The 144,179-nt window shown below is 37.0% G+C and overlaps 1 long non-coding RNA gene across 1 annotated transcript; it reads left to right on the plus strand.

Moving 5' to 3' along the window:
• Positions 1-7,915: 7,915 nt before the first annotated feature.
• On the plus strand, positions 7,916-71,036 carry LOC120524657. Its single transcript, XR_005632807.1, has 3 exons — positions 7,916-8,055; positions 28,194-28,261; positions 70,960-71,036. It is a non-coding gene; the product is annotated as an uncharacterized LOC120524657 (long non-coding RNA).
• Positions 71,037-144,179: the final 73,143 nt, after the last annotated feature.

The following is a 144,179-nucleotide window of genomic DNA, read 5'->3' on the forward strand; positions in this document are numbered from 1 at the left end:
TGTGAGTTTACACATCCTTTGTGTTGCTGCTGTCATGAGCATGAATCCTGGACATGTGCTGCTAGCAATTCAACCTCAAGTCGTGACTACAGAACATAGGTTCTTAAACTAGGAGTTGAGATATTATGTAGTTTGGTCATGTGTTATCTTTTTTTGGGTCAGGCAGAGTCTTGATTCTCAATTGTAATCAACGGAAAGGAGTTGTGTGTGGTTTGTGGAGTGTGTGCTATGACCCAAACTGGAGATTCCCCAAGAGGGACACCACTCACCCGAGTTGACTATTGGCAGTAATTCCAGGTATAGATTAATAGATATTATATATATGTTATAATGCATTTACAACTAAATACTTAATAACTTACTTGTTAAATACTTAACAATGTACAGTATGTTCTATATATTACATAAAATTGCATATATATACTGTATATTGTTAGGATATAGCGGATTGGAAAATGACTGACTGACTGACTGACTATATATATATATATATACACATGTTGCATGACATATTTTATATTCTCTGTGTGTGTGTCTTTTATTGGTACTCTGTTATTGTCAACTAAACTGAGAAGACATGCAATAAGAATTTGATTGTACTAAGTACAGATGACCATAAACTTGACCTGACTGGAGTGTATATTACAAAACAGCTTTTGTTCAAGTGACCATGAACTTCAGGTTCAAACTGCTGAATAGAAGTGTCAGCTTATATTTCTATCCATAAATAGCCATGCTGCTCAGGATTTGTGGTAGGCTTTGCCATCTGTGGGGATATAGGATAAGCTTTTCTGCCAAATCATTAGTGGTGAAAAGTAAAAAAATTCTTAAATCAGTAAAGGCCCAATGACCCATGTTGTGAACTTACCTGTCTTCCCAACTTCTGCACTGCTACAGTGTCAGCTACGCCTGCATATCCCTTTACGGTGCAGCCAAAAACTTTCCCAAGACTTTTCACAGGTTTTTCTGAGACTACCAGAATTGAAATCCACTGCAAAGGAGAATATGAGCTTATCTCTTACCTTCCCTCATCTCAGCACCAGAGACATGGATTTTCCTGATTAAAAAAAAATACATGCCCAGATCATCAAACCTTGGAGAATACATTTGCTGTCAGGAAACAATGTTCTTGGCACAGTCGAGCCATCATTAAATGCTCTGGTAATAGTGTAGGGGCAATAAGAGGTCCAACAGAATGGTAAGTTAAGTACTTGTAGTGATAAGGATCAAGTAGAGATTTAAGTGATTTGAGGGTGAAATAGGGAATGAAGAGTGTTGGTATGGCTTTTTGCAGTTGCAATGAGGTGTAAGGAATTAAAGAGATATCCAGGCTGTGAAGTAAAGAGACAGAGTGTTCTGAAGGTGACTTGAGAAAACAAGCTATATTAAAAATGTGAACTATTTTCTAGTTTAATGCAAACAGTGAATTATGAGAAAAACTGAAAATGCTGTGTCAGTTGTAGGATTTTCTGTTTAAGGGTGCATATCTCATCATATTTTACAGCCTACAAAGAAACACATAGTAAAGAGATTACACAACTATATTATCAGATGGAGACATGCACAGATGTTTTGGTGAGATAGTTCAGTAGTGTGCTGTAGAATAAACTGTACTAGATAGATGTGTTGATTATAAATAGTGGGAGAGAAAGCAAAATTACTGCCCTTTGCAGCTCTTTGGAACAGATCATTTTAGCTCATAATGTTCACAATTAGCCTGTTAAAGGAGTAAAAAAACTGGGGCAGCTGAATTTTAACTCACTGCATTTTTATGTATTCCCTTATGGCAGCAGAGACCCATTGCCTATCCCTGGATTTACTTTGTGTTGGTCTTATTCTTCTGCAGTTTTAAGGGAGATAGCTTTAACAATAACTGACCCAGTATTCTTATAGTTATGTAAAATTGTAGTTTTAACATTATGTAAAGCTCTTTTTTGTATTATTCACTAAGTAGCATTGTATGTGATGATACAACAGTAACGCCCTGGCTTGATTGCTTAAAGTGATTGAAGACTTGAGAAACAGTCTTTATCTTGTCTTTTGCATCTTTCATTGTGGCTACTTTTAAAATGTGCAAACATACAGTACAATAAATTTAACAAGGGAATATAAAAATAGTCTGGCTATCCATAGAGATATAATACTTTGGCTTAGAAATACTAATAGAGCCCTTGATTAAAAAAATGTAAAATTAAAAGAAAGAATATAAAAGGGCCATCATATAATAACATAAGAAAGAAAATTGTATTTTTATCCAGGTTAGTAGGCTCTTTGTTAGTTGTGGTTTAAGTATCACAGGAAGATGAGAAAGAACATCTTCACAAGGCAGGGACAAGCAACATTTTGGTAGCAATAGTGACAGACAGGATTTCATCGTACCCTAGCCACCATATTGTTAGGCAGAGCAGCAAAACTGTGACTGATTTCTTTGGAAGATTATTTATTTCTGCATGTTTCTAAAAGCCATGTCACATTGCACAAATGTTCTAGAGATTTTCAGTCATAGACATAGACATAATCTTAGCCAGTTGGGGCCAGTCATGGTTCACTCTTTTGACCGCTAGACAAGTAATACTACTTACCAAGCAACATACAGTAGTTCTTCTAGTCTGTTACACATTGTCTGAAACCTGTTCCATTTTGTCTTAAGTTGTTGGAGTGGGCGCTATGTGCATGAGAACTGATAACCAATAGAACGTTCAACTGAAGTGATAAGGAATAAGAAGCAAGGTTGTTTGGAACCTCACAAATAGAATGGAAAAAAGAAATAAGGGCAGAGATGGTTACTTAAGTTGATGTACCCATGAACCCTCCACATGTAACACTATTGTCTGTCAGAAAAAAGAGGCAAGCATGTGATACTTTGGAAATGTGAAACTGTGCTGAAAAGTCATAATGTAATTGTATACTTAGACATCTCCAATAATTACTACAACCAGATCAGCAACCACAGTCATCATGTATGACATTCCCTCCGACCCCTCTGCATTCAGACCACAGGGTAAGTGCCCCCGCTGGTCTCACCAACACCACTTCCAGCAGCAACCCAAACATTTCCTCACTAGTCGTTCATCCAAGTACTGGCCGAGACTGAACATCCTTAGCTTCAGGTGGATGACCTATTCTGATGTATATTTTAACAATGCACATGAAATGCCAAGGGGGACCAATCTCATCTTCAGTTTTATTAGCTGAAAAAATAAGTTGTGACCCATTCTGGAACTGTAAAAATCTGGTCAGCCTACCAAACCCCCAAACTCTTCCATGCAATATATGTAGAGCAGTTGTCTTCTGGGTGGTTTGGGCACAACATTTTCACCTTTGCCTAGGGCACCAACAAAACCAAACCCAGCCTTGATAATGTTCACAGACCTGCTTAATCCAGGTAATGGTTGAGTTAGCCCAGAGCCTATCCTGGCAGCACTTCTTCACAGGGCAGCAGTCCACAGCAGGATCCACGTACATACCTACAGGGTCTAATTTAGAGTCACCGATTAGCCTAACCTACACAGGTTTTTTGGTATGTGAGATGACAACTGACAAAGACACAGGGGGACATGCAAACTTCACACAGACAATGTCCAGGTGTGAAAATGCTGGATCTGCGAGTCAGCAGTGCTGCCTTCAATGCCTCTGTTGCCCCTGTTTTATTTTGTGTCACGTAAAGGTGTGAAATTTGATTGTTCAGTAATTTGTAATAGCAAGGTAAATAATTTTAAGGGAAATTCATGGAAACAGTGATTGCTTACGTCATCCAGTTTTGCCTCTATAAATTATTAAGTTTTATTTTGTTTTATTTCATTTTGTAAAACATTTGAGATTAAGCTTAATGTTAGTAAGGGTGTTGGTACATTTAGTGCTGGTTACTGAAAACTGAACTCTTTCAGTATAATACTCCAAACTCATTTACCTACTTTTGAAATAAAAAAAAAAATTAAGGAAAAATAGAGATTAAATATATTTTTATTCAATTTCATTTCTACTGTCTCAGCACATTTTGATTTCATGTTTATTTCTAGGCTGGGATGCCATTTGTGTGGAGAGTTCACACTGATGTTTTTTTCTGACCTTGTTAACAATTCCATTAATCACACAACCTAAAGACGTGCACAGTAATCAGTAACACCAGATTGGATCAGGACCCTGGAGCATAGTTATTCAGACCAGGCCAGTTCAATATAAGAAATTATGGTAATTTAAATCTAATCTGGATTCTGGAGCTCCTCTAGTTTGCAGCACAAACCTTTGTGGTCACCATAAGTGGCCATCCATCCATTCATTATCCAACGTGCTATATCCTAACACAGGGTCACAGGTGTCTGCTGGAGCAAATCCCAGCCAACACAGGGCGCAAGTCAGGAACATCCCCCGGGCAGGGTTCCAGACCACCGCAGACCATAAGTGGCCATCAGTTTTATTATTCACTTAATAAAGCAGGAATCCGACAGGATTCATATTACTATATATATATATATATATATATATATATATATATATATATATATATATATATATATATATATATATACACAAGTGCCCGCCAAAAATTATTGGCACCCCTGGTTAAAATGTGTTCTTAAGCTTCCAATAAATTCTTTTTTTTTCCCAAAAAATATAGGCTCACAACACAAAAAGGAGAAAAATCCAACCTTTAATTGAAGTACATTTATTCATTGGGAAAAAAATCCCACATTAAGAAATACAGTACATATTTTACATGAATTCATGTGTACCACAATTATTGGCACCCCTAACAATTCCTATAAAGTAAATGTAATTGAAGCATTTTTGTAATTTGTAGTTTATTTTTTAAAGTTGATCAGAGTAAATTGGAACTTTTAAATAGTAATTAATGACTTTCTTTGTCCCTGGGGTATAAATAGTCCTATTGCTCTTAGCCAATCTTCAACATGCGAAAGACAAGAGAATATGCTGTTCAAGTAAGGCAGATGTGTGTTGACCTTAAGTCAGGTAATGGCTACAAGAAAATAGCTCCTCGCCTAAACCCACCTGTATCTACAGTCAGAGGAATAATAAAGAAGTGTAAAACGACAGGAACAGTGACAAACAAGGCTGGATGAGGACCCAAGTTTATCTTGCTACCACGCACAGTGAGGAGGATGGTAAGAGAAGTAAAATATTCTCCAGAGCTCACGTTAGAGAACTGCACCAAAGAATTGTATCTTGGGGGTCACAAAGTCTCCATGACAACCATAAGACGCTAGCTCCATGCCAACAAGCTGTTTGGGAGACATGCAAGAAAAAAGCATTTTCTCACCTACAATCACAAATGTACACGTCTGGAGTTTGCTAAGCAGTGCTGGGTTTCAACTGGGACTTTGTGCTTTGGTCAGATGAGACTAAAATTAAGCTTTTTGGCAAAAAATATTCTAAGTGGGTCTGGCGTGAATCCAAGAATGAGTATGAGGAAAAGCACCTCATGCCCACTGTAAAGTATAGTGGGGGATATGTGGTGCTGTATGGCTGCTTCTGTTCCAAAGGCCCTGGGAACCTTGTTAGGGTGCATGACATCATGATCTCCTTGAAATTTTAGGACATTTTAAATCAAAATTTGGATGCCTCTGCCAGAAAGCAGATGGGTCGTCACTGGGTCTTCCAGCATGATAATGACCCTAAACACATGGCAAAACCTACACAAAAATGGCTTAGCAGACACAAAATCAAGCTCCTTCCATGGCCATCTCAGTCCCCAGACCTCAACCCCATTGAAAACCTGCAGGGTGGCTGAAGAGGAGAGGACCCAGGACTCTGGACAATCTAGAAAAAATGCGCAAAAAGGAATGGTCAAAAATCCATGTCTCTGTATTTTCTAACCTTGTGAAATGTTAAGAAGAAGATTAATTACTTTCTTATTGGCAAAAGGGGGTCGTACGAAATATTAACAGCAGGGGTGCCAATAATTGTGGCACACATGATTTCATTTAAAAAACATATTTCTTAATGTGGGATTTATTTTCCCAATGAATAAGTGTACTTCAATTAAATATTGGATTTTTCTCTTTTTTGTGTTGTGAGCCTATATGTTTTGGGAAAAAAAAGAATTTATTGGAATCTTAAGAACATATGTTAGCCAGGGGTGTCAATAATTGTGGAGGGCACTGTATATATGTGTGTGTATATATATATATATATATATATATATATATATATATATATATATATATATATATATAACTGCTCAAAAATTAAAGGAACACTTTGAAAACACATCAGATCTCAATGGGAAAAAGAAATCCTCCTGGATATCTATACTGATATAGACTGGGTAATGTGTTAGGAACGAAAGGATGCCACATCGTTTGATGGAAATGAAAATGATCAACCTACAGAGCCCTGAATTCAAATACGCCCCAAAAATCAGAGTGAAAAAATTATGTGGCAGGCTAGTCCATTTTGCCAAAATTTAATTGCAGCAACTCAAAATTGTACACAGCACTTTGTATGGCCCCTGTGTTCTTGTATACATGCCTGACAACATCGGTGCATGCTTCTAATGAGATGACAGATGGTGTTGTGGGGATCTCCTCCCAGATCTGGACCAGGGCATCACTGAGCTCCTGGACAGTCTGAGGTGCAACCTGGTGGCATTGGATGGACCAAAACATAATGTCCCAGAGGTGTTCTATTGGATTTAGGTCAGGAAAGTGTGGTGGCCAGTCAATGGTATCAATTCCTTCATCCTCCAGGAACTGCCTGCATACTCTCACCACATGAGGCCAGGAATAGTCGTGCACCAGGAGCCACTATACCAGCATAGGGTCTGACAGTGGGTCCAAGGATTTCATCCTGATACCTAATGGCAGCCAAGGTGCCTTTGTCAAGCCTGTAGCAGTCTGTGTGACCCTCCATGGATATGCCTCCCCAGACAATCATTAACCCACCACCAAACTGCTCATGCTGAATGATGTTACAGGCAGCATAATGTTCTCCATGGCTTCTCCAGACCCTTTCACTTCTGTCACGTGCTCAGGGTGAACCTGCTCTCATCTGTAAAAAGCACAGGGCACCAGTGGTGCATCTGCCAATTCTGGTATTCTATGGCGAATGCCAATCGAGCTGCATGCTGCTGGGCAGTGAGCTCAGGGCCTATTAGAGGACATGGTGTCATTGGGTCACCCTCATGAAGTCTTTCTGGTTGTTTGGTCAGAGACATTCACACCAGTGGCCTGCTGGAGGTCATTTTGTAGGGCTCTGGCAGTGCTCATCCTGTTCCTCCTTGCCCAAAGGAGCAGATACTGGTCCTGCTGATGGGTTATGGACCTTCTATGGCCCTCTCCAGCTCTCCTAGAGTAACTGCTTGTCTCCTAGAATCTCCTCCATGCCCTTGAGACTGTGCAGGAGACACAGCAAACCTTCTGGCAATGACACGTATTGATGTGCCATCCTGGAGAAGTTGGACTACCTGTGCAACCTCTGTAGGGTCCAGGTATCGCCTCATGCTACCAGTAGTGACACTGACTGTAGCCAAATGCAAAACTAGTGAAGAAACAGTCAGAAAAGATGAGGAGGGAAAAATGTCAGTGGCCTCCACCTGTTAAACCATTCCTGTTTTGGGGTCATCTCATTGTTGCCCCTCTAGTGCATCTGTTGTTAATTTGATTAACACCACAGCAGCTGAAACTGATTAACAACCCCTCTGCTACTTAACTGACCAGATTAATATCCCATAAGTTTCATTGACTTTATGCTATACTCTGATTAAAAGTGTTCCTTTAATTCTTTTGAGCAGTGTATATATATATATATATATATATATATATATATATATATATATATATATATATATATATATATAAACATAGCATAATATACTGTTAAGATTAGACACAACAGCTGATCTGACAGCATGTTTTTTACTTTAGAATCCCTATGTGAGCTGACAATAACAGAAAAACACAGATGGAACACCAGCATGCAATTGAATCAGGAATTGAGATTTTGTGAAATGTACGCAGTACAGTGGCAAAGAAGTTAGCATCTCTCCTTCACAGATCCTGAAATTTGGGGTTAAGACCTGGCCTTGTTACTAAACAGGTGGGTTTGTTTTTCTTCTTCTCCCAGGAGATCTGATTTTCTTCCCAAATCTCAGAGATATGCAGATTAGGTTAACTGGAAACACTAACTTGACCATGTGTGATGGGATATAGCCCTGTTGATTCTGCCTTAACTTTGTGCTGTGAGGAAAGGCACTGTTGATCCAGAAATGGAGAATCTTTTTAGAAATGGTTGGATGAAACATTGACACCCACTTATTTTTCTACTTTATTCTTCACTGTGCAGTCAGGCAGAACTAAACTAAACACCCATCAATCCTTCCTTGCATAAACCGAGTAAGGTGCCAGTGCTATAACTCTAGTTACTGTCTGAGGTCTGTTTGGGTCAGCAGTTTGTAGCTGACGTGGAAAACCAGAATGCGGCAGCCTGCGTACTTGGGACTTCTAATGTCTTGACGCAGATGGGGAGAGAAAGAGAACAAAAAGAGGTTACTTCTCGACCTTTTATGTTTTTAAACATTTATTGAATTTATTTATTTGCACTCAAAGACACCATTTTGATCTTAAAGGCACGATTTTGTGAACTTCGTTTTGAATGCACTGTTGGAACACTTTAATTTTTTTTTTATTATAAATCTTCATATTTTTAAGCTAGAACTCTTGCTTGTCTCCAAACTCATCCTGGTCCATTTCTGCACATGGGTACTGATGTCCCAGAACAGAAAGTTATTGCAGACACCGGGGGATCACGCTCCTAAATGTGATGTTTTCTCCTAGACTTGTCTATGTTACGATAGTGTGGCACCAGGGGGAGCTCCAGCTCTCCAAACACCCGACACAACAGGCCCATGTCCAGCAACACACAAGGCTTTATTTCAGTGGAAAATGCTTTTCCTTTGTTCTCCACCAGCACCAAGTACAGTACAACAAGCACAGCAATAATTACAGCATTTTTGTTACTTCTTTACCTCTGTTGCTCCTTCCGCCTCCTCTCCTCCTCTGGTAAGCTTTGTCCTCCTCCTTCCAACTCTTGCTTCTGGAGTAGAGTCTGCTGGTTCCTTTTATGTGATCCCCAGAAGTACTTGCTGTGTCCTGAAGGTTTGTCCCAGGAACACTTCTGGGTAAGGCTGGAGCCCCACAGAGCAGGGTTGCCTAGTCTCTGCAGCACATCCTGGTGGCACCCATGGCACCAAACATGGCTGAGTTACAGAACTCCAATTTCCATGAGGCCATGTGGGAAACACAACCCATGAGGGCTTCCATTTAGTTATCCAGGGGAGGCAGTGCCCTGTGTATGTCCGCTCCCCTGGTCCTTCAGTTATGGTTTGATCCCGGCCGGGTCTATCACAGTAGATAGATAGATGGACAGATAGAACTTTATTTGTCCCCTGGGAAAGTTGTCTTTTTACAGAACCTTTAAATAAATACAGAAAAATGTAAGTAAACACACACACACACACACTCACTTTGGTCTGAACGTACATTAGAGTGACTATAAAGAAAAAAATTCAAAAGAAAGAAAAGTTCTGATTTAAAAGTCCCAGTCCCACTGAGACATTATGCAAATGTATTGCTATTGGTGTAATAGAGAGCCAGTAGTTTTTTGTGACATCCTTTGCTGAATAATTCATTGGCTGAAAGTCCTCAGTGTTAGTATATAAGAACGAGGATGTTCATAATGGTAGTTAGTTTTGTCTTTTTTTTTTCCTTTGCTACTACTATAGGCCATCCAGAGTGTGTCCTATAACTGAGCTTGCCCTTTTAATTAGCTTGTTAATTCGGTGACCCTCTCTTAAATTGATGGTATAAACCCAGGATACTATAGTGTAGAAAATCACACTGGCCATTACAAAGTTGTAGAAGATGTGGAGGATGTCACTTCCCACATTAAAAGAACACAGTCTTCCAAGAAATAAGAGCCTGATCTGTTCTTTCTTACATAGTTCCCCTGTGTTATGAGACCAGTCCAACCTCTCACTGATGTGGACCCAGAGTACTTGCACATCCTAAATGGTGACTGGGCATAGAGGCTTTTTGGTGCAGCTAAACATCAATAACCAGTTTTTGTGTTTTTTGCATTTTGTGCCTACGTGTTGACTTTGATTTTTCTTTGCCTGCTGATTGACTTACATGGGTTGTTGTCCTCTTTTTTTTGTATTGGAGAATCTTAATACAGTAAACTCCTTTATTATTTGGTACTGCTTACCCATTGTAATGGCTGTTGTTTCTCTGATCAAGTATGTCTCTTGATTTGTACTTAGTATGTGAAATACCCTTGGGGTAATTTGTTTGTCTATTTAATGATTCAGTGTTGACTGAACACTGAAGTCTTAACTCACGTAGTAGGAATATACAGTACAATAAAGTAGCTATGGAAAATACTGTGACTTAGGATAACTACATCTCAAAAAGATTAATAGTATTCTACACATATATACTGTATAATCTGCAGAACTGCCACTTTTCAAGGTACTGTGTATGCAATGCTAAAACGGCTCTTTCATGCCATGCATAAGTACATGCCGTGAACCAGTACACCGTTTTTCCATAGACTAGCGTTGTAACTCTAGTTAAAAATATGGAAGGCAGAACCACAGCATTTTGAGGATCAGTAATGTTTCTCTGCATCTATCCACACTCTTCAGTAGTGTTGACTGGCAAAGCATTTTTCACATCGATTGTGTTGAGTTCATCTCAAAAAAGTGCTGTTTTAGGCAAACTTTTTTTTCCAGCATCCTGATGATGATCAGCAAGGCCATTGTGACATCAGAGCTGTAGCAGCCAATGTCTAATGAGACAGTCCCCTGACTATATAACATGTGATCTTAGTAGAGGGTGGTATAACGGATCAACCACTACCAAATGAAATTCTTCTCCTGGTATGGATTTAATTAGAATTGTTATACTGGTATGCTAAAAATTACCTGAAAACTTGTGAGTGCATTTAAACACAAAATGTTTATGTAGAAGGAATCTGGAAATTTTCAGTAACTATATAATTCATGCTTTAAAAGTAATGTCTTTTTTATGGACCTGTGTGTGATGTTAGTAATATGTGAGCTATCCCTTTAATAGTATTACCCAGAGTGCTGTGCAAGTGAGTGCAGGCAGGAATGAATAAAGAATCTATGCTTTTTAGTGTTGTGCTTATTTGAAAACAGCAGCACTGAGCGAATAAGTGTATCAGTGAGAAAAAAAAAACTTTTGATTTGAGAGAGACAAGTATCTGTTATGAAATCTGTGGGAATGAAGCTTCAGTAAATTCATGTTTCCTAGCCCTGTTGCCATTCTTTGCAAGAAACTTTTCTGTTCTGATGTTTAATTTTATCTCAGGGAGGCATGGTGGTGCAGTGGTTGGCATGGCCACCTCACAGCTCAGATTGCTGTTTGGCTGGCAGCTCTCAGGCACATTTAAAAAAGCATTGCATCATTATAACCCACTCAAAACTAGTTCAGGTTCTCCTTCCCTATTAACTTCATGGCGCTTCACTGAGTTTGACGAAGTTCCCAAACACTTCCACAATTTTGACAAACTCAAGGTGAAATAAATTCATCAAGGTTAGTTTATCACTGCTCTTCAACAGGGTGGGGTACTATTTGTAATTTTCTGTGAAAATCTCATCCCTCCTTTTTTTAATCCTCTTGCTGGCCTATCAGTGGGTGAAGTTCCCTTCCCTTCCCTACGCAATAGACTGCTGTCACTTAAACATCTAGCCCTGCCCTGGCTTTGAAGTGCTAGCAGACCGCTACATTCCCACCCTGCCAGAGAAGAGCTATCTGCTGGCTACTACAGTATTTAATCACAAACCCCAGTAATAGGAAATGAGTGATTTATAACATCATAGCAGATTTATTTACACTTTAGTTTTTTTTTTCAGGAAACCCACCCACATTTGTGATTTTGAGGCTTTCAGGGAATAATAAGGGTTAATCAGGGGGTCCAAGACCCAAAGATCCCCCGCCATGTATTTGTACTGTCTGCAGCTGCGGTTGGCTGGTGCCCTGCTCAGGATTTGTTCTCGCCTTGCACCCTGTGTTGGCTGGGATTGGCTCCAGCACACCCCCGTGACCCTGTGTTAGGATATAATGGGTTGGATAATGGATGGATGGATGCTTGATGTGATGCAGTACTGATCATATTGCCACAATATTGTCAGAAGCACAATATGTTAGTGATTTTGTTAGCTTACATTTCAACAACATCTGTTATAAAATAATTAACAGAAATTGTTTATGCTTAAAATTTAAAGGCATTCCAAAAGATACTGTATGTATTTCTAATATATTCATTGTAACTGAAGAGGGTAACGATTCTAAACTTAGTCCTGAAAGAACCCTCAATAAACACACTTGGTTATTTCTGGTTCTTTAGACTGAAACAAATTAAACACAAAATTTAGTAAATACAGGAATAAGCTTGTACTTGGGAAAAATAACCAATCAGGAGAAAGATGGGACTTCTAGCTTGGCTGTGTTTGAGAACTATCACTTCAGATACTGTGGTGCTATTATTTAAAGTGATATATTAGGTAGAGTGCATACAGTAAGACTGCAGTGCAGACAAAGATAAGATTGAAGGATATCTTATATGCAGTGCTTGTTGAGTTCTTGATGGAGCCGCTCAGCACAGTGTTGCATGTTGAATTCTTTTACTGACATGCGATAACTATAGTTGGCCATGATAGTTTGACTCTATAAAAAGTGCAACTAATGTTTACAGCGAGACGTGCATACAAAAATACCAGATAAATTAAAAATGGTAAATGAAAGCAGTATATTTCAGGAATCTTCCTTATATACGTTTTGATTTCAGTTCACTTCTGTAGCATGTCTGTAATTTCTAGACATCTATCACTCCCTAAGTGCAGAATCATCTGAGGATTTGTGCAAGTGACATGAGCTGATGTTATATTTGTAGTTGGAGGTGTACAGAGTCAAGAGAAAAGGTTAAATCCCTTAGTTTACCAATGTTGTTTGGGACAGCAGAAGATCTGAACTTCAAGCATTTGATTTTGTACAGTATGGCGCCACTAGCCTTTTGTGATCTTCTTCATATGTGTTGTGATTTGGGTTCATCTCTGTAGTGTGTCTCTGATTTCTAGTTAACAGCACTCGGGCACCCTTTTGGAAGAGTTACTGCCATGGTTGTCATTGTTTTGTTTGTAACAATGGCGTCCATTTGACATTACCGTGCTATTCCTGTTTAAGAAGGTGTTGCAGCAGTGTGCCTATCCATATATTGGGTCAAATACAAAAACATTCTTTGATGAGCATATTCACATAGGAGATGAACAAAGGCATTTTAGACCAGGGGATGAGTATTTTTTGAACTTGGTTTTTGTATTTTATATTGTTGTTGTTGAGCTTGCTTTTTTCTATACTTTTCTGGTACTTGACTCCTTCCTGTCCAGCAATTATTCTTTGTCTCTCCCCACCAGTATTTCCATATCACTGTCATTTTTTTAGAGGTTAGTCTCTGTTTCATTCCTTCAATAGCAGGTTCCATCATAATTAGATTTAATTATATAAACGTTATTAAACGTTATTAATCCCATGGGGATTTTTGCACTGTACTTGTTATTTTACTATTGTACTATTGTATTGTATTGAAGATTATTGTGTTCTGTTCTATGTATTGTATTGTATTTACTCCTTTTTTGACACCCTCTGCACGCCCAACCTACTGGAAAAGAGGACTCTCTTTGAATTACCGTTCCTGAGATTTCTTCCATTTCTTTTTCCCTATAAGGGTTGTTGTTGGGAGTTTTTTTTTTCTTGTTTTCTTAGAGAGTCAAGGCTGGGGGGCTATCAAAAGACAGAGCCTGTTAAAGCCCATTGCGGCACTCCTTCTGTTATTTTGGGCTATACAAAAAATAAATTGGAAATGGGGAAATTCAGATGTGTACTGCAGCAGTAACATAAAAAAACAAGGATACAGACTCAAAGAACAGATAGTACAGCAAATCAACCAATCAATCTATCCACCAATAAATAAAAATAAACTCAATAAGTACATTAAATTGCCTGATAGCAGTAGGCAGAAAAGACCTTCAGAGGGGTTTCTTAGCACACGGTGATGGAATGTGCTCATGGCTATAACTGATCATAGAGAGTGCCTTATGGAAGAGATTTTTCATGATGGCATCCTATTTTGCCACCATCCTCTTTTCCACAGCAGCTTCTAGTGTGTCCAGGGTTCACCCTGTGATGAAGCAGGTTGTTTGTTAAGCTCAAGTTGTTTCCCTAAGAGACTGCAGCGTAGGTCACCACACCACGCACAATGCATACTTTGTGATTCTAAAATAAAGCAAACCTGGTAGACTTGTAAACTTTTTGGATATTACATTGAGCATACCTTTATTATGTAATCAGAGTGCTACTTAGACTCCATTTGTGAAGATGCAGAACCTTTGCTTTACACAAAGGCATAATGGGAAGGAAACTGTTCCTTCTGGCATTCTGTTTTACTGTTGTTTTGTGCTTGGTGGTTGCCAAAGAGTATTTTAGACCTAAACATAACTGGCTAATTGTTTAAGAAGGATGAATGATTGAAATAATAAATTTAAATCCCCTAAAGGCAATTTTCTAGTAGTTACTTACACCATAGGTATATTCTATATAGGCAAAATATTATGAAAATTTCAAAATCTCAGCTACACTTTTTAAACAAATGTAAATGGTTTGGGCATTCCTGAACACAATTTGATCTCTTTTGGAGTGATGTATGTCTGTCTGTCAGTCAGATATGAGTCTGTGGTAATGTTAACTCAAAAAAAATCATTCAATCTGAATGAAACTCACAATAGTTTGTTAACATTGTGATTGTGAGAAATTAAGATTTTCTGTTTTATTTTCCCTACATTTGCCATGTGTTTATATCGGAAAAGTCTTTTAATGGCATTAACATTTCGGCTCAAAGTTGTCAAATGATTTATGCAGTTCAGACATCTCTGAACATAATTTGACCGCTTTCAGTATGATGTCTGTGTGTCAGGATGAGAGTCTGTGAACACAGTAATTCAAAAAGAATTCACTCACTGTGAATGAAAGTTATTGGCATTGTAGATGCATTTCAAAAGATTTACATTCATTGCAGATATTTTATTTTGCACCAGAGGCAGCAAAATTGCTGAAGGACAATATTTTTCTCTTTCATAAAGATAAGATTTTTCCATTTCTTTGCATAGAATAAAATAGCATTGCGTACAGCAGACTTGTCATGTGCTGGACTTACATTTTTAGACCTTTTCATATGTTGTATTTCTTGTAATGTGTTTTCTTTTTATGGACCAAATCCTTCTTTGAAATAACCATTATTCATCTTTTTATTTAACACATTTGTACACTTATGATTATTAACTTCTAAACACTTTACAACAAATTCCTAGAAATTCTGCTTGTGATTCTGTTATTCATAGAGCATTCTCCGATATAACTGATATGTTCTGTATATTTCTGTGTATATATTATTCTGTGATTATCCTGATTATAATTTGGGTGGTAGGACTATTGGTGTGTAGGTGTGTTTGTGTGTGTCCTGCAGTGGGTTGGCACCCTGCCCGGGATTGGTTCCTGCCTTGTGCGCTGTGTTGGCTGGGATTGGCTCCAGCAGACCCCCATGACCCTGTTTTCGGATTCAGCGGGTTGGAAAATGGATGGATGGATGGATGGACTAATGATTAAAAGACATTATTCATAATTAATAGCTGTACAAAACAGTGAAACATTAATAATGTATAAATTGATATATGGTACTTAAAAACGATTGTTGATAAACTATACTTTTGGTAATATATCTAAAAATAGTTAAAATAATACTAATTCAGTTAAATGATTGCTGGTGCATGAATAATTAACTGACTTAAATTACAAGAACTTTTTTTGTAAAAGCATTACAATTCTGAAGTAGCTACACAGTTATGTTTTATTTTTGCAACTAAATCAAGAGAATGGTGTCTAATTGCAACTGCTTAGGAAGTCCAGTGATAAAGCCAACATCTTTTGTTTCAGTTGGCAGTACTTATGCAGAAGCTTTTATTTAGGTTAAAATGAAAAGCAATCACAGATGTTTAATCTCTCATTGATCAGTTATTCAAGCAAAATATGGTTGGACTGATATAAATGTTGACTGAGATGTTATTTCATGGCTCTTTCTCATAGTCTTCTTTTATTAAAAAGGGTGACAGGTCAAACAGTGAACAAACAGTTCAAACACTGTAATGTGGAAAGTAATTTACTGCAATGAGCAATAACACAAAGACAGTAGTACTACTTTAAGATTTTCCCTATTGTGTACCAGTTAAAACGGTAACCATGTAAGGGAAGGCCTTTTAGCTTTAATATTTTCAATATTTTTGAATAGTGACGACTTCAAACTAAATAACACTTATGGAATTTTGTAGTGACCAATACAGTATTAAACAAATAAAAATGTATACAGTATATATATTCATTCCGCAAAGTAGCCACCCTTTGCTTTGATGTAGGCTTTGCACACTGTGCATTTTCTCATCCAGCTTCATGAGGTAGATGCTTTCACAATAGTCTTGAATGAGTTCTTTAATATGCCTAACACTTTCTGGCTACTTCTCCTTCACTCTCTGGTTCAGTTCATCCTAAACCATCTCTGTTGGGTTTAGGTCACATAAATCTTCAAAAGTAATCGATCACTCTATTTTATTTGACAAATAGCTCTTACACAGCCTAGAGGCATGCTTTTAACCATTATCCCCAGATGAACAAATGATGGCCCATGTAGGCCAGACTGAGCAGTGCATCACTGCAGAATGCTGTTGTATCCAGGCTGGTTAACTCTGTTAGCTTTCTACCAAATTGGGTATTTATATCTATGCGACTTTGTCACAACACAAGAAATTGGTTCAAACACTTTAACAAGGAAATAAATTAGGATTGTAATTAGGATCATTTATTGAGTGTTGTTAAACATTTCAACTCCAAATTCCAACAAAGTTTAACATGAAAAATACTTCTTTCACTCAGGAAATTTATAAATTTGTATTGCAGATTTAGAAAATGGATAGATGGATATATTTAGAAATTTTAAAAGTATATTTTTTTAAAGGGAATTCATACCTAGGCATCCAGTTTATTATTTACATGTGTTTATTTATTTTAAGAACATGTTTCAAATATGTAATCATAAGCATAATTCAGTAGATCAAAAATCATATATTATCATATACTGTATATCATGCTTATCTACACTTTATATATATATATATATATATATATATATATATATATATATATATATATACATACATATATATATATATATACAGTGGTGTGAAAACTATTTGCCCCTTCCTGATTTCTTATTCTTTTGCATGTTTGTCACACAAAATGTTTCTGATCATCAAACACATTTAACCATTAGTCAAATATAACACAAGTAAACACAAAATGCAGTTTTTAAATGATGTTTTTTATTATTTAGGGAGAAAAAAAATCCAAACCTACATGGCCCTGTGTGAAAAAGTAATTGCCCCCTGAACCTAATAACTGCTTGGGCCACCCTTAGCAGCAATAACTGCAATCAATCGCTTTGCGATAACTTGCAATGAGTCTTTTACAGCTCTGGAGGAATTTTGGCCCACTCATCTTTGCAGAATTGTTGTAATTCAGCTTTATTTGAGGGTTTTCTAGCATGAACCGCCTTTTTAAGGTCATGCCATAGCATCTCAATTGGATTCAGGTCAGGACTTTGACTAGACCACTCCAAAGTCTTCATTTTGTTTTTCTTCAGCCATTCAAAGGTGGATTTGCTGGTGTGTTTTGGGTCATTGTCCTGTTGCAGCACCCAAGGTCGCTTCAGCTTGAGTTGACGAACAGATGGCCGGACATTCTCCTTCAGGATTTTTTGTTAGAATTTATGGTTCAATCTATCACAGCAAGCCTTCCAGGTCCTGAAGCAGCAAAACAACCCCAGACCATCACACTACCACCACCATATTTTACTGTTGGTATGATATTCTTTTTCTGAAATGCTGTGTTCCTTTTACGCCAGATGTAACGGGACATTTGCCTTCCAAAAAGTTCAACTTTTGTCTCATCAGTCTACAAGGTATTTGTCCAAATGTCTTGGCAATCATTGAGATGTTTCTTAGCAAAATTGAGACAAGCCCTAATGTTCTTTTTGCTTAACAGTGGTTTGTGTCTTGGAAATCTGCCATGCAGGCCGTTTTTGCCCAGTCTTTTCTTATGGTGGAGTCGTGAACACTGACCTTAATTGAGGCAAGTGAGGCCTGCAGTTCTTTAGACGTTGTCCTGGGGTCTTTTGTGACCTCTCGGATGAGTCATCTCTGCGCTCTTGGGGTAATTTTGGTCGGCCGACCACTCCTGGGGAGGTTCACCACTGTTCCATGTTTTTGCCATTTGTGGATAATGGCTCTTACTGTGGTTCGCTGGAGTCCCAAAGCTTTAAAAATGGCTTTATAACCTTTACCAGACTGATAGATCTCAATTACTTCTGTTCTCATTTGTTCCTGAATTTCTTTGGATCTTGGCATGATGTCTAGCTTTTGAGGTGCTTTTGGTCTACTTCTCTGTGTCAGGCAGCTCCTATTTAAGTGATTTCTTGATTGAAACAGGTGTGGCAGTAATCAGGCCTGGGGGTGGCTACGGAAATTGAACTCAGGTGTGATACACCACAGTTAGGTTATTTTTTAACAAGGGGGCAATTACTTTTTCACACAGGGCCATGTAGGTTTGGATTTTTTTTCTCCCTAAATAATAAAAACCATCATTTAAAAACTGCATTTTGTGTTTACTTGTGTTGTACTTGACTAATGGTTAAATGTGTTTGATGATCAGAAACATTTTGTGTGACAAACATGCAAAAGAATAAGAAATCAGGAAGGGGGCAAATAGCTTTTCACACCACTGTATATATATACTCGTATATGTATAAAAAGATTAGTGAAATTGTGCAAATGTTTCATGTGACGTTTTAATGCAATGTTCATTTTTCTACAAAACCATACATCATATATATCATTTCTTTTTGCTTTCATTAAGAGATTACCACAATGATACTCTCATGTCAATACAACCAATTTAATGTGCATATGTCAAACAAAGTGCCTAATATAGATCTGCTTGGTTATGTGTTGGCAGTTGACAAATGAAGCCTATGTAATGGTACATGCTTACAAATAAGTGAACGGCATAAACATATGCAATTGGCAACAAAATCATGACTGCTGATCTTGCAGGAAAAGTTGTATTCCTTTCGCATATTAAGTTAGATACTGGTGATACTTCAGTAAGTAGATTACCATTGTGACACTAGGGGTCGCTGTTGCCCCGTGAAACCCTCAGGCAACACGTTCAGACACCAGGTAAAAGTATAAGAAATGATTTAGCACCTCCACCTGCGCAATACTCAATAATTCACAAATAATCAATACAATAATCTATACTAATAAAAGGCAAAGCCCTCAATGACTCACTCACTCACTCACTCACTCACTGACACATCACTAATTCTCTAACTTCCCATGTAGGTAGAAGGCTGAAATTTTGCAGGCTTATTCCTTACAGCTTACTTACAAAAGTTAAGCATGTTTCATTTTGAAATTCTACACGTAATGGTCATAACGGTCGACAACGTCCGCCATGTTGAACTTGGCCCCATCTTCACGAAATTTGGTAGGTGGCTTCCCTGCGCTAACCGAACCCGATGTACGTACTTATTTCGGTGGTATGACGCCACTGTCGGCTGCCATATTGAACTTTCCAACGTCACTAATTCTCCAACTTCCCGTTTAGGTAGAAGGCTGAAATTAGACAGGCTCATTCCTTACAGCTTACTTACGACAGTTAAGTAGGTTTCATTTTGAAATTCTACGCATAACGGTCATAACGGTCGACAACATCCGCCATGTTGAACTTTCTTATTTATGGCCCCATCTTCACAAAATTTGGTAGGCGGCTTCCCTGCGCTAACTGAAACCAATGTATGTACTTATTTTGATGGTATGATGCCACTGTCGGCCGCCATATTGAACTTTTCCACGGCTTTTGTTACTTATTGGCCCATCTTCAAGAAATTTGGTACGCGGGTTCCCAACGCTAACTGAATCCTACTTATGTACATATATACGTCCATAGCCTGCAGCTCGGTCACCGTGTGAGGCGGCGTTGGGTCCCCCATCCCAACGCCTCCCACGTTGTTGGCTGCCTGCCTATATAAGGCCGTCTGTCGCTCTGATCTCTACATTCCCTTCCTTGCTTTGCCACGGGATCCACGTCTCCCTGCTGATAACTACAGCCTTTTTATTTAATCCACTGCTTCTCCGCTGTTTTATTGTTCGTTTATTACAATTATAGTTATTGTGTAGGTATTTTAGACTTACTTTACATTGTTCAGGTGCCCATTTCCTTTATAATTCCAACCGTACCCCCATTAACATGTCTATCAAGGTGATCACCATCGATCAAAGAACTGTCACTTACCGAGTGGTTTCCATGCCCGGAGATAGCACCTGCCTTTTCCATTCTCTTTGTTACATATTGCATGGCCATATCAGGCTCACTCTTGATATCCGGAGGAACATTGTGTCTTATGTATTGAATGACTGGGACAGGTTTAAGGTGTGGACTGATGACGGTACAGGAGATAATTATATTACACAGGAGCACTAGAAGAGTGAAATGCTTAAGCCCTTCACCTATGGTTCTGCATGTGAGTTGATGGCTGCCGTTGAATTGTTCGATTGTCGCTTTCAAGTGTACCAAAATGGCCAAATATTTTACACCTTTCGACAACCGCCAATGCCTCTTAAACCTTCTTTGCTTTTCAGCCCTGAAGTACTTAATTTCTTCCATCCCCATGACTAGGGAGTACTTCTGGGCTATAATAGAAACATTCCTGCCTCCCTGCAGCGTCTCCTTGCGGCCCCCACGGTATTCAGCAGGGCTGTGAAGTTGAACTCCAATGTTCATGATGCCCTGCGGGAGCAACTATATGATGCAGGAAGGACTCCATCTAGTGGCCTGGGTGTGTTGGCCAGATTAAACTGCCGGCCATCTCTCACACCATTCATTTTGCATAGACAACAGTTCCTAATAGATTTAGCATTTGCTATAACTATAAATAAATCTCCGAGCCAGAATTTTGACCATGTTGGAATATATTTGGCCAAACAAGCTGATTGTGATAGAAAATGAAGAATTAAACAAACCCCAGCAGCTTTCACCCTGGTGACTAAATGCCCACCAGTATTAGCAAAGTATTTTTTACAGTTTTAAATTAAGTCATAGAACTGTTGAGTGTTTAATTGCATCGTTTTCACCTCAGTAGATCACTTCCATGCATATAATACTGAGATCCACACAAAGATTATCCTTAAAAGAGAATTAAGATGCTAAATTTGATATTTTAAGTAAAAAAACAACACTTGATTTATCCTGCTGCCTCAGCCAGTTTATAATGTGCCTTTTCACTTTCTTATCTGTATGGCCAGCCACACTTTCCATCAGGAGTCCAAAAAGATTAGTCATTTTATGTCAGGATGGGACTGAAAGGAGAATATTGAAAAAACGCCACATGAATTCTGCTATATTGGCATTCTGTTAGATCATTGTCGTAGAAGCTGTAAGTTAATGTGTGATGTGTAATGTATTTGGAAATGAACTAATAAATTACTAGCTCTGATTAGATTTTATATAGATACATCCTTCCATCCATGTTCTAACCTGTTTAATCCATTTCAGTGTTGCAGAGAGTAAGTGCTTACTGAGGTAGCACAGGGCGCAATGTAAGAACCGACCCTGGGCAGGTTGCCATTCCATTGCAGGGTATATTCACATATACACTGACATTTGTTCGAACTAGGCCAATAGGCAGTTTTCATTTAATCTATACATCTTTGGGAAGAACATCCATACAAATATGGAGAGAATGTGCAGACTCTATGAATGCTGAGATGTAAATACAGGATCTGAGTATGTGATACAGCAGAGCTGTACAAAAAATAGATAGACAGATAAATATGGTTTTGCATTCTGGAATGAGTGGTGCAGGGTAAAGGCTGGCCACAGTAAGGTTCAAGAAGAGAGATTATAGATATTTAAGCCTGTGCTAGAGGTAGAGGAGCATCAGTGGACAACAGGGCCTAGAGATGATGTGTAAGGAGTGTGTTAAAGATAACTTAGGTGAAATCAGTAATATTTCCCAAGATGCTGGAGTGGAGGCAACTGACAAAGTTGGAAACCTGACTCCCCACATTAGAGTAGAGCCACTGAGAGGCTTTTAGAGGTAAAAAGGACTCCAACCTAAAAGAGTGCACCTCACATCACATTTCCAAGGATGGAAGAGGGGAAGATTAGTTTTCCATTAAATGGATTAGGCAGCTGGAGACCTTGAAGAAATTGCATATGTATTCCTTATATAGCTACAAAAATACACATTAACAAAAAAACACAGGAAAAGATGAATAAAATATTTGTTTGTTAATTATATTGATTTTCGATTATACAGTATTCCTACACTGAAAGTTGTCTCTTTCATTTAGACAGGACATTATTCTATCAGTCAGTTTTTACAAAGCCTTTATTAATGTTTCAGGTTCAAATGGAAATGATAGCCTATTTTGACTACATTGGGTACAAGGCAGTAACCCACCCTGGAGGAAAAGTCAGCATTTCATTGGATAAACTTAAACATCCAAATATAGTCATGCCAAAGTTGTCAGTTAACGTAACAGGTTGTTTGAGGTATACTTTTGGATTGTGTTTTATAAGTCCTCACTATTACTTCTCAAAGCACTATACAAGCAGGTATAGCTATGGTTTATATAATTAACACTAGAATTACCAGAGTCTACGAAAAAACTTGTAGATCCATCCCACCTTAAATCGCTTCTTAAAACTGTTCTCACCTCTCTGCCAGCCTCCTTTGTCCTGTAAATGTGCCGATAAAAACTCTAAAACTCCACTTCACTCCCAGATAATTAATCAAGGCATGAGCTGGGAGAAGTTTGTGCACGTTCTAAGTCGGTGGGGGGATGGAATAGTGGCTTCTTGCTGCTTTTCTTTATCAGCACATTTAGATTACAAAAGACGCTAGCGGAGAGGTGAGAACGGTTTTAAGAAGCGATTTAAGGTGAGACAGATATACGAGTTTTTTCGTAGGCTCTGGTAAGTGTTAAGTGACTTACTCAAAGTTACGTAGCTAATCAGGCTTATGGACTGCCATTCTCCTTACCTACAGCCCAAAACATTAACATCTAAGCCATGTCTATTGCATAAGTATAAAATACACAATTAGAAGTCTTTTGTAACACTCTTTTCATGGAATACTTACTTAAATGTAAATCTGTGGAAGAAAATAAATCGATACCAAGTCTATTTTCTAAATATTAATATATTTCTTTCTTAATGAAATGTATCTGTTCGTCAAACTTATGTGATTTTGTTATACATTGGGTATATTAGTATTGCTTAACATTAATACTTGCATTAGATTAAAGAAAAAAAATAAAATAATGTCTTTTCTTGAGCATTATTTAATGTGGAGTTTTTGGCCCTTTGAGATAACCGCTGATTTAGCGGGTTATTAAAGCATTAAGGCAGGCTTTTCAGTCCAAGAAGCTCACCAGTCCTACTCACCTGATTTCTCTAAAATTACACCAAGTCAAGTTTTTGTGGTCCCCAAAGTTCTAGTGTTGCTTACACTATTTGGTCATTTATTCCTTGTGCCTATAGTTCTCTGTGTTAAGAACAATACTGTAATGGTTTTATGAAATTTACCCTTAACAAGTTTTCATCTGTGTCCCAGTATGATACCTTTTTGTGTCTCTCCTCTGCTGTGTCTGAGTTTGTTTGCCTTGATAACTGCTTCTGTCTATTGCTGGCAGAGTAGACTTGCTCAGTGCCTGGTCCTCTGTACTCATGTAAGTGGATATGATGTTGAATGGCTTACATTTATTTTATCAAGTCGGGCATTAATCAGTGTCACTTAAGCTAAAGCCTATCCAGATGTCATCAGGCACCAGACAGAGACCAACCTTGAAAGTAACATTAGTTCCTCACAGGGTACACACACTAAATATTCAAGCCAAACTGACCAATCAGATTGCTCAAAAGAACCAGACACATTCAGACCTTAACATCTTATTATAAAGTAGATTTGTGTTTCATCAAACAGACATAGTGATAGAATATGACACATTAAACAGAGCCCCAGCAGCTGTCACCCTGGTGAATAAATGTCCACCTGCATTTGCAAAGTATTGTCTATCACAAGGTACACACACACACACAAAGTGAAATTAGAATTGATACTTAACCAATTATACAAGTGTTTATAAAATGAGAGATAAACAGACTTATGTCATTATCATGGCTGAATTTTAGGGTCTTAAGGCCTTTTTCCATAGTAGACACCATTCTGCATAACTGTTGTTAGGGTCATATCCTGCTTTTCTAGGGGCATGGGGTCCAGGGTTGTGACCTTGAATTCATCAGCACAATGCGATAAAAGGTCACCAGTTGCACCAGCTTTATCTTATCGCTGGATAAATCCTTTAATCTCTTAACAATAGAATTACTGGAGCCTATGAAAAAACTCGTAATTCCAGCCCACCTTAAATCCATTTGCACCTTTCTGTCAGCATCTTTTGTGTTGTAAATGTGTCGATCAGCACAAGCAGCAAGCAGCCTGCTATCCCATCCACCCCCCACCGCCACAGCTCATGTCGCAAAGATGATTCTCAGTGCTCAAGTGGTTTATCTGGGAGTGAGATGCCTAGAATTGCAGAGGGTAAATAATATATTGTCATTGGAATACATGCATTTCATATGTGTCCCTTGTCTACAATGATCTATGTAAACACATTGCTAAAACAGAAACATTTTTTATACATATATTTCCTGTGTATTCCGTGTCTACAAAGTTCTATGTAAACACAATGCTAAAACAAAAAAGTTTTTCATGTTTTAGTAATAATTGACAAAATGTAGACATGAAGTGTATAATGTGTGAAGACTGAAGTCCAAATATCAAATAAACACTTTCACAAAAGATACAAGTATAACAAAATAAGTGTGCTTTTATTCAAGAATACAAGGGAAGAAAAATAAGTTGCCTTAGGTCCAGCAGTAAGAGTTGCTGAATCATAATCAAGAGGTCACCGGTTCAATTCCTGGGTCCACCAGTTATGTTTTTGAGTAGTGAGATGGTATTTTTATTACTTACATAATAAAAACATACATTTGATTTGAATCTGTAACACCCGGTGTAAATGTATGGTACTTGTAAAAATAAATTTTTTTTTTCACTTTTGTTCTGTCATTCATGATCATGATACAACCACACCTCCAAACCCACCCCCAACCCATCCCACCACTCCAGATCTTATGCTGTCAGTTTTTCCTCGCAAACCCAGCCCCAACCCATTATTCATATTATTCATATTCATTCTCATATCTTCATGCGGTTGTAATTATTGACCACATTTTTTTTCTTTTTTTCCCCAATCTCCACATTCTGGTGCATGGTTATGTTTCTTTTGTACTCCAGGACATGCAGAGGAAGGAATAGCACAGAGAGGTCAGTTCCGCGCTATACGCAATCATCATATTCAAATGTTAACAGTTCCCAAACACCCAAGGACTGTCCTTCCTACATTTACGACATGTGTACCTGTTGCAGTGTACACACTTCTCTCTATGCTGTGGTTCCTAATACATTGAAGGGGTACCTAACACTGAGTCTGCTTTCCAGGGAGAAGCAGTGGTCTTGGAACAGAAGCTTGTCGATGTTACATCCTCATTTCTTTTTCCATCACCATCACCTTTTCTTGTAAGAAGAGACGGCTAAGCTCCTCTGCATGGTGAGCCAAGAACACTCTTCTTTTCTCAGTGGACCCCATGCATGCCTTGTACAGTACATGCGCGTTCATCACCACCAGGTCAAGCATGTTGTAGAACACAGCAACCAGTATGTTCCTGTTCACACTGAATAAGCTCATGCCTTCTGGTCCATAATGTCAACGCAGCACTGGGAAAAAAAAAAAAGAAAGACAAATATATGTAATATTTTGAAGAAATTATTTTATGATGTGAATAGTACCAATCAGAAAACATCATTGCACTAATGCAATATTATTTGAAAAATAACAGAGTCAAATCTGTAAATTTATGGTACTTATAAAAGTTTTTTTTTTCCAGTTTTATTTGTCTCAGTCATGTTCACGCTCTCCCTCCCCCCCTCGACGCTGTTAGTTTTTCAACTCCAGGTACTTCACTCCAAGATAAACACTGAGCACTGAGACCCTTCTTTGTGAATTGAACTGTGGCAGTGGGCATGATATAGCAGTCTGCTTGCTGCTTGTGCTGATCAACACACTTATAACACAAAAGACACTGATGGAGAGCTGCGAAGGGATTTAAGGTGGGCCGGGATTACACATTTTTCCATAGGCTTCTGTAATTGTAGTGTTAAAGAAATTCTATTTTATTGATATTTGTTTTTTGTCTGGTTTTCAATTTCTTGCCTGAATTTTGACTCTGACTCTTGCTTCTCATCTGGGTTTTCGTTACCTTCTTTATTTTTTATTTGTATTGTTTTGCCTTTTGCCTGTATCTCCCAGTTCAATTAAAAAAATTAATAATCTGTTTCCTGTCGATCGTGGACAACTACCCAGAGGAAAACTCAAGCAGACATGTGTGAGAAATGCAGAAATGTACAGAAAGTACAAATTTCACCCAGACATTGACTGGACATAGGATTCAAGTCCACTACGGTGGATTCAGTGCTAACCACTGAGCGACTGTGCTGTAATAATTTCAGGCATTTTTATTATACTTTTAAGTGTTTACTGCAGAGCAATAATTAGTTAAACAAACACAAAACCAACGGTTCTCTTCTATACCATTTGACCATGTATTGCACTAATTTAAGGATTTATATTTATTAAGTTTTAAATTTATGCTGAATACCTAATTAGTTAAAGATAAAAAAAATCTCTGCATAAATTGAAGCAATAAAAAAGAGCAGATTGCTGAAGAGCTGCATTATTAATATTTCTACTGGCCTCTGTCTAAATGACATTTTACCCTTTAAAAACGTCCCAAATATGCCTTTAATTAAGCAGACTAATGTCATACATTAAACATTTTATAGATAATGGCACTCTCTGTCGAACAGTTACCAGCACTTGCTTCTCTAATTGGCAGTATCCTGAAAATGGCAAAGCAGAAAGAAGAATGATATCTGTTCATGTATACAGAATCAGATTGCTGAGTTTTCCATCCATGTTCAGATAGCTGTATTGCTCTGTCATGTCACTGTTTTAATTTTTTATGCAAGAAGAATGAATAAAACATCCTAAAATATAAGTTGGCATATTGACAAAGAAAAGTAAAATATACATATATAAGATATTATTTTATTTAAAATGCCACATGAGGAGAAAACTGGCATCTCAAGGGACTTTACAGCTTCTGTGCTGAAACAGAAGTGACATCAGAGAAGAGCTGTCAATAATCCTTTCTACAGGGTGGGAAAAAGAAAAGGAATTAGACAACAGCGCCACCCTCTGGTTTGGAGTACAACAGTTATTAAATGTGCCCTGAGGTTATCTCCCGGACGCACATGTGTGACAAGAGATTAACTATTAAATCAAGAGCTTCGTACAACCATTAATTTGATACTTTTTGATATTCATCTTAACACCACTTCTGTACGATTTTGGTCCATCTTGTCATATCTTCTAAACACAATCATGAACAAACCTCTTTTCAATTAGAAACCCACCCATTGACTTTGTAGTACTGATTCTCATCTGATCCTATTCTCACTTGGCTGCAAACTATTTCTGTTTACAATATATGTCACAATAACATTAGGGGGAAAAGGGCAACATCATGGAAAAAGGTACCAAATAGCGTGACAGAGTGTGGTACATTAGTGTCCTTTAAAACTTGACTTGATATTTTAAAGAAATTAGGTGAATAGAGTTGTTTAGTTTGTTCAACTGCATGGACTGTTCTTGCTGAAGTTATTCTAATATTTAACTATAGTAGCAGAGAAGAAAATCAGAAAGTCTCCAAGTGTTGTAGTAATACCAAACAGTAGAGTACAGATGCCATTTTTTAACATGTTGAAAGCACGTTGCTTTTTCATTCTTATCTGTTTCTCACTTTTTTTAGGAGGAGGAGTGTTGCTCAGGGAAGCACATATCCATAGGACTGAAAGTTTCCAGTTTGAAAGTGGCCAGGTATGTGTGAGGCAAGCTTCTTCATTTTCATGCTCAGGGAACTGTTGTACAGACTTGCCTAGAGGGTTTGGGCACAGTGAGTGGTACTTAGGAATAACTTGTGGAAGTGCAGTTGCGATTTTATGCTTGGAAACTGGGTGGATATGATAGGAGCAATGACACAAGGGAGGTCATTTTATGTGTTGTTACTCCCCATACTGTGAGGGAGCCCAGTCTTCAGCCCTGATGAAATGAGACATTCTGTATCCTCTGCTGCTTACCTATAACACTGCCCTCAATTGTAATGCTCTGGCAGAATTATTTATGCAACTATTGCAAACAACATTTTGAATTGCCTTAGCATGTTGTATGGTATTTCAAAATATTGCATTGCTAGACATTTTGGGGTTCTGTTTTGGTTTTTAAAATTATTGTACTGCAGTGATCCACAAAAGTTTGCATTTGGTGAATTTTACTAAAAAAGCCTTCTTTTGCATTAATTTAATTAAAGGTTCTCTGTTCTAAAAATGAACAAAAACTGACAGGAGCTTCTATATCTTCTATGCAAGGGCTGTAGACCTAGTAAATTAGCCTTTATTGATTGCTTCTATTTCATAGTAAAAAAATATCTGAGAACTTTGATAATTCTTCTTACTAAACATTGCATCTCAGCATATTTGCTTCTGTAAAATTAGCTACTATATTTCATTTTATTTTTACCTACTATGTTTTTAGATGTTTCATGCAGAATGTATAAGAGTTGTCTTTATCCTAAAAGACAATCTAAAATTACGTTAACAAGTTCTTGTTCAGTAACTCAAAAATGTAGGTCATTCATTTACTCTTTAAAGCTGACTGCTGATTGGCAGTAGCAGCTGACAAAAGTGATAGTACAAATATTTCTTCTACTATCTTTAAGGATTTTGTGTGGATAAACAGAAGACAAATGTGGCTGGTACGAAAGAATTCAGTGACTTTGAATGGGGTGGACTTATTGCTTTGATATTATCTCATTCTGGTTTACTGTCTACTTTTCTGTACTCTGATCTCAATATTTTGTGTGTTGTGACAGTGTTGCCTTTATGTTTGATTGTAATAGAAGGCAAGTTTTAAGACTTGGACCCTTTCTTGGCTGCCTCATGCCTTGCAGCCAATGCTGGTGCTAAAGCTCTTCCATTTTGCAAATATGTAACATAATTAGCAGATAGACAGATTCATTAAAATAGAGGCAGTCATATAATGTGGCCAGTGTTGAATAATATCAAGCGGAACTGATTTATACAACGCAGTCTTTAAAAAGTACTAAAATTGCTTTACTTTTTCTGTCATTGCATATTTGCTGTTATAACATTTTGAACTACTGTGTCTTTGCAAACACAGATTGTGCCAGCATCACACTCGATTGACTTTCATGTTTTTGCATGTCTGAACACATTTGAAAATCCTGCATTTCTAAATGAAGTGAGGTCTTGGTTTGAAGAAAAACCTAAGCTATAATTATTTCTCAGGAATCTGCTTATACTACAAATGTATTTGAATTTTAAGTATTTATATTCCTCTCTGTGTTTTAACTATTCAGGAAAAAGTACCACGTTGATCTGTACAAACTAAAATGTGTTTGAACAAACTTGCATGCATTAAGTGATCTTGTCATTCCATTAGCATACTTCATTTTCTATTTGTAGAAATTAATTTGAAAGCAAACAGTGAGGAGAGGCAAATTTAGAGTGTTTGTTTGACAAGAGATAGCAGCGGGACAGCAAACGTGAATTTAGATCAAAGTACATTAAGCTGTAATCTCTGGTCACTACATATTCAAATGTGATCAGTGTCACCAATGAGCTGCCCCAGGTCACGTATTGCTGAAATGTTTGTTTTCTGAAATTCCCTGGAATACAGATCAATATAAATTATCATCAAAATGAAGTTAATTTTATGGCACTAGCTTTGCTTTCAAAGACTATGAGGTTTATGCCACTCCTAAATTATAAATGTATGCCATAAATTGCAGATCTGAATGCATCTTTTTATTGAGTAATAGGGACTGACCAAAATCAATATCAAATCTATTACCAATAAAAAGTTATATTTTTCATATGAACACCAAGTACTGTTTTAATTGAATAAATTTAGTGCAAAGCTAATTTATTTCGTATAAATAGAACCCTATTGTATAGTCTAATCAGCATGGAAAACGTAGGTGAAAATCCACCCCTTACCGATGAATAAAAATGAACTTGCCTGGTGATCTAAATTTGCCCAAAGCAAAGAAGTATGGTTGTATATGTGAGTGTGCCCAAAGATGAACCAGTGCCCCATCCAGGGTTGGTTCCTGAAGTGCACCCACTGCTACTAGCTGTAGTGTTTTGGGTTTTTTTTTTGCATTAATGTTGTAATGTTTTTGGCAAAGACTTTTGCACATGTTGAATCTAACTTTTATATTTGTTTTACATTTTGAATTGAATTTAATGAAGCTATATTTTTTACTGTGTTAACTCTCATCATTTACGCAGCACACTTGTGTTGTCATGTGTGACTACATTTAAATGAGATGGCGATCGAGCATTCCGGTTAATCCGCGGTGGAAACAAAAAGCCTTTTGTTGTTTGGTGATAGTTAGTGGCATAACTAGTATGCCCTAATGTCAGGTTATGATCATCTGGTTTTGAACTCTTTACTGTTCCACTTTCGATATGTGTTTTGCCTTTTAGGGTTGCTTGGTTTAATCTTGTTTCCTAGTATTTTAAATCTTTGCTTTTCATGTTTTTGAGTGTTTTTTTTTTTTTGCATCTCATGGTCCCTATGATTATTATTATTCTTAGGACCGTATGTGTCATACATTAACCCCAGTATAGGCTATAGCCACAATGACTCTGTATTGAATAAATCAAATCAAATGAAATCAAATTTTATCTTTCACATACAATTTACAATATGTAGTGACAAACTTAGTTGTTAAATCCCAATCAAGAATTAGAAAGAAGAATATAAAAAGACAATAAACAAGAAATACATGCCTCTATAAATTAATATCAATATCTAAAATAGTAAGTGTGCATTATGTTTACATGTATATATTTAAATAAATTAAAAAATTAATGAATGAATATAAGCATACATACACATGGCATATGAGAATTGACATGTAATCTTAGGCACTGCCTCATTTAATATTGATATATTAAATTTGGTTGAAATTGAAATTTCTCTATAATGTCTCTCGCTGCAATAGTTTTCAGGCAGCAGTAGCATTTCCCTGATCATAGCATAAAGGAGAGGCTATTGTTGTCATGGCTGGTATCACTGATAACCTTCTTTTCCTGGTCCGGCATCATGTGGTGGTTAAAGCGTGTATTCCGTGTCATGTGTTCAGCTGACTACACCTCCCTTTGCAGAGTCTTGTGGTTCAGCTGCATGCTGTTTCCAAACCAGGTGGTAATACTTCCTATCAGGGTGGTGGATATTTATAAGTTCTTGGTTAAATTGACAAAATTTTGGTCTGTTTAGTGTTTATTGGGGCTACATGAATAAATAACAGTTGGTTTAAACATCCTTTATTTATTAAACACAATGTATCATCTATATTCAGAACATCTCAGATTACATTGGAAGTATTTGTTTGCATGAATTGAAATTTTGCATGCAGGTCATACTGAAGAAAATGTACACAATCAGATAATTTCCCTTTTTTCACCTGAATACAGGTTTTGAGTACTCACACAGTTTTATTGTAGAAATACAAAACAAAAAAAATAAAAAATGTTATAACCATGAGACATTTACTTGCTTGAGCGCCTAATATCATGGCAGCCATTTGCCCCAAAATATGCTCAGAGACACAAGAGCAATAATGTTGTGAAGTCCCAAAAATACTTACAAAAATTGCCCTCTCTGGTGGATTACCATCCAAACCCCAACTAAGTACAAAAGGGTGCTAGAGGAATGTTTATAAAATAAAAGATTTATTTTAACAAAAGTCTCTGAATGTGAAGTCCAAAACAGAACACAGGTTCAAAAATACAGGAAATCACAATAAGCAAAAAGGCGCGGCAAAACACAAGTGAACACTCCACCTCCTAGCGCATTTGAAATGAACCACCAGGAATTATGGAATTCCGTCCAATATACAGAGTGGAGGGCAGTTCCTGGCAGTGATTGGCATGTGGCCTCACTTCTTGGGGAACCACCCACAAAACACATGGAACATAACCAAGGTATTTCCTAGTTACAAACAAAAACAAAAAATAATGCACATAATAAAAATAAATAAATGGCACAAAAATGGACAAAACACACAAGAAGCAAGACTTGTTGATTTTATGACTGTTCCTTTTTAACATCACTTTCCTATTATTAAAACATTTATGGCAAACTCGTCTTCATTGCCTTGGTCTTTTTTTCCAATTTATTGTCATATATAGTTTCTTACTTAAATATTTAGATCTATCCTTGTGTATGGTGCTGCTACCGTGTTTCTAGCTAGAGAGGGTGGTCTGGTTTTTTAAACTGAATACTCACTCTTTTAGTTTGAGTTTTTTCCAATTCAGGGCAACACAGCAATGAGGAGCAACAACTCCAGTACTTTTTCCTGTTTTAAAGGTTGACACAGAAATTTGAAAAAAATTACAATGTCTTGTACAAGAGAGGCTTTGAGAACTATGTTGATTAGAATCATTTAATCATCAACTGCCATATTCTGATCATTGGCAGAGTTTACCATCTCTGTCTGAAGGAGATAAATTTGAAACATTTAATAAAGAAGATAGATATCAACCAAAGACAATCCCTACCCAGATAAGTGGTCTAGGTATGAAGCCCCTATTTCAAAGCAGTGCTAGTACTGAAAAGAGCTGGTATCTAGAGAATTGGTGCTTCAGAGGTTTGCCAGCTTTGTGCTGTTCAGTAAACATGAGGTGAGTTTATTACAATATTCCACATGGATTGATTTACTGCATGAATATTGATTGCATTTCTAGTGTCCTTACCCTCGTGTTGATTTCTGCTTTTAGTACAGTAGTTGATGTTGAAATTGTTCTTAATGAGTTGGACTGTTGGTGTGCCAAGATATGTTCATCAATGTTTGTTTGTGTGATTTTTGATAGTATTATTTGGATGACATTTTGTCATCGCAAATCAATTGGTAATGTAGAAATGTAGTGTCTCTCTCTTGCTCCCTCACATGAGATTATTTTTTGTGTGAGTATATTTCTTTTCATTTCAACAAAGTATCTCAATGGTATGTACACACTGTGCAATATTCAGGTGAGTTCAAGGACTGTACAGGCGACATAGCCATCATGGACTGAGTTCAGTTTCTAGGTTCTGGACCCTTCTCAATTTATTTTAGAATTGTGGGCGCAAAGACTATCTCACCAGGATTTGGCCAAAGGCTGAAAACAGACCTGGACAGGACCCTGGTCCATCACAGTCCATCACTCAAACACACAGATAGACACACACACATACACTCCATCCATATTCACACACAATTTGGAATTGGCAATTAACATAACCTTAAAAAAAAAAAACTGCTGTAATTAATCCCTTCTTGGCTTGAGCACGTCTGGTCGTTGTCATTTTCATGAAATGACTAACAAAGCTGTTCAGTTATAACAAATGTTAGGGAATAAAAGAGGTGAAAGGCAAACTTTATTACAGTAATTATGGATATCAGGTGAATGTAGCTAATGTTAAACTATAGGATGACCAGATTTTCAAAGTCCCAGACTTGGACACTTATGTAGCATGTATGCCCGTGCTTAAAGCTCATCCTCATTTGTTTATTTCCTTTTTTTTTCATCTTCATCAGAGAAGGATCATGGCACAGAAAATAAAAAAAAACTTACACAAATAAATTTATAGGAGCCAGAGAGTGCTTGAAGTGTAAACAAATAAAAGGCAGTGCTGTCTGTACTTGTCTGCTTCTTGGTCATCCTCACAATGCTGTTCAAATTTAACACAGGTTCTTAATCAATCTTGCCTCACTAGATTTTTTACCGCGCTATTATATACATGTATTCCTTTTGCTGTGTTGTACACACTGTTCTCAATATATTGTAAGGATATTGTATTAGATGAGCAGCCTGTTAAAATGGGGATGGTTTGATTTTCTTTAGTTATTTATTGGGAGGCTGGGATTGGCTTCAGCAGACCTCCGTGACACTGTAGTTAGGATATAGCAGATTGGATGGATTTATTGGGATGCATATCCAGAAATTAGGACTGTCCCCGTCGTTGGGTCATCTGGTCACCCTAGCAAATTAGACTTACAGTGAAATATTGAATTATTATAATCTGCAGATAAAGGAGCATTTAGTAAATGTTTATTTGCTTTTTTTGCCACTGCCTACATGCCACAGGGTACTTCTTTCACCTCTGCTGTAGATAACCTTTTATTTTCTATGCTTGCATTTTATGTTTTTACAGTCATTCTGGTGTGTGTTTAGACCATAGTGTGTGTGTGTGTATTTATTTATTTATACATTTATGTATTTGTTTATTTAAAGAGCTTCTATAAAAAGCCAAATTTCACAGTGGAAACAAATAAAGTTCTGTCTGTCTGTCTGCCACAACAAAATTAGCAAAATAAAAAGAATATTGGGATTCACAAAAAGGATTTTGTTAGTGGTGATTATTTGTAATGCATAGCCTTGAAAAGAAAATACACATTATTATTTTGTCTGTTTATGTATGCATATCATGTACTGATGTGGGATAAGTATTCATTATTTAAAAATTTAAATTAAAAAAATTGCCAATCAAACTCTGCAGATAAGCTTTAAAAATGATTGGGTTTAATTATTAAATATACCATGAATAAATTTAGCATAAACAATATGGACTTATAAATGTGAACATGATAGATAAAGTAAACCTAAGGTTGAAGCTATGAGCTTTTTATGATTAAATTTTTTAGTTATTTTTTAATGAGGTTTGCCTAGTCAGTTAGTCATTATTTATAACAAGCAACCTTTAATAACAAATTCTATCAGAAGGGGCTTTACAACAAATACAGAACATCACAACAATGTATTACTTCTGTTCAACACTGAGTATAAATTCAGCAGATTGCTAGGTGAAACAAGGTAAGGTTGACTAGGGAGAAATTAAATGTCACAGTATTGGAATGTTAGTCGCAGAATACATTGCACAAGAGAGAAGTCTTTATTTGAGATTGAGACTAAAGAAACTTCAATTATAGAAATTGAGTGAAAGTTCTAGAAGGTGGCTGCCACAAGCTGAATGATCATTTACTAAAAGGACTGCAGGAAAATATAGTATAATAGTAGTAGGGTTTAGCTTAAAAATGCATATTGGTTTTACTGTGCTTCTTTCCAGTATTTAGTTGAAGTATGCAGCTGTAACTGTTTTCAGAGTACAAAAATAAAATCATATTGAAGCATCCATGATCTCAGCTAGACAATCAGTCCTCAGGCTTCTTGACTGACTTAGCTGTTTAATGATTGTTTTACTACTATCAAGGATCTTAGATCTCCTCAAACCTTTTTGTTTTTCATTTGCAGAAAAAAATATTACAGTCTGCTGTTTAGTCCTATAATTGAGGAACATTTATGGTACAGACTGTGAATATTAAGATTTATGAGTCAGGAAGATAACTAAATATGGCATTTAATTTTACATTAGAAATTTCAAGGAATGGGATTTATTATATATACAAAATTATTCATTGTTTATCATTGTTGCAGTTGTCATGTACAAAATAAAACACATCTTTTTTTCTATAGTGAGTGTAGGAGTACGCTTCTGTAAACAAATTCTCAGGTAAAATACAAGTATAGATTATACTAATTACTAAATGCAGAGTTAATACTTATAAAGATACAGCTTTGTTAACATACACAGAAAACAAAACAGAAACTAACACAAATGGAAGCCAACAATATCAGTCCATTAGTTAACCAATGAACATTGTCTAATTGACAACGGAGGATATGAAAATTGTAAGAAAGAAAATCAAAGATAAATTCACAGTCCTGGAGTCCTTGGTCAAGTAACCGTCTACCCTTCCTGGATATTCTATAGTAGAGTCTGTGCTGGGCTGTCCAATCAGATGAGAGAATCTTTCTATTCATGGATACCTTTGCTCTTTTATCTGAAATTACTTTTCCTTAGGCAGGAGAGCAGCTTGGCAGTAGAGCAGTGGCATCAAGAGCCACATCAAGGTACCAATGCAAAAATTTAATTACATTTTTCCTAAGTGCTTCCACAACATGAGTAGAAAAATAGACAAAGATCTTAAAAATATTGAAATAGTAAGTTGGAATGAAACTGGACTATGTCACTGAACTTGACCAAACATGAAAGATACAGCCTTTCATCTCATTGTATGCCTAGCTCATTTGTTCATCTCAGAGAATACAAAATGACACTCATGGACTTCCACATTCTTTCCTGAGTATCTCCAGTTACACCACCTCCCTGCCACTGAAGCTTTGCTCTTCTCAGTAACATACTTGTTTTCAAGAAGCCGGTGAGCAGTTAATAAAGTCCAGCCATTGGACTGTTACTGGTAATCCATAGAATCACTTTCAGAATTATGAAAACCCTATACAGAGTCTCCCTAATCATGGGCATCTCCTGGGGTGCCCCTGAAGGCCAAATAATATTTATTTCACTATTCCAGACTTTGAGTTAACGGTTTTGGACTGGAATTACCATGGATAAACCACAACAACAACAACTTATTTTCTGTATAGCCCAAACACACACACAATCACAATCACACACAATCACAATCTGTACACGAGGAATAGCTTTAACAGGACCTGTTTTTTGACAGAACTCTCAGCCTTGACTCCTTAAGAGGACATGTCAAAACACCCAAAACTAGTAATTATATTGGATATTTTTTATTTTGCATTGCAGGCTTTTACTACTTAACCGTACCCTCTATGAGAAAGATATTCTGTTATATTTGCCTCCAAAGTTTACTGTCCACATCGGCAAACCCTATTCTGAATCTGCATCCAAAGAAATGTACAAAAGGAACATGCATCACTGAAGGGTTTAAATTGCCCATTTGTCTAGAAAACAATAAGTCTGGTTATAGGGCTATGTTTAGTAGTCTTGCTGTTTAAAAGTTTTGTACTTTTGGTTTTTCGCTATTAATAAATGAAAAGTGTCAGAAAAGAAGACAAGAACAGTGTAACTGTCCCTACACCATCCCCTCCTCTCACCATTCATATGCAACTCAGTTTTTCAGTCATGGCACATGTCCATTCCATTGAAGAAAGAAATTGAATTGATTTGTGAATAAAGTCATGTTTACTTTTCTTACAGCAACTAAATGTAAATGTTATTGCAGGGAAAATGAAAACACATCTACAGTCATCAATTGGTTTCCACCTGTTTTTGACCTATAAATGTTAGACTCTGGACTTGCGAAAGTACACCAATTATCTTTGCTATTTGACAAGCCATTCCTACTGCTATAACATTACATGTAACAGTTTTGGAATGGAAAAGTCCTGAAAAATGTTAAAACTGAGGACAATTACATTACATGCACTTTTATTTGGGCCTGCAAGATGTGTTCACCTAACTAATATTCTTGAGTGTAACAATGAAATGTTAGAGTTATTAATAAGTTTGGACAAAATAAGTGCTGACTATATCTGTTTAAACAACAATGTCTTAATAATCAAAGCGTAATTAAGACTCCAAACTCACTATCTTTACCAAAGACACCCCCACCAGGCACACACTTATACTTACAAATTATGAACATCACATATGCAAATAATTAAACAGGTAGAGAAATGAATGTGAAAAAAGGTCCAAAACTTTTTATCAGGTCATCTTCATCTTCCTTTTTTTATTTGTTTGGAGATTGCAATGAATGTAACAAACTGATGAGTGCAACATCACATCTGCTGATATTCAACTTTTGTTCTGATATTGCAGTTAATGAACATTAATTAAAAAATTTTGAAAAGCTTATGCAGCTTTGTTGTACAAAGGTGATACTGCATGTAACTGATGGTTTTGGAGTTCATAAATGAAGTAAAAAACTAAAGAGGGTCCTATGTTCAGGTCTGGTTTTGTTTGTCTTTGTTTGTTCTCCTGTTGTTGTCTCGTTGTGTTCCATATTGTTGGTTGCTCACGTCTATGTAGGTGCCTCCACAGAACTGGACTGCATGTCGAATCTAAAGCTGCTGGAAGTGGTGATACCAGCCCTTCCTTGACTCTCCTTTAAGATCATTCTCATTAGTCTCATCTACAGTATTTATGGCTTGTTTAAAGTGTTTACTTTTCTTCTTGCTTTGCCACCAGGCTCTTGTTTAGAATGAGAATCTATATGGATGTTTTCTTTTTTTTGTGGCATGGTAATAGATCAAGTTTACATCAAATTTATGGCACGTTAATACATCAAATTTACAAAAAAAAGAGCAACCTATGTGACACCTACTCTGATTATACTGAACTCATGTCAACCAACCAGGACTCCATTTCTGTTATGCGCTAACATTATAGGAGGACAGGCTCTTTGTAGGAAGAGAATGAATTTTAATTTGTCCACCTCATGATGGCAAAATAATGTAGTTTGGGGGGATGGAGGGGTGGTATATGATCATTCAGTTAATTTATTGTTAGTTTTACTTTAGGCAATGCTGGAAAATAACCAAATAATCACCAAGATGCTCCCACAAATTAAATATAAGTTGAGTGAGGGTTCTTTGCTTCATTTTCCAGTACACCAGAAATGTAAAGAGAGATAAAGTCTACATTAACACTCACTTTCTGTCTTGTGGTTTGGACGTGGCCAAAGACTTACTTTCACAAATAACCTAAATGTAATTGTTGAAATAAACAATACTAGCCAACCCGCGACGTACCATACGCCGCATAATCAGGCCTGTTTTTTAATGATTTTTAAGCACAGGGAGAAAATTAACATTTGAAAAATCGGTAAAATAATAAATCAGCAAAATAAAGCAACATTGTAACAATGCACGGAATGAACCAACACACAATCGTCCGTGACTGAAAATTGGCGGACCGCCATCGCTCATGTGCCCACCTCCAACTTGTCACTTGAGTCGTTGTCGTCTTTGCACAGTCCAGATGCACCTGTGACTCACGTAGACTTTCCATGTTCCTGCAGGAGCATCTAAGAAGACACATGTTTGTTGCGGATGCAAATTGCTGTATGTAGCGTGTAAAACAGTTTGCTATGGTGCACATGGTCATGCGTCGTAACCAACAACATGGTTTTTAAAGACTACTTACTTCATTGTGTTTTAACCTCAGTTGTAAAGGATTGTTTTAAGGATCCCCTCGCAAACTGGTTTACACGCTGCATATGGCGATTCACCTCCGGCGTGGCTCCTTCCTGCGTGCGCCATAGGTGTCTTACTTGTCGGCGGCTTAGTGAATCCACGCCCCTTCCAGCGTGCTTTCCATGGGTGTCTTGCCTTAGTGAATTATATATATATATAGATAATACAATTTATTTATAACATAAGGGTAATAAAAGATCTACAGTATATATGCAAGTATCAGATAACGAGCAGATCTGCTTTCCAGCAAAGGACCCTGTCAGGCAAACTGAGACTTGCGTTCCAGCCTGACAAAATGTATTATGCTAGTCTGTCCTACATCTGTGCACTCTGTTGGACTGGGCATACGTTTCATCATTGCCATTATTCTGTGTTCACACATTGACATAAATACAAAAAAATAAAAATAAAATTCAGTCACATCATGCGGTATAGTGGAACATCCAGAAAAGATTGGTACGTATAGTGTAAATATTACTGGGTGATGTGTGCTAATCCAAGTTTGCCAACGGAAAAGGCTATTGGGGTATAGTTTTGATTGGGAGACAGAATGTGAGTGGGTCAGCCATGTCCCTGGAAGGATAGCTGACCCAGAACAGTACGGTGCAGATCCTACCAATGTCTAGGTTGCTAAAGAGCAGATGACACAGACTGAAATTGCTCAGTTCCTTAAAGGAATAATTGTATGTTGCATATTGTATCCTAAATTATATCCTACATTAACGTATATTAAATGTATGGATTATTATATAGGTTATATTATAGGTTACCAATAAAACTAGGCAATAATCAGTCCAAATTGATCATGCTAATATTTACAACCATATGGACTAAAATTTAATTTAGTTAATAAATGATACAGTCTATCAAAATATACAATTTAAAATATCTAAATAAAGTACCATTTATCAGTCTATCCTGCATGATCTATAACCATGATACATATTGAAAGGTTTTTTTCAGACTGTCCTTTGCTATTTAAAAACTAAGCTCTATGCATTTTCAATCCAATTGATGATTCCTCCTCTCCAGGTAAAAACTGTGGGGCTCACTTGTGTATATCACACAGTTACACTGTTATAACAGTTCAGATTGTTCACAAAATCTGAACCATGATTATATGTTTGTTTTTTTAATATTTGTGTAAATGTTAGTATTTTTGGTATGTTGTCTTGCAATATAGCAGTTCAAAAATATGTATTGTTTTTCTCAAATATTATAGCAACACCTAGTGATTTGTGGGTTGGTGGTCTTTGGGTGTCCCTTATTTTTCCACATTAAAGGTGGCAGCCCTGTATGTACAGATACCAAAAATATTTATTCATTCTGAGCGGGTGGGGGGGATGTGTGGTCCTCTGTGAAGCACTACGAAGCTAGAACATATGATTGATGATCGAGAGAGGCAGTCGTGGGGTTGTGATTTGGGATAGATGCTGCGCCTTCAAGGAAGTTCATAGGTGCTGTACGGCACCCAAAAAAAAAAGAAAGCATAGGGTGCCACAAGTGGAAAATTCCAGACCTGGGGTCAGATTTATAAAAATGAAAGGTTTGTGGAGTTGTGATGTTGTTTAATATGTTTGTCACGTCAATGCACATTGCAATACTGACTCAGTGCTATGAATTATTATATGCGTTAGCTGGTTTGGCTTCATTTCCCTTGATGATTAAGGGTGTCCCCAAAATATCTCATTATGTATATGCTAATATCGCAAAATCCACAAATATCCAAAATCTGAAATACTTACAGTCCATGCATTTCGAATTAGGTATACTTAACCTGTTTTATCATAAATTTATAAAGCCACATGACTTCCTAGGGTCAGAGATACCATACAAAATCCTAGTATTAACCAAGCCACATTTCCCTGTAGCAGGTTCCAGAAACATTACACTCTTGATCTCCTTATTTTTACAAATCATAACATGATTTAATTCTATTTCTGTTTATTGACAATGCCACTCTGATGGTAAGAGCTAAAATCAAGCATGACTGTTAAATGTTTAGACTTCGGAGTTTAGTAGTATCATTAATAGGGCTGAGTCCACATGGTAAAAACTGATTCAGACTTGAATGTTGTGTGTGTATCTTAAAAAGCCAAATACTTTTATTTAAACTGTTTAATTTAGTGCTAATACAGAACTAAAATGATAGTCAACAATATAGGTGATGAGGCATTCTTGAGGCTTTAAATTATTATAAATTGCCAATCTGTAGACTGTAAATCCTGTATATTTTTTGGAATTTCCAGTAATTTGCACCTTTGAGATTTACATACAGTAAGGGGATACATAAAAAGTAAACCACTTCATGTAGAATTTCAGGAAGATTAAATAACCAAAGGAAATTGTGCTCTGTGCTTGGATTTTCTAATTAAAAATTAATTAATTAAGTTAGGTAAACCTAAAAGCTTAATCAATCAGTTGAAAAAAGAAAAAAATGAATTGACGTAAAGGTTCTGTAGTATGCTTTTACTTCTACAGATTAGTTTCAGATAATATGGTTTAAGTGCCAGGATTGGTTTTTTTTTTTCTCAGTTTTGACAGTTTGTCTTAGGAAGAACGATGCATTTTTACTGATAAAGTGGGCACTGCAGTTAGTATGACCTTCTGCAGGTTATTCTTGAAAAGATGCACTTAATACAAACTGCCTCAGAGCAATATGTTATAGGAATGTACAGTCCAGACTTGAAATGAAAGTTCTAATATCATGAACTATTTTTTAAATGATTTTTTAAGCAATTACTATTAAATAATTTGTAGCTGAAAGCAATGGACAATACAATGCTGTAATATCTTTAATGTTAAATAGTAAATTAGAGAACTTCATATGACTAGGGCAAGATTATGTAGCAAAGTAATTACTTACATTGGATGAAGATTTAGATAAAATTTAAAAATATATATTCCAAAAAATTAAGAAATTATTTCCCTGTCTTTAGGATGCAGGACAGCTTTTGTTTTGGACGCCTTCACCAGCCAGCGCAGCATAACCTTATTAGACAAACAACTATTCGTCAAAAAGAGGACGTGACAAAGCTATTTGGCATTTTCAGAAACTTCTACAAAGGAACATCTTGAGTCTATACTAGAGCTAAAAGATTTCAAAGAAAAACACACACACACAACAAATAGCAGCAGCATTCAAGTTTGTGGATTGTCCTGAGGTCTGGAGCTAGCTTAAGAAGAATATCTGGTAGACAGGACTTTTTCATGTTCTGTTTGACTTTCTTTTTGAGTTTGGGGATTGGACTTTGTTATTTTGGTATTTCTTTGGAATGTCTGATTTTGACCCTGGTCCGCTTCAGGCAGGGGTCTCCAACTTTGGTACTGGAGCACTAATGTGACTGCAGGTTATCATTATAGCCCTTTTCATAATTAGTGACGAGTTTTTGCTGCTAGTTTTGCCTTCATTTTATTGACTTGCTATTTAAGACTCAGACCCCTCAATTGTTTCTTTTTTCCTTAACCAGAAGCCAAACAATAAAGACATTCAAAACGAGCCAACACATGACCAGCAACATGTGTCCATCATACAATATCTGAAAATAAAGAACGGGTGAAGGTCTCAGTAATGGTGATCTGTTGAGGTCCACAAAATATTTTGAATGGAGTCTTAGCAAAAACAAAATTAGCAGTTTTCTTAATGTCTGTTGTGGCAGAACACCAATAAACTGTGGATTTTAATAATGTGTGTAATTAACAAGAATTGGCAAGAATTAAAACTGGTTGGACATTGAGGCTTCAACTTAGCTTTACATCTCATTTTTGTTAGGGTGCTATTTAAGGAAGAAATGAAACAATTCTGAGGGCTGAATATTGAAAAAACAAGTCAGATAAAATGAAATTAAAAGAAGTTAATTAGCAGCAAAAACTGGTCAGCAATTAAGGAAACAGAATGAAAAACCTGCAGCCACAGTAGAAATCCATGACCAGAGTTGGAGACCCCTGTTAAAGGTATAAATTAAATTAAGTTAAATACTTGGACAATGGATCACACTTGAGGTAATAATAAACAGTGTTACATTAACAACGCTGTGTTACACAACTTCTGTGGTCTAGCAAAACAAAAAAATACTGAATCAAGGAAAAAATAAAGATACAGAGAATTGTAATACAGCAAAAACAGAATTCTTGAATTGTTTGCTTGAGCAGTAGTCTCAGTAGTCTCTCGCTTTTATTAAGTTTAGAAGACCATTTTGTTGGTGACCATGTTATACATCGTGATGTCACAGGTCACACGGCATATGCATTATGTTCATAACAGCTGCTGCACATCATCATAGCAGCTAAGTACAAACAAAATGGTTGCACCCATAAAAAACATACACAAATTGGAGGTACAGTACCTATGTGAAGCAAATACAGAAAATGGCAGTGCCCATAAAAGTGCCAATGATAGTGATGCAATAACTTGTACAACAATTTTAAAAAATAGTAAAAACAAAGACAGCAATAGCATTCAAGAAACAAACAAAAACTATGATCCAACTTTATCATCAACATGTTTAACTTGTTGAATGTTTTGTCAGAGGCATGTCCTGTATATCAGTTGCATCTGAAATAGAAAGAAAAAAATATGCAGGCCTTTGCACATTTTGAAACAGAGGCTTACAAAATAAAATAGAAAAAAGACCAAAACACCTAGAGTTGATTTAAAAAGATACTGTAGCTTTAATGCATTGAAGGAGGTAAGCATTTGGCTTCTTGATATGTAAATAATATATCTAGAACATTATACTGGGGATATAAAGATTTGCAGAGTTTTTCAGAAATGCAAGTTTTTTGGCTCAGATAAATATAAAATAAGTTTTGTAATCTCTGATGGAGATTATATTACACATTAGAAAACCAAATTTTAGTTACAGTTTTCCATGATGAGCTGTTTGATGAATTAAAAGATGAGATGGCAAGTCACAATGTAGGATGGTATTTAAAAGATAAAATCAGTCCAGAATAAAATTATGCACAAGATAAAGTAATAACTTTAGACAAAAATAGGGGTTAAGAGTCTAGATTTACCAGGTTTTATGTAATGGAACAAAAAAACTGGAGCTCCATGGATGTTAAGAAATCTGTAGTCAGTGTTTGTAAAAGAAGAAGTTGATTAATGGATATTAAGAATTGGAAAATCCATTTAGGCTGAAAACAATTTTTTTGTTATGATATTTTTTTATTGATGACACTTTAATATTTTGAAAGCTGAATTTTTCAGGATTTATTTTCATGTGTGTGTTTTAATGTGTGTGTTATCATTTGTAAATATGGCATTTTCATTTTTATGCTGACGATGTGCAGCTATATACACCTGTAAAGCTAAATGACCTTTCTTAACTTCTGAGTTTAGAGATTCATCAGTTAGAAATTTAAAAAAAATGGATGGGTCTAAACCAGTGATTCCCAACCTTTTTTTCACCATGCCCCACCTAGGCCTCTCTAAAATCATTATGTCCCCCACTGTAACATATACCTTATTCTTATTATTAATTATTTGAAAAGTGAACTCCTACTCACGTGGAGGAAGCTCATAATGTCATTAATTTGGTCTAAACAAGCTTCCAAAGAACGGAAACAAAAGAGGGAATGGATAGTTGAAGTACTGACAAAGAAATCACTAAGAAATTGTTAAAAATATATATAATATGAAGTAATATGAAAATACAGCAAGTACAGTTTTGAAGACATGTAATAAGAGATGTAATATTCATAAATGTAAAATAACTTTTTCTGTAATATTTTGATCATTTTGTATTTTTCTTATATTGCAAAATGTTATAATCATTGTTACAATTCATATTATTTTAATGGTAAAAATGATTTCTAAGTAGAAAAACCCAAGTCGTTGTAAAATCATAAATTAAAGTGTTCTTCACCATCCCTTCTATGTTTATATAAATACATAAATGTCTCTGTAAAAAATAAAAATTATTTATTTATTTTTTTATATTTTTTAACAGTGAATTTCTGTTTTTTATAAATTAATGTACCTAAATTATCGAATTGCCCCCTAAAAAATCAAATTGCCCCCCACGTTGGGAATCACCGGTCTAAACTTTCTGTTGCTAAATGCTGATAGTTATTGATTGTTAGACCAGTCAAATATGGACAATTGTGTGAGAGCTTGAGTGTTAATATTGATGGCTGTAGTATTTCTGAAAGTTGGACTGTCAAAAATCTACAGATCATCTCACATTCCAGTCTCATATCAAGGCTATTACCAGGACAGCATTTTTTTCATGTTATTAATATTGCAAAAATCAGATCTCTTCTGTCTTTTCATGATGCTCAAACATAAATAGAAGCATTTATTTCTTCTAAACTTGATTATTGTAATACTATTTTTTTCCGGTTTTCATAGTTGTGCTACTAGAAGTCTTCAGCTTGTTCAGAATGCTGCAATTAGAATCCTGACAAAACAACAAAAAATGTATAATATAGCACCCATTCTTGCTTCTCTTCACTGCTTACCAGTACAAGCTAGAGCTGACTTTAAAGTCCTTTTTTGAACTTTTAAAGTATTGCATGGACTTGCTACAAATTACTTAGCTCAGCTTATTATAACGTGTACGTCAATATGTTCTCTTCACTCTCCTAATGCTGGTCTCTTAGTCATTACCCCAGTTAAGGAAACATCAGTTTGTCACAGAGCATTTACCTACTGTGCACCTTATATTTAGAATGGTCAGAGAAGCACACTCAGTTGATATTTTTAAATCAAGACTTACCTTCACTGTGTTCATTACAACCTGCCTTACAATTCAGTCAGGTCTATCATCTTGAAACATTCTTTTAAATGGTTAAATTATTATTTTTATTTGCTGATATTCCTTAATGTGGTGTTTTTAATGTTAAATATCATTATGTATTATTCCTTCAACACTGATGTCATTGTTTATTTTAACTTCTGTTTTTCACTTGCTTACTGAATATTTTGTACCATGTATTCTTATTTGTACTTATTTATTCTGACCATTCTGCAGGTAATTGTGCACTTTAAATAAAGTTGATTGATTGGTTTGTGAGTTGTTTAGAGAACTTGCATGGTTGCTAAGTACTGACTCCCAAGGATCACCACAATTCACATCACAAAGACTCCCATATGAGTTCCAATGCTGCACCAGTAGTCCTTTGTCTAAGATTATGGATTTAACCCATAAACAAGTGCAGCTTTGCAATTTTGGTTCTGTCGTTCTGGTTTAAGGTTAATGGCATACGCTGTTGTAGTGTTTTGGCTGTGGTTGAATAATAATGTCCTAGTAAACATCCATCCATCCATTATCCAGCCCGCTATATATTCCAACTACAGGGTCACAGGCGTCTGCTGGAGCCAATCCTAGCCAACACAGGGTGCAAGGCAGGAAACAAACCCCGTGCAGGGCGCCAGCCCACCGCAGGGCACCCTAATAAAAAACTTTTTGAAATTCTTTTCCAGCTGTGATAATGGTTTTCACTTCAAATCATTGTCTATTGAGAAACTTGTTTTGTTTTCAGTTTCTTTGTCAAAAGACGTGTATATCCTGGTCTGTTGGTAATTACATCATAGCAGGTACTATCTCTCTCCTTTTTTCAGCAGCCTGTTCAAAGTGGTCAGCTAGAGATAAAAAGGCAGGTGGTAAGTGTTTGTGATGCGGTCATACTGCGCTGCTTGGATTTTCACATCTGGCATAACAAAGTATTATGCAGTGTTATGTGGTGCTTCAGGTCATGTCTCAAACATGAGACATTCTAAACATCAGGTTTAAAATGTATGCTTAACCAAAGTGAGTATGTTTCATTTCAGTGGTTGCTTTAAACCCCAAATTTTAAACAGCCTTTTCATCCAGCTGACACTTGAAGGGGAATAACAGAATATACTCTGGAGTAGTTAAAGATGTGGACATTTATATTTAGTAAAAAAGTATTCCAAGTTAAGTCCACAGTAAAAAAAATAAAATATACATTTTAGCCTGGCGTTACTGAAAACTTATATTTCTCACTGAAAGTGTGTCTGGGGTTTTGTAATGGAAAAAAAAATAGATATCTCACATGTAAGAACTAGGGGAATATGGTTAAGTGGGGGTAAATGAATTGTTTTATTTATTTTAAATGTATTGATAGCAACTATGAGCATTACCTTCAACTTGTTTTAGAGTGTTTAATATTTGATTCATTAGTCTTGATGACTATTGCCTTTGGGCAATTAGGGCATTTATGTTTTAATCTGAAACACAGGATATCATTGGATAATAAGGGTGGGTGGGTCTGTGCATTCTGTGATTGTGTTGAGGTTTACTTTGAGGTATTTTAGGAGGTCAAGCATAGGGGAGCAGTATGATTTCTGCTACAGCTGTTGTGAGCTGGATGGGAGGCACGGAGAAGCAATTTTCCTTTTCATGTGCTGGAATTAAATCTAAAGCAGTGCAGATGAGCTGGTCAAGTGCAGGAACTAAGAAACGAGGAAAGCACTACTTCGTTGAGAATGAGTAAAAATCTACAGCCTCACAAGCTGAACAGACAGGGTTTTCATTGTGTGGAGACTTAAAGGTAAATTGGGGAGAGTAACTGTCAAGTTTTGTACTTCTTTTTTTAATTGGGTTGCTGTAAGTAGTTTCTGATTAAACCAATGAACATTGACTTTCTTGTTTAGAGATCTAATGGAAGAAAGTTGAAACCTCTGTAGAGCTGTTTCCAGCATTTTGTGTTGCGCACATGTCTGGTTTGTGTGTATTGATATATATATTTTTTTTCCTTTTTTGCTTAACATTCAATTGTATGTATTGATTGCTGTGTAGTTTTTTTTATGTTTGCTTGTAGTGAATAGCTAAGAGAGAGATGCTTGTATTGGTTTAACTATATAGAAATCAATAATTTAGTCTGTTTGGTTTGATACTTCAACTGTGATGTTCCTATTTTGCATGGTGTTATGGGGGTTGGGGGGTGTGACGATGCGGGTTCACTGCATAATTCCACTCAGCTTCTGGAAGCACTTCAACCCTGCACCGTCTGTAATGTTACCAATGAGCACGGCAGTGAGGCACAATATAGCAAATGGAGCAAGGGGATGGTGTAAAAAAAAATGGCAAATGCTTTTATTAAAAACTAACAACAAAAAGAAACAGTGTTCAAATAAATAAAATGCAGTGCCTTCAAAGTCATTAAATAAATGATCCATAAAGACAGGTGGTATTGTGGTGGTTAAAAATCCAATAAATAGAAAAAAAATAATCCTTTAAAATGAGGTTAAAACAATGCTGGAAGCAGAGCCTTTAAAAACAAGCCAGCCCGATGTCTTCTTTACCTGGCGGCTCCCCTGCTTCTCCCATACGGGCTTCTCAACAGGAGAGTCGCCCTTCCTGCAGCTGACATCACTACTGTCCAGTTGCCTTCTGTTCCCTGGCTCCATACAGCTACTTTACTGGACCGAGACTTGGCTTCCCTGGCGACCAGGACGCCCACATCAGGGAATTGACCTCCCAAGCCTCCCAACTCCCGCTGCCTTCTCAGCCTTACGCGGCCAGCCGTCCTTCTTCACCGGTCACCCCAGCTCCTTGTTCGCTCAGCGGGAGTGACCGCTTCCTTCTGCCCCACCGAGTGTCAGCCAAACACCCCTGCTTGGGCTCACTGTCCAGCTGCCTGCCTGCGAGCACACGCTCACTCGCTCGCTCATGCCGGTTCTCTCTCTACATACTACTTCCTGCAACCTCCGTCTATTTCTCCTTCCTTTTTTTCTTTCTCTTTCTTACCCGCCTCGCGCTTCTCTTTATCAAAAGGATGTAGCAGCTGTGGCAGCTGTGGCAATCAGCAACTCCTGGGAACAATTACGGATGCAGACCGTTCCTCACCTGTGCACTTAGGTGAGAAACGGCCACATCACGAACTCCTCAGGAACCGCTTCGGCCACACACCACGATGCCCCCTCGCTAAGCCGCGAGTGCGGTGATTATTTATTTAAAACTGGCCCTTTGACATGAGGTGTGGACCCGCTATACCACAGGGGGATTCATCTATCTGCATGTTCATAGGACCAGCTAGGTGAAGAGTGTCTGGGGCTTGTTTTGTCTTGGTACAGTTCTATATTACTGTTCTTTCCCCTATTGTATTTTTAATGTGTAGCCTTTATCAGAATTCGTCTAATCTCACAGGCTTACAACTATTTATAAGGTATCGTACCATATAACTTCTCCCCACCTTCCCTTCTACATTTGAAACCTCAGACAATTAGGTGTAGTAAAAGACAAGCAAGAGTTAAGTTTCAACTTGAATAATGTATTATTGATAATATTCATAAATAATAACAATAAGTAAAGTACAAGTGAATATTGGCAAATATACAACATGATAAATGCTAATGCGTACTTTGAGGTGGCACACAGACTTGTTACTTAAAATGTCTAGTTAAGGCATCACTTTTGGTCAGCTTTCTTCAGAACAGACCAAATGCCTGTCTCTATATTGCTGCCGAGCTGTGCTCTTCATTGTGTTGTCTTTTACAGTTCATGGTGTTTGAGATGCTCTTTTATCAGACTGTATGAGACAGAGAGAGAGAGAGAGAGAGGTAAAGCAAGCAGATTTATAGACTCTCTGTCCAAACCCTACAGCCAATAGGACATTGTGGTACTTAGTAGCTTCAGGCAACTTTAGACTAATAGACTTCTGGTGCGACACAATGGTTTCACACCATTGTCTTCCATGCGGGGGTTGATTGAGAGAGCCCTGCAGAGAATCATTTGCCAAACTGGTTTCAGGCTCTTCTCCCAACCCTGTCATAAAATTACAAAAAGTCAGTCCTAAAAAAGGGGGGAGGGTTCTTAACCATCAAACCTTTGCTGTTCTTATCAGTTATATAACACTAATGTCTCAGTTACAAATAAATACATACTAAATATTTATCTACTTATATACAAATTTTCACACCACAACAATGCTGTACCAGCTGGTAGTCTGGGACTACAGTAGAAGTGTCCAGTGCACCATGGCTATCCTTGTCTGGGGGTTTGTATCTATTTCTTTATTTTTGTGACTGTTTTTGTTTTTCTTCATAAGTTTATATCTGTGGCCTAATAAAATAAATCAGTGTGTATTTATAAATTTGACTTGTGTTTTTGGAACTTCACCATACTAGCACAATTAGTTAGAACTTGAACTTGGGTAGAGTCTGGTCCTGGTGCCAGTTTCATACTGCTGGTCTAGTCGGGCGTCCCTGCAGGATTAAGTATATTGTTTTATGCTCCTCCTGTATAACATTGTGATAGATATTGTCACACACAAGAGTTTAAACTGCTATACAGGGCCGTTTGAAGGAATTTGGGGGCCCCAAGCAAAATGGACATGGAGGCCCCCCGCACGCACGCACGCACGCACGCACGCAAAGGAACCACAGCATAGCCATACAGTTTAAATTCACTCACACTTTATATAAATAAAAAAGGTTTACAGTGCAAATACTGCTGTTGCATATAAAGTGCATAAAATTTGAACATTTTCAACAATTGAACATTTGCAAAAAACACCACTGTACCATAAAATCAAATATACATTAAAAAAAGTGCACAATAACTAAATCCAACATACTTAAAAAGACACACACACATACATACTCACATTAACATTTTTCAGTTCTCTCAAACATGTGCAAATTATCTAAAACTGCTGTTTGCGAGCCTTGTTTTCTGCAAAGGCAATCACAATGTCCTCCATGTCCAAAGACTGGCGAACATCCCGCTTAATTGACATAAGTACCAGTCCTGTGAACCTTTCTTGGCCCACCGTGGACCTCATGTAATTTTTTATCAGCTTCAAAGCTGAAAAGCTCCTCTCACCAGAGGCCAATTATTCTTATTTCTTTTTATTATTTTAATTTCTTCTATGTAAAGCACTTTGAATTGCCATTGTGTATGAAATGTGCTATATAAATAAACTTTTTACTGTTAACAAACAATGAAATTATAATTAAATGTTTACTAATTATTAGTAGTGCTGTGAGTCGACTACCAATGCTTAAAAACATCCCAAGCTAATGTTTGATGCACAGAATTTATTGTGTGGTTTTCCTAGATAGATTATCACAGTGGAATAGTTAGTATAGCATGCTATGCCACTTTCATCAAAACCTATTACAAAGCTATAGAAATGTCATGTAATTTATGTATGATACATACAGTAATCCCTCCTCGATCGCGGGGGTTGCGTTCCAGAACCCCCCGCGATAGACGAAAATCCAAGTAGAAACCATATGTTTGTGTAGTTATTTTTATATATTTTAAGCCCTTATAAACTCTCCCACACTGTTAACATTATTAGAGCCCTCTAGACATGAAATAACACCCTTTAGTCAAAAGTTTAAACTGTGCTCCATGACAAGACAGAGATGACAGTTCTTTCTCACAATTAAAAGAATGCAAATAGATCTTCTCTTCAGGAGCAGAGAATTTCAGAGGGAGAGAGAGAGAGAGCGCTCGCAAAGAAAAGCAAACAATCAAAAAATCAATACTTGTACTTTTAAGTTTGCCGCGGCATTTTTTAGAGGAGCGTTAGTATCTTCTAAGCAAACAGCCTCTGTGCAAACAGCCCTCTGCTCACATCTCCTCCGTAAGGCGAGAGAACGTCAGAGAGAGAGAGCGAGATTAAAGCAACAATCAAAAATCAATACGTGTGCTTTTAAATATGCCGAGCACCGCAATAAAGCGGCATTTTTTTAGAGGAGCATCAGTATCTTTTAAGCAAACAGCCTCTGTGCAAACAGCCCCTCCGTCAGGCGCAGAGAATGTCAGAGAGGGTGAGAGAGAGGCAGAGACAAGCAAACAATCAAGCTAAGCGCGGGATGCATATCTTATAGCATTGAGGAGTTTTAGTTAATATGTAATACATGCTCTGATTGGGTAGCTTCTAAGCCATCCGCCAATAGCGTCCCTTGTATGAAATCAACAGGGCAAACAAACTGAGGAAGCATGTAGCATAAATTAAAAGACCCATTGTCTGCAGAAATCCGCGAACCAGCGAAAAATCTGTGATATATATTTAGATGTGCTTACATTTAAAATCCGCGATAAAGTGAAACCGCGAAAGTCGAAGTGCGATATAGCGAGGGATTACTGTAAACATATTTCTGCTAGCCTACCTGCTGCAAAATTGCACCATTTGTACAAGACAAGTAGAGCTATTTTATGTGTGTAATTTATCACTTACCACTGTCTTGTTTTTTCTTATCCTCCTCTTCCTTTCTCTTCTTTCTTTTTTGGCTTCCTGAAGCATAATTCCGCTTCATGACTGCCGAGGAAGTTTTGTATTTTGCCGGCAGCAGAGATCGCGTGGTTGGCTGGCTGCTGTCAGCTAGGGGGGCCCCCTTGAGGGGGATCCCGATAACAGTGTCATTGCACTTTACTGCATTCACTATCAATGGGGCGCTCACACAGTTTGTCGCTGCATTTTATTCTTAACCAGTCGTTGTCTTGGTGCCCCAGGCCAGCTCGGGGCCCCAAGCAATTGCTTGGTTTGCCTGCCTTGTCGCGACGGGCCTGCTGCTATACAGTATATATGATGGAAGGGTTTAGGGGACTTCCTACTTTTTTCCTTCAGTCTAAAAGACTCAAAACAAGCCAATGCCTTCTAACACCACTTCCTCTCTTGCCATCATTTAAACATGTCCCTCCCCACCCAGTATAGTATCTTCAGACCTACTAATAAGCAAGGCAAAATATTGCTTAGTATGGAATACACTTTGATCCTGCATGAAGCCAAGCAGCAACTTAATTTAAAATAAAAAGTTCCAAAATGCAATATTAAATGGCGTACCCAGGGTACCCACACCATAAAATATCCCTTATTCTTATTTCAGGCTCCCAGTTACAGTATACATAAGATTTTTTCATTTAACCAAACAGTATTTTGCGATATTCTTGTTTTAACCATCACAATTCTACAGTAAATTGATCTGGTGTACAAATTAATTAGTATCTTGGGATGGCTGCTGTTTTAAAACTTAATACTTTAAATGTGTTTTAAATATTTATTGTCTAACTTACCAAATCAATATTGGAATTATGCAAACGTGTTTAGCTAAAAAAAATTGGTTAAAATGCCTCCTTATAGCTATTACAATTGTGTCTTATGCTTTGCCCACAGTTCCTTTACATGTGCTATAGACAATATTAATGGCAACCTTGCAAATAAATATATTACATCAACTAACAGTCCAATTTGTGGTGGGCTCCTTTTTGTGGAGAATTATAACACTGCTAAGTTTATTTTTTTTACATTACAAAGAATTAAATAACCATTAAGTACAATTATCCAAAAAATAAGAAGCAGCACTAAAATTTTCAGCAAAATTTAGTTTACAAAGTAGTGTAATTTGTTCAGGGATGGAGACAGAGACAAACGGAAAAGAGCATTTATTACCGACAGGCATTACTGTTAGGATTTGCTTTCTGAAGACACAAGCTAATTATACCTATGAGGTTTAGATTTGTCCAAGAGGCAAATATAACCTTACTTTTTACTGATTAGCCATAAAAAAAACTTATTTGGAGGCCCTCATTAGGTTGCAAGCACCTTCCCACCCACTCAGGTCTGCTAATGAACAGTGTCCAGCGGTGCCACCTTCATGTAGCATGAAATTTTGATCCAGACTCATTTTATGTATAGCCTCTCGCTGGTGGAAAGAGCTGCACATATTCATCCAAACAGCTGACTCACTCAGCATGTTTAAAAAACTTAATTGCTAATGGTGTTTGATGCTAGGTTCTTTTTGTAGTTAAGTTAAGGTCAATTTTTCTTCTGCCTTAATGAGTTTTATGGTTGCGTAAGTTTACGATCCAGAGTGTATTACTATTGTCTTGGTCAATTTTTGTAACCTAATCTTGTAACTCTCTTGTTTCAAAATAGTCCCCTAATTGGTTGATGCTTGATCATGTTGACCTCATTTGAACTCCCTTTGGAAAGAAGTGTCCATTAAATAAATAAATAAATAAATGTACATATGGCATAATTTGTCTTTTATTTGAATAGAATTAAAGATAGTCATACTCTCTCTGTGTGTGCAAAAAGAAGGTAAAAAGCAATATCAATTAAGGTGTCATGAAAGATGTATTTGGCTAGAGCTTGGAGCACTATTACATATTTAACTGATTATAATGTAAAGTTTTTCCTACTCATTGTTTCTAATGTATATGCTGTTTTCATGTACCACTTACTATGATATATTTACTATTATGTAATGTTCTTCCTTAAACTTTGTCTTTATGTGGTGCAGTATATTGATCACCAGAGTGAAACAGGCAGAAACTTGAAGAAATAATGCAGTTCCCAGGTACCATTAGTAAAGATTTCTGACTCCCAGTGCTGTTATATAGGCAATTTTAAGTGCTCATATATTTAGCAGAAATGATTTTTTAAAACAATATGGTGAACCCAGGACATATGGGTTTTGAACTAATGAAATCAAAGAAATATTTTAGTTACTTCGCTCATCCATGTTAACATGACACCTTTACATGGTATTAGTCACAGTGGGAGACAAAGATTTAAGTCTGCCATAACAATATAAGTATTTAATCTAACAGTGCAGGATCAAAAACTAAAGTACCTGGAGAAAAGCACACACACACACATACTTTATGGGGATATGTGCAAAACTCATCTCAGGCAATGACCAGGGAACAACAGTTGAACCGTGGATGCATCTTTGTACTGAACAGAGAATAAATTAATTCTTTGGACAATATTTAAACAAAAACCTATTAAGGGAAAATAGTTTTAAAATAGAACACCAGAAATGGCACAATAATAGCAACCATATGACAAACATTTTCATTGTAAAATTAAAATCTTGTGATTGTTTGTTTGCCTGAAAGTTAGCTTGCACATATAAGAATGAGGAGATAAAGGTTTGCTCCCTAACAAAGAAAATGATGTTTTATAGGATATGAGATAATCCTGAAAGAAAAGCCATTTCTAAGGGATGGTGATGCATGCTGCTACTCAGGGCCACCACACTACGCAGCTCATCACACTTAAGTTCCCTGTCTAGAAGGGGTTGTCACATCTGTCTCCATAACACCAATTCTGAGACAGAAGGCAAGTGAAGCAGAACCGCTTTCTCTAATCTAGCAACTAATGTTTTGTATAGGGAACTATGTGGCAAACTATTCTACTGCATGCTTTTACATTTTTAAGTTTTATGCTTATGGATAATTTTTTATTTTTAAATATGTGGTGAATAATTTGCCTATTAATGGCAGTGTAAAATCCATGCAATTCAAACAATCATTTACATGAAAATGTTTTGATTTTTATCATTTTTTACTATATATTTCATTTTATTATTCATTGGTTCCTGGGACATTTTCCAGTTTAGCATTAGGTTAGCTGACATTAAATATTTCATCATTATTAGGCAAAGAAGAAACACAATGCAATTTTTTTTTCTTACTGGCCCACTTCAAACCAGCCACAGGGGATGCAAAACCAGCATTTCTTTGTTCCGGTCCCTCCCAATGGGGAGGGTTACGTCAGGAAGGGCATCCGGTGTAAAATTTTGCCCAATCAATATGCGGACAATAATACAAATGTTAACAGAACAAGATGCAGAGGACAAAGATATGGAAGAAGGTGATCCGCTGTGGCATGCCCTAACGGGAGCAGCCGAAAGAAGAAGAAGAAGACTGGCCCACTCCCAGCTTTTATAGACTTATGTATTAAACACATTGCCATTAGAGCATTACAAATATATAAGAAGTTTAATAAAATAACTGTCAAAAGTGATGAGCAAAAACAAAATTTGAAAAACATTAGTTTCAATGGAGCAGACAATTTCAATGTTCCTGCCTCTTGTGAGTGCCATTTTTGATGGTTAGTTTTGTCTTGGCTATAGCAACTTCTTCAGATGTCTGACAAGTAAAAAAAAACCTGTTCTTTGAGCATTTTTATAACATCACACTTCATTTTCTCTTCTACTGTTTAATTTATTAATCTTAGCTTGTTCGTGGCTCTCATTACCTGAGCTTTGATCTTCAGAGGTGATAAGCTAAAACCTCCATCTGTACTCATGCTGTTAGACCCAAAACCTTAGGTACAATAAGAAGTTCCTGCAGCTTTGAAATGTTTCAGTTATGAACTTTATGAAAATCATTTAATTTTTGCCCTTCAATAAGACTTGCAATTTAAAATAACAAATACAGGTAATGCAGAGACTTAACTGCACAGATACAAATAAGCAAATTACATTTGTTTATGTAGGGAGCAGAGAAAACTACTACAATTTACTTTTTAAGAGCCAAGAATTATTCATAAACTCTAAGTACATATTCAATAATAAAACAAAAAATATCCTTTCAATTATTTGCTGTTTCTTGTAGCAGACAGTTTATTCATGGATCTGTAAAATATACTGATTTTGGTCTACACACAAACTGTTCTGACTGCATCTTTGGTGTCTGGAATTGTCTTGATAACTCGAACCATTATTCAAGACTTCTGAGGGGCAACATCGTCTGCTATGAAGACAGTCTCCTAGTTCAAAGTTTCTGTTAGGTGTAAGCCATTTTTGACATGCTTGAAGTATTACGAAATACTCTTTAGACCACCTCTTCCAAAACAAATTGGCCATGTACTGAACTTGTTTCTTCTAGTATACTGGTCATTTTTACAAAAGAGTCCACCTTGTCATCTGTGTGATTCATGCTTTCTTTCGGTACTTTTGTCTATTATGCCTGTCACGAAAGCTTTATAGTCTTCTTGGTAATCTGGAAATATAATCAGTTTCCTTTTTGAGTTTCCTTTTTCCTTTTCAGTCCAATAGTGCACGTTCTACAATGCAGTGATTGTTTGGCATCTTAAGTGCCTCATCTTTTACAGGTAAATTTATGCAGTAATGGCCATCAACTAGTCTTGCAGACTCTGAGATTATTCACATAAGTCTTCCTGTGACATTTCTTTCTTTTCTTCAGCTGTGCTTTGTAAAGTCTGTATTGTACTATTGATGCAACATATCCTCTATTTCTGTTAATAATATATGATTAGCTATACATTTTTGTAGCTTACCACTGTTTAATGCCAGCTTGTCTATTTCCTTGTATGGCCCACCAGCCATCCATCCAAATGCATTCTTCACCCTGTGAGCTTCCTCTCCTTGGCTAGGTATGATTTCCCACAGCTCAAAAGATTTTTGGGTTTTTGATACTGTGAGGTCAGGGGGCCATTCTAATGGAAGGACTGGGAAAAGGGACTTACTCATGTTGGTTCCTTTCCCCAAACTCTGGAAGGCAGCCATCCCAGGCTGGGGTCCCCACATGGATACCCACAGGGCATGCTGGGTGGAATAGTCCCAGGAGATAGCCCTGTTGGGTTCCAAGGGGTTCGGCAGTGGGAGGCTGTGGTATCGGGAGTCCCTACTTCATGTGGCTTTAGACATACCCTGAAGTTTCTGAGCCACAACGTCGTGTCACTGGAAGTATTGCCAGGTGTGGGATAAAAGAAACAGCCCTGTTTCAATCTGCGAGGCAGAGTCAGGAGGAGGAGGACAAAGCTTTCCGGGCGGAGCTAAAGCAGAGAGAGGAAGAAAAGAAAGAGTTGCTGAGTGCTTTATTTTTGGTCTGCTTTGTAACTGTGTTAGTGGTATGGGAAATGCTTCCTGTCTTAGAGTGATCAGATGGTAACTGTATTTGTCAAGGGTTTCCAAATAGTTCCAAATAGTTCAAATACAGCTACCAGAAATAATATGATTCGTTGTATAAAAACTCCACTGTCTAAAGTGCTTTTTTCATTTTAAAGATTTTAGTGAAATTCAAAGCAAATAGTTCACACAAATAATAAGAACAAAGGTTGATAATTTACACAAAAAAGGTTACATTTCTTAATGTTTCTATCTGTTATCACCTATACTTGGACCTATATTTGACCTAATTGCATCACGGTCAGAAAACTATATGCCCTATCAGATTAACGATTCATTTTTCTTTCTAGCTAACTTCAATCTAAGAGCTATATACTGTTGTGACATAGAACTAATATTACGAACATTTCATTACATTTAATTTATAGGTGGTTAAAATACAGTAAGTCTTCCATTATCTATGTGAAGGCTACATTATACTCAAATTCAAAACTAAGATAATTTTACCATTAACATTAATCTGATGCATTTGGCTCTTACAGTATATGTTGATATTAAATGTAGCAAATGAGAAGATATAATTCAGCCAACTAAGCTAGCAATCCAGTAAATATACTGCCCCATTGTCTCATTCAGATATTTTTTAAAAGCTGTTTGTGACTCCAACATGTTTCAAGTTTTTGTCAGGTATGTCGGCAAATTACTTTCTTGCTTATTATTATTTTTTTTAATTTAAAATGTTTGTATTGTTTTGCTAGCAATCTTACTCAATCTAAAGATCTCAGATGACCAATACAGCCATAATAAAATGGAGAATGACCATGTATGGACCTGGTATGAAGAAGGAATCTGTTTAGTTTACATTTTTTGAGCTTTTTTTCCATCTTTTTGTGCTATTACAGCATATTTTTATTGATCTCTTTTGTATGTTTTATTTTTGAACCTGTTAGTTTATGATGGTTTTTTTTTTCATTTTTTTCCTGCATTTTGATTTTTAATGAACATTTAGAAGCTATTTAACATAGATACGTGCACACAGTGAAAATGTATGTGTACGGGTGTAAGAAGATCTTGCAAACATAAAATAGGGTCATCATGATAAGCATTCATTTTCAGTTTAGCAAGAGAGCTTGTCATGATTCTTTTGAAGCTAACAAGCTATAATGTTGTCATACCACGATCAGAAAGAAATTATATATAAATGTGTGTGTGTGTGTGTGTATATATAAAATATATATAATGTTTGTGTCCACCAGGGGGAACTGCAGCTCCCCAAAAACCCAAAATACACAGATTCTGGACAAAAGTCTCAATAAGCAACAAGTTTTTATTGTGGGAAACTCTTCTGGGGAATCATTTCCCACACTTCAACCACAAGTACGAAGCAGCACACTGCAATTCTTTGTGTTCTCTTTTTCTTTCTCTGCCTCCTTCACTTGTCATATCAAGCATTGTTCTCCTTCTCCTCCTCGTCCTCCCGACTCTGGCTCCTGCAGTTGTGGTAGGCAGCTCCTTTTTCATTATGCCAGGAAGTGCTTCTGGTTTTCTGATGCTGTGGTTCGGAAACGCTTCTGGGTGAGGTGAGAGCCTGACAAAATAGGGCTCTGTAGTCCCAACAGCACCCCCTGGCACCACTTACGGAACCCATCAGGGCTGAGTCAAAGATCTCCATACTCCCACGATGCCCTGTGGGAATCTGTGGCGTTGCTGCAGTCCAGGCCATGCTGCTGCCATCTAGCAGTCAAGTGCATGCTATCTCCACCTGTCCCTTGAGCATGAGGGCAATCCAGTGGGTCAGGGCTTGCAGCCATCCCTCACTATATATATATATATATTGTGGTGGATTGCCGGCATTTTACTCCGGCCCTCACCCCCTGGCCGCTAGGAGGAGCTCTCCCGAGAGCATATACGGGCCCCGAATTCCAGCAGGGCCTCATGGACTATGTAGTTTTTATACACAGCCCTGCTGGATACCTTGGGGGCCACTGGGAGTCGCTGTCGGGAGGCCAATAGACTCATTTGGACATCATGACCCGGAAGTTCGTCACAGGAAGAGCGACGGGCTTCCGGGGTGAAGAAAAGTGCTGTTTACCCTGACCCGGAAGGAATAAGGACTTGTGGAACTGTTGGGCAGAAAGACTTCCGGGTCAGGGGGAATAAAAGGACTCTGGGAACTACCAGACACTGAGCTGAGCTGGGTGGTAGGAGGGCAACGCGTCTGGGAGTGGAGGATTGTTGATTTATTATTGTTATTGTGATTGATGAATATAGTGGAGTGGAGGGTGCTTGGTGCACATTATTATAATAAATATAATTATTGTGGCAATTTTACCAGGTGTTTGGCGTGGTACCTGAGGGTTCAAGGGAACACTACTGCCCCCTACTGCAACAATATATATATATATATATATATAGTGACAGAGGGCGCTATTGTCCTCTTGAATCCTCAGATCAGACACCAAGTAAAAATCCAATAATTTGACTTCTTATTAATACACAGTGCACAAAGCACCCCTCCTCTCCACAATACTCATACAATTCTCCAATACAATAATTATAATAGCTCAGCTTGATGTCTAGGATTTCCCATAGTCCTTTTATATTGCCTGACCCGGAAGTGTTTCCAATCCTTCAGTCCATGTGACTTCCTATCACTTCCGGGTCAGATAAAAAGTCCTCTTCTTCATCCTGGAAGTACTTCTTTTCCCCTGTTGCTGTGACTAAGACGTACTTCGGGGTTATAGGGCACATATGATTCTCTGGGCATCCCTGCAGCGTCCTCTAGGGTCCCCTGTGGTATCCAGCAGGTCTGTGGATGAAAACTCCAACATGCAGAATTCCCTGCTGGCATTCGGGGCACCTCCATGCTGCAGGGAGAGCTTTACCTGGCGGCCAGAGGGTATTGGCCGGGATGAACCAGCAGGGAATTATGGACAATGGACTTTTAATGCACAGCCCTGCTGGATACCATGGGGGCCGACAGGAGTCGCTGCAAATAACCACTCGTTACAACCGAGGTATGCAGCAAAGCATTTGTGAAGCCACAACACACACAACCTTGAGGCGGATGGGCTACAACAGCAGAAGACCCCACCGGGTACCACTCATCTCCACTACAAATAGGAAAAAGAGGCTACAATTTGCACGAGCTTACCAAAATTGGACAGTTGAAGACTGGAAAAATGTTGCCTGGTCTGATGAGTCTCGATTTCTGTTGGGACATTCAAATGGTAGAGTCAGAATTTGGCGTAAACAGAATGAGAACATGGATCCATCATGCCTTGTTACCACTGTCCAGGCTGGTGGTGGTGGTGTAATTGTGTGGGGGATGTTTTCTTGGCACACTTTAGGCCCCTTAGTGCCAATTGGGCATCGTTTAAATGCCACGGGCTACCTGAGCATTGTTTCTGACCATGTCCATCCCTTTATGACCACCATGTACCCATCCTCTGATGGCTACTTCCAGCAGGATAATGCACCATGTCACAAAGCTGAAATCATTTCAAATTGGTTTCTTGAACATGACAATGAGTTCACTGTACTAAAATGGCCCCCACAGTCACCAGATCTCAACCCAATAGAGCATCTTTGGGATGTGGTGGAACTGGAGCTTCATGCCCTGGATGTGCATCCCACAAATCTCCATCAACTGCAAGATGCTATCCTATCAATATGGGCCAACATTTCTAAAGAATGCTTTCAGCACCTTGTTGAATCAATGCCACGTAGAATTAAAGCAGTTCTGAAGGCGAAAGGGGGTCAAACACTGTATTAGTATGGTGTTCCTAATAAATCCTTTAGGTGAGTGTATATATAGTGGATTTTGTTTTTAATTTTCACCGTTGCTCTCAGTTATATGGTTTACTACATATTTGAAAGAACAGTACTAGGTGCTGGGTATTCACCAACTGACAACTGTTCCGACAACAGTTATGTCTATGTTAAAACAGACATTTTTCATACATTGCCTGTACTGTTTTGGCATTTTATTTATATAATGATGGACCCAATTAGCAGAATATTACATTTCCATACAGCATTTCACAAGGTTCAAACAGTTCAAACAGAATTGTATATATAGTTTTAACAAAAGTGGTTTTGAGAAAATTAAAATGCTTTTACATTCCAAAGTGACACTCTCAACAGGGGATCATGAGATTTTTAAATGTATTATAATTAATGGAACACATACTGTGCTTGAAAGATCACTAATAAGCATACTTGAGAATCTTGATTGACAAAGTTCCAGATAAGGCTTAGGTTAAGTGCACTACATGCTATTGCTTAAACTTCATCAAGTCTTATTTCATTCTGATATTCAGTGCTAGGAAGCAATGCAAAACCATAATTAGAAATGAATGTATGGCATTCATATAGCAGCCATGTATACTGTATATTACATTTGGATTACAACTTATAGAAGTTGATCATATAACATATCTATTTCTGTTTACTGCCTTCTGATCACCTTTCCTGCTATACAGTGTAGATAAAGTGAATGAAGAACCTGCAATTAATTTTGCAGTAATAATAAAATAAAGAAATTAAACATGCATGAAATTAATCATCACTTGTGAATTTGAGTATAGTAACAGACCTTGATAAGCAAATAATAAATAATAAAGATAAGATATTAAAAAGTATGTAGGGTAATAAATGTATTTATCTTTTTTAACCACGTTATCTAAGTAAAGACTGTCTTAAGGAGGGGTGGCAGAGCCTAACCTATTGGTAATGAGTGTAAGGCAGATAACCATCCCAGATAAGAAGGAAATTTAAAAATAATTAAAAAAAGATCTAAGGCATTTTAAAAGATGACAGAGGAGATTGTATTACTATTTGCATTTTCTAAATATTTGAAAGGTCTAGTTTCAAGGCTTTAGTGCAATGGAACAAATATGATGAAGGTACAGTGTTATTATACAGTATTACGCTCAGTGTATATTTATGTGAGATCATTAATAAGGGATGTTTTTATGGTGCATTCTTCATCACAATTTGCGTAAAGTAGATACTGTATTTTAAGCCTTTAATACTAAGCTCTTTGCTAGCATATTTCTTTAGGCTAGAACAGAATTTGCTTAGCAACTACTGCAATGTTGGAAATACCTGGCGCTACACCAGTCCCATAGGAGTATCAACTGTCTTGGGAAACACAAGACCTTTCAGATTTTCCATGTGAAAGCCTATGTGTGATGAATGGGTTGTTTGGATCTGATGTATAGCATGTTTTTGTGCAGTTGTGCCTGAATTATAATCCCCCAAGAATATTGAGTCTGTTGTCACAAAACATTTGCTTATCGCCTTCACTGATCATTAAATATTGCTAATGATACCACTCCAAGAACTGTAGTTGTTATAACCATTTTTTTGTCATGGCCTGTAGGGACTGCCCTTTAGCTGACCTCAGTTCCCCAAATAATGTCATGGATATCAATGTATTGTAGACAGTGGGTACAAAATAGGGGAACCCTGATAAATCTGCAGCTTCACTAGACCTAATTAAATCCATTTCCAACACTGTCTCCTTGGTAGGGAGCTGGTCCACTTCCCATTTCTCTCTTTCTCACTTCATATCTCATCATTTTTCCATCACATAGCTATCTCTCCTTTTTCCGGCCTCTCTCCTTCTCTTCACTTGAACATTTTTGTAAGTAAACCTCAATTACAGCATGTTTCAGCAATGAAAGAAAACTACAGTATATCTCAAAAATGCTTTAGAAGCAAATGTGATGTAAGATGAAGTTGAGCAGTGTACAAATATTCACTTAACCCATCTGAGCAGCTACACATAATTATGGCAATGTGATATCCTCTCTGGAGGTTGCACATGTATTTCTGCATTTTTTGTGTTTTGTATTTCATTAATTGCAATAGATTTTGGATACAGTTAGAAAAACAGAGCCTTGCATGGGTGTGAAAAAATAAAAAAAACACACTGTTTGAATCAGGCAGATTGTTTAAATAAATTTAATGCATTAAGCATTAAAAACGAGTATAACTTAAAATTTAGATACCATTCACATAAAAATCTGATCTATTGAAATTTCTCTGGTGAGAGTGGTTAGGTATTGGTTTGTTATCTGTGATTGTGTGCTGTCCTATGTAAATTTACTTGCTGCTGGAGTAGGTTTTACCTTTGTCATGGTCTTGTTTGGACCTCATTCCCAATTCCACCTTTTTCTGATTTGTATCATGTCCCAGATCCCTTTATTCATTATTGCTGTTACAGTTTAGTTCAGAACCTGAAGGGGTGGGGTCTCCAAATGGTCTATATCCTCAGATAAAGTTGCAGTCACCTGAAGGGGAAACAGAAGGGTCTTTCTAAGCCTCAACTCTTTGTTATGGCATTACCTTAAGGTCCTCTCATCTCTGAACAGGTCCTTGGTTATCAGATAATGTTGTTAGGCCAAAAAAAATTAAAAATTTTCCAGAGCAGTTTATTGTATTGTTGGAATAGTTATAGTAAACTCAACTTAGGAGTCATCATCAAAATGTTATTATCTAGAAAAATAGTTCATTTTGGAACATGCATCTGGTGTAGCTAGCCTGTTTTCAGTTACTGGGGAAGTCACATTCTCTCTGTTGAATTCTAGGCCCACCTTTGCTTATGTGTGTGCATGTATAGCCTGAACTTTTCACATCTGCCTGGGGGATTTGAAAGCTAGAGCCCTTTTTCTATAACCCAATGGTTGGTAATTGGTATGCAGTTTTCACTTTTTAGGAGTAGTCCTCATTGTTATTCTGAATCATGTTGATGACTTACTACAATGTGATATAGTACTATGCCCACTAAAAAAAAATTGAAATTCATAAATATTCATTTCCATTTCTGTTTTCAGTGTTGAATATTTAATGTTCTTTTAATGTTGTCCTTTGATAGTTTGTGCTTTAGACCTTCATTTTGTGTTTTTATGGCATTATTTGGCAAATATTTTATGATGCTAGTTGTCTAATGCATTTTGAAATGTGGTGTCTTTCCCTCTTTGAAGGTTAACTGGAAGCTGACCCTCCCAACCCCTATACTATACTACATTACTATAATAATGTTCTATTACTATAGTACTTGAGTTAGCTTCACTGAACCTAATCTGGACATTGGTCACCATCGCCATTTTACTATTTAATATGTAAAGCTTTGTAGTCATGCTGACCAATCCCAATTATCCTTGGAAAGGTCTATTAGTCGGCTAACTGCTGTGCTTTTTGTCTTGTATCAGCGTATATGTAAGCCACTAGAGAGATTTAAAAATACTGATATGCTTATTTTGCACACTGTAAAGTTTTGCATTCTTTCACAATGTATTATTATGGGTTCTGTCAGAAGCTTTTTGAAATTAGTTTGGAAGACTGCAAGAGGCCTCTGGATCTGACAGTGTTCTGTGATGTTATGAAGTGTAAAGGTAATATGCTTCAAAGCGAATGTATTCTTCTCAGAAGTTTTAGTTAATTTCTGCTTTAAGTTGATTGTGCATCACTTTATAGTGCCCCGTACCAGAAACAGAGAAAAATGTGATTCCCATCCAGTTGATACAATCACCGAGGCAGCCTTTCTTTGTTAGGGCAATGATAACACCATGCTTCCAGTCTTCTAGGACCTTTTCATCATGCCAGATAACATTGATGAGGTAGTTAGGCTTTTCCACAATTGCATTTTTAATTTTTTTTTACTGGTATTTCATCCAGTCCCTCTGCCTTACTCTCCTTTAGACTATGCAGAGCTCTATTAACTTGAGAGGATGCAATTTATTTCAGTGTTTTACTGAGCAGTGTTTGGTTTCTTGACAAAGTCATATGCCAGTCTACTTGAGTGTGTTTTTGAAGTGTTCTACGCTGCATACGTATTTGTGTATGTTTGACAGTAATTAAGAGGACTTGACCATCCTTTCTTTGTATTAGTGTGTCAGTCAGCTCTCTTATTTGGTTCACTGTCCCTTTATCATTTCTTTCTGCTCTCAGATGGGCTGATTCTTTTAACCATCTGTTTTTATCCTTACTAATTTTTCTCTTCCTTCCTGTTGTCGATGAGGTTCTAAGATCTATTGTTCTCTCTGGGTTCATCTTCTCCTACTGAAGAGGGTTTCATCACTTTCCCTTTTTTTCCCATTTTAGAGATATGTTTGTCTTTCAGTGTATCTTTTGAGTAAGCTCATGTAAACTTTAATACTTTATTTTTCCTTTCGCTTCATTATATCTTGTCCACAACAAGATAGTGGTTAAAACCAAAATCGGTCATTTTTTAAATGTGAATGTCTTCAGGTTGAGCATCATTTCACACTGCTGAAGATGTGGTTCATTTAATTTTTTGACATTACTATTCGGTAATGTTCATGTGATTTTTCTCATGTTTGATAAATGCTGTATATTCCCAATGCTGAGGTAAGAAATGCAGCTGAAAGATAACAGCTTATCACCATTGTGACTGATCAGCAGAAACAAATGGGTCAATTGTTGATACTGTAACTCTTCTATCTGTGTCCAATATTGCTTTGATGTCACTGATCATTAATTTAGCATACTGTCAAGATGACGTCACTATCACACCTTGGACGTGTATGTCGAATGTGCATTTTTCAATATTTGTGGTTTGTTTTGTGTGTGCATAGGCTTGTACAATTGTTATTTTGACCAGCTTGGAGTTTAGTCCTGCTGCGATAATACATTCACTAACTGGTTTCCATTAAACAAGTGCCTAAGAATTGTCTCTATTGAATTTAATTCCATCTCCATGTGTATTGCCTGTGGTGGAAAAGAACACACTGAAAAAAGAAGTCAGTGCTAAAATGGAACAATTTAATAGCATTACAGGCACTACTGTCAGAACGCAATAAAGTCTTCAGCCTATATACAGCTCATTCTTTTATGCAGACCATTGCTAAGTTTTGCAGAATTAATATCTTTGATAAGAGAGACTTAGCAGTAGCCTTGAGACTGCTGATTGTCAATTGGATCTACAGTAGCTGAGTGTTTATTCAGGAGAGTGATAATTTCAGAGTTCAGTCAATATTCATTTCAGTTATGAAAATATTTCAGTTTCAGCTATGAAAGGTAAGATGGTCAGGTGATCTTCAGCAGCTAGTATGACATCATGAAATACTTGACCAAGCTAAGTACCCTATTTTGTCTTTTTTATATACACGGGGAATATATGCAAATTCCAAACACACAGTGACCCTAAACAGTAAATTAAAAACATGAGTTCTTGGAGCAGCTTCAGTAGGGCTAATTATGGCACCCCTAATTCTTGTTACTCTTATATGTATCCATTCATCCATTAGCCAACCCGCTATATTCTAACTACAGGGTCACGGGGGTCTGCTGGAGCCAATCCCAGCCAACACAGGGCACAAGGCAGGAAACAAACCCCGGGCAGGGCGCCAGCCCACCGCAGCTCTTATATTTATATTCTGTTTAATATATTTATGGTATTTTTCAAATTGTAGGTTTGTCATTTATAGTTACACTAATTGTGTTATCCGTCTTTGCCTGGTAAGTGTTGTCAGTTAATTGGATGTATAAGAAATATTATGTAACTAAGTATTTTTCTATATACAAAATTTGTATTTGTTTTTACGAAAAGCCAGTAATAATGGCAAGTAGTGTGGTGTCAAAAATTTGTCAAGACATAGTCTGTGGTCTTCCCCTGATCAAATGAGGGAGCTTTATAAACTTCCAAATTTTGGCAGTGTTTGGTCCAATGTTGTGGATTTGTATACCAGACTTACACACACACAAACACACACAAACAAGAATCCACACAGATTTTAAACTTTATATATTAGATTTTATTTTAATTCAGAAGGCATTTTGTGGTGTATACACATGCAGCTAGACAGACAGACATAAAACTTAGTAGAGGCTTTAGTAATGAAATAATTGTATTATATCAATTCTTTTGCAATCTTGAAATGAAGCAATAACATTTCAGCAAATATCTTACTTTACAAGGGTGTAAATGTTATCAACTGCCACTTTGAAACCTGCATTTCAGTAGCAAAAACTGTTTTTAGACAAGCTGCATCCTAACACTCTCATCACAAATAAAATATTTAAACTTCTTGTTTGCTCTTCACATTTTAGTTTAGGCTACCAGCTTTTGCACAGTGCAGTGCCATTTATAGTTCACAGACACCTTATTGTGTTCATATATTTTTAACCTTCTTTTTATCACAAAAGGTCACCAAGTGCTGAACCTGAGATGTTAAGAAAGATTTCAGATTTACTAAAGCAAAATAAATTTCAGTTACTCGCGTTTAATCATCTTTATTGAGAGACAGCATTAGAAAAGATTTTAACTTTAGTAGCATTGAAGTCTCACTGGCAATTTTGCAGTGTGTGATCACACACAAACACAGCCACATAACGTATATTAGAATCACTGATTACCCCTTTTTGGACAACAGAGGAAACCATCAATATTGGAAGTCATATATGCAAATGACATAAACAGTTGAGTCATGTACATCATATCCCTGCTTTGGTTTTTAAATGCTGCAAACATGTGATGGGGCGAACTACCACAAATACTCAGCAGAGAATAAAAACTCCACTGGCTTTAAGAGAAATGCATTTTTTATTTTAAAAATTCTGTCATATCAGTACACTTCATTTGCTTCAGCAATGTTCCACTGGTTAATAAGTCTTTGTATGAAGTCCTGTGATCATTCACTGTTACCATTTTCAGCAGTTTACTTCCTAAAAAGGAATCTTCCTGAATGGCAGGGTGCCCATCCCTTGGACCTTTTTAAAGTGACTTGCTTCAATATTCTAGTCTCGCTGTAGCCAGACGCATAATATATATGACTGGAGACAACCAAGAGTGAAATATGCTTAAAACTTGGTGGGAGCAATTACACGGTTCACTGAGTGTCACTTTTCTAAACCAATCCAATACCTCATGAAGGCAGTGCTCAAAGTAGGAGTGGTGATTTTAAACTACAAAGATCAGAGGTGCTCTTGTGGTACCCTAGTCTGGCAGACAGCAAGCTTCTGTTTTCAATGAACTGTGTATAGTTGAAAAGTCTCCTAAAAAAACAATTAGAAATATAAATGTATGTCGCATGTGCAGAGAGGACTTTGCACATTTTAAAAATAAACATAGCCTGTTGGAAAGAAAAAACCTTTCTGTAGAAACCGATTTATACATTGATATTCAAATGAAACTTCATTCAAATGGCACACGTGAACGATGTGTTGTAACAGGTACTGTGCGTGTTCTCTGTTGTTCAGCGTTAGGACGATGGCATAGGAGTCGATGTGTGCTTGAAAGAATTGGCAGCAATATTCATGAAAATTATAAATTGCAAAATATGCATTTGAAGTAAATGGTGTGTCACACCTTATCAGAAGGACTACTGTTAAGAAAGCTGATAAAAGAGCCACAGGAAATGGGGATTTCAGTACTCAAAATACCTAAATCAACAAATCTTCCTAACGACACCAGTAAAATCAGGGAGAAGGCTACACAACATCCATCTTCTGACTGCATTTCTGAACAAATAATTAAAGGTTTTTAATGTTACTGTCTAATTGCAAATGCAAACATGCCATGACAGAATAGCCACTGTGTTTTCTGAAAGGTGTGCCATAGGTGGTTGTATGTGTGTACAAATTGCTTTTTTACACACCTCTTACTTTCACTTTCAGGATATTTGAACACCATTTCAGACCAGATACTTGCAGGTGTCTAGGCTAGCCTGGCCAACAGGTGATGCCAGGTGATCACAATCCCATGTCTGGCTCAAGCTGGGTTTTGGTGTTTCTCTAGTGGGCAGACTTCCCTTTGTTTTTCTGTGAACCATCATGGGAGTCAAATTTGGATTGCTGTATGTCTTAATCTACACATACCTCTAACTATTCACAAAATAATTCTCTGTAAAGAAGCAATAGACTAAATACCCTTTTTATAGTTCAAAATAGAACACAATGTTTCACCTTTACTTGGGCACCTCAAATTCAATATGTTTGTAATAATTTATTACTTTTATCTTAGTATACCATATCAGGTATGCCATCATGTGGAAATATACATTTTTAACACAAGGTCTGTGCTGTTTTATTATTATTGTATGTGGTGTCAGAGGTGGCTGGGGTGGCGACCCGGCCGGGACACCCAGGAGGACCAGAGGAGGGCTTGCACCTTCCCCAGACCATCTGGGGGCAACCGCCCTGGTTCCTTTGGGGGCCACGGGTACAGAGCTTTGAAACTCCACCCTGTAGGGGCCCGTGGTCACCGCCAGGGGGTGCCCCCATGCCTTTGAAGCCCTGGACCTCAGCACTTCCGCCACACCAGGAAGTGCTGTGGGGAAGAGGGAGCAGGGACACCCGGAGTGCTTCCGGGGATACAGCCGGCACTTCTGCCACACTGGGGCGTGTCGGCAGGAAATTGCTGGGAAGCCCCTGGAGCACATCTGGGTGTGTATAAAAGGGGCTGCCTCCCTTCATTCCGAGCAAGAGTTGGGAGCGGAGTGGACTGAGCTTGCTGGAGGTGGCCTGAAGAGGAAAGTAAGGCATTGTGTGGCCAGGACTTTGTGTACTTTGGGGGTTTGTGTGGCACCCTTGTAAATAGTTGTGACTTGTAAATAGTTGTGACGTGTTTGTGGGTGACATGAATGTGTCTGCCTATCTGTGTCCGGGCCAGCCTCCACATTGGTTTTGACTGAACTGTGTGTTATTGTGTTTTTGTTCTCTTAAGTAAAAAAGTACATAGTATGTCTTGAAATGGTTCATTACCTTTTACTCTTTCTCAGTTACACCATTTACAGGAAAGAGTTATACCTAAAGAAGATAATTAAGCAAAATAATAATGAATAAATATATGTACTTTTCTGCAGGTACTTTTAAATTGTGGAGCTGCAGTAACACAAAGGACAGAAAACGGGCAAAGAATGTCCATGGGGTAAGGGTCAATTTTAAAAACTTATTTTACATGCAAAATGCAATGGAGGCATTGAAGGCAACAAGAAACTGGCACATTTCAAATTCAGCATCCAGATTCTGGGCTCTAATCGCAAGCAGCTAAGGTATAAATTGTTAGTCATTTTTTTCTATAAGGGTTAGAGAATTTTATTTATCTTAGAAATAGAAACAAACAGTAGTATATTTTAAAAAAATGACACTTTCCATTACTCATTTAGAAAAAAATATGGTATTGGACTACTACATCAAAGCTTTCAGACACCTTAAAAGACAGTATAATTAAAATGAAGAATTTATGTACTGAATTTTCACTGTGGATTGTAATAAGAAATCTGTTGTGATAAGACCACCAGGTTTGAAACCATTGCAAACTGTGCAAAGCACTTATATGCTGCACTTCTTTCTTTCAGTGGTTGACACACTATGTGTACTGTATTGTAGGACTATCTTTAGAAATGTAATTTTGTGAAGTTAAGTTTACTTCAGGCCCAACATTCTTCAGGAACAGGTTTACAGGGTCATTATTATGACATGTACAGAGTAGAGTGCATGTGCTAATCAACCTACAAGGAGCTGGATTCAGAATCAGACTCAAATTTATTCGCCAGTACTTAATATACAGGAATTTAGCTTTGGATCTGCTCATACCAGAAAACAACATAAATAAATAAATAAATAAATAATTAAATTTAAATATCTTGCATCATAAAAAACTGCAAAGTAAGGGCAGTTACAAAGGAGGTGTACAAATGGTATGCAAATTAAAACATACACTGTGTATTTATAGAGTATATGCACATGCACACACATACACACCAGTGATATTTCAGTTCTGATATTATTTGTAGTTTTATTTTTTATTTTATAAAATTTATTTTTATTTTTATTTAGTTCTGTCTTTAAATTTTTAGTTTTTATTTTATTTAGTTTGGGCTTTTTACATAATAATATTAGTACAATTTTAGTTGTTTTTTTTTTCTTTTGGAAGACCGCAAACGTTGGCTTAAACACATTTCAATGCAACTTATGTTTCAGTCAATAAAATACACTCATGGTTCATAATGCTGTTAAACACAGCTTGACTATCAATGATAAAACAGAATAAGTGGCCTAATGAGTACAGTCAGCAAGATCCAATGTTTCAACCCAAGAAACCAGTCTGTGCAAGCATGTTGCTGTTAAGCTCTAAACAAGCATGCGTTTCGAGAGATTTGTTCACGTTGCACAGATAGCCACACAGTGAAAATATTCGCTTGACGTGCCCTCTGTAATGCAGATACACAGACAAGGTCCTCAGCCACTGGCGCCAGCAGACTGTATGTTGAGGATTTCTGCTGCCAGTACTGAAGCAGTGACGTGCGGTGAGGTTCATGGCTGGTGAGGCACTGACTCCTTCAGAGTGAGATATACAAATATATGAACCCACAAAAGTAGCTAATTCACAGTTCTGTTGGCAGCATACACAATGACTACTGGTTATGATTCATATCTCATCAGCATTCTTTACACACACACATAGGTAAGGTACATATTTGGCTAAGAAAGAACGTTATAGCGGCGAGAGAGAGTGGAGAGAGTGCATTTGCTCTGCACCCTTCAAGTGTTCTAACTTTGCCGTTGCAGTTTCACAATTCATACTCATTCAATACAAATGAAAGTGGTGTACAAAAAAAACAAATTTTAATTTTAAACTTAGTTGAAATATTTTGTTGTTTTTAAAAGCTTTTAATTCTGATGCCTAAATCAATTTTACTACAGAAAATAAAACAAAACGATAACAAGAAAAACAACAGAAAATTTTATTTAAGGTCAAAATGTAGTTTTTAAATATTAGATTGTCTTTTTCTTAGTCTGATCCCATTTTTTTTATAAAATTGAAAAACGTGTAGGGTCTTACCTTTTATTTGTAAATGAAGTTCTTCTACACGAAAATATCCATCACTTTCTTGTTAAAGTCCGTCCTACTTAATTTCCTTTAGTTTTAAAAGTCTTAATCTTCCATTTTGGCAGTCAGCCGAAACAAAAAATAAAAATATACAGATCGCTGCAGAGCACTTGACTTTCTGATATCGCTAACTTATTGGCACCCAGAGCCTCTGCATAGAAGAACAACAGCAACAAGCACGCGTCTAGCTCACATCAGTGCGACATGGTACTGTCTTCTTTACCTTGTGCCTTTTTGCTGTGGTTTTATGTCCGATCAGCAAGACTAAACATGTCACACACATTCGTTAAAGATATTAGCAGACTGTGGAAAGTCACGGTGTAAAATAAAAGCGTGTGCAAACATTATATTGGCGACATACAAAGAGACAGCAACAGGTTCACGCCAACTACATGCATCAATCAAGTGTGTGAGGCACAGTGCAGTCTGAGGGGAGGCTCGGCTTATCTTGTCATTGCCGCACCTCGTGTTCCTCCCCTATATTTGATCAAGAAATGCGCAAATTCAGCAATTTTGACTATAAAAATGATCAAAATTATTAGAATCGTGCAGAAAACAAATTTATAGCACAGACCAGTGGAGAAATGTATTTTATGTTATGATTATTAGTTGTTTTACTTTTCATGATGAGAGGTGAGACCACATGTCCTTGTATGAAGTGCAGTCATGGTGCAAAAAAAGTGCTGGATTTCCACTAAGTACTGATCCAGCTGGCCCAACACTGAAACTCAGACTCTTTTCTTCCTTCTCGCACACTACATTTGCTGTAATTACAGTATTTCCACATGTTACTTTCTTGCTTTCTACCCAAAAACATCTGTGCAAAACTTGCCATTGTCAACCACACGTGCTTACTGTTTCAACCCGATGAACCAAATGTGCTCAACAAACAAACAATGGTCCTTTATGGAAGTTTCGCCACATGACTATAGTAAGCCCAAGGTACAGATCACTGCATAGTAAACAGCTCAATGTAACTGAAGGCTCAGGGCGACCTACAAACAACCCCTCTGCACAACTGAGCCGGATTGAACGAAAATGCTAAATGCTAATTTTCTATCTTGTTTTAGTTCATTCCCATATCACTATTTTTTTAATTTATTTTTAGTTTCTCTATTTGCCTTAATTTCAGTTCTTGTTCTTGTAAAATGAAAAACAATACAGTAATCCCTCCTCGATCGTGGGGGTTGCGTTCCAGAACCCCCCGCGATAGATGAAAATCCGCAAAGTAGAAACCATATGTTTGTATGGTTATTTGTATATATTTTAAGCCCTTATAAACTCTCCCACACTGTTAAAATTATTAGAGCCCTCTAGACATGAAATAACACCCTTTAGTCAAAAGTTTAAACTGTGCTCCATGACAAGATAGAGATGACAGTTCTTTCTCACAATTTAAAGAATGCAAATATATCTTCTCTTCAAAGGAATGCGTGTCAGGAGCAGAGAATGTCAGAGAGAGAGAGAGCGAGAGAAAAGCAAACAATCAAAAAATCAATACGTGCTTTTGGGCTTTTAAGTATGCCGAAGCACCACGATAAAGCGACATTTTTTAGAGGAGCGTCCGTATCCTCTAGGCAAACAGCCTCCGTGCAAACAGCCCCTCTGCTCACACCCCTTCCGTCAGGCGCAGAGAATGTCAGAGAGAGTGAGAGAGACAGAGAAAAGCAAACAATCAAGCACTGCGTGGGAAGCATATCGTATATCATTGAGGAGTTTTAGTTATACGTAATACATGCTCTGATTGGGTAGCTTCAACTGGGCAAACAGAGAAAGTATGTAGCATAAATTAATAGACCCATTGTCTGCAGAAATCCGCGAACCAGCAAAAAATCTGTGATATATATTTAGATATACTTACATTTAAAATCTGCGATGGAGTGAAGCCACGAAAGTCGAAGCGCAATATAGCGAGGGATCACTGCATTTTTAGTTCTAATTCTCTTTTTTGTTATGAAAATATCACTGACACTCATGCCTTCATATATGAAAGAACACACAAATAAGCAATTCAAAATTAATTTTTTTATGAGGGCTAAGACTTTAGGAAATACTGTTTTAAGTGTCTGTTAGTTTTATTTTTAACTGACCAAATGCATTTAGCTGAAGGGAGTTGCTGAAGCAAACCAGGCAACAATGGAGAATGTGATCACACTTTCCATTATTTCTTCATAGAATTGTACTAGGATGGGTTGGGAAATGTTTAATTTCTTTAGCTGATGTAGAAAACCCATCCACTGCTGATCTTTTCCTAAACATGGAAGTGGTGTTATGTCCCAGCTGAGAGTATTATTTATACGTGTGCACAAAACTTTGAAAGATTCCCCATGCTGACTGCAGAATCATTTATTTCTAGAGGCAGAGGTTGTCTCTGCTGTTTGAAAAAGTCAATTACCATTTCCAATGTTTTGGTTGTATTGAATACCAGATTATTTGTAGCGCACCAAGACAAAAGACGAGCCACCTCCTTTCTGCATTTCATTTAATTTCCATTAGTAATTTAGTAGTGAATTTAGTAATTTTTAGAGAAGAGTCAGTCATTGATGTACAAGGAATAGTGTAGTGGAAAAACACAACTTTGATAGGCATCTGTACTAATATGGAGACTGTCTGAAAGGTTGGAGCTAATCAGAACATACCGTTTCCTGTTTGTCCAAAAACTGTACATTCATTTAAAGACGGAAACATTCAATTACATATAGAAGCTTAGTTACAAGTTCAGGGACAATGGTATTAAATGCTGAACTGAAGCCTACAAACAGTGTTTTTGCATAAGCTCCTTTATAGTCCAGATGATCCAGCACAAAGTACAAGCCCATCTTGATGGCATCATCCACAGATCTATTTGACCTGTATGCAAACTGAAGAAAGTCAAGATTATTAGCAAATAACAGATGGTTTAGAACTAGCTGTTCAAATATTCATATTAGTAACACCTGGTGTAACACTGACAACAATAGACAAAATAAGCCAGGATGTTTCAGTGCATGTTATAGTAGTCCAGGATTTGGTTACTAGAGAAAAAAAACATGGCAAAGTGGGCCAAAAAACCTTTTTTATTAGCTCTTCACACAGTGCTCTTGTGTTGTGTTCAGCCAAGCTAAAACATTATTGCCAGCAGCAACTCAGAAAGAGATTAACAAGAAGAATTGGTGCTAACAGACCTGAATGCGCTAAAAGCTTGTGGGCACTTGTATTTATAGTATTTACAGCTGTCATGAGCTGGAGGTGCATAATCATCCTTCCATTGATCCATTATCTGAACCTGCTTTCTCCAGTTAAAGTTTAGGGATTAGGGTATGTCCTTAACACACTCATATACCCAAAACACACACTTCCTCTAGTAGTCACCTGATACTTTTGTTATATATGTGTTTGGAAGTGTGGAAAAACCAGACTAGACTGAAAAAAATCTACGTGGACATGGAGAGAAAAGAGCATTGGAATTGTGCAGCAGCAACACTCATCTCTGTTAAAACTTTGCAGCCTAGTATAACATTACATTCTAAACCCTACTTAATTGAGTTCAGTATAAGTAGACAAGCCAAAGAAGAATTGATTAATGCATAAAACTAAGGAAAAAACAGAGGTTGGTGATTTTTGTTTAAGATTGCAGACATAAATAATTTAGAACTCTCTTATATGATACAGGATGCCTCATATTGGTGTCCTTTTGCACCCCCAGCATTTACTAATACTACAGTACAAGGTTTGGTGTCATTCCTAGTGGATTATCATTTATGTTCAACTTGTACTGTAAAAAATTCAAGAAACTTTTTTTAAACAGATCCTAAATAAAGTCACAATAAGAAATGTGTGATTCAGTTGGATTCTCATCATTTTTTCAAGAAGTGTCAATATAATATAACCATATTAGCAACAGTTTCTATATTAGGATTCTGCTTAGCATTGCATGACATTACAAAACAGTCTTGCTTCAGATAAATAATAAAAGTCTAATAAACTTGAGCTAGGGGCTCTACAAACATTGACTGTCATTTGGAGCTGTGCTCTCACTTTTACTCTGACTCCCATGGTACTATGCTTTGTTTATGTACGTATATGTGTCCTTTTATTTTGTACATTCAGGGCCTACTTTACTATAGCTAGGTAATGGTTACAGTGTTCAGGATTTTAAAGGGAGTAAAGCAAAAATAAGAAGTAGGAAAACAAGATCCACAGGAATTGCTAGATGTTTATTGGCTATCTGGCCAAAACTTAATTGGCCAACAATCACCTACAAGGAAATACAGATGTTTGTGCACACTAGTAGAGAACATTAGATTTTGTTTGTTTGTTTGTTAAAACAAAATGGTTTTGTCTTTTTAAAAATGTAATATAAACAAACATAGTCATGAAGATATATGTGAGAAGTTATTTTGGTATATGTGCTACAGTAATGAGTGTACAAAACATGAATACATTATGCCAAGTGAGTTCAAATTGTTGAAATAATTTCAACTACTGCTGCATAGGAGTTCTGTGTTTTGCATTACTGATCCAAAGCTTTCACAGCAGAGAATATCTACTAAACAAATGTCGTGTTTCTAAGATGTAATATGGGTAAAAAGTGTGAGGTTAAATATTCACAATTAGTGAGGACGTAGCACTGCTTTCTATGTGCAAATCGCCTATGTATCCTACAATTTTTATTAACTGTTTTTTGATAATTCTTCTAGACATTCTGAAATTTGAAAATAATGTTCACATTTTACAGAATGTGTTTCAAGTTATAGATGATTTAAGACAGTAACAAAAGCCTAGAAAATTTGGGCTCCATTATTTTACAGTATAAAGAATCCAGCAACTACAATTCCTGCATAAGCCCTGCAGCTTCATATGAAATGTCTCCTTATTTTGTGACTGCACAGTTTTATTACCCACATAGCAATTATTCCCTGAATAGTCTAATATTCCTACATCAATATATTTCTGATGCTAAATTCTCTCAGCGAGGTTTTTTAACCTATTACTTACTACACACTCCACTGAAGAAATGTTAGAAAATAAAAAATACAATTTGCAATTGATTGATTGATGCAGCTACATACCATTTCTGTAAAACAGTTTAGCAGTAAGAAAACTGAATAAACTAAACTTGTGCCTTCTTCTTGGAAACCTTTTTTTTTCTGAATAATTTCATATTAAATGCATCTCTGGATTACAGCATTTGGAAAAAAAGCTAGTTTCTATTGGCTGCAACTCAAAAAGCTTGATGAAATACCACTTTTGATGGCTCTATTTTTGCTGTCCAATCAAAAAGTCAAAATATTAAATTCAAAGAACATTCCTTAGAGCAATTTAACTTATTACAAGAAACGCTATGGATAGACAAATAAAAGAAAAACAGTTATTTGAGCTGAAAGGCATACTTTATGCAGTACGATGCCAAAATTAAAATTATGAAGAACATAGTTCAGGAAGAATAATCCCAGATAAACAATTTCTTACAACATGTGGTAGTCATTTGGTCAGAAGTAATGAAGAAATTATTTGAGGGTCAAGGTCCTTATTCATAAACCATGTCAACCACAGTTTTATATGGCAACGGTACCATTAATACATAGTTTCAGTACATTGCATGTTTAAGTTATAGAATTTATATTGCTTTTCTTTGTTTTTTTGTGTCTTTCTCATAGCTTCACTTTTGTTAGATAAATCTTAATCTTTTCCAAAATTGCTTTCCAATTCTAAAAGCTACATTGTCATTGGATAGATTATCTTTAACTATGGGGTTCTTTAACTTTCCAGCAACTCACAACTGTAGTTCTACATTCTGTCATAACACAGCTAGAAAATGTAGGAAGAATACAACTACAAAGAAATAATTAATTTTAATAAGCCTCACTATGATATGCTTATCATAAATATTCTGTTGCCACCATACTGAGGTGTACTGATAGACTATAGATGATTCCAATTCACTTGGGTGAGCATCTTTTAAATTTACTGAGCTTACATATACATTAATCTTTTTAAACAACAAGTGAGGATTACCAGCTGCTTTAATTAATTTACCACTGTTTGAATTATTATTATTTTTTTTTTTTCTCTTTTCTGTTAAATAGGGAACCTTAAAAAGTGTGTTGTGGTATTGCAGTGGTGAGCACTCCTACTTCACATCTGCAGAAGATTGGGTTAAAACCCTTGCCTGGTCATAGCCAATGTGGATTTTCACATTCTCCATATTCCTGGGTTTTTCATTTGACCCTTTAGTTCAATCATATCTCCAGCCAGAGATGTGATTTACTAGATTTTTATGGCACAGTTTGAATATGTGCATGTATGCACCTTATACTGCACTGGCACTTTGTCCGATGCTGGTTCCTACAGTGTGCCCAATGCTGCTGGGATAGACGTCCTGAGATACTCAATTGAATCAAGTGAGTTTGACAACTTATGGATAACGTAACCTCTAGCAGGCACACATGAGCCAACCCTGACCCCAAAGTGAGATTCCAAAAAAGTCCATGGAAATACACAAAGGTGCTGAAAATGAAATGCACAAAGGAGGCACAGCAAGAAGCAAATGATTTAACAATGTAATGTAAGAACAAATAAGTATGTCAGCCCCAAAAGCCTGTCTACATTCTTCAAAAAAAACCCAGTGAAATTCATAGCTGGACTATTCTCTAAAATAATTGGAGAGGACTTTAATTAGGACATCGAGATCTCTGCAGCCTACTGTATATGTGGTTCCAATGCCTCCAAACCAAAAGCCTAATTGTCTGTTCTGAGAAACTACAGGCCAAACAATTTTATGTCCCTTGTCAGACAGGAAGACGAGACTATTTTTCAAAATACACACATTCATATTTTCCCAGATTTTTTTTCATCTGCAACAGCCTGCCTACATTCTTTAGGTATCGTCCTTGCCTATCAGTGTGGGATGCCTAATGCATTTACTCAGACTATATTAAAAAGACCCCTCAAAACAGCTCCCATACCGTCTCATTTTCTATGGCTTTTCTTCCACCCTTCAGTCAAGATCTTAACAATATCCACTCTTTATGACTCTAAGCTCGATGCTTAATTATTTGGCCTATTTGTCCTCCTTGACTTTAATTTTGAGCGTGACTAAGTCTCCAAATTCTGTGCAATTACAGCTAAATCCAAGTCAGGCTCGGGGTGATGTGTTAAGGATATACTTTATAGTGTTAAGCCCCAATAACTCTTGGGATAGTATTCTGCTGCAATCTAGTGAATAAAGTAACATCCTGGTGCAAAAAAAAAATATTTCTATAGATTCTGTTAATTTATTGTAACCTAAAGGCAACTCCTCGATACTCAGTGGGGCAGAGCGTCCAGCATAAAACACAACGTCAAATGAAAAGCTGTAAAGGCAGTTTTAGAAAGAACTAAGACTGAACCATTGCTTGAATCTGGCTATAGTGGTGATGACGTGAAGTGGTTATCAGACATTACACAGATAATGAAGCTTATGCATGATAGAGCACTGTACATCCGAACCGCCATTGAATGTCCCGTGATGGTGTGACATGTAGCTGCATGACAAAAAGGCAAAATAATTGTAATAAAGTGCAAGGACAAGTAAGACATTAGCCCCCTAGGCACTGTTCGCACTGTGGCGATTGTTAGTTTTCATGTGAGGGGAAATGTTGACGTCACTAAGCATACAAAGAGACATGATTCTACTGTCCTGACTGCAATGTCAAGCTGTGCGCTGGTGACTGTCTCAAATCATCTCACACAAAGGATATGTACTCGCTCTGCATCAGTACAGCAATGGGCACCAGACATACTTTTCTTGCTGTATTTATGTTGACGTTTGGGATTTACATGTATCTGTCACAAGTAATAATATATTTTCTTATTGAAAAATGTTGAAAGTTTTTAACTTGTTTTTCCAGGGGTAAACCTAATGCTGAAGAGGCTATGGTCCTTTTCGAAGTCCAGTCCTTGACCACTTCAATTTTTCTTTGAATTGCATTAGTCATTCTTTGCTATCTATCTAAACTGGGAACACCAGGCTAGAGCTCCATCTTGTGACTTCTAGTATTCCTGCAATCTCAAACATGCAGTAATATAGTCCTTAAAAAGCCGGAACACTATGGCAGCTCCTTCATTATATTCACCGTACGGGCTGACCTCTTCCAATAGAAAGTATATTAAAAAAAAATATTATTTTCTTTATTTAAAATATGTCAATAGGACTTTGGAATTTTCAATTGTGATTGCCTTCACCTAGTTTAAAGAGGCAGAATAGAGTATTAGTGATACCATCCTTTAAGAGGCATGTCACACACTTCTTAGGCTCCACCAAATGCTTTTCAGCAGCAGCAGAGAGACACATAGGAAAATTAATTCCATTAATTAGGTTAGACTGACGCATTTCCATATTTTAATATTATGAAAAACTCAAAAGATTATTTTGAATATAGTGATAATAGCTAACTTGTAAAGAAAACTGAAAGTTAGAGTAAAACAGTGTTCAACAATATAAAAAGTGTATACTAAGTTGTAGAACAATATTTAAATATAAATAGATAATGGCTAAAAGGCACGAGCTAGAAGTCATTCTGACAATGGATGCATCTTGAGGTGCAGTGTCCCCTATTCTTTGTCACTTTGCCGAAGATTTAAAAGCCACAAAGGCACTCAGAGACAGAGAAAAGAGAAGATGGTAACAATTTAGTTAATGTCAGTAGACATGATGGTGACAGTGGCAGATACTGTAGTTGACCAGATGGATCAAAAGCTGTAGCAGATGACTACACCAGGACTAAGTAGGAGCTCTACAGACCTGGATGTCATTAAATTAAATGATAAGACTCTTCCAACATTTAGGGACTCTATAGGCTCAATTTATCCTGCTTATCATAATAATTACAAAGTTATTTGTTGTTATAATTAGTGAATCCATATAAAAGGTTATTGAGTAATTAAAAAGTTATTCAGTCTCTGTGCAATATAAAAAGTCTATGCCTGGTTTAGTCCCATGTTGTTTGCTTCTTTGTATTGTTTAAAAGTACAACAAACCACATCCATACAAATATCTATTATGAATACACCATGTATTGTTTTGAAAAGGCAATCCGTCACAGCTGTAAAATTGTGGCAAAAGAATGTGGCCCGTAGTCTGTGCTGCTTTTTTGGAATTTTTTGTGATCATAGATATATAAATATAGATACATGCAGAAGAAAGCTGGTGTAATTTCCATCTAGCACATTTTAGCATAGTTAGTGACAATAATAAAGTACTCAGTCAGCACAATATTCAGTCCACCTTGATTTAAAATAGATAATCATATTTTCCTCATTGCTGCCATGAATAGTTGACATTGCTGACGTCCTCTGTCAGAGGGCTGACAGTCACGCTACTTCATTTCCTTCTGTGCTCTACCAATCTCTTTATGCATCTGTAGTCATCCATTTTACACCATTTTGCAGTATTGTTGAATTGCATTCTTCTCAGTTTTCTTTTTTCCCTGTCTTGATTAATGCCATATAACTGTAATCCTGCAAAGAACATTCTTCTACTTGTATAAACTTGAAGTATTTCAGTGTTGGCTCTCCTCTATACCCCCATATTAATTAACTTATGTTGCCTTTTAATTCTAGGCATTGATCTATAGCACCATGGCACAAAAGCTGTCTTTTATTCCCAACATCGTTTTAACTTTCATATTGAGATATATTACAATTAGTTCTTCTTTCTTTCAAAAGATTTCAGTATTCATGTGGTAAGGAGTACCTTACTAATATTGTTTTAGCATTTCACACTGTTTTTCAAATGCTAATAATTTTTATTGAAGTTATTTTGATGACATTCAACATATTACTATAATGAGTGGCTGTTTTAATAGACACCACCATTTTATGTTTCTGATGATTATAATTCTGCATGTTTGCTAGACATATGACACGTACATCAATAAGCAGCATCATTAAAACCTCCTGCCTAATACTGTGTAGGTCACACCTTGTGCCGCCAAAACACCTCTGACCTATCGAGGCATGGACTCAACAAGACCTCTGAAGGTGTCCTGTGGTATCTAGCACTAAGATGTTAGCAGCAGATCCTTTAAGTCCCCATAAGTTGAGAGGTGGGCCATTTCATGGATCAGACTTGTTTTTCCACCACATCCCACAGATGATCAGTTGGATTGAGATCAACTTAAAAATCTTTGTCATGATCCTCAAACCATTCCTGAACAATTTCTGCATTGTAACAGGGCTAATTATCCTGCTTAAAGAGGCTGCTGCCATTGGGGAATGCCATTGCCATGAAGTAGTGCACGTGGACTGCAACACTCTTTTGGTAGATGGTAGACAGCAGTCTGTCGCTGAAGCTGCTCCTCTGCCTGGAGATGACACTGTTCAGTGGATGCAGTGGATTCTCCATGATTGACAGGAGCCTGCTCAGTGCCCATTGCTCTGCCACAGTTGTTAAACTGTCCAGCTTCATTCCTACAATAGAGCCTGCCTTCCTCACAAGTTTGTCCAGGTGTGAGGCGTCCTTCTTTATGCTGCTTCCCCAGCATACCACCGTTAACATTATTCAAAGTTAAGTTTGTCTGTTTGTACTGGCATTTTTATTACTCTTTAATATTGCTTTTTGTATCAGTATGCTGCTGCTGGATTATGTGTATTTCCCCTTGGGATTAATAAAGTACCTACCTACCTACCAACCAACCAAAGTAACATCCACATGAATGCTAGGACCCAAGGTTTACCAGCTGAACATTATTCAGAGCATCACACTGCCTCCTGTTGCTTGCCTTCTTTGTTTATTGCATCCCGCTGCTATTTTTTCCCCAGGTAAATGACACATATGTATCAGCCATCCACATGATCTAAAAGAAAACATGATTCATCAGACCAGATTACCTTCTTCCATTGCTTTGTGGTCCAGTTCTGACACTGACGTGCCCATTGTAGCCCATCCTTGGGTGCCCATGTCCAGTTTTCCTTCGTTAGACCACTTTTGGAAAGTACAAGCCACTGCATACCAGGAATATCCTAGAAAACTTGCCATTTTGGAGATGCTCTAACCCATTTGGCAAGCCATCACAATTTGGCCCTTATCAAAGTCACTCAGATCCGTACACTTGCCCATTTTTCCTGCTTCCAGCACATCCCCTTAAAGAACTGACTGTTCACATGATACCTAATACATCCCACACCTTGACAGGTGCCATTGTAATGAGATAATCAATATAGTTTACTTTTCCTGTCAATGGTTTTAATGTTGTATCTGATTGATGTACTGTATATATATTGTGACTTGTAAAAGCTTGGTGGACATGATCTAAAACTCTGCTGCATACAAAACCTTATATACAAACTTCAAACTTATTTAAGGAAAGACTTCTCTAAAATTTTAATTCAGACCTGGAAATGTTTAGAAAAAGACATCTTGTTTTGTCTCTTAGTTTCTTAGTACTGTTTTTTGTTTTAACTCTTGCATTTGAAGGTTGATTTAATGTTTTATCTATCAGCCTTAGCTCTGTTTTGTGATGACTCTCTCTGATCTTTAAGAAAGAACATATTTTAGACCTCTGCTGGTCAAAACCAAATGCAATGATTTCATAGAATTCTTCCATTCATTTCTTGATGACACATGTCATGTTTTATTATTATGCATTTTTATTTTTACATGTGATACATAGAGCCTTTCACTTGTTCCAGATGTATTCTAATCATAGTTATCCTTCTGACACATAGTGTCACGAAGTATTTTAATGTGTTACATCATTTATTGATTCTAGCAGGTTTTTAGTGCACTACTCGATGGTTTAACCACCACTGTCAAGTAACTTGCATGTGAGTACATGTGATTGCTTGAATTAGTTAATTACTGATGTGTCAGGAAGGGTATGTGCTGAGGAGTAGAGGAAAACAAACCAAGAGGATGAAAATTTAATATCAGAGAGTGGTTTGAGGGGTATACCTGTCGAGAACGTCAGGATGGACAGCTGGCCTATGTGAGGGAGCCGGACTTGTGGCTGTTGTGGAGTTCTGTGGTTTGGCAGAATTCAAGTCTGCGGATTTGCCAGAAAAGAGAGTAGAATAGAATGGAGGAGAATCCCCTCAGGAAGGGGGAACAGACAGTATGCAGGACAAATTTTAGGGCATTGCAGAATTGTTACGCAGAGGGCAAAACTAAAGATTATTATTGAAGGTTTTGTCGAAGAGTTAGTGATGTGGTAAATATACTGTGCTGAGTGGTCTGCAGATACCCATGGAGGTGGCTGATCATAATGCTAAGGTCTACACAGGAAGGTTTTGTCCCATGTTTCCTAAGAATGACACAGGATACATTGAGGATGGGTATGTTTTCATTCTGTTTATTATTGCACTCCTGAAGGCACTTGTTTTATTGGCAAAACTTTACAGTGGGGTTATTTATTTACTGGAGATTTTTATTGAATGTACTATTGCACTTTAATGCTTTTGATTTTAATAAAAACTGTTCACTTTTTATACCTGAAATCTGTGTCTTTTCTTCTCATTCAGTATAGTTGTCCAAGATTGTGTATATTTAAAAACTGCCTTACTTGCACTTTATTTTCTCGTAATCTCTTAAGCTTTTGTATTCTTTATTTTCTAAGTTTTAACTACCGTTTAGGATAGTGTTTTGGTTTTGTCATGACAGTCACTGAGATTGCCTGTTTATGGACTAAATGTGATTTCAGACTGTGTTACTTTTCCTGGTACTGTTTACCCCTCTGCCCATGTTTCTTTTTTGTCTAAGGCAGAATAGTTACCTTTCTTCAGTACTACTTGTTTTGTGGCTGAACAATAGGTCAAATATTCCCTGGGGATTTTGGGATAATATGCATTAGGATCATAGAAAATATAAAATGTGTTCAGTGTAGCATGTTTTTTGTTTGTGTCTACATTTATCGATCTTAAATTAATTCACTTTTTTGAAATTTTAAGTGTTATGGGTGAAAGGGTAGGGGAAGTACTATTTCAACCCTGTGTTTGGTACATTTAGAGGACACTTTTGTGGAGAACAGTGAATGCAGATGATGAAATTCACTTTATACATGAATGAATACAAAGCAACAATATAGCCACCTATCAGTATCATAATAATGCAGTTTCATATGAGATGCATTTTACTACCAGTCATAAATATCATACACTACCAGTCAAAAGTTTTAGAACACATCCGTTTTTCCATTTTGTTCTTAAAATTTAACCAGTTGAAATGCAATGAATGACCAGAAATGGTGAAAGGGTAAACAGTAAACTACCAGAGGTATAAAAAAAGTTTAGGTCTACCAAAAATGAAAAATATTTAAAGTGTTCCTTCTTCAGGGAACAACAAATAGGTTGCAAGATACAGATGTTTTACAGCTATTAAAGTAAATTAAGCCTTGCAAGTTGAACAAAACAATATGCACAGGTGACCCAACTTCTTTTGAATCCTTAAAAACCTTCTGTCTGTCTTAAAGCAGAGTTGGAACAGACTGTTACAACACACTCTGAAGTCCTACAAGGACAATATTCCAGGGATAATTGCAAGAAAATGGCAATTAACAAATGAAATGAGACAACGCATTATTACCCTTAGAAGTGTAGTAGGCCTTTCATTTAGAGAAATTGAAGAAAAAAAAAGAAAAAAGTGTTAGTGAGTATGGTATAATATGCACAACACAAAGGTAATTGGAATCTGGAAGAATCTCTAAAAAGGAAGAGATCTGGCAGACCCAACGTTATAACCCAATCAGAAAACAAGTTTCTGAGGGTCACCAGCTTGTGTGATAGGTGACGCAAAGCACAACAGAACCATTTGACCTATATCCTTGACCTTTACTGTGAATTATTATCTCATAAGACATTGTATTGTGGTGTTTATTGTAATTTTAGTCCCGGAAATTATAATAATAATTTATTGTAAATGTCAGAATAGCATTATCTAGAACTAGATGGGTCATTATGGTGTGGCAATAAATGTGTCCATTCTTTAATTGTCAAACCCATTTAGTCCACTTCAGGGAGGTGGAGCCTTTCTCACATACAAAGCAACACTTTCTCATACAAAACAAATGAAAAGTTACAAATTTACAAATTAGTCTGCATATCTGGAGAAAATTTAACACAGATATGGGAAGAATTCACATCCTCCACACTGTAAGTGCCCAGGCAAGATTTTGAAGCTAGGGCTCTGAATTGGAGAGTAAGCAACCACTGAAGCTCTGTGTCACCCCATTAAATAGAGATAAAAGGAAAATCTTTCACAGTCTGCTCTTCCTTAATTCGTAAAACACAAAGTTCTGATATCTTCTAATAATCTGTCATAGCTTAATTAAATTATGAATAAAAAGTAATACAGAATAACTTATAGGAAAAAAATTACTTTCTTGGCGCAATGGTCCAAAAGTGGAATAAATCTAGTTTATGAATCAAATTAATATTTGATATGCAAAATGTGTTTTTATTCAATTTTCTCCATTTCCTACTCTTTTCAAAGCTGTGAAACAAACAAAATATTTAAGTTGGAAGCTTTATTTAACATGTATTGTATATGTTACATTTTAGTAAATGGCCTCATATTGAAAATGACAAAATAAGCAATTTATTTGTCCAATGCTCTCCTCGATCATTCGCTTCTAATGTATAGTATGAAGAATCCCATGTCTGCTTGCCCTAATTATAATTTTTCATGTTGCAGGAAATCTTAATCAGAGCAAAAATAACTGAGCATGTAGTAACTGTACATTACATTTTATTTAATACCTCTTTTAAATAAAATAGATAGGAATGTGATGTTCAAGAAACTAGAAAATTTCAAATGTGTGACCTTAAGTACAAAGTCTTATTATCACATTGCCAATGGAAGCAGTCACACGGCCCCTAAAGAACTAAAAATTCAATGCACCTCAAGGCTGCTTGAATCTCAAACTGACATAATAAGCTAGTGATAGAACTCACAACACCACAGTAGAAATATTGATTGTCTATTTGTAAGAGGGTGCATTTTTTAAAGATATATTATGCAGTACCTTGGTAAGTTTCTTGCTAAATTTATACCCACTATCCAACCCGTGGCATAGCATACGCCGCATATAATTATTTATTGATGAGTGAACACTTCCTGAAAGACACAGTTGCCCAAATGGGGAGGGTTTGAGGATACAACTGTCAGTGAATGAAAAAATGAAACTCTGGAGAGATTGTCCGTGAGTGAAAACAGGTTTTGGCAGATATATTTTTTTGAAAGTTTGTCCTTGTGCCTTATTAAGAGTCATTGAAAACGCCACTCTAACAGGAAATTGTCTGTGTGTAAAAGTAAAAGGCAAATTAGAATCTGATGGGGTCAGGGAAATCTGGGGAATAAGGACAGTTGGTGAGGTAGCAGATGTGATAGTCTTACACTTCAGTACATTACTGTCGAGCGTATCCCATGGCCTTAGAGTTGGTGGGTGTGACTACCTGTCTTGCTTGCGCTCACTGTCTTGCATGCCCTTAATATATATATAGATGCTTTTCTGGAACAATCAGATTCCTTTCAGCTTTGTTGGAGGTATTTTCATCTATACTAATAAAAGGCAAAGCCCTCACTCACTCACTCACACACTCACTCACTCACTCACTCACTCACTCATCACTAATTCTCCAACTTCCCGTGTGGGTGGAAGGCTGAAATTTGGCAGGTTCATTCCTTACAGCTTCCTTACAAAAGTTGGGCAGGTTTTATATCGAAATTCTACGTAATGGTCATAACTGGAAGCAGTTTTTCCCCATTTACTGTAATGGAGATGAGCTTCAACGCCGTGGGGGCGGAGTTTCGTGTGACATCATCACGTCTCCCACGTAATCACGCAGTACATAGAAAACCAGGAACACCTCAAAAAGCGCTGAAGAAAATATGCATTATATAATTGAGAATGCAGCGAAACAATAAGAAGCGAGCGAGTGACATATACCATATTCATGAGTTCTGCTACTGAAACAAAGCACGATGTAAACCTACACTTTAAATTAAGTTCATAGACAGGCTGCGCTGGCGCTTGTAATTTAGTGCCTGCCCATATAAGGCCGTCCGTCAGCGGCAATCCAATAGCAAACTGCCACTAAATATTCACGGGTTAAGGACTGTGCTTATGGAGAGGAAGATGAGATGGTCAGGGTGGTGTTTGACACAAACTCAGCGAAACTGCGAGAGAAAGTTTTAAGTGCCAGGACTAAGGTAACATTAAATACAGCCATGGACATAGCACGAGATGGCACCAGCACAGCTGGGAACCTTCATGCATGTACACCGAGGCTCACGTGAACTGACGCAGTGCACAGATAAAAGCAACAGTTCCAAAAGCGCTGAACAAAAACCGAATTACACAATTGAAAAGGCAGCAAAAAATATGAAGCGTCTCATACATACAAGCATATTCATAAATCCAACTACTGCGGAAACAAAGCACACGTTGGAAAAAGTCAATGTCCCGCTAAAGGAAGACAGTGTAAAAAAAACCCGTGCATGCAGTGTGTCAGGTCTCAGATAAAGAAGAAGACGAGCTGTTTATTGATGCAGTAAGAAACGAATCGATGAATGAAACCTGTCATCTTTACAACGATTGACAAACACGGAATGTAACTTGAACACAACACATCCTACAAATACGAACCTGATTGAAAGAAATAATGATAATCAAATCCTTGATGACAGCAACACTCAGTAACACTCACAAAACAAATACTGTATATTGACAGTCATGTTACGTTATTTTTAAAATGTTCCCTTTTCTTTTCTAGCTTTTTAACACACTACTTCTGCGATACGCGGGTATATATATATATATGTATATATATATACCCGATCTACATACTCGAATAATGGATACTTTATTCGCCATCAATGATTGTTTTGGTAAAGCCATACTCAGTGTATTCATTAGATGAACGGTAAAAAAGTAAGGGCAAGGGGAGGATGACTTATTGAGGCATGCAGGCTGTAGTGCGCGTCAACTCTATCTGAATTGCGCGATCACATTTGAAAAAATATATCTTTTCAAGTTCTATTTAGTCCATATGTGTCAAACTCAAGGGCGCGGGCCACATCCGCCCGGCGTAATTATATCCGCCCGAGATCATTTTATATACTGTATTATTGTTATTAAAGCCCGGTATATGAAGCGCTGGTAACACAATAAACTACAGATCCCATAATGCAGCGCTTCAGCCGCCTTGCCGAACAAGTTATTGCGAAGCTAGCTCACACGATGCTGAAGAGAAAAGTTGATTCTGAAAATAGAGCCTTTAAAACCGATGGGAGGCTGAGTATATGTTTACTGAACCCGTGTGTCTCATTTGTGGAGCTAATGTGGCTGTAATTACAGAATTTAATCTAAGACGGCACTATGAGATAAAACATCAGGGTAACCTGAATGCAATGCAGAAGATACAGAAAGCAGCATAATTAAATAAGAATCTGACACTTCAGCGGACGTTTTAACCCGTGCACAATCACAAAGTGATTTCAAGTGAAGCTGCTTTTATGGGAGACACAAATGCACCAGTGCACCTTGCCCCACTTTCCCTGTTGCCAAGTAATGTTAAACCAAGTCGTCACTACGGTGTTCCCAAATCGCACTTTGCTGATAAACTGAGCGCACTGCGCACTGAGTTTGCACGGCGCTTTGGTGACTTTGAAGAACAAAAAAAGTCCGTCTACATGCGGCTCGAACCTTGTGCATGTTTGGTAGCACATATCTGTGTGAGAAGCTCTTCTCAGTGATAAAGACTAACAAAACAGCACACAGGAGTCGCCTCACTGATGAGCACCTGCAATCCATCCTGAGAATCTCCACAACACAGAACCTCACACCAAACAGAAACGAACTTGTGGCCAAAAAAGATGCCAGGCGTCCAGCTCTAAAATGACATATGAGCAAAGACAACTGAATGATTTGATTTGTTATTGCTGAAAGGAACACATTTTATTTATATTTCCAGGTTTTGTTATGCAGCATGTTCATATTTGAATTTGTATAATTTTGACAGGATATATTTTTATGGAGAGCAAAATCTTTTGGGATATTTAAAATCTAAGTTTATTTTTTATATAAAATTACATAAGAGTAAAGAAATTTGAATGTTTGTTCTTTTAACGTTTACTTTATTTCTAACTTGTATAATTTAGACAGGATATATTTTTATGGAGAGCAAAATATTATAAGTTGTTTAAGGTTTGAGTTGATTTATTCACGAATAATATTCCTGTCTGTTTTTACCATTCCTACCAAAGATATTTCTGTCGACTAAATAAAAATTCCTTCTATTTAAAATTTAAATAGAACTTGAACAAATACGATAGTTCATAATATCCACGCAGACTTGCACGTAAGAGCGGGAGTCATCCGTTTTAACAAATGCAGCGTATTGCACTGATAATGAAATAGCTGTGTGTGTATATATGTAGATATGTATGTATATGTATATATGTTTATATATGTGTGTGTGTATGTATGTATATATGTATTTGTGTGTATATATATGTATGTATATATGTGTATATCTATAGATATGTATATATATATATGTTTATGTGTGTGTGTGTATATATATATATATATATATATATATATAACAACAACACTCATCACTCACAACAGTGACAAAACAATTACATTGACAATCATGTTACGTTATTTTCAAAATGTTTCCTTTTCTTTTTCATAACTTCTTTAACACACTACTTCTCCGCTGCGAAGCGCGGGTATTTTGCTAGTATACTAATAAAATCTAAATGTATTCTGTGGTGCATCCTGATATTTAGTGAATGTGTTGCCATGAATAGCAGAGCTGGTCAGTCTGACTGAACTGAATCTTACAACATACTTACAACTTGTGAAGGATAAAAGGAGCCAGTAGCAACAACCTTAGTCTGAGCCTGAGGTAGGCAGCTCTGAACCACGTTGGAACATTCTCACCTTCTGAAAAATATTAAGCAAATTATTTATGCTTAAAACTTTTTCTTTGACCTGTCCCTTTTGTAAATTAAAAACAGTTGTAGCTATACTTGCCTAAATTCTTTGAAATCTCTTTGTTTTTACTGAGTGTGTAGGGCATTTTTTGAATGTGGTTTTTATTAGTGTTCAAAACCACTTCAAAGCCATTTTTTGCCTGTTGCTACTAAAAGCGACATTTCAGTTCAGAAACTGAACATATTGAGAATGAGTGAGGACCCTGTGATTATAAAAATCTCATTATAGCCCACCACACCCCAAAATATGATATTGAAAAAAAAAGTGGACATGTGAAAATATTTGCTAGATATTTTTCATTCACATATACCATCAACATACTAAGGATAACATTTTTTGCATGTTTTGCACCAGCTGTACTTACAGGAATCACTGTAATTGTTCTAACATCTGTGGTGCACTTTCTGTCTAAATGTATAAGCAATGCACTTTGTTAGTAGTTGAATATTCCAATTCATTGCTTCTACATTCGTACAGGTAGTGTTATACAAATTTTAGAAATGCGAAAGAGATTCTTTTGCCAAATGCTGTATTTGCCCTTATATCAAGTGTTAAGTATTTGGATTCATTTTGATTTTATAGCAAAAAAGATCATAAGGTGACATATACATTTTGTGAGCATTGTCGAACTTAAATCAAATAACCTGCCATACTACAAGTTTGGACTGTCTCCCCAACTCTAGCAAAGAGGGGAACTTAAAGGCTGATTTATGATGAAGAAGAAATACACAAACTGATGTAATCAATAAGAGATACATGAAGCTGGAATCCACAGCTGAAATCCTACATCACATTTACCTAAAGTAGTTACAGTGTCTTACAGACATATTGTTTGCTCCAAATACTGACTAAGTTAAATGGTAAGTTTGTATTTTCCAAAATACTTATTAATTAAGGTGAACAAAAATGAAGTAACTCTAATAATGCCTAGGATGGCAGCTATGGTAGTTTGGTGTTCCATCTTTGTCCCTCTTTTTGTGCTAAATTTGTTGTCATCATGCAAAGTCATATAATATATACACGAGAAGAGCTTCTGAATATCGGTGATGTGACCCCATATATTATAACTAAATCCATGGATCTTACAACTTTGTTGATCACAGGTGTTCATACAGCTGAACAGGTAGCCCGACAATGGTGTCCAGGTTTGATTCAGAAAGCGAGGACTATGGAAACCACCTTGAATATGTCTGTCTAACATGTACTTACTGGCAAACAAAGTGATGAACTGAAGCTGTTAATATGTACTAAAATTGACTTTTTATCTGCTCTTTGCTTTACTGTAGCATAACAGAATAACTCTGTTCCAGACTCTTTATTGGACTTGTCTGACTTTATGTAGTCCCAAGCGGACTAAGTTACCAAAATTTGTGACAAACAGGAGGAGTGTGTTTGTACATTAATCAAGGTTGGTGTAACAATGTGACAGTTGTTTTTTAAATCATGCTCTCCTGATCTAGAATTGTTTATTAAAAACTGTAAGCCGTTTTATTTACCACACGAGCTTTCCTCAGTAATTTTAACTAGGATTAACATTTTCCCTCATGTTAATGCTCACAGTGCAGTGCAGTGGGGACTCGCTGATGTAATCACTGAGATTGAAAAAAGTACAATCCAGCCTTGCTAATTGTTTTGGGTGATTCTAACCATGTCAGTTTTAACCAGATCCTTCCTAAATATCCACTGCAAGTAAAATGCCGTACCAGAGATGGAAATATTCTAGATCACTGTTATGGAGCTATTACAATACAATACAGTTTATTTTTGTATAGCCCAAAATCACACAGGAAGTGCTATTAAAGTTGCTTATCGTGCCTTTTCACGTGCCCCCATTGGTAATTCTGACCATTCTATGATTCACCTTTTTCCTGCTTACAATCAAAAGCTGAAAATTGTAAAGTCAACAAAAAGAACAGTTGGAAAGTGGACCAGCTTCAGGACTGCTTTGCTTGCACAGGCTGTTACCTTCAACACACACGAATACACTGATGCTCTAACCTCATATATTAGTTTTTGTGAAAATGTTTGCATTCTAACAAAAACAATTGTGAAGTTTAGCAATGATAAGCACTTGGTTAACCCCAGAGCTCAGGCGACTGTGCCAGGACAAAAAGTGTGCTTTCAGATCTGGCAATTGGGAGGAATACAGGAAAGCCAAGTATATCTTAGAGAAAGGGATCAAAAGTTGCGAAAAGAAAGTATTCAGATAAGCTTCAGTAATAATTGTTTACAGATAACAGTGCATCAACCTGGGGAGACCTTAAACAGGTCACTAACTACAAGAAACAAACATCAAACAGTTCTGCTGATCCCAGTCTGGCTAAGCAGCTAAATCAGTTTTCAGTTTGCTTTGAAAGACAATGGGACATAAATCTATTCGATGGTCTCACTGTTACTACTCTACACTCCTCTTCTTCTCAGCTTTCCCCTCCTGTCATTATTGCAAAAGACATCTACAGCTTATTCAAAAAGTAAAATATTAAAAAATCCACAGGATCTTATTTCTTTATTTCCCCTTCCACACTCAAGTACTGTGTAGACCAGTTGTCTACAGTGTTTGCAGACATTTTTAACCAATATCTCGATCTGTGCACTGTTCCTATCTGCTTCAAGACCTCTGCCATAATTTCAGTTATGTCACAGGCTTAAATGCATACGGACTAGTAGCTTTAACCACTGTGGTAATGAAGACCTATGAATGGCTTATTCCTAATTATCTCAAGGATGCCACAAAAGACTTTCTGGACCCATTTCAGCTTGCACACAAAGCCAACCAGTCTGTAGATGATGCAGTGAATTTAGGTCTAAGCTCTATTTACCAACACCTTGATAAGGCAGAGGTATATGTTAGGATCTTCATTGTGGACTTTAGCTTTGCCTTCAATATGATCATCACAGAGCTCCTAGATAAGAAACTCATCCAGTTCAACCTGCCTAATTCAATCTGCCATTGCATCACAGACTTTCTTACAGATAGGAAACAGTAGGTGCAATTGGGCACACACGCCTGACCATTTAACCCTAGGTACTGGTACACCGCAGAGATGTGTCCTTTCTCCACTACTCTTCTCACTTTATGCAAACGACTGTTCCTCTGGTGATTTGTCTTTCAAACATCTTGAATTTTAAGATGACATAACACTAATAGGCCTAACTTCAAACAATAACTAGTCCATAAACTGACAAAGAGGTGGAAAATGTGACATAATGTGGACCTTAACATTCATAAAACTCTGGAGATGATCACAGATTTCAGGAAGCAGTCACCTGCTCACTTATCACTTGCTATAAATGGCTCAGCTGTTGGGATGATAGAATCATTTAAGTTTATGGGCACTATGCTGTCACAAAACATTAAGAGGGACAACAACATCACTTGCATTATTAAGAAAGCCTATCAGAGAATGTTCTTTTTGTGTCAGCTGAGGAAATTCAATCTTTCTTAAGCAATACTGATTCCGTTCTACACAGCCATCATCAAGTCCAATCTTGCCTCACTGTCTGGTTTGGTGTTGCCTCTGTTCAGGATAAGACCAATCTGCAACACATCATCAGAGCCTGTGAAAGGATCATAGACTGTAATTTACCACACATCAGGTCTGAGCTTCTACTCGGTATCTACAGTATGTATATCTGCACGATAGGCTGCCTGGAAATTTTAATCCCAATTTTTCCCCACTCCAGTTTTGATTGGGACATTAAATGGGACAGATGGGAAAGGAGAGAGGTCCCTTGGAATTTCAAGCATGACTATGCATGTACATTTTATCAGACATTGGGGGGAAGCCACTTTGAAGGTCAGAGTGGGAGGTGCCAGTGCACAACAATTTGCTGCCAATAAAAAATGGAAAACTGCTGTACGCCATATACTGGTGCATATTGGTGCATCCTGGCTTCATGATAATTGAAATGAGACAAAGCTTTATGTCTATTGTTTTGTTATTATTTACATTTAAATTTAAATTTATTTAATTTTTGTTTTCCTAATTTTTCCTTTGTGCCACTCTAGCGTGGCCTTTATATTCATTTTCAAGTGGCCATTCCAACCCTGCAATTAATAAAAATACTTTATGTGTGGTCATGCTAAAAAGTTACAATTATTTAATTAAAAAATGCTTATCTACACTGTCTCATGTGTCTGCTTGGCAAGCATCATAATTAAAAATTTAGCCAGGTTGCTCATGTCAGACATACGGTATCTAAGGTTTTTCTGTTTTTATTTTGTTCTGTTCATTTTTCTTATTTTTTTCCTTGTAGTTGTTGCTTTACTACTTAATTTGTCACTGGCTGTGCTACCCTTCTAAGATGGATTGACTGCTAAGTAATTAATGTTGACCTCAGTGTTAATGTTTGCAGTGCATATGTCAATGTTATGATATATGCATTTTGGTATTGGAATTTGTAAAAGCAGTGTTAATGTTTGTGATGCACCATCTGTTGGAATGCCAAATGCAATGCATATTATTACTAATAATGTGATGTGCCATATTTTGAAATGGATTTATTAGCTACTTTCTTTGGGAGTTTGCTTGATTTAGTTTACCTGTTTTTCTCAGTTGATTGTTTTTTTTTTTTTTGTATCAGAAACAGTACATTTAATTAGGGTACAGCTAAGGATCCATTTAGGATGCATGTGTGCACATAACTGCTTAGATTTCAGCACACAACATTCTCCAGCAACCTATAAAGAAGTAAGTTAGGGAGTCATCTGATACCCCATTTGTCAAAAGTTCATAAAGGAAGAATTGCGTAAAGCCCTTTGTCCCAGAAACCTGTTATTAAAACTTGGGATGTCTGGAAGACCAATTAGTTTTTCAAAAATTTGCCATTTGCAGATATTAAATAACATAAATCCATCATCCATTTATATCATCCCCTGTCTTCCCACTCCATCCTGCACCTTTTCTAAATTTTCACCAGTCACATCGCCATTTGTTAATGACCTGCTTTGTAAGATAAGGCCAACTACTTCTGTACTGGACCCCATCCCCACCACACTTTTTAAATCCTGCTTTCATGCCATAATCAAAAATGTTACGACAATAATCAATACATCCCTCGACACTGGGTTTGTGTCAGCCACTTTTAAAATTGTTTCTGTAACTCCCATGTTAAAAAAGTCAAGTCTTGATGGTGACGATCTTAACAATTTTCAGCCTATTTCCCACTTACATTTTCTGTCAAACATTCTTGAGCGTGTTATAGCCTCCCAGCTCACCAGTTACTTAACCTCTAATAATTTGATGGAACCATTTCAGTCTGGTTTTAGGGCGCAGCACAGCTGTGAAACTGCTCTTCTTTGGGTAACCAATGATTTGCTTATGGCAGAAGACTCTGGACAAACCAGCATATTAATTCTGTTAGACCTCAGAGCAGCATTTGACACTGTCAGACATGACATTCTACTGTCCAGAATGGAGAACATGCTGGGTATTTCTGGCACTGCCCTCCAGTGGTTCAAGTCCTATCTGACTGATAGGCAAGAGTTTATTAGTCTTGGCAACAGCAGATCCAGCTCACACAAGGAGTTCCTCAGCGCTCTGTCCTTGGCCCTCTTCTCTTTTGTATTTATATGCTTCCCCTTGGCCATATTATTCATAGCTATGAACTGGGTTATCATTTTATGCAGATGACACTCAACTCTATTTCAATGTCAAAAGTGCAACTTCATCAGAGTTTTCTCAGCTCACAACCTGCCTCAGTGAAATTTAAATATGGAATTTAAATATGGATGGAGCAGAACTCTTTAAAATTAAATTGCAACAAAACTGAACTCCTACAAATTGGCACTAAAGAAAATGAGCTCCTTTTCAGTCACTCTCGACGACGATCTCATCAGACCTTCTTCTGATGCAAGGATTCTTGGTGTCATTTTTGATTCCTCCCTTTCTTATTCCGCTCACATAAATAACATTAAGAAACGTTCTTACTTTCACCTCCGTAACATATCCCGTGTTTGCTCCTTCCTCGCCTTTTCTAATGCTGAGAAACTTGTCCATGCTTTTCTCACATCCCGCATCGATTATTGTAACTTGCTGCTGGCAGGTGCCCCTTCTAATCTTATATCACAAGCCCAGTTGATTCAAAACTCTGCTGCAAGTCCTTACTCAAACCAGCAGCAGCGAGCACATCACACCCATCCTGCTTCGCCTTTATTAGCTCCCTGTGTCTTACAGGATTGAATATAAAATTCTATTAATAACCTACAAAGCTTTAAATGGCCTCGCACCGGACTATATCAGTGACCTTCTACATCACTATGCCCCTGTTCACCTACTGAGGTCCTCTGATTCTGGTAATCTTGTTGTGCCTCACACTAACCTGCACTCTATGGGTGACAGGGCCTTCAGCTCCATAGCACAAAGACTTTGGAATGAAATCCTGAAATTAATTAGATTAGCTGACTCCATTCATTCTTTTAAAAAACAAGTCAAAACTCATCTATTTAGGAAAGCTTTTAACTTAACTTAACATTCTGCTCTTTCTTTCACTTTACCTCTCTATCCAGGTGCTCAGGATAATTTGTGTGTCTGTTGTATCACAAATTAGGTTATTTGTTAGGTTTTCCTTTTAGTATTCAATTTAGTATTTTACTCTGGTTTATTGTTCTTTATTCTATTTAATGCTTTGTTATCTGTTTCATTGTTCTATTCAGGAAAACATATCCAATGTTACATACACCCTGCTGTTTTTTTTCTAAGACTCTGTGAAGCGCCTTGAGTGTGGGAAAGGTGCTATATAAATGTATTATTATTATTATTATTTATTATTAATTGTTCACAGTTTGGTGGCTTGTATGTTTTATAGTAGGGATGTTAAATTAGCCTAAAATTATAATTCTGGATACTCTTATTAAAAAATTATATATTAAAATCCATTTAGACATAGGTGAAATAATCTGGGTGCTATGTATATATTGGACCCATGTGCGCTTTTTTTAAATATATATTTTTAGTGTTATTATTAACATTTTTACTTTTTTGCTTGGAGTGCATTTGCCAAGCTTGAAGTGCTTATGACTCGTGCCCAATTTTTTTAACCCCATCTTTTCTCTTTTCTCTGTACCTCTCACTGTCTCTCTTTTCATTTCATTGAGTGTCAGCCTTGTAATCTCACAATAGCAGTTACCTGAGGACTACTTAAGATCCTTGTTGCTACTGTCCCTTTGACATGCTCTTTAATTTGGTGTTTTTAAATCATTTAATCTTGAAATATAGTTTTGTATTCTTGATTTTGGAGCAAATCATAATTTTTAATTATGGACCATGGGGACTTTGGCTTCATTAATATCTCAGGTTATTGTATTAGTTATTCATTTTTCAGTCTCATTGTTGTGTGTTTCTATCTAACAGTTCTTTTTTGCCTTAATATTTGAGATTGTTTTCCCTTGTTTTTTCGTCAGTTCCTTTAAAATATTTACTTCCAGATTCTTTTCAAAAGTGAGATATTTTTAATTACGAGCTTGATTTCCATCTTTACATGCTTAATAGGTGAATGAAAATAATGATAGTTCAGTATTTTGTTCAACAAGTTATTTTATGGTTTTGGCTTTCCAATTTGAGAATATTGGCAATAATATATTGTTTGTGCTGCATTAACAGTGGGATTCTAATGCTCTTGACTGACAGAAAAAAACAGCAAAATTCAGTAGGCCTATCATGCATCATTTACTGTTCATCTACCAGACGGTATGTTTAAACCTAGCATGATGCCAGCAGCTTTTAAAAAGGACCTGGCTTTGGTACGCCAAAGGTAAATAAAATGGGTTATCCAGTCTGTTTATATCTATTACTGAGTAGGCAGTGGGACAGTGATTGGTGAAAGCTGGTTTTAACAGACTGGAGTGTTAGAGCCCAAGAAAAAATGAAGCAAAAGAGAAGCAAGATAGGAGGAACAAAGGACTGTAAACTATCTGAATACACATTGAGCACTTGAAGGAATATGGTGCAGGTTGTATGGTTTTCATCATTTCTCCTTGTCTTTAAGTAAGAGGTTGACAAATTGCAGAGGTAGACACAGGTGCTGTTCTTAATACTAAAGTAATTGTTTTGAAATTTAAACTGTGGTGTCACCCATTTGGTGATTTTTCTATAGTGATGTGCCCTGTTTACAACATTTTGAATATGAGTATGTAATTGATTGACCAGCAATGAACAATTACTCTCTGTCTAGAAACGATTCCTACCTTATGCCAAAGTGGGTTCATTGAATAAATGAATAGAGGAATGATTTCTTCCATAGACATTTGACCTAAAAAGAGACAGTTTAAGAAAACGTTTGCTTATAAAACGATAGCTTGAAAAATATGTGTTTCAAAAAGAACATTTGGAAAAATTGGTATCCTTAAAGGGCAGTTGAGTAAGAATACCCTTGATAGAGATGTAGTGAGGTCAGTAGACCATAAGTTTGAGAACAAAAATCAAAAAGACTCAAAGTGGAAGGTGTCGCACACAGTGCTAGTGACAGGTAAACTAAAATGATGTGAGCAGTGACAAAGATTCAAAATGGTGATGGAACAAAGTCACAATCATAAAGTGAAATAATAGTAAATTGTTGTGATTCAATTCCATAGTATTGACTCTACTAAACTTTAAAAACACACAGTCCACACTCTAAAAGTCCATTAAAAACTGAATTGGAGGATACAACCTTTAGCAGTGCAGAGTCCAGTTTGCGCACTGTGTTACCCCAACACTTAATTGTTCAACTGTCCACCAATGCACTCTGTTGACTGGACACTCGTTTCCCAACAAAAGTTGTGTCAAATTGTTGAATGCCTGTCAGCGTCTCTTCGTCGTTCCTTCTTTTCCACTCTGAGCTCCTTGTGTTGCTGTGACCTAGGCACGCCTCATTTCTCATCTGTCAGCTTTGCTTGTGTCCTTTCATGTGGCTTCCCTCTCTCACTGGACCCACAACCGGCGTCTTCTTGTGGAGCTGTCTCTTCCTCCCTGGATGTAAGTGTTACTGTCCTTGTGCCTCACGTCATGCCAGCCAGGTACCCTCGTCTGCCTACGAGACCCTGTGCCCTGTCCGAGTATCTTGGCAGTGTTCTTAGTGGACCGTCCCTCTTTTGCCTTCTCCTGCCTAGAAGCTTAAATCTCCTTCAGTCCCTGCCATTATCAGTTTTGAACAAATGGATTAAACAATGGCACATCTAAATTTCCTGGGTTTAACAATTAATGAAAACACAAGTTAACGAAATGTATTGTTACCAACCATTAATGAGTACAGATCTGCTTATTAGAAGCCAATATTGTCAAACATGTTAATTTCCAAGTCAGGTAAATACAGACATCCTCCAAGGAAGGAGCAGTTCTTTTATCACAACTTGGTATTGTTTGTAATCTCAACCAGCCAAAAACTTCAAAGTGGTGACTCCTTAGCAATACAGCAAATACCTACAATCTGCAGACAGCCTTTTAACTTCTCACCCCCAGTACCAACAATGGGTGCCTATTGCCTGTTCATCTGCTGGGTTTTAAATGTAATATTGACATGTTTCTTTCCCTAAGAGAGAAATGGAATGACCCAGTGTACAAAAAATGTCCCCCTCTGACATAATCATTACAAAGCCCTCTGTTTTTCTACAGACAGAACATAAATAAAGTAAAATCTAATTTTTAATTAAACTTTATGCATAGAATTGAAGAATAACTGAAAATAATAAGAGTTATTACACAAAATAATGAAAATATTAATAAGAATATAGAGAGACATCGCTAATACTCAAAAACCCAAGCCTATAAATAAGGTGCAATTGTTATGATTATTTACATTAGCTACATCATAGTTTTTAAAACCACAAATATATAAATACTTTTGTGAATACTAGTAATACTGTAGATTAGAGATTTTCAGTGCAATTACTTTAAGCACAGGTCATCATCAAGTCCTTCCATGAGAACCCAAAATACAAAGAGGACTGTTTCATTTATGTTGGGTAGAATGCCCAGAGGGGACTGGGCAGTCTAATGGTCTAGAACCCTTGCAGATTTTTTTCTCTCCAGCCATCGGACCTTACTCTTATTCTATGTTAATTAGTGTTGTCTTATTTTAATTCTTACTTTGTCTTTTATTTATCTTTTTTTAATCATGTAAAGCACTTTGAGCTACATTATTTGTATGAAAATGTGCAATATAAATAAATGTTGTTGTTACCCATTCCCATAATATGCTGTATAAGTACATGTGCTACATAAATGAAAGTAAATGTTATTATTACTTTAAATCAGTATAAGCAACATCTACATGAATCCATGGTGTATTGGAGGTAGTAGCAAAATTCATAGAGTGCTTTTTGCCTCTTTAACTAACTAATAAAGCATCCTACATATATTTTGGCATGACTGTTTCACTTGCCCACAGAACCACAATTTTTTTTGTTTTAATTATTAGGATCTTTTGACTGTCAAATTAAATGGAACAGAATGGATCCTTAAGTTACAAATGGCGCTGATGGCACTGATTTCAGTCTTGTTCCTAACTGCTCCCGCCAAACTTTCATTAATTTTGGACATTTAAATTTGATCAAATTGGTTGATTAGAAAAATGAATAAAAATCATATATAGTGATAGACGGCCCCACCAGGCGACCTGGAGAAGCAGGGAACCGGGAGAGGGGCAATTCCTAGATGGCAGTCCTCCAGGATTACATGGGAACCACAGAGCTGGGATGTTCAAACCTGTGGGGACAGGGGGCACCTGGATGGTTCCAGAGCCATGGACTGCAGCACACAGGAAGTGCTGGAGGAAGGTCAACATGGAGCACATCCGGGTCCATTATAAAAGGGGCAGTCAGGTAGCTGGTGTTGGGTGGAAGAGGATGGAGCGTGCGACTGGAGGAGTGGAGGCAGCAGAAGGAAGAAAGTAAAACTAGAAGTGAAGTAAAGGACTGAGCTGTTGTGGCTGTTTTGGTGCATTGTGTTGTGTAAGGAAAATAACTGTAAAATAAATGTGTGTGCTTTAGGACATTGTGTGTCATGGAGTTTCTCTGTGGCTGGGCAGAAACCTATACAAGCATGTGTAAAGTTTCAAATATATTCCTCCCCCAGGTCCTTTTCATTGAAAAACAAAATCTCACCAACCTAATAAATAGACAGATAAGCCTGCATTGAAGTGAATGTGAATAAGACAAACATATAAAAAAACATTATTAAGACGTGCACCCAGCAAGATGCCAGCCTGTGACCTGTGGTCAACTCTATCCACAAGCAGGTATGTTGATACTAACATGAAGGAAAAGAAAAAAAAACAGTAATCAAACCAGTTATTACTGCATATCATACATCTGCCCTACAAGCTGTAATACATATGCAATGCCTGGAATAATTCATTTGAAAACTCAGTTTTCAAAGTTACTTTTTTATTATAATTACTTAAGTTATTTGGACTCTTTCCTGTGTTTTAGATACACAAAGCACTTCCTGACTGTTAACAGTCGGAGATGTTAAATACCTTTTCTATTCTGGTTCTTCAGAAGAGACAGCATTTTTTTTTTGCATCAGCAGTAAGTGGACTTGTGGTCAATGACCTGCTAGACATAATAATAAAGGCATTATTTGTAGCTATTATGTTTTATACAGCACAAAAGCAGAAATAGAAATTCACATATTTTTCTATATTCTATGGAAATACAGAAAATAGATATTTATTTTAATTATTTACTCTGTATTTAGAATTATTTCTTTGTTAGCCAACTCAGAATCACAGTGGATAATTAAAAGCACAGCTAGAAGCGTGGCATAAATGTCACACTATATTTTACATGTTAAAAAAATTCCTATGTCTTTTTTTTAATGCTTCAGGGTATAAAATAATTAAGATCCCCGGAGTAATACTGCAGAACCAAAAATAAATGATTTTCAGTCATCTGTGGTTCTCCATGAAGGCTGATGATTAGTAGCTCAGGAGGTAACGAACATAATTGCTAGAGACAGTTCAGGGCTTTGAAATGCCAAAGCAGGGACTCCAGCTATGATTTCTACTTAAGGCTCAGAGAAAGCTTCTTTGTAATAAAAGAGGTTTCCCTTACTTCTCTGCTCCCCTCCTCCAACACCATCTGAACACAGAGAAATGATCGCCCTCTGGGAACTGGTGAATTTGAGATTGAGAAGTGAGAATCACATGGGTGACCTTTTCAAATCATATTAAATGTTTGACGTGTTTTGGAGGAGCTGAGAGTCACAGGTTGCTTTTTTTGTCACTCACACTGCCTTCGCATTTTGGTTGTTTGAAATTGTAAAATAAAAAAAAAATAAGATGAAATGAGATTAATGAAATGAAAGGGATTATTCTGTACAGTAGACAAAGAATTTTCTACATGTTTGGCAAACCTGCCATGTGTGATATATATTTTGCACCTGCTGCATGACAGATTAACAATCAATCTGCGCTATGTCCTCCCACACCAATTTTTAAAAGCTTGACTTTCACAGCTGTAGGGTTTATTACCTCAGTTCTGCGGGGATTTTTTCTCAGATAGATCCAGTATGTTCAGCTGGATGCAGGCCTAATGAATTTCCAGTCTAGCACAACATTGCAGTGAAAGGATGCACCTGCATGTGTCTCTCTTTTGAAGTACCTACCTAGACAAATTAAGTAAATTGAAAGGGATCAACTGGTCACATTTTATGAGCAAATATGTAGAGGTTCATGTGAACCAAACTGTGTGTGACTTTTTTGCATTTAAAATGGCAAAAATGAAATTGTGTAACATTTATATACAGTATTTAATTTTTTTTTTTACTTTACTAAAATAACACAAACCAGTAGGTTCACCTCATTGTATGAATAAAGCAATTAAGCAAAAAATATACTGGAACTCTGCAACACATTCTAGAAACATGACAACAGTTTAACATTAAGGTCTTTAAACAGAGGAGACCTACTGTTAAATGGGAAAAGTAGAAATGCAGCTGGTTATATGGTTAATAATGTAAAAGGTCAGAACAAATATTTATTTCACTGTTTTAGTTGTAGGGGAAGAGTCAAGAAAAAAGTAGATTATATGAAGAACTGAATAGGAGAAATTAATTCTGTAATTCATTTTGGCTTTTTCTGTATGCCCATAGTGGCTTGAACTCTAGTTCTCATGCTTTTATAAGCCCACCATAGTCTGGACACACAAGTGATCTAACCAGCTGAGATAATAAGGTCTTCGATTACCTACAGTATGCTTAGATTTCATTTTTTGCAATGTAGGAAAAGCAGGAATTGATCTAATGCAGGAATGTTTCACATCTGGACAAATGTATATGCAGTAGCAAGTTCAGGAGTAGGCAGCTCCAGATACCAAATAACAAATTAAAATTTAACTGACGTCTTTATCCAAGGCAACTTACAACATATGAGATATAACTGGTTACATTTCGTTTTGTTTTTTCCACTTGGAGCGCAGGCAGGCAGGTGAGGTGATGGTTCATATCCTGCTACTGACTCTTTGTGACTAAAAACCTTAGGGTTTAAAGTCGTGGGTCGAAAGCCTTAACCACTATGATATACTTCCTGCCAATAATATTAGTCCTTGGTTAAAAAAACTGTATACAGAAAACCAATTAGTTACGTAATACTTCTGCTACACCTGATTAACTGACAGCACCATAACTGACACTCATTGTCTTACTGGTAGCACAGCTAGTTTAATATGTATACACCCAATACTTTCATTCTGGGACTCTTACTCAGATCAAAACACAAGGAAGTTTGGCCGAATGTTTTTCTTTTTCTTAATTTTAGTTTTGTTCCTGTGACATTTTTACTTCCTTTTTCTTATAACAAAAAAAACAAACCAACAAAAATTAGAACCACTTTTACCAATGCCTGTCAAAGTTCTTAATTTGAATGAAATCTCTGCCTGCTTATATACAAAATAGTGGCTATGATTCCAAGGCATTCACTTCCTTAGCTAAAAAGGAATTAAGTAACACAACGGGCACTGTTGAGTTATTTAATATGCTTTCTTGTTTTTGCTATGGTAGGGGATGTATCCTCTATAGCAATCAGTAACTTTATGAAAGTCAAGTCACGTTTTGGAAGCAAAAGGATATTGCATCATTCCTATTACCAAGACATATGTATAATCTGTATACATAATTATGTTCTACCCTCAAATGAAACAGAACAAGAACATCTAGAGAAAACAAAATTACTTTTGTGATATTGAGCCATGCCCTGTGTGTTTTTGAGTTTAAAATTATGTATTAAATAAATATGAACTGAATCCTGATTTATTTTTTTTCAGACTAGTGCATAAATTCTACAAGTATGGTAGATAATTCATGCTTTACAGTTACTCAGACAATTTTATAAAATAGAACCCATTTATTTTAAAATATATGTGACTAATTCAGTGATACACCCCCGGCAGTTCAAAGGAGTACTAAGCTGACTGTGCAGTGTAAGTTAAGCTAAAGCAAAAATGTTTATGAAAACAATTATTTTTATTCTATTTAGTGTATAATTTGTTGTAGAGCTATGGGGCGAATTATTAAAAGCAGCTTGTATATTAACTAATTGAAGCTTTGATTTTTCTTATTGAAGTTATTGGAATTTAACAATAGAGCCACCATGCATTTTTAGTACTGTAACCTCCAAAGCAATACCAATTGGTGTCTGAATCCTTTTATTCTTAAAAGAAAGCACATCGCTACTGCCCGTTCCACAAAAAAAAAAAACAGATAACCTAATACAGCTTGAGTGAAAGTAAGAATTTCATTACACACTGCTTATATTGTGTGCATGAATTTTCACTTATCATATACTTCCAATTAAACAAAACAAAACAAAATATCCTTTCCTGGTTTTTACTGCTGATTGGCAGAAAACTGCTTCAGTATTTATTAGTAACAAGCAAAAAATAACACATTTTTATCAAATAGACAAATGAAATAACAAGCAGAAACTAATTTTTTGCACATATAGTTTAAAAACATACAACCATACTCTTCTGTGGATATGCAAAGATTTATAAATGGCAAGTGGCATATACGTTTAACATAAAGCAGTGTGTATCATCAGTCAGCACAGATCCTTGGCATCTTTGTGGTGACACTAAACATGGTTTTCTTTTCTTCTTGTGTGCTCATCTTCCCATCTGGCACTGCATGGTTTTACCAGGAGTTAGAAGAACCGAAAGGGGTGCCGTAATAGCAGCAGCTCTGTAGAATTCATGCTACTGTTTTACATAAAACTGCTTCAATATTCATTCATGACAAGCAAAACAATACTATTTACCTATAATCAGCTGAAAACAAAATAATAAATAAAGTGAAAACTAATATTTTTTATTTATATAATTTATAAAAATGACATCCATACTCACCTTTTTCACAGATTATATATATAAACCACAAGGAGCATGATTATGAAAGTGTTCATATTACAGGTGTGCACTCATTTTTGGAGTCTTTCACTAGCTCCCATACACAAAACAGTGGCACTTCGGCTACTTTTGTTGCATCCTCTCACCTGGCACTGCAACCAGACTTTATCAGTGTCTGCCTCCTTTACCATCTCTCATGCTGCCCTTCACACAGAGATGGCAGCTCCTGTTTCATTTTATTCACAGCCTGGTGTTGAACAGGCTTATCTTTTAGACAGATATGCCACAAAAAGAATTGCAGATATTTTCAGCAGTAACATTTCTCTTATTGTCTGTGAAAAACACGAGTCACATCACCATAGTTGCATACAATCTTTTCTTGGTAAGTGAGTGGGATCTTTCTCCAAATAGGGCATTGTGTTTAGTATATGTTTGTCCTTTACACCAGCACCTATCCAAAATTTGATGCCAGAGTTTTCAGGTTTGCTAGACTTGCATTAAATGAAACGCAATCACCATTTCATTTCGAATAACCATTCATCAATGGTTATGTTCGACCCTGGTTTATAATACTTCATGCAGCCTTGTACTAAGTGCGCCAAGTGTCTAATATAGCATCAAATGAAGAACAATTTAGGAAATTATATAATTTGAGCATGCATCTGTTGTCAGACCATTATGAGTGTATGGGATTAAAAATGTGCACCAGCATTTCATTTAGCTGTACTGAAAATACAGTATATGCCAATGTAGGCCAGGTCTCACATTCCATTGGTCCTTCAAGCTTCAGATGCTCTACAATCTCAGATATACATACAGTATACAGTAATCCCTCGCTATATCGCGCTTTGACTTTCGCGGTTTCACACTTTCGCGGATTTTAAATGTAAGCACATCTAAACATATATCACAGATTTTTCACTGGTTCGCTGCTTTCTGCGGACAATGGGTCTTTTAATTTATGGTACATGCTTCCTCAGTTTGATTGCCCAGTTGATTTCATGCAAGGGACGCTATTGGCGGATGGCTTAGAAGCTATCCAATCAGAGCATGTATTGCATATTAACTAAAACTCCTCAATGCTATAAGATATGCTTCCCGCGCTGTGCTTGTTTGCTTTCTTTCTATCTTTCTCGCTCTCTCTGCCTGACGGAGGGGGTGTGAGCAGAGGGGCTGTTTGCACAGAGGACACGGATGCTCCTCTACAAAATGCCGCTTTATCGCGGTGCTTCTGTATACTTAAAAGCATGTATTGATTTTTTGATTGTTTGCTTTTCTTTGCGCTCTCTCTGACATTCTCTGCTCCTGACGCGCTCCTTTATGACAGCGCTCCTTTGAAGATAAGATATGTTTGCTTTCTTTTAATTGTGAGAAAGAACTGTCATCTCTGTCTTGTCATGGAGCACAGTTTAAACGTTTGACTAAAGGGTGTTATTTCATGTCTAGAGGGCTCTAATAATGTTAACAGGGTGGGAGAGTTTATAAGGGCTTAAAATATATAAAAATAACCACACAAACATATGGTTTCTACTTCGCAGATTTTCACCTATCGCGGGGGGGTCTGGAACGCAACCCCCGCGATCGAGGAGGGATTACTGTACATAGTAAAATAAAGAACAGAACAAGATAAAAGGTTGGGTGACCAATAAGCAACCCTGTTTAATGTCCAGATGAAAACTAGGACCATTTTATATGGTATATGTAGAAACTATGCCCCTGTGGATGTGCTCTAAAATAAATATAGTTTTGTTCTTCTGGGAACCAGTCTTCAACAAGGCAGGATCACAAATGAAAATGTTCTCTGTTAGCCGAAAGCATTAAATTGTGAAGCAAAAGTGGAGGGGTGAGCTGATCATGGATCCTGGCAGTGCCCTAAAGTGGTATATACAGTATATGAACAGTATGTTGTTTGGAGTTTTAATTTCCCATCATGCTGTTAACAACCTAACTTTTGCATAAAAACATTAAAAATTGCTTAATTTTTGTTAAGTCACATCTATCATAGTTTAAATTGTTTCATGTCACTAGTCGATGCCCGGCGTAGCATATGGAAGTGTAAGAATAGGAATGGAAAACGGTGAGAAAGGAATTCAGAAATCAAGAAGAAAGAAATACTTCTTGAAAGACACAGTTGTGAATATGTATTGTAAATAATAATTATATATGCACACACACACTAATGTGCATTCGTAGTATGTGTCCCGACCTGAATTGTGTGGGTGGTTATCTACCAGTTGCAAGAAGTAGATCATGGAATGTTGCAAATAATGCAAAGAGTATGCAACATGTGTTTCGCCTTCATTTGGGCTCATCTGGTGTACATCTACTGCTTCTCTCTCGGGGATCGAACCTTGGACGTCAGCGTCAGAGACAAAGCCCTTTAAGTTCCACCACAGTGTGTGGTTTGTTTATTTGACAGCTGAGAGGGGAGCAGTAGAGTGTGTACGCTTGATGAGCCCAAATGAAATACGTGTCGCTTACTCTTTGCATTATTTGCAACATTCCATGATCTACTCCTTGCAACTTGTAGGTAACCACCCACACAATTCAGGTCGGGACTCAGACTACGAATGCACATTAGTGTGTGTATGTATATATAATTATTATTTACAAGCATGTAAATAAACATCAATAAGAATAAAAATATACTACTTTATAAATCTTGATCTTATGTTAATTATAGCATAATATCCTAATTGATGGTCAAGAGGGAAACAAAACACTCTATGCAATTTTCATTACGATATAACTTAAGTTTATTACACAGAAAATCACCCTAAAAATCACGGACCATCGAGAAGTGTGCAAACTGATGGCATAAAGAATCATCTTTGCGCCGAACTGAAATTGTCCCTGCATAAATCAAAGTCATCCAGACGATCTGGATCTGCATAATTAGATCTGGACCACCCTGTATATTGTTTTAACTATTTACCCTTAATCTGGTGCGCAGTGCATTATCTGTTAGGTGCTTTTCACCCAGCTTAAATTCTTCAATTAAAAATTGCGTGTGCCTGATTTTACATTAAAAGATTAATGCTTTTAAGACCTGTAAATGTGAGGATTATTTGTACTTTATAGTATTACTTTAATATTCCCAGACGGTACTGTTTGATATGCCTTTTGGCTGCCAAATCCCATTGCATTATAATAATGACAGTGTTTATTTTCGTCAGATTGTTTTACTGAACTACGTTTCCCCTACCTACAGTATATATGCTTTTGTGTACAATGCAAGCAGTTTATAGTGCCGAACAATGGGCTATTTAAGTATAATAATAAGGGGCACAGAAACAACAAGGAGAACAGAAGCTTGCAGGGATAAACAAAGAGGGCAGCAATGACAGAGACCTGCTAGCAAAGCAAAGCAGCCGGAACCGAAAAGAACAATGAAAAATCAACGTGGGTCAGAGGGCAGCAATGACAGAGACCTGTTAGCAAAGCAAAGCAGCCGGAACCGAAAAGAACAATGAAAAGTCAACGTAGCTCAGAGGTGCATGTGGACTGTAGCAGAGACCAAAGCGACTGAGGATGTGTTTGGTGAGGTGTTGGGAGTGGGCACATGAGCAGTGCACATGCCTCGAGAGCGAGGGTGGGCGCGGGAGGAGGGTTAGAGTTGGCGGACGGGGCTCCGTCGTGCGTACCCCATGGTCGAGCGACTTGGTCGATTATATATTTAGATACTCACAAGAAGTTGAATGAATCATCTTCTGCTGTTAGACGTCAGAATATGAAATTAAAAGTACATCACTAGCATGCAACCTAACAAGTTGTCACTTCTGTATAACCCAAGAATATTAGAAGAGAATCTCTGCTATGATTTTGCACTTTCAGTATTTTTCTATTTTACTTAATAATTGTTAGTTTTTGTGAAGTCATCACAGCACAGTTTTGTAGTCTGCTTTCTGTTGTGTTCATCACCATTTTTAATTTTTCTGTATTTCTGTAAGTCCATTATTGTTAACAACAACAGCCTATTGTCATTACATAATTGCAGGATGTTCGATGCGTGGCATTATTGCTGTGCATCTGTTTATTATGCTTAAAATGAAAAAATCATTGTCAAAATATATGGATAAACAATGATAAAATAATAAAATAAGCTGTTAATAGTAATTATCACACATCAGTTTTGGTAGTTTGTTTAGTTTTGTTTTGACTCTCTGGTTTTAATCCAGGCCTGGCTGCTGACCACTGGCTTATTCCCTTTGGCACATTAATTTTCTGGTCAATTGCTTTTTCCTTTGGTACAAGCATTCAAGCTAACTAGAAATATTTTTAGTCTATTCTGTTTCATTCTGAAATGGAGGAAATAATACAATTAATAAAGTCAGAACAGGCTAACCACAATATTCCAATAAATAATCACTTTGCTATAGTACAAAAAATTTTGATGAGATTGTTTCTCTGCCTTCACGAATGAAACAATTAAATTGTTTTTTCTGCTTATGCTTTCCTTTGGGGGACACTAAATAACATAGCAATGGAGTAACTGAATTAAGCAGAAGCTGTGTTAATATTGTGGTGGATGTGTATGCTTCTAGATCCAGATTAGAGATAAATGTGGAGACAACTGACCAACTCAGGCTGTGAATGCTTTATGTTTACCTCAGATGGTAAAACCATTGAATTTTCTGGCTATAATAGATGAGGGTAAAGCAGATAATTTTGTCTGGTCTTTTTTTGAATGAGGAATTAGGCTAATTCCTTTAAAATGCAAAGTGATCGTTTGTTTAATAAGCAGTAGTCTGATTGATGCTGGAACTGTTAAACTGGGACCTCCAGCTTCAAACCTCCAACCAACTGTATTAGTAAACAAACTGAAAAGCTTCTTTTTTAACAGCTCAGTACCTAAATTAGTTTTTATGACGGGCTGCATGGGGCTCAGTACTATCACTACTACCTTGCATTAAGCAGACTAGGGTTCACATCCTCCTTGCATGGAGATTGCATGTTCTTCTTGTGTCTCTGTGGGTATCTTCTGAGTGCTCCGGTTTCCTTCCACTGTTTGAAGACATGCTGGTTAGGTGGATTAGACACACAATCATGATACACATTCATATCTATTTGTGTGAGTGTGTTTGCCCTGCAATGGCCTGACACCCTGGAGATTATTATCCTTGGAGATTATTTCAACCTATTCCCCCTAATGTACAAATATCTATAATTTTTTTCCACACTGTGCTCTCTTAAGGGAACACTGTTATTTTAGACATTATCAAAAGATTTTCTAAAAGTTCATATTTCATTTGTCTGATAAAGCTTTAGTTAGCAGACATGTTTATTACAGAATGGATCTATTTGGCTGCTTTCTCAAAACCTATTATTTCTAGTAATTCTGTTATAAGACAGGTGTCGCAATGAATCTCTAATGGGCAGACAGAAAGGGTAAATCATGACCTAAAATACTTCCTTAGGTGTATAATAGATTTTTGTTCAGAAAATTGGACTAAATTATTTCCCTAAGTATTATATTTCCCAAAGTTTTTGAGAAATATATTAATTAAATCCTCCACTCCTTGTTGCTGTATTATTCTCAGTCTAGCAGAATGTCTTGAACAACTACAACACCACTGGGAGACAGTCCGAGGGAATTTGTTGATGGCAGAAAGCCCTGCAAAATCTCACTCTGATAAAAGACAGAGAGTTCTTCAGTTTAAAGTTGGCAGGAATATGTGGCTTATAAAACAAGACATCCAGTTGAAGATTATACTGTTTTGAACCAGGTTGGTCTGTTATCATTAAGGCTTGCCCGACCAAATCACTTTTGTTTGGGTAAAACCTTTCATGTGTCACATCTAAAAACTTCATTTTCTAGTCATGATAGTTGAATGTCTCAACCCACCACATCTGTGGAAGCGGAGAGTGATCAGGAATTTGGATTTTGAAAGATTTTAGATTCAAGATAATGAGTTGCAAAGATATTTTGCCTAATTAATTTCAAGGATTACAGTCTTAAGGACCATTTACAACATAAGAAGCTTGACAGACAAGAGGAGATCACTCAGTCTATCAAGCCTGTTTATTTAGCTAATAGCTAAATTGTTCCAATATCTCATCCATATTCTTTCTAAATGATGTCAGGGTTTCTCCTTCACCTGCATGTCTCGGTAGTTTGTTCTACAACTCTTTGCGTAAAGAAGTGTTTCCTGGCTTCAGTCTTAAGTGTACTTCCCCTTAATTTCCTTAATGTTCCCGAGTAAATGATTCACCCTTAAACCAAGAATATGTTGTGGATCTGCTTTATCAATGCTTTTAAGGAGTTTTGAAGACCTGGATTAGGTCCTCACGCAATCTTCCCTGCTCGAGACAAAAACAGGTTTAAATCTGAGTGTGTCAGAGTATGACATGTCCTTAAGTTCTGAGAAGTATGACATGTCCTTAAGTTTAGAAGTTAGAAGTCCACTTATTCATGTGGACAAGCTCAGTTTAACTCAGTTAGGTACGCTGGTGGACCCCAGGTTATAATTTGGCCCTCTGTGTTAGGATATGCAGCAGTTTCTGACACTTTACAAATGTTAACAGAGTGTGACACATCCAGTTGAGCATCAGATATTTTGACTTTTAAGTAACATTAGTGAAGTGTCATTCACTTCATTAACAATGCAGAAAAATGAAAACTGCTGGCAACTCTACATTTAATAACCAGTTTTTGTTTTGTTCGTTTGCAAGGGATTACTTCTGGTAATTTTGTGTCAGTCAGTGGTAGTTTTATGTACCAATTTATTCTGAATGTAAAATAGCTGAAGGTAGAAATATAAACATTCATCCACTGTAACAAAAGTCACATAACAATATATTTTAACACTTTGAAGAAAAGTTCATTTGGTTTTGTGGTGTTTTCTAAAATTCTTAAACTGAATCAAATAATTGCTCTGTTTTGCTTTTATAAAATCTGATATTATGAACCTCAATTAATGAGCTGTCTACAAAATGCATCTGCAAAAGTTTGAAATGTAATTATTGCATGTTTATGAGTATACATAAATATTTTGTAATATTCTATACATTTTTGTACTGGAATTAACTTGTTTAATAATGAATGGTTTGTTGGTGGACTTTGTTTTATACAGTGTACTCCATAATGTTTGAGACAAAGACAACTTTTTTTTGATGTATCCCTCTGCTCCAAAGTTTAATCACATCTCAATTGTTTGATTTGTAATTTTAAAGTGCACGTTTCAGACTTTCTTTAAAGGGCATTTGCATACATTTCAGTCACACCATATAGAAATGATACTTTTTCTACATGGTCCCCCTATTTCAGGGCACCAAAATGTTTGGGACACCGTAATGGTCGGTATATTAATGCAGTAATATTTAGTATTTTGTTGCATATCCCTTGCATGCAATTACTGCTTGAAGTGTGTGATTCATTGGCATCACCAAAGTGCAAAGTCTCTTTTCTGGTGATGTTCTGCCAAGACTCTAATGTAGCCCTCTTCAGCTCCTGCTTGTTTCAGGGGCTTGTTTCTTTAAGTTTTCTTTTCAGCATATGGAAGGCATGCTCATTTGGATTTAAATCAGGTGACTGGGTTTACCAGTCAAGAATGTGCCATTTTTTAGCTTTGAAAATCTTCTGTGTTGTCTTAGAGATAGGTTTGGGATCATCATGTTGTTGTAGCATGAAGCACCATTCAATGAGTTTGGAGGCATCTGCAAGAACTTGAGCAAATAAGATGTTTCTGTACACCTAAGAATTCATTTTGCACTTGCCATCAACAGTTACATCATCATTGAAAATAAGTGTGGCAGGACCTGTGGCAGTCTTACATGCCCGTGCCGTAACACCAACACCACCATGTTTAACAGATGAGGTGGTATGCTTGGGATCTTGGGCAGTTCCTTTTCGTTTCCACACTTTGCTCTTGCCATCACACTTATACGGGTTCATCTTTGTCTCATTTGTTCACAAAACCCTTTTCCAGAATTCTTCAGGCTCTTTTAAGTACTTTTTCACAACTTGTAGCCTGGTCATCCTGTCTTTGTGGCTAACTTGTGGTTTGCATCTTGCTGTTAGGCCTCTGTATTTCTACAGAGTCTTCTGAGGATAACAATCTCTGACACATCCACATCCGCCTCCTGAAGACTATTTCTTATCTGTCGGACAGGTGTTTGGTGCTTTTTTTTTTAACCATAGTGTGGATTCTTCTGTTCTCAGCAGTGAAGGTCTTCCTTGGCCTACCAGTCACTTTGTGATTACTGAGCTCACCAGTGTGTTCCTTCTTCTTAATGATATTCCATACCATAGATTTGTGACATCGTAAGGTTTTAGTGATGTCTCTAATGGTTTTATTGTTGGTTTTCAGCCCTCATAATGTCTTCTTTGACTTTTACTGGCACAGCTCTTGCCCTCATGTTGAACAATGAAAACTACACACTCCAAAGGGCAGGAGCAAGCTGAGGTATCTTATACCTGCACTAATGAAGCAATGAAATATACCTGAGTAATTACAAACATTATGGTTCCCTGAAATGAGGGGACCATGATTAAAAAGTGTTGTTATTTCTACTTGCTCTGCAAATACCCTTAAATGAATGTCTGTAATGTGCCTTTTAATCATGTCTGAATGGTTTGAGTTGTAATTTTAAACTGTGGAGCAGTGGGGTAAATCAAGGAAAAATGTGTATTTGTTACAAACATTATGGAGTGCAGTGTAGATCGTAAGTTCCTGCAGTAATTAAATCTTGATTGACCAATTAAGAACTCAGCCCAGTACAGGGTGGTATTTGTAGAGACAGATACAGGAAACTTCTGTTAAAGACACAGCTGCTCTAATGAAAAGAAACAAATAAACAAACTGTACATTAAATCCTTTTATTATATTCAGTGTGGATGATTACTTATCTTATTGGAGTTTTTTCTTATTATGAAAAATATATATTCAATTGCAAATGGAACAGAAATATATCCTGTCTCTGAAAAGTCATTGCACTGCATAATACTGAACTGTGTAAAAGTAAATAATAAAATGATTCATTTCCTATTTCAAGCACTTTCTGTGTTCAGTTAACACCTTTACCCCCTACTCTTTTAAGCAGTGGTAGCTGATACTGTTTTCGTTTCCTGCATAGGGTTTTTGTTTTGTTACTAATGCCAGCAGATTACATTTTTTTTAGTGTACTTAAATAAAGCTATAAGGTCTATAAACCTTGTAGTAGATTCTAAAGGAAAGAAAAAAGTTTTAGTTGGCTATTGTTAAATTAATTGCTTTCTAGTGATCTTTTTTTTGTATTACTTTGTGTTATGGAAGCCCTTCCTGTCTTTGATGTTATTGATCCTTTATCTCTCATTTACATTTTGAATTCCTTATTGGAAAAAATAACAAGCCATCAGGTCATAAAAACCCCTTATGAATAGCTGTAACTGGTTAGAAATAATCAGTGGGACTAAACCCACCCCCTATAATTATACGTAAGAAATGAACTTAACTAAAGCAAGTTTTGCTTATTTTTTTATTTGCTTCAGGCTATTATTTTTCTCTGCATGATTCATATGAAACTAATCCAACTTTTGAAATGATTTATAATCTAACTGGGTGTACTTAATGTAAGCAAACTGTCAAAGGTCCCTCATGTATTTTAAATTTCAAATTCTGATTGTGGATATTTACATTTTAAAATGTTCACTTAGCTTTTGTCAGTCTTAGAACATAATAAAATCTGAAATTAGGAAACGAGAGGCATTTGTATCTGGTACTTCTGTTTACCTTATATATAAGCACTCATGGGCTGTGTAAATCCAGTACAAGTCAAAAAGATTTATTTTCTGTTATTCTTTTATTTTTCTAAAAAAATGTGTAAAAAAATAAGAGTGATTCCTTTTCAGTTCTGAATGGGCAAATGTGACTGACAAAGAAAATACTTTTTTTAGATTAAACTGAAGGATGTGTTTATGAGTTTTGAAGAGTTGTGGATTGAAAATCTTAGGTAGAAAACTAAAGAAAAACAAGGATAATACAACAAGCCAGGAAAAATCTGGATAATTTTCAAACAAGGTGCAGCATTTATTTAAAGATACTTTATGAGATGATTGTTTTAGTTATTTAGAATGAGAATTTGCATAAAAAGGGCAGTGTGTTTATGTTTAATGCATTTCCACAGCAGTGCAATTGTTTCTTACCTCAGGTCTCCTCATTGCTAAATATTCATTGCACCAATTCGGTACATATTGTTGTGCATGTGGCTCTTGACATTTTTTAATTGTACTTTTTTCCCTAAATGCCATCTCTGTTCACAAAGTTTTTGCACTAGGGGCCACCGTATATTAAACCATCAGAACAATTTTGACAAGAGCAGGACATTCAACCCAATAACGCTTGCTTATATGCTTATTTTTGCAAAATGACAATATGTCAAGTTTTTAAAGTCTGTAAAGTACCAAAAACTTTCTAATGCTTGTGAAAAGTCTAACCGGATTCCATCTGTGTGCCCGTGTGTTCATAATGTTAAAAACTTTAATATTACCTGTTAATCTCCATTTGCTTAAATTGAAAATGTTCATCTCCTTCAGTCTTTCTTCAAATCTCATACCTTGAAATACAGGAAAAAATCCTGTCATCCTTTTCTGGACTTTCTCTTGCACTGCTATGTCTTTTTATTGTAAAATTTAATGCTGTTCACAGTACTCCAGATGAGAACTCACTAGTGTGTTATATAACTTCAGAATAACTTCCCTTGACTTGTACTCTACACATCATGCTTGTAATCTATCTGTTCTGGCAGTAAAAACTGAGTAGATTTAAGAAGTTAAACAGACCGGAAGAAGGAAAGTGAAGTAAAGAGTTGTAACTAGTCAAAGTCAAACTAGCTATAGTTAAATACTAAGAAAAAATCGAAGTCAAGAGGTATTGCTGTATTATTTTAGACTGAAATTTGTGAAAATAATATAAACAGCACTCTTTAGTTTATTGACAGTCTCAGAAGGTGCTAAATCTTTGATGATGGCTGATCTTTGATGATGGCTTACTGTGATGTAACATTGAATATCCTACAGAACCATGTCTAGAGCAACAGACCATAGTATATTAGACAAAAGCACCAGAAAAAAATGGTAATGTAGTAAACATTCATAAAACAAAAATAAAAATTGACTTAAATTCACATCACAGAAGGAAGAGACTGAATTCTACATAGTATAAACAAACCCAAAACCCCCTTCAGGAGATAAAATTTTAAAGTGCCAAGAATTATGACACTAGCACACTATTAGCCTTCTTAATCACTTCTGTGTGCTATCTGAATGTACATAATGACAAGTCTACTTTGCCTCCTGGGCCATTCTCATAATATGTATTTTCAAGCTACAAACCCCCCAATCATATATTCAAATCAAATATTTATATTTCCTATATTTAATACTCCTTTTTACATTCTGTTTTATCTGCCACAAATCTACCCTCACCGGTTTTCTGTCCAGTGTCCCTCTACAGTCATTCATCTGATTCAAGATTCAAGATGATCTGCCATTCCACCTAGTTTGGTACTGTCGTCAAACTTAACAAGCCTGTCGTTTATATTCCTATCTAGGTACTATATTTTAAAAAGGGCAGTGGCCTTGTAACTGATCCCTGAGGGTCTCCATTTTTAACATCTACTTTTGCCTTAAATTCACACTTTTTGTTTAATAACTAACCTCTCATGTGGTACCTTATCAGATGTTTCGGCAAATTCCTTTAAATAATATCATAAGCAAAACTCTCAAAGCTTGCCTATTGTAATTGTTTTAGTTAGCCAATAAAAGGTGTAATTTTTCTTGACTTCTCACCACTTCCATTTGCAAATATATCTTTCTTTCTTGAAATGAGGTTATTGACCATTGTGAACTTGTTTAAATCTTTGCTTTGCTTTGCTCATGATTTTATTAGTTAGTTCATAAAATAGATTGCTGCTAATTCATCAATCAATAAATCACTGCATATTTTACATACCACATTTCATGGCAAGCACTTTATTGCTTTACAAATCAATTAAGAACACTACAGTGAAAGATGCCATAAATCAAAGAGTGGGATGAATATATAGATGCTATTAAATTATATGGCAAATAAATGTTATTTATTAGTTTGGTCAGCATTTTGTTTAGATTTGCTAGAGGGTTTTATTGATACTCTGAGATTATTTGTATAATAATCTAACTTTAGAACATTTCTTATAGCTTAAGATATGTGCAAACATATTCAGCCAGATTTCTTTCTTATCAGTATAATTAAATTAAATTCCTGCCACATCTCCCTCACGCTTATCTCACAAATTGTACTTCTGTATGAAGACTAAAGTTATTTTTATTCATTTGACTCCTGCACAGTGATAGCACAAAACAAAGCTGAAGAAAATTAATTATACATCTAACATTTCATTTCAATTTTGGTGATATTAATAAAGTTATGGGAATGAACTGAGATGGAACATTTTTTGGCATCAAGAATGTATTTAAAACCTGACATGACACAAATCTGTTGATCAAGTAAATTAAAGAAAACTTTTTCTGTCCCCTTCTTTACTTTCACTTACTGTTAGTTTAACTTCTAGTTTAAAAGTCACATGGGGGCAATTGTGATAAAAATGGAAACAATATGTAATATAAAATATGAGACATAAAATACAGTATGTGGAGGGAATTCTTACAAAAGAAGCATTCTAACATCTACCAGATTTTTATTCAGAATTATTAAAAAAATAATATTGAATAAGGTGTCTATTAATAATATATTGTAACAAAGGCGCTATATAGGCGCCTGACCCGACACAGATAGACACGGAGGCACGTATAAAAGTACAAAGACTTTTATTTTTCTTCAGCTGTGGGACACGTCTTCCCCGTGTCACACAGCCCAAACACAGTCCCAAAGCACAACAAACACAACCCACAATCCTTTTTCCTTGACCACCACTCCTCCTCAAGCTTAGTCCTCCTCCTCCCAACTCTGGCTCTTCGAGTGGTGGTGGCTGGCCCATTTTATAACCCACCCGGAAGTGTTCCAGGTGCTTGACCACCTGGTCCTAATTGCACCTCCGGGTGGGGCTAAAGATTCATCCAGCCAGGCTGCCGAGTCCATGCAGCTCCCCCTAGCGGCCATCCGAGCCCCCAACCAGGCTGTGGAGGACTCCATCTCCCATGGAGCCCTGCGGGTGGTTGGGGAATCACCGTCAGCCATGGAGGCTGCCACCAAGTGTCCCGGGGGAGGTACTGGACTGCCGATGGTGGCTCCCCCAGAACATAAGCATCAGGGGTGTCCCTGCCGGACATGGGACACGGCTGTCCTTCACAATATCCATTGCTCATATACCAGATTTATTTGTATGCTGGCATTTATTGTGGTTAGACTGCTATGCTAGTTGTATTCCATTTGTCATATTTTATTCTCATTATCTGATTATCTTGTCCCTCAAGCAAGCATTATATGTATGTGTTTATCTAGTGAGGCGTGAGTTATTCTCTTGCACCCCAAAAAAATGAGGCTTAGTCCAAGGTCTTCTCGAAAACCAACTTTATTCTATTTAAAACAGGAACAGCCATGGTATTTATTGAAATGGGAGCTACCACTTCACCACAGGGCAGCACGGTGGCGCAGTGGTAGTGCTGCTGCCATGCAGTAAGGAGACATGGGTTCACGTTCCGGGTCCTCTCTGCATGGAGTTTGCATGTTCTCTGCGTGTCTGTGTGGGTTTCCTCCGGGTGCTCCAGTTTCCTCCCACAGTCCAACAACATGCAGGTTAGGTGCATTTGCGATCCTAAATTGTCCCTAATGTGTGTTTGGTGTGTGTGTGTTTGTGTCCTGCGGTGGGCTGGCACCCTGTCTGGGATTTGTTCCTGCCTTGTGTACTGTGTTGGCTGGGATTGGCTCCAGCAGACCTCCATGACCCTGTGTTAGGATATATTGGGTTGGATAATGGATGGATGGATGGATGGATGCTATCAGTCGTCCTGCCTTTTCTCCCTTCTTCAGTTCAGGAACAGATAGTTCCTCGTCAGGTCAGTCTCACAGCTGTGGATCAACGGGTGGGATCAGGTCGTCTAGATCAGGGGAGACAGTAAGAAGAAAGCGGGCCAGGTCAGTGGCTAATGTGCTCCCTATATTAACCCTTGGCTGACGGACGAGTATATTATATTAATGTGTGTGTGTGTGTATTTGTATGTGCATATATAGTAACCACAACGGGGCACCACTGAGTCACAAACCACAGTCACAGTAATGCACAAGCACAATTCTGGGTTCATATAAAAGATTTTTATTCATTTTCATCAAAACTTCTTATAGTAACACCAGCCACAACACCCTCCAATAAGTAAGGCTGAGGGCTAAATTTAAAATCCGACCTGGGAACTGCTTTCGTTGTCATGCCTAAGTCATCTTGAGCACTTATGGGTCATGTGAAAACAAGGGCAGTCCTCCCCTGGCAGCACCCTCAGGCAGTAACCAAAGACCTTGACAGTGATGCATTTCAGGACTCCAACTCCCATGCCACTGTGCGAGTGTCCTATTTGGGTTCAGCCCAGAGGAATACTGCCACCAGTCATGTGGGATAATGAACTGCTCCCAGTATGCCTGTTTGCCTAATCCATCCTTTATCACCTCCTGTCCGGGCAGGAATCCCGCCTTTATCTTTTACACCTACAATATATATGTAGCATGCAACAGATTCAGGTGTAGTGGTGTGCTCACATGTTGCTTAAGTGTTGTTGTTTTATATCATTTGCATCTAAAAAATAAAGACTTAAAGAATTTCTGATGGCCTTCCACTTGACACCTTTGTCATAGAAACACTGTTGCAAACTCTCTAACACAGCTGAGTAAAATAGAAACAATGTCACCATAGGAGTAGAAAATGTGCTTCTGTAGATTACAGATCTAAATAAAGTATTAACATGTGTGCATGGTATTGTATTTAGGTGTGTGTGAGATCAACAGAAACAAACAAAAAAAATAACAAAATATGCATAAAACAACCTAGGAGATGGGCTTAGGAGATTGTTAAATCTGGCAATTAACTTCATGTCTTTTAATAAACATGTCAACATAATGCTTGTCTGTCAGTTGGTTTGTTTACATGCATACACAAAAAACAGGATAAAGTATGTTTGGCTCATCAGCATTAATTTAGTGGTTTCTGAAATACTGAGACAGATTATTTCAACCAAGAGAAGGAATGATGAGATTGCCCAAGCATTTGCCTTAAAAAATGTATCAATATGAACACTTCCACCATTTTCTACCTGTGGCTGCTGGAAGCTTTGGCAAAACAAAGACATGAACAGGCTGAATGGGTGCAACAAACATGCACAGACTACAAGATCCTTAAGTATAAGCTGGTTAAGGGTTTACGTGGCCAAATAACAGGGTTACTTGTGGAGTAAACTACATGTGCTGACCTCATTTCTCAGGGACCAATTTACTGGTTTGTCTAACCAGAATAAAAGTTCATATGACATTTTAGAAAAAAGGTTTCTGTAAATCACCAGATTATTTAAGCACATGTAAGTGAGTAATATCCTTTATGAATGGACGGAGTGGCCCTTGGAGACAGACGTTCCTGACACCGACACGGAAAACATGCCAGCTTAACACTGGCTCAGTTTTTTCTCACCGGGCTTGGATTCTTGATGCTTGAGAGTCACCTTTGACCCATCTTCTCCTCTTCAGGATGCTGGCCTTGGCCCTAAGGAGCTGGAAACCAGAATTAATTTCCCCATCTGAAGGCGGCATCACTTTTTCTCTGTGTTGAAGGGCAGCTAATGCTGCTTATCTTCACAGTCTCACCCGAACTCGCCCAACAGCAAAGCTTTTCTACATCTATCAAGGTTGCTCTCCTTAACGTGAGGTCAGTGTCAAATAAAACTTATATCCTGCAAGACTTTATTACCTCAAAGAAACTGGATGTCATTTTCATCACAGAGACTTGTATTGTTTATGGTGTTTCTTCTTGTTTTACTGACTTGGTGCCACCAAGTTATTCATTTTTACTCTCCTCGGCTGTCTCGGCTGTGTGCACTTGCCACAGTTCGTAGAAGTTTGTATCTGTGTTAGAGTCTTACTAGAGGTCCATTTCGTACACTTGTACTGCAGCTTTTCAAAGTGTGTAGCTCTTCTTCTTTGCTGTGTGATGTGATTTATACGCCTCCTATAATTAATGATGTGTTCGTTTCAGAATTATGTGATCTCTTGGCCAATATCACGGTCTTCTATGATAAAGTACTTATTGTTGACAATTTTAACATACACATTTGTTGTCAATTTAAACCTTTTTATCATTATTGATTCATTTGATTTTATCCAACATATTAATGCCCCAAATTATTCTTTTAGTCACACCCTTGATCTCATTCTTACACATTACACTTTTTAGTTAATAATATCTATATATGTGATGTTTGTTTTACTGATCATATTTCTCATTATTATTGTTGATGGTGCTATGCTATCTATTATATCTGATTTCAAAACCAAGTTTTCCAGTTTTGATCTACAAAGCCAGTGCCATATCATTGATGATTCTGTCTTTGCTTTTAATTTATCATGTAAAATCGGTTTTAGACTTAATTGCTTGCCTCGAGATTTACTGCAAACCTGTTCCATGGCTTAATGACACATGGTGGAGGAAAGGCAGGCTGACTGTATCTAAGCAGATTTGTTGGACTACTCTGTTTAAGTTCCAGGAGGCAGTTAAGAAATATAAAATAATTAATTCTCAGATTTGGTTTCCTCTCTTTCTAAGAAACCCAGGGTCTTATTTAATGCATTTAATGCAGCTATATAACCTCATTCATAGATGGGATTCAATAATACTTTTCATTCGTATGAGCAGTTTCTTTCATTCTTTATCAACAAAATTGATACTATCCAGTTTGATATTGTTCAGACAAGTTCTGTACTTCCTGTTGTTAATCATGGCATTGTTTTGGAATCCTTTGATGTTGTTTCACTTTCACAGCTAAATAGTACTACTGACTAGTACTTAGACCTACTTTTTGTCCTCTTGATGTTGTTCCACCACTCCTATTACTGGAAGCTTTTGAAATCTTGGGTTCAGCATTGTTGGCTATTAAAAATGGTTCTATTAGTGTGGGGGTTGTGCTCTCATTTGTTTTAAACATGTGAAGGTGCAACCCTATCTTAAAAAGCCAGAATTAGGTTCTGGTGTGTTAGCTAATTTTCACCTGATTTCCCAGTTGCCATTTTTGGCTAAAATATTAGAAAGAATTATTTATAATCAGTTGGTTGATTGTCTTAACTCCAGTAATTTATTTGAGATCTACCAATCTGGCTTTAGGAGTTATCATGGTGTTGAGACAGCCCTCCTGAATGTATTTAATGACATTTCTCTTACTACTGACTCAGATGGGGCAGCTGGCCTTGTCCTACAAGACCTTACAGCAGTTTTTGACACTATTAACCATGAAATCTTGCTGTTGCAGTTTGAGCATCTGCTGAAGCTTAAAGGGGCTGCTCTTAACTGGTTCAGATCATATATTCTTATTGTTGGAGATTTTTCAGTGACTTTCAATTACACTTTTTCGTCTACTGCACCTGTTAAATGTGGTGTTCCCCAGGTACTATTTTATTTTCTATTTATTTTCATCCTATAGGAGCTATTTTTAGGAAGTTTAATGTTTCTCTTCATTGTTATGCTGATTACACACAGGTCCATATTCCTGTGTGTAAGTCTGTAATGAATCGTCTTGTAGAACTTTACATTACTGACGTTATTTTAAAGGTACTCTATAAATAAATTGACAGTGTCATTAAATGCACTCAATGACAGTACAAAGTATTAGTTCCAGAAGCATACAGTTAACCTGAACTTTATATCAACAGTAACATACTAAATGAAGACATGGTGACATTGCATAAACAAATCAGTATTTAAAATAATAATAAAAATAAATGTAAAAGTTTATAACTGTATTTTAAACGGGTAAACACTATCACAGTATTCCCAACTCAGGTCAATTTCAAGATATGTTCCGTGACATGTGGAAATTAACTGTACTCTTTGTGACACTTTTAATAAATTTCATTGGACCAGTTCATTATTTATGACCTACTTATCTATCTTATGGTGCTAAAGAGATGGGGCCTTTCACAGAAACTGTGGTGTAACTCCAAAATGCCGATATTCTATAGACACCAGGCTATTGCAGGTCAAACACAAATAAGCAGATCAAACACAAAATAAGTATTACAGTATTTTGAATCCAGTCAATTATGTTGTACTTAGCAAACTAAATTGGGGTTTGGGGGGGAATGTAGCTCTAAAGGTCCAAACATATTTTAGCTTAATCTGTACTGATTATCTGTAATTCTTTATAAACCCATACTGTATTGCAGTGCTTTAAACCTACACCCTTTTATTCTTTATGTGTGTACCTCACACTAATAATTGTACTTTTACCACTTCATCAATGTTTCAGTTGTAATTAGCTGATTTGCAGGTAGGAAACACATATCTTAGAACAAGTGTACATATTAACTCCAACACTGAAAACATAAAATATACTTGCAGCCTTTGGGCAGTTTTCCTAAAGCTACTGAGATGAATTGCCTGCCAAACGGACGACTGTTGAATGTGTTAATGCATCATTGGAATAATAATGAGCTGCCAGAGCCTTTTGCTATAAAATAAAATGTATTCTGCCAAGAGCCAACAACTATTCTTATCATAAATGTACAGTAATGTATGTCACAGATTGTTTAATAAGAAAGTTTAATTATTTTTCCTTCAAACACATCATATATCGATGTTTGTGTCTGCTGCTCAGGATATATGATTAAGTAAAGCCCCTAAGTTAAGGTTTGTACTGAATATAGTTCCATTTTTTATATATGGGAACATAAAATAAGGATCTGCTGGATAATTCTCCAGTTTTGGTAGACATTCACATTTAGACTCATTCATAAAGACTGCCAATAAAATACTTTAAAATCTTTTTGCTTTTTTCATTCTATCTAAATAAATATCTTTTTATCTTTAATTAGATTATTGCTACTAACTGTATTTTATTCTAATGTACTGCACTAAAGGACAATTTGGTCCTATATTTGCTTTATTTTGCAGAACACACTGGTCAGGTTAGATGATCAAGGCAAAGTTTGTATATCTGTTGTGAGTCAATGGAGCACTACAAATGCACATGCTGTTGTGTCATTACTAAAAAGAAATCAGGCAATGTAGAAAGATACTGTATTTTTATGGCTGTAAAACTGAAAGTGCAGGTGTAGTTCTCTGAGAATAATGCTGACCTTTGTGTTTTATCATACAAGTATTTACTTTTGAGCCAGAAGTATATTGAAGCACTTACTGAAATTCCACCCACATATTTAGCTACTATAAAAAATGAATCTAATTTGGAACTATTGCAAATATAACAGAAACTTTCCTCTCATCACTTTGCAATTGACACTCCATTTAAATTTGCCAGATGGTTGATTTGCATTTTTGAAAACATTTATAGAAGAAAGGGTATTTTAATGAACAAAAAGTTAAATTTTTTCCTGTACTTGTATATTTATTTTCTCCCCTTACATATTTTTTGCATCTTTTGTTTCTTTTGTTAGAAGAGTAAGCTCTTTAACAGCTGGTACCTGTTGCTTATGTGTATATTAATTTTCCCTTCTTTTTTTGTTTATATCCATCTAGATCATTTGTGCAATGGCCTTCAAACTGACCATAAATTAGACAATAAGTTGGAGCTTATGGTAGATTATTAAAATTACGCCAGTCACATTGCTCAGTTATCCTTAATTATTTGTGGAGTGTATGACATTCAATAAAATAGACTAAATTATTAGTGTGAATCATAATGAGCTTGTGTGCTGTTTTCACCAAGCGCTCATCATGTTGGTATACTTGTCTTTATCAAAATATTTCCTCAGTTGAAGAAGATATAAATCAATGTCACCAAACAAAATGAATATGTATAATTTCATCAATATTAAAAAAAACCCTTAACTTTATGTAACTGTAATATGCACAATCAAAATTTGTAGCATGCCAAACCTGTTCACTTCCCCCACCTCATTTGAATGAACCAGTTTGTGTCATAATTTGATATGGGATTCTATATAATCCTTCTAGTGTAGGCATAATTATTAAAATCTATTTTTGTTAATTGTATATTTTTTGACATTGTTTTTGTGACATTGTCACAGTTTAACATTGTGGAAAACTTTAATAGTGATTGTCACCATTTCGGACTACTTTGGACTCCAGCATTGCACTTGACATCACATCATGTTATTTATGAAAGTGAAACTCAACACACACACCATCCAAGCTTTTGGATTAATAGAATTCAGCTATGAGCAATTGCAATCTCAGTTTACACAGGGAGAGGTTACTTTGTTTGGATCTGTTCAATGTAATTTTTTTTACTTTCTACTAAAGTCTCAGTTTTATTTGCTGATTCTTTTCCACTTGGTACAGGTGTCTGCTTTGATGTAACGACCCCTCTCTTGCATAAACGTTTTTGGTTCTAAATTTTCCAAAATTTTTGATTTTTTTTTGTTTCGTTTTTAGGCAAGTATTTTTTACCTTTGGCTATAATAGTTACAGTAAATTTACAGTCTTCTCACAGACTTTACTGAACTGAAAAAATAATTAATTGCAAACCTTTTGTTGTCTATTTGTATGTTCAGTAACATCAGAAGAATCCATTACTGTGCTGCACTGGCTTTTGCATGGCTGGCCCCATGATGTCACAGGTGACGATTTCATACCCTTTGCCAATAGATGTAATGAACTCTCAACTCACAAGGGTTGTGTTTTATGGGGTAGCCGTGTTGTAGTACCTGTTCTAGCATGGAAGAATGTACTTAACCTACTTCATGACTTCCACCCTGGCATCGTCTACATGAAGGCTCTGGCTAGAAGTTATGAATGGTGGCCAGGAATGGACAGACAAATAGAGAAAGCTGGAAAGTGTTGTACAACATGTCAACAGTCACGGCATGCACCATCAGGGGCACCACTTCACTCCTGGGAATGGCCAGCTAAGGCATGGTCTCGGATCCACATTGATTTTGCTGAACCATTGCAAGGAAAGGTCTTCTTTATTTTGGTAGATTCCCATTCCAAGTGGCTGGAGGAGTCTCTTCTACGCTCCATGTCTGCAAATGCTGCCATCAACACTTTGCGCCTTATCTTTGCTACACATGGATTGCCAGATATTATTGTCTCAGACAACGATGCGCCATTTACATCTGCTGAATTCAAAAAGTTCACGGAAAGAAATGGGATCTGGCATGTGACAACGGCCCCCTATCATCCATACTCAAATGGACCAGCAGATTGAATGGTAGAGACAACAAAGGATGCTCTATGGAGAATCATAGCAGGTAATTTGCAGACATGCCTTGCAAGATTTTTGCTATCTTAGCACACCATGCCCAACTCTTCCACAGGGAAGAGTCCTGCAGAGTTGCTAATGAAAAGACGACTGCACACTGCACTTGATCGCCTTCACCCAGACTTTCAAGCTGACATGCATATGAAGCAAGGGGAACTAGCACACAAGCATGGGGGTGTGTTTAGGCAATTGTATGCATGCAATTATGTAGGAGAACCACAATGGATGCCAGAAGTAGTGCAAGAGGCAACTGGCCCTGTGTCTTACTGTGTGCAAACAGAAGATTAACTCATTTGCCATCGCCATGTTGATCAGCTTCGAGAGCGGTTGATGAATTAAGGGCCAGTGCTTGAAGCACAGTCAATGCAGCAGCCAGCTACCATTGTTCAGCAGCCTCCTGGTAGCCCAGAAATACCAACTTCTTCTGAATCTACTACAGATAATGATACAATAGTGACACCAACCCCTGAAACTGGTAAACCTGTGGATGTTAAGACCTCACAGCCTATGGTGTCACTAAGGCCCCGTAGAGCTCTTGTTAGGCCAAAACTTTACAAAGATATTTAAAACTGGGAGAAAAGAGTTTTGTGCATTTGTATGTTCAGTAACAAGTTCAATTTATATTGATGTTGATTGACATTCCTGTTGTTGGTAATTTCCAGTAGAATGTTAGTAGGTGGGATTTTAGAAGGAAAAAGGAAGTTCTTAAAAAAAGGTATTTTGGTCTTTTTCTGAGAGAACCTAATGAGAAAACTGACACGATTATACAGTTATTAAAAACTATATTTAAGAATCATTATCAACGTCTGTGTGTCGTCAATCACTTTTATACCTTTATTATCTCTTTAATGACTTTTTAAATGTAATTTATTGTTCCATTTTATCTGGAAATCTTTTTCGTAGCTAAACAAGCCTGGTTGAAAACTGAAATGCATTTACCTATAAAATGTTTTGCTTGAACACAGAATGTCTGAATGCAGTTGGGTGAAGCATAAAACAGTACTAAATAATACTACTGGTAGGGATTAAACAGGAGTAGTAGGAGGTTCAAAGTTACTGATTTTTGCATAAGCTACATGACTCCCAGTTTACCATACTTGGAACTATTTAGTTTAGTCTTCTGGTTTTGCTTTGCAGTTTACTAACATGTAATATTTGCCTGACAGTTTTACCCAATGTGATTAAATATTGAAGGGTGTCAAATCATTTGAGCAAAAGACCCAGAAAGTAAAAGTGAAGACACAACCAGTGGAGCAGACTGGTCTATAGAAGCACAATGTCTCAGCCCTTCAAATAGTGTGTTGCTCAACAGAAGGTGTTTTTACCTGTTTCTTATTTTGACTTTGTGTTTACCCCTGAACCTGAAAATGTTCCAGTAAACAATTACGATTGGCTGCCTCCCATGGAGGCCTGCTGAATTTTGAATGAAAAACCAGAGTCCTAGATGGGAAGAATAATTAAGGAGTAGCATTTTAGAAGGAGTAGAGCATTTTTTAGGCAGTGTAAAAAAGAGAATAAAACAGTGGAAGTTATTAGTACTAATATAGTATGGCTGAAGTGCAATAGGCAGGAGTTTGGTTCATATTTTTAACTAGTATTTTTGGTATGTACATTTTGGTTGGGGACACACAGACAGAAAGAAGGAGATGTTATTAGATGGGGCAGAGCCATCCAGAGAAGCCATACAGAGAGTGTTTTTGTGAGTGTGTAAAAGAGAGGGAGATGATCAAGCTTTTAAAGAGCAGAATTTACAATGTACGCGTATGTTTGATCAATGGCCTGGGAACATGGCGACTGCTGCTCTTAGTAAGTTTTGTGGCTTGCATCAGCATATTGTGTTGGCAAGTATGTGTACATACTGTTGCCTCTCACCCTATGTTAGCGGTGTGAGGAGTTGGTGGCTTCCATGTGTAGAAAAAAGGTAATTGGAGCCTCATGGAAAATGCCATGGAAGATTCCAGCGGTGGCAGCAGAGTTAAAGGGTGGCCGAGGAAGGAGATGGTCTTCAATAAACATCATACAAGTTTGTAAAGGAGAGCAACATTATATTTTACAATGTTTTATGCTGCCAACACCAGTGATGATGAAAAATTAGATAAAAAATGTAATACAAGATAAAAGATCTATCAGCCACCAAAGGACAATACAGTTAGGTCCATAAATATTTGGACAGAGACAACGTTTTTCTAATTTTGGTTCTGTACATTACCACAATGAATTTTAAATGAAACAACTCAGATGCAGTTGAAGTGCAGACTTTCAGCTTTAATTCAGTGCGTTGAACAAAAAGATTGCATAAAAATGTGAGGCAACTAAAGCATTTTTTAACACAATCCCTTCATTTCAGGGGCTCAAAAGTAATTGGACAAATTAAATAACTGGAAATAAAATGTTAATTTCTAATACTTGGTTGAAAACCCTTTGCTGGCAATGACAGCCTGAAGTCTTGAACTCATGGACATCATAAGATGCTGGGTTTCCTCCTTTTTAATGCTCTGCCAGGCCTTTACTGCAGCGGCTTTCAGTTGCTGTTTGTTTGTGGGCCTTTCTGTCCGAAGTTTAGTCTTCAACAAGTGAAATGCATGCTCAATTGGGTTAAGATCAGGTGAATGACTTGGCCATTCAAGAATTTTCCACTTCTTTGCTTTAATAAACTCCTGGGTTGCTTTGGCTGTATGTTTTGGGTCATTGTCCATCTGTATCTTGAAACGCCGCCCAATCAGTTTGATTGCATTTAGCTGGATTTGAGCAGACAGTATGTCTCTGAACACCTCAGAATTAATTCGGCTGCTTCTGTCCTGTGTCACATCATCAATAAACACTAGTGTCCCAGTGCCACTGGCAGCCATGCACGCCCAAGCCATCACACTTCCTCCACCGTGTTTTACAGATGATGTGGTATGCTTTGGACAATGAGCTGTTCCATGCCTTCACCATACTTTTTTCTTGCCATCATTCTGATAGGGGTTGGTCTTGGTTTCATCTGTCCAAAGAATGTTTTTCCAGAACTGTGCTGGCTTTTTTAGATGTTCTTTAGCAAAGTCCAATCTAGCCTTTCTGTTCTTGAGGCTTATGGGTGGCTTACACCTTGCAGTGCACCCTCTGTATTTACTTTCATGCAGTCTTCTCTTTATGGTAGACTTGGATATCGATACGCCTACCCCCTGGAGAGTGTTGTTCACTTGGTTGGCTGTTGTGAAGGGGTTTCTCTTCACCATGCAAATGATTCTGCGATCATCCACCACTGATGTCTTCCGTGGAAGTCCAGGGGCCTCATGTATAACGCCGTGCGTAGAACTCGCACTATAACATGACGTAAGCACAAAAGCCGAAATGTGCTTACGCACAGAAAAATCCAGATGCAGGAATCTGTGCGTACTCTCAACTTCCACGTTCTTCCGCTACATAAATCCTGATCAGCGTGAAAACTAACGCTCGTGCACGCGCTTTATGTAACGCCCCAACTCCTCCCAGAATTACGCCTCTTTGAATATGCAAATCAATATAAATCGCCCTTAAGCTCAGCCTTCTGTGAAAAGACAATGGGAAAAGCACGGGGGAAAATATAAGAATTTCAGCAAATACCAAGTGGAGGCAAAGGAAAAACATACTATTTGTTCAAATAAACCGTGGTATAATCAACAAAAGGAAGTTGATCGAGTGACATAGAGTGTTGGAGAAACTTGAAAGCTCACATTCACAAAATCGCACAGTGCCGGAAATAAAAAAGAAGTCACATATCAAAGTCGCCGTGAAAAGGTGAGTTGTAGCCCACTGCCTGAGTGTCATATGAAACCTTATTAGGGTACAGAGAAAAAAAGGCACACAGTGGGGAAAAAGCACGAAATGTCAACTTCAATCTTGACATTTCCACTTTAATCACGTAGTTTATTTTGTCATTAAAGTAGAACATCATAAACTTCATCTTAAAATCATTTAATTAACCAGTTTCTGAAATCACATTGTAATTAAAGTAGTACGCTAAATGCTTTGTTTTGTATTTGATCTTTTATGTGCTCTATGTGTGTGAATCACTACTTGCTTCTTAAACCGGTTCTCTTCCTCCAACTGGACACAGAATTCATTACATTCGTGATATTACAGCTCTCTGAATAACTAAAATACTGAGATGTATACGTGATATCATTTTTATGATGATAGGAGTTAAAGCACGTTATTAAACATGGGTTTCACTTCGACAAAATAATTTATTGCAGCAGTACTCAGGGGCGGCTCTAGGCTTGTGGTGGCACTGGGCAGAGGAAGAATCGGTGGCTCCTTCGCCGCCAATGTCAGTAAGGTAGCTTATGCACGGTGGATGGCCACGTCCGTTGCAGACACTGCATAGCCGCCTCGTGCTCATGACACAAGCATTTAACTTTTGCCGAAATTTGTCGCTGCATTTTTAGCTGTGTTGTTATTTTCTCTTTCTGTTTTATAGTTTTATATTCAATATATATTGGCGTAGCCTCCACTGCAGTCCTTGCTTTTCTTTCCCCAAGTAACCGATCGCCACACAATCAGCTCTGTAATAGAAGTTAAGCCATCTGTAAGCTTAGCACCGATTCTTCAAAACGTTTAAGGAACATTGAAATATCTTCGTAGTACATGTTTAATTATTCTATCCTTCACGACACTCCCAGTGAAGAATATAGATTATTTAAATGAAGTTAAAGTTTTATCTGTATAATTTAATAAACATATTTTGCTGCATTTCACCTTAAAAATGATATCGTCATCATATGTAAATACGCGCTTTATAAAGTGGCTCAGATTGTGCAATATTATAACTATAGTGCAAGTTTGCAGTGGGGTGATTGAACTTATAAGTACAAACAGTTCTACAAGGTGCAATTGATTGAGTGCATTTAAAGTTCTTGGGATGAAACTGCTTCTGAACCGCGAGGTCCGTACAGGAAAGGCTTTAAAACGTTTTGCAGTGGCTGAGACAGCGTGTCCTTGAATCTGTATACCGATAATTCTCTTTCCGATCAGCTGCTGCTGTGATTCACACTCAGATACAGTGATATAAATACTCCGAGTGGTGCAGTGAGAGTAATATGGAAAAAGGTGATCCGCTGTGGCAACTCCTAACGGGAGGAGCTGAAAGAAGAAGAAGAAGAAGGAGAAGTGAGAGTAACAACGCTAAAGCAATTATGGTATTTGGAATACTATGGCTGTTCCCTGGACCATTATATTGTTACAAGTTAATTACAATCAGATGCGTTACAATAATAAACAATATACGGTTAGTTTCAGTGTATTTATAAAGCCGCGTCAGGAAAATAAGGTGTAACCACACAGGAACAGTAGCACTGCTTTGACGCTGGGTGCCGCCAGTCTGCAAAACCGAGCGGAGAACTTGTGTACGACAAGGTATGAGGTACCGTGGAAAAGTGTGTGGCTTTATGCCAAGTGTAGGTTTTATACATCGCGATTTGAACGTGGAAAAGTTCTTACGCAACATTTCTGTGCGTTTATACATGAGGCCCCAGGTCTTTTTGTGTTGCTGAGTTCACCAGTGCTTGCTTTCTTTCTCAGGATGTACCAAACTGTTGATTTTGCCACTTGTAATATTGTAGCAATTTCTCGGGTGGGATTTTTCTGTTTTCGCAGCTTAAGGATGGCTTCTTTCACCTGCATGAAGAGCTCCTTTGACTGCATGTTGTCTGTTCACAGCAAAATCTTCCACATGCAAGCCCCACACCTCAAATCAACTCCAGGCCTTTTATCTTCTTAATTGATAATGACATAATGACGGACTTGCCCACACCTGCCCATGAAATAGCCTTTGAGTCAATTGTCCAATTATTTTTGAGCCCCTGAAATGAAGGGATTGTGTTAAAAAAATGCTTTAGTTGCCTCACATTTTTATGCAATCGTTTTTTTTCACCCCACTGAATTAAAGCTGAAAGCCTGCACTTCAACTGCAAATGAGTTGTTTCATTTAAAATTCATTGTGGTAATGTACAGAACCAAAATTAGAAAAAAGTTGTCTCTGTCCAAATATTAATGGACCTAACTGTAAAAAGTCTCAACAACAACATTTGTTATGATTCAGGATCCAAAAACTTTGCAACAGAACTAAATAATAATTGCTAAAATAAGTAAAATCTAAAAGCAATCAAAGCAAGTCTGCAAAATCAAGTGAGTTAACCAGAAACACATTCCAAAAGTCAAAAAGATAATCAAAAATGGTCAAAAGACCAACACATTTACTAACAAGAATGGGAATAGGAAGCATAAAGGAGGAGCCAAACAATACAAGCTTAGAATTGCTCACAAAACTGATGCCAACAAGTGGTTTACATCTTAGGTTATATCTGAAGGCCCCTACACACTATTAATGGGGGAAGAAATTGGCATAGACGTAGAAGACAAAAGTTAGAAGAGAACAAAGAAGGGAGTGAGGACAAAATTACTAAAAATGAAACAAATCATAAGAGATATAATCTTAACACAAATACTTAATATTAAAAGCAGAAACATAAATGAGTGTTCATGGATTTCCATTTTTTAATGGGCAAAGTGTTCAATCATATAAGAGATATCAATGTGATTAATAATAATGATGTTGACTGTTCCAGAATGGTGAGATGTTAAGTCCACACTCCTTTTAAATTGTATCGCAAAAAAACATCAAACATGTTACTTCAAGAGGCTGTCTCTTCAAGCCCCAGGGTGATACTGAAAAGTTCAGGCTCCATATGCACACACAGGAGCAAAGGATCAACACTGCAGGATCAAATTGCCAGCCCAAGTAGCCTGGGTAACAGCCTGGCAGTAACAGGCAGAAAATCTTACACACTCCACAAAGAAATACTTTTCTAAATACAAAAAAATTGCATTAACAATGGAAAATTGGAACATTTTGAATATGACGCAGCTGAGTTTGTTATATAGCAAATGGTTTAAAAATACGTTAAATTATTGAGGAAGGACATGATGGAGTTGGGACTCACTTGCCCTTCATGCAGAGATGACACTGATGTCTTTGAATCTTTTGTTGAGTTTAAAAAGCTGTTTTACTTTTTATAGTTTGTGATGAAATCCGTTTTATTAAATTTTTGACAGCATACTTTCATATGCTTTTCATCTGCTCTGCTTTTATTTTTCAGTTCGATAGCATGTAGTTCACCTTAATTGGCATTAAAAAAATGCCCCCTTTTGAGTTAAAATCTGCTTGACTGATACACTGTTTCCAATTTAGCCTTTACTTCTGTGAATAATTCTGCAGTAAGGTATTTTGTAATAATGTAATTACTATCATTTCTTTGAATAGTTTTTTTTATAAATTATAAATACTTTTTAATGAAAAAAGTCTGTCAGTTTAGCCGACTTCCTTAAAACAGTCAAAAACCAAACAATTAAATAACTAAATAAATAAATAAAATCCGAGTACTTATTTTCTCACTTTTGTTGTTAGCACTGAAGGAAGAAATAGGGTGTGCCATTTAGTCCTGTCACTCTGAGATAACAGAATGCCATCAACAGTCTCTTTATACTGTATATTGCATTTTATAGACATTTCACAGTACAATGAAAATTTTAAAGAATCATCATATGCTTTTTTATTATTTTTACTCCGCTCAACTAACTGACCTCTGCTTTCATGTCATGAACTAGGTTCCTAACACAGCACTAAATATGCAGTATGTAGTGGTATATACAGTGTAATAAAATATCTGGACACAAAATAAAACTAAACCTTGTGCTTGATACCCTACTGCCAATAACTTTGCCTGCTTGTTGTCAACCAGAATGTACAGAATACTTTGTTTTGGTTTAAGTAAATAATGCTCAATAACAAAGGGTAGGAATATTTTGACCTGTAATATTGTTCAGTTCTGTTTAAAAGCACACATAACAATTAGTGGGAATGTTTGTTCACAATTATAAATGTAATACAGTAAATTTAAAACACAAAATTACCTGCAACCAAAATATAAATGGTAACATGTTTCTTGAAGCATCAAAGGTTTTGAGCCCTAGAATTCAAATGTTTTTGATGTGAATTGGTCACTCAACCCTGTCAACAGCTATCTATAGTGCCTTGTAAAACTATACATCCCCTCTGGTGTGCGTCCTGTTTGTCATATCACAACCTGGAATTAAAGTGGATTTTTAGGAAGGGTAGCACCATTTGATTTACAACACATCCGTACCACTTTAGAGGTGCAAAATATTTTTATTGTGACACAAAAAATAATTAAGGCTAAAAAAACGAAAATCACGAGTGTGCTTAGGTATTCACTCCCTAAACCAATACTTTGTAGAGCCTCCTTTTGCTGCAATTTCAGCTGCAAGTCTCTTGGGGAATGTCTTTATTAGCTTAGCACATCAAGCTACTGTAATGTTCGTTCCCTGTTCAAGACAAAACTGCTTCACCTTCTTCAGGTTAGATGGATTGCATTGGTGTACAGCAATCTTCAGGTCATGCCACAGATTCTCAATTGGATTGAGGTCTGGGTTTTGACTAGGCTATTCCAAGACATTTAATGTTACCCTTTCAACCCCTCCAGTTTAGCTTTAGAAAGTATGTTTAGGGTCATTGTCTTCTGGAAGGTCTCAGTCTCAAATCTCTGGCATACAGAAAAAGGTTTTCCCCGAAGATTGCATTGTATTTAGTGCTCTCCATCTTTCCTTCAATTCTGACCATTTTCCCTGTCCCTGCTGATGAAAATGTCCCAAAAGCATGATGCTGCCGCCACTATGTTTCATTGTGGGAAGGGTGATGGGAAGTGTTGGGTTTGCACCATACATGTTGTCTTCCATGATGACCAAAAAGTTCAGTTTTAGTTGCAACTAACCAGAGAACCTTCACTGTGTATCTGGGGAGTCTGCCACATGGTGTTGGTCAAACTCCAAATGTGTTTTGTTCTTTTTTTCATTATGCAATGCCCCACTCTGAGGAGTGGTCCTCTGGTCAGATGCTGTCATCTCCATTGTGGATCTTTGCAGCTGTTTACGTGTTACCCTTGGTGTGTTTGTTGTATCTCTGAATTATGCCCCCCTGGCCCAGTCTGTGAGGTTTGGTGAGCAACCTTCTCTTTTCAAGTTTGTAGTGGTACCACATTCTTTCCATTTTGTTTTAACAGATTTAATGTTGCTTTGTAAGAAGTAGGATGTTCAAAGTTTGGGTGGGATATTTTTTTATAACCCAACCCTGATCTATTCTTGTCCTCAACTTTGTCTTTGACCGGTTTGTTGTGCTCATAAGTCTTCCTGTTGCTTGCTTATTGGTATTGCAGAGTCAGGGGCCTTTCAGGACAGGTCTAGTTATATATACATCATGTGACAGATTGTGTGACACTTTGACTGCACACAGGTGGACCATAATCAACTAATTATGTGACTTCTGTAGTTAATTGGTTGGACTAGATCTTATTTAGGGGTTTCATAGAATAAGGATGAATATATATGCAGTGACAAAGTTTCAGTTTTAACTTGTTTATATATATAACTAGCAAAATACCCGTGCTTCGCAGCGGAGAAGTAGTGTGTTAAAGAAGTTATGAAAAAGAAACGGAAACATTTTAAAAATAACGTAACATGATTGTCAATGTAATTGTTTTGTCACTGTTATGAGTGTTGCTGTCATATATATATATATATATATATATATATATATATATATATATATATATATATATATATATATACACACACACACATATAAACATATATATATATATATATATACATATACATTGTGGACGCGGCCCGGACACAGACAGGCAGACATGTTGTTAATCACCACCACACGTTTATTTTACAACTAATATTTACAAGTTTCCAGTGCACACAAACCCCAACACAGTCCTGGCCACACAATGCCTTGTCTTCGGGCTGCCTCCACTCTCTCTTCTCCTGCCTTGTCCTGCCTCCACCCGACTCCAGCCTCGAATGAAGGGAGCCGGCCCCTTTTATATCATCCTGGACGAGCTCCAGGTGTGTCCCGGCATTCCTCCCTGGACACGCCCCAGTGTGGCGGAAATGCCAGCTGTTCTCCTGGAAGCTCTCCGGGTGTCCCTCTTCTTCTTCCCCCCAGCACTTCCACCACACCAGGTCCAGGGTCCCCAAGGTATTGGGGCGCCCCCTGGCGGTGGCCACGAGTCCCTACAAGGTTGAGCTTCCAAGCCCTCTACCCGTGGCCCCCAAAGCAACCAGGAAGGCAGCCCCCACGTGATCCAGGGTGGGCATTGACCCTCTTCCGGTCCCTCACGACGTCCCGGCCGGGTCGTTGCCCCTGGCATCCCTGACAACATATACATATATACATATATACAATTCTACATATACACATATATACACACACACACATATACATATATACATATACACATACATACACATTCATATATATATACACACATACATAAATACATACACACACATATATATATATACACACAGACACATATATATACATATATATACATATCTACATCTATACTAATAAAAGGCAAAGCCCTCACTCACTCACTGACTGACTCATCACTAATTCTCCAACTTCCCGTGTGGGTGGAAGGCTGAAATTTGGCAGGTTCATTCCTTACAGCTTCCTTACAAAAGTTGGGCAGGTTTTATATCGAAATTCTACGCGTAATGGTCATAACTGGAAGCAGTTTTTCTCCATTTACTGTAATGGAGATGAGCTTCAACGCCGTGGGGGCGGAGTTTCGTGTGACATCATCACGCCTCCCACGCAATCACGCAGTACATAGAAAACCAGGAAGACCTCAAAAAAGCGCTCAAGAAAACATGCATTATATAATTGAGAAGGCAGCGAAACAATAAGAAGCGAGCGAGTGACATATACAACCATATTCATGAGTTCTGCTACTTCGGAAACAAAGCACGATGTAAACCTACACTTTAAATTAGGTTCATAGCCAGGCTGCCGCTGGCGTTTGTAATTTAGTGCCTGCCCATATAAGGCCGTCCGTCAGCGGCAATCCAATAGCAAACTGCCACGGGTAAATATTCACGGGTGAAGGACTGTGCTTATGGAGAGGAAGATGAGATGGTCAGGGTGGTGTTTGACACAAACTCAGCGAAACTGCGAGAGAAAGTTTTAAGTGCCAGGACTAAGGTAACATTAAATAAAGCTATGGACATAGCACGAGATGGCACCAGCACAGCTGGGAACCTTCGATGCATGTACACCAAGCGGCTCACGTGAACTGACGCAGTGCACAGATAAAAAGCAACAGTTCCAAAGAGCGTTGAACAAAAACCGAATTACACAATTGAAAAGGCAGCAAAAAATATGAAGCGTCTGATAAGCATATTCATAAATGCAGCTACTGTGGAAACAAAGCACACGGTGGAAAAAGTCAATGTCCCGCTAAAGGAAGACAGTGTAAAAAAAACCCGTGCATGCAGTGTGTCAGGTCTCAGATAAACACAACACATCCTACAAATACGATCCTGATTAAAAGAAATAATGATAATCAAATCCTTGATGACAGCAACACTCAGTAACACTCACAAAACAAATACTGTATATTGACAGTCATGTTACGTTATTTTTAAAATGTTCCCTTTTCTTTTTCTAGCTTTTTAACACACTACTTCTCGCTGCTACGCGGGTATATATATATATATGTATATATATATCCCGCTCTACATACTCGAATAATGGATACTTTATTCGCCATCAATGATTGTTTTGGTAAAGCCATACTCAGTGTATTCATTAGATGAACGGTAAAAAAGTAAGAGCGAGTGGAGGATGACTCATTGAGGCATGCAGGCTGTAGTGCGCGTCAACTCTATCTGAATTGCGCGATCACATTTGAAAAAATATATCTTTTCAAGTTCTATTTAGTCCATATGTGTCAAACTCAAGGGCATGGCCACATCCGCCCGGCGTAATTATATCTGGCCCATGAGATCATTTTATATACTGTATTATTGTTATTAAAGCCCGGGTATATGAAGCGCTGGTAACACAATAAACTACAGATCCCATAATGCAGCGCTTCGCGAAGCTAGAGGTATTGCGCACTGAGTTTGCACGGCGCTTTGGTAACTTTGAAGAACAAAAAAAGTCCGTCTACATGCGGCTCGAACCTTGTGCATGTTTGGTAGCACATATCTGTGTGAGAAGCTCTTCTCAGTGATAAAGACTAACAAAACAGCACACAGGAGTCGCCTCACTGATGAGCACCTGCAATCCATCCTGAGAATCTCCACAACACAGAACCTCACACCAAACAGAAACGAACTTGTGGCCAAAAAAGATGCCAGGCGTCCAGCTCTAAAATGACATATGAGCAAAGACAACTGAATGATTTGATTTGTTATTGCATGTAAGAGCGGGAGTCAACCGTTTTAACAAACAGCGTATTGCACTGATACGAAATAGCTGTGTTTGTATATATGTAGATATGTATGTATATGTATATATATGTTAATATATGTGTGTGTGTATGTATGTATATATATATATGTATTTGTTTGTATATATGTGTGTGTATGTATGTATATGTGTGTATATATGTGTGTGTATATATGTAGATATATATGTATGTATATATGTGTATATGTATAGATATGTATATATATACAGTATATATGTTGTGTGTGTGTGTAAATATATATATATATATATATATATATATGACAACAACACTCATCACTCACAACAGTGACAAAACAATTACATTGACAATCAGGTTACGTTATTTTCAAAATGTTTCCTTTTCTTTTCATTGCTTCTTTAACACACTACTCTCCTCTAATCGGGTATTTTGCTAGTATATACATATATATATACATATACATATATATATATATATATATATATATATATATATATATATACTTATCTACATATAATCTATACTAATAAAAGGCAAAGCCCTCACTCACTCACTCACTCACTCATCACTAATTCTCCAACTTCCCGTGTGGGTGGAAGGCTGAAATTTGGCAGGTTCATTCCTTACAGCTTCCTTACAAAAGTTGGGCAGGTTTTATATCGAAATTCTACGCGTAATGGTCATAACTGGAAGCAGTTTTTCTCCATTTACTGTAATGGAGATGAGCTTCAACGCCGTGAGGGCGGAGTTTCGTGACATCATCACGCCTCCCACGTAATCACGCAGTACATAGAAAACCAGGAAGACCTCAAAAAAGCGCTCAAGAAAACATGCATTATATAATTGAGAAGGCAGCGAAACAATAAGAAGCGGCGAGTGACATATACAACCATATTCATGAGTTCTGCTACTTCGGAAACAAAGCACGATGTAAACCTACACTTTAAATTAAGTTCATAGACAGGCTGCGCTGGCGCTTGTAATTTAGTGCCTGCCCATATAAGGCCGTCCGTCAGCGCAATCCAATAGCAAACTGCCACGGGTAAATATTCACGGGTGAAGGACTGTGCTTATGGAGAGGAAGATGAGATGGTCAGGGTGGTGTTTGACACAAACTCAGCAAAACTGCGAGAGAAAGTTTTAAGTGCCAGGACTAAGGTAACATTAAATACAGCCATGGACATAGCACGAGATGGCACCAGCACAGCTGGGAACCTTCGATGCATGTACACCGAAGTTGCTCACGTGAACTGACGCAGTGCACAGATAAAAGGCAACAGTTCCAAAGAGCTGAACAAAACCGAATTACACAATTGAAAAGGCAGCAAAAATATGAAGCGTCTCATACATACAAGCATATTCATAAATCCAACTACTGCGGAAACAAAGCACACGTTGGAAAAAGTCAATGTCCCGCTAAAGGAAGACAGTGTAAAAAAAACCCGTGCATGCAGTGTGTCAGGTCTCAGATAAAGAAGAAGACGAGCTGTTTATTGATGCAGTAAGAAACGAATCGATGAATGAAACCTGTTATCTTTACAACGATTGACAAACACGGAATGTAACTTGAACACAACACATCCTACAAATACGATCCTGATTGAAAGAAATAATGATAATCAAATCCTTGATGACAGCAACACTCAGTAACACTCACAAAACAAATACTGTATATTGACAGTCATGTTACGTTATTTTTAAAATGTTCCCTTTTCTTTTTCTAGCTTTTTAACACACTACTTCTCATGATACGCGGGTATATATATATGTATATATATATCCCGGTCTACATACTCGAATAATGGATACTTTATTCGCCATCAGTGATTGTTTTGGTAAAGCCATACTCAGTGTATTCATTAGATGAACGGTAAAAAAGTAAGGGCAAGGGGAGGATGACTTATTGAGGCATGCAGGCTGTAGTGCTGTCAACTCTATCTGAATTGCGCGATCACATTTGAAAAATATATCTTTTCAAGTTCTATTTAGTCCATATGTGTCAAACTCAAGGGTCAAGGGCCACATCCGCCCGCGTAATTATATCTGGCCCGCGAGATCATTTTATATACTGTATTATTGTTATTAAAGCCCGGGTATATGAAGCGCTGGTAACACAATAAACTACAGATCCCATAATGCAGCGCTTCGCGAAGCTAGAGGTATTGCGCACTGAGTTTGCACGGCGCTTTGGTAACTTTGAAGAACAAAAAAAGTCCGTCTACATGCGGCTCGAACCTTGTGCATGTTTGGTAGCACATATCTGTGTGAGAAGCTCTTCTCAGTGATAAAGACTAACAAAACAGCACACAGGAGTCGCCTCACTGATGAGCACCTGCAATCCATCCTGAGAATCTCCACAACACAGAACCTCACACCAAACAGAAACGAACTTGTGGCCAAAAAAAGATGCCAGGCGTCCAGCTCTAAAATGACATATGAGCAAAGACAACTGAATGATTTGATTTGTTATTGCATGTAAGAGCGGGAGTCAACCGTTTTAACAAACAGCGTATTGCACTGATACGAAATAGCTGTGTTTGTATATATGTAGATATGTGTGTGTATGTATGTATATGTGTGTATATATGTGTGTGTATATATGTAGATATATATGTATGTATATATGTGTATATGTATAGATATGTATATATATACAGTATATATGTTTGTGTGTGTGTAAATATATATATATATATATATATATATGACAACAACACTCATCACTCACAACAGTGACAAAACAATTACATTGACAATCAGGTTACGTTATTTTCAAAATGTTTCCTTTTCTTTTCATTGCTTCTTTAACACACTACTTCTCCGCTGCGAATCGCGGGTATTTTGCTAGTATATACATATATATATACACATACATATATACATATATATATATATATATATATATATATATATATATACTTATCTACATATAATCTATACTAATAAAAGGCAAAGCCCTCACTCACTCACTCACTCACTCATCACTAATTCTCCAACTTCCCGTGTGGGTGGAAGGCTGAAATTTGGCAGGTTCATTCCTTACAGCTTCCTTACAAAAGTTGGGCAGGTTTTATATCGAAATTCTACGCGTAATGGTCATAACTGGAAGCAGTTTTTCCATTTACTGTAATGGAGATGAGCTTCAACGCCGTGGGGCGGAGTTTCGTGTGACATCATCACGCCTCCCACGTAATCACGCAGTACATAGAAAACCAGGAAGACCTCAAAAAGCGCTGA

Source organism: Polypterus senegalus, chromosome 2 (assembly GCF_016835505.1).
Source record: "Polypterus senegalus isolate Bchr_013 chromosome 2, ASM1683550v1, whole genome shotgun sequence".
Lineage (NCBI taxonomy): Eukaryota > Metazoa > Chordata > Cladistia > Polypteriformes > Polypteridae > Polypterus > Polypterus senegalus.